Source organism: Corylus avellana, chromosome 4, assembly GCF_965113065.1.
Source record: "Corylus avellana chromosome 4, dhCorAvel1.hap1.2, whole genome shotgun sequence".
Classification (NCBI taxonomy): Eukaryota; Viridiplantae; Streptophyta; class Magnoliopsida; order Fagales; family Betulaceae; genus Corylus; species Corylus avellana.
The window spans coordinates 26,132,995-26,277,173 of NC_142493.1; the positions used below are offsets into that span (position 1 = coordinate 26,132,995).

A 144,179-nucleotide genomic window follows, 5' to 3' on the forward strand; every position below is an offset into this window, starting at 1 on the left:
ATGTGAAAAAAGTGTTAAAATATTGATAAAATAATTAAATTTACATCTTCCTATCAGCTTAAACTTTTGAAATAAATAATGATTTAACATATATATACATTCAGAATAAACACATATACATACACAAAATCCCACCCATATACACAAAAATATATACACATATATCGATCTTTATAAAAATTCACAATTACAATAATTCAAGCTATACCTATTACATTAAAAAGAGAATTCTCTTTTATCATTTTAAATGCTTAAGATGTTCTCAGTACAAAATTAAAAATAATACTATAAAAAATGATAAAAATAAGGTAACAAGTTCTTAAGATTCGATACAATTAAGTCAAACCGAGTTGATACAAATTGGCTCTTTAACAAATAGGCTTAAATCTCTATTCGAATTTGATTTATTTATTAATCGAAACGAACCCGGCCAACTCAAGGTTCGATTTATTTGCTGTCCTACATGGCATTCAAACAACCATGCATTTTTTTTTGTTTTCTTGAAGGTAAGGGGGCCAGGTGTCCGGAGGAGACTATATATGCTGAAAAGTAATTTATAGGCCCACATCGATCATAAACGTTTGATTGATTTAGAAAGCTTTAGTGGACTAATCATAATTAATGTGTAGGATTAGGCCCAAGTACGTAAATGCATGCACGGATTTTCATGCAAGGTGCATGGTATGTAATAATAGCTCATATCTTTAAAAAAGTAAAATGATCACATATATGCATGGCCCATGTGACAACGTCTGTGAATTTTGAATGTAGTTACAAGGTGCATGGCAGTGATATATATATATATATATATTACTGCCATGCACTTTGCAACTACATTAAAAATTTTTATATATTACTGTCATGTACCTTACAACCAGAGACGGAGGGAGGGGGGGACCGGGGTGGGCCATGGTCCCCCCAAAATAAGGAAAAAAAAATTGTAAGTAAAAAAAAAATAATAAAAAAAAATAAAAATAAATAAAGTAAAATTAAAGTAAAATTAAAGTTTTAATTTTAGACATTTGGCTCCTTCAAAAACAAAAAAAAAATTGGCCCTATTTTAAAATTTTTTTGACCATATCCAATAAAAATTTTTGGCCTTATTTTTAATTTTGTTGGCCCATACCCACTAAGTTTTTTTTTTTTTAATTTTTGGCCCTTACTTTCAAATGTCTACTTTTTTTTGGCCCTTACAGTAGTCTTTAGTTCATAAAAAACAACCAAAATAATTCTTTTTAATAAAAAAATTCTAAAGAACCGAAAAAAAAAAAAAAAAAAAAATTGGCTGGCCCCGTTCCATAAAATTTCCTGGCTCCGTCCCTGCTTACAACTACATTAAAAATTCACAGACATTGTCACATGGGCCATGCATGTGACCATGTGACAGTAAGGTAGAAGATATATATATCTTTGACAGTAATGTGGAAGGTTAAGAGATAAATAGAGGCGGTTATCACTGGCTATAAGCAACAACGCGCGTCTCAATGGAATTTTTAAACTTGATTAATATTCGTCACTTTGGAGCTTTATTGATATATCGTGATGAGGCTGAATTAGGTAATTATGATTCAATTAAATTTAAGAAAATGCCTCTTTCTATGCAGTTCTTAGCACATAAGTGTTATCATAATCATGCTACGTAACAACTCTCTTATCTTTTCGGTTAGAAAAAATAAAAAATAACTATAACTATAGCGTCTCTTTGTCGGTTTACATGCTGTTATTAAAATAACAGCATATATATATTATAGTTTAAACAACGGTCAAGATTGAATATCTCAAAATCTTTTTTTATTTTCTCTCTTCTATTAAAAGCTTCTCAAAGTAAGTTAATTTTGAAATTCAATCTTGACCGTTGCTTAAATTACAGTATACATGCATGCTATTATTTTAATAACAGCTTGTAAGTCAGATCCCAAAAAAGGATTGCTCATAGAAGTACTACTCACTTTGTTATCAACTCTCTTAGTGTAGCCTTAGTATAACTTTTAATTGTAGTTTCTTAATTACTGTGACTTTTTTTATAAATATTCTAAATTCGCATTACGAACATGTCGAGTACGTTACTTAAAAAAGTACAAAATACCTTTGATCCGGACTTGGTGCAAAACTCCCTATTTACAACTTCCAATAAAAATTTGCCACATCAACTAAAAACACTAAATAGAATACTAATTAATGAAAACACCAAATTTTTAACCCGAAACAAACTCCACCGGATTTACAAAAAACCCTGCCGGAATCCGCCCAAGTTCTCAATTTTTTTTTATTTTTTTTTCACCATCCACACTTCTATTGATTTTACACAAGCAGCTTAAGAGTCCTGTATGTAACAAGATGATTGGGTTTTATATTTTGAATTACCATCTTGGCTTTCAAAACCAAAGCCTCTTCTGCATAATTATATTTGCAAAGCGACTCAATTAGTTCATTGCAGATTTGCATACATCAATACTAGGCAGATAACCATGATGAGAGATTCTTTCCGGCCAGAAGACTTTTAGTTGCAAATGGCCAATTTTCCTAACACAATCTGACCATTAGATAATCATAAATGTCGTGTCGTGAGAAATCTTGCATGATTGGCTTTGCGTGTAGATCCAGCTGTGGCCGATGAAAGTGGAGATTTTGTCGATGAGTTGGATCTATAATCTATTTCAAGAGAAAGGAATTTATCTAGTGTTTTCATCTCAGCAATGCTTTTTCGTGTTTCAAGATGACGTGTCAATCTATTATTGGAGAGGCTGAAAAAAAGCTGGGTTACACCCTGACCAAATAGTAGGATCTCTCAAAAAAGTACGGGAAACTTTCATAAAAAATAAAAATTAGGAAAATGTTAGGTGTTCTTCTAATATTCTATTGGTGTCTTCTCAACTGTGATGTGGCTTTTAAAATTATCGTTGAATTTGAAATTATCATTATTAACTTTAATCTATTCGTAATTTTAAAAGTCACATCACAATTAAGAGGACATTAAGAGAACATTAGAAGAACACCTAACATTTTTCAAAAAAATGGTGATTTCGGCCACCCAAAATTTTCCTTCTTTCTTATTTTATTTTATTTTTATTTTTTTAGGTTTTCTTTTGTAATTTATTAATTTTTTTTATAATTTCTTTTTATTATTATTTTGTTAAGGACACGTGGCATACTGTTAATGTTTTCTCACGGAATCTAACGAAGGCATCAATTTTGTCTTTTCCCATAAGTCAGATTCTATTTATGATTGTTTTGAAAACCTAATGGGTAAAAAATAAAAAACTGTAAACCTAAGTACTAAAAAATTTATTAACACTTAAAAGAATTATAAGCTTTTTGTTCGCGTTCCCGCGCCGGAATAGAAATGAAGTTTACAATGGCATATTGAATTCGTAGTTTTTTCAAATAGAAATAATTGGCTGAGCACACAAACATGCAACTTCAAGCTTGTTTGGGAAACACATTTTTCCCAACTCAATTCAATTCCTTTCTAAATTTATGTTTGGCAACTTTTTAAACTCAACTAAAAAATTTTCAACTCAATTAAAAAAATTATATATATATAAGGTGGCCGGACCACCCATAAGAGTCTGGGGGTGGCCGATCCATCCCCTAAGGCGTGGATTGGCCACCCCCGAAACTAATGATGGGTGGCTAAGTCACCTCTAGACCGGTTTTCAGGGGAACCTCCATCTAATTTGTGAGTGACCGAGCCACCCCCAACTAGCGGATGGGGGTGGCCAAGCCATCCTTGACCGATTTTAGGCCACCCCCACTGATCAGATCGGCCACCCCCAAGTAGTCGTTGCAGGGTGACTGATCCCCAAGCAATTTTTGGGGTGGTTGAGCCAACCCAAAATTGCTGTTGGGGGTGACTCAATCAGTTTTGGGGTGGCCGATCCACCTCCTGGTGGTGACGGCTCAGCTACCCTTAGACACTTGGGGGTAGTTGACCCACCCCTTGGTGGTGGTCCGGCCATTCCTAGGGGTGGTTCAAAACTACCAATAATTTTGTTTTTTTTTTTTAAAAAAAAAAAAATTGTTTTGTTTTAATATTTTAATATTTTTTTAATTATATTTTTTATAATTTTTCTTTCATTTTTTAAATTACCACCCAAACAGAATGTCAACCCTTTTTTCTCCTCCATATTCATAATCCAAAAAAATAATTGAGTTCAAAAATTATCTACGTGTTCAATTTTTTACCGAACATGCTTGCGGCTACCCTCAAGGCAACGTGGTTCAATCACAAACATACAAATTTTCACGAAATTCTTCCCCCATATGTCAGAATCCTACAAATGAAAATAGAAAAGTTAAAAACTAAATTGAAAATAATGGGAAAAAAACAAAAAAAAAAAAACTTAAAAAGTCTAAAACATTAACGACGACGTGTTCAATTTTTTTTCCGTACATGCAAGTGGCTAGGCTCATCACTCATGGCAACGTGGCTCAGTTAGACACGTTAAACACTCAACACAAGTAAAACATGACATATGAGAAATAAATAAATAAATAAATAAACAAGACTTTTCAATTCAAATGGATAATTTTTCATTATTTTAACGTTTAGTTTCGAGGTCATACAATTTTAATTTGTCGTTTTCATTAATTTGTCAATATCCTGTTGGCAGTATTCTAACATGTAAAAATGTAGAATATGAATGGGAGAGAGCGGAAGTAGAGAGAGAGAAATTGATGAATAGCTACATCTTGACTATTGAATTAGGATAAAACTGTATTCCAATTGGTGATATTTATATATATAAAAAAAATTAAGTAATAGTGAAAATTAAATAAAGGCCTAATAAATAAAGTTTTCTAACATATGCTTGTATTTAAAGGAGAATTTAAGTGGTTAGGTACATATATTAATATGAGTCGTGTTATGCCGCTCCCTAGAGTTAACCTAGCGTCTACCAACGTTGACGTGGTTGAACCCACCAACATTGATGTGGCGACTTAAAAAAAAAAATTTAGGTCAGAATTTTTTTTTTCCCTCTTCCCTATCATTGCTGCCTCCCTCTTTCATTTCTGTCTTTCTCCCAAACCAAAATCCCTAAAATTTTCCCCTCTCCCTCCCTCCCTCTCTCTCTCTCTCTCTCTCTCTCTGGCGATGGCAAAGAAGAACTAGCAACCAGAAAATCCCTTCGGCGAAGATGAGCTCGTCCCCCTGTCACCGTCATCAACCAATCTCCAGTTTTTCCCGGTAGGCTTTTTGGTGACAAATAGTTGCTAATACCTCACAATTCGTTTCTGGATTCAAAACTAAAACTTATGAGTGGAAGGTGAACCCTTTAGGGATGGAATCACCTTTGGTGTTGATGCCTCAAAACCCTATAGTCCAGCTTCCTGCATTTTGGTGACCAAAGCCTATATAGTCCAGCTTCCTGCTTTTTGGTGACCGAAACCCTATATTAGTTCATATGGTTGGCTCGTCGTCACTGAAATTTGGAGATTTTGACCAATGTAGCTCGTCGCCTTCATGGTCTTTTGTAACTTTTTGGTGGACGTTGGGCTGATTCTCGAAAGCCGAAAAGATTAATTCAATATAGAGATATGCTATAGTGCAATAAAAAGACAATTTTTTGCCCATAAAAGTCCTAGGTGGCAAGAGGTCATAGGCCCATTAGTGGGTAAGGACACATCAACTACGGATGAGACCTATGGTCTCTTGCCCCTTAAGACTTTTATGGGCAAAAAATAATCTTTTTTTATTGCACTAAAGCATTTCTCATTAATATATTAATGTAGGAGCAAAACCACCCTATGGCTTGGCGCCCCAAGCCATAAGGTGGTCCCAAAAAAATAATTTTTTTTTTTCAAAATTAGACATTTAAAAATTAAAATTTGCCCCCCCAAGAATTTTTTTAAAAATTTTGACATCCCAAACTAAAAGTTCTAGTTCTGCCCCTATATTAAGGCATGAATTTGAATCTCATAATAAGAATCCAAGCCATAAGGTGGTCCCAAAAAACATAATTTTTTTTTTTTTTTCAAAACTACATTTAAAAATTTAAATTCCCACCCCACAAGGTTTTTTTTTTTTTTTTTTTTTTTTAATTTTGCCCTCTCAAACTAAAAGTTCTAGGTTCGCCTATGCATTAAGGCATGGATTTGAATCTCATAATAAGAATCTTCATTAGTGATTGCTGATTAGTGTAAAAAAAATTAATATCCTAGTGGGGTTGGGTTAAACTATATATATGTAATTCAGTTGGACTTGAGAAAGCACCTACAGCTCTCGGCCCTTCCTGCACGGCTACCGGTGCATAAGTGCTACTATGCCTAAATAAATAGTCCCAGCTGGTCTCTCCGACCTCCCATATTTAATTAGAAAAAGAAAAAAAGGGGGGGGGGGGGGGGGGAGAGCATTTCAATTGGTTATTAAATATAATTGGATAGTATAATTAAGTTTGTCGTCCGCTGTGGACCTTCAGTTCCTTTCCCTAAATGAATTAATAAATTTGCTCGAATACATGCAGATTTTACAGCGTACGTAGACGACCAACCAATCATCTTGATTAATGCATGAGCTTGCTTTCATAGGTTTCCATGGCACAACCCACAAGTTCATCGTTGCCATATATAGCTGACCTGCCAACAGAGGGCGGCGCGAGCCATTAATTGTTACAGCAAATCTTTTTTAATTTGGAGGTTGTTGGCCGCGTTGCAGACGCCGGGGCCGGGGGGGCCGCTAGCCATTAATAATTGTTACTGGAAATTTGTTTAATTTTTTGGAGGTTGTCTTGACTCTTGTTGTAGGCGACTAGCTGTTGGTCCCATGGAAGCATCAAGTATGCATTAACTGTATGTTGTTTTATCAAAAAAATAATAAAAAACTGTATGTTGTTGATTTCTATTTCGATGCCTCTAAATATGAATCAAAGATACTTTTAGGATGCGACCAAAAGGAAAGATATGTAAGGATAAAACTGAACTTCCTTTGGAATTGCGTGACTCACCTACTACTATTAATTAAAATGTCATTTTAAAGGCACCATCTTTCAATTTTTTTTTTTTGTAATGTCAAACTATTTTGTCCAAATTCAATGCTTCTTACTTAAGAAAGTGAAATTCTCAAAATACCATGCATTTCGAAGAAAAAAAAAATTTTGGTCCAATTTTCAATTTTGGGCTTATTTTGCATATATATATTAAAAAAATGGTTTTTAAAAACCCACTAACCGATAACTACTTAGCCATTTTTACTAACCGCTTTTAAAAAGGGTTAACGGTTAGTACGGTTAATAAAAACCGCATGAGCACCCCCTAAATTTTAGGGATTTGGTAGTTACAAAAGAGATTCTCAAGTTGAATTTGGTAGGTTACAAATTTGTGACCCGTGGTCCAAAATTCACTATAAATACGATCATTTAGTCATATGAAAAGATACATACAAGCATGTAGTTTCTTTTGTCTCCAACAAATTTCTCTTGTGCAATTTTTCACAAGGGTGTTTATTGTTATTCTATAAAGTGCTATTATAGTCTCCAAGAGATAGCTCAATCGACTGGAGACCACACCGTATGAAGCGGAAGTTACTAGTTCGAATCCCCCTTTCCCTCTTGTGTGGACATGTCAAAAAAAAAGAAAAAAAGAAAGTGCTATTATAGAGCAACATTTTGAGCTTTATTGTATCCTTAAAAAACTATTTTGTCAAATCCCTTAGCAATAAAAAATTAATGGGACAAAATACGTTCTAAAGATATTGTCATTATATATTTCCACCACCATTGTGTCTACAAAACCCACATGAAAAAATAGCATTTTTCTAATGGAAAGAGACATATTACTCTAGTATCTATCGTATCATTTTTAGCCTATAAAAATTGTAGGTAGCAAGACGTCACATGCTCTATCAGTGGGTGGAGCTACAACAACTACAAATAAGGCCTTTGATTCCTTGCCATTTTAAACTTTTATAGTTAAAAAATAATCTTTTTATTTGACGATAGCGTTTCTCATATACATTTCTATCCAGAAGCAAACACGCCATGGACTTATACACCATATCTTAACAGAAACGATAACGTGTGGCCTTAGATAAAATCACATTTCAATAAACCTTATTTTTTTTTTTTTTGGTTCCGCAAACCTTATTTAGGTTATCAAGTAAGTTGACTGCTCTTGAGGAGAATAAGTAGAGAGGGCATTCTCTTTCTTTTATTTCTTTCTATTTAATTCTCAGTCTCTTTGTATCCCACACTTGTGCTGCATTATCTCCATTCACTGCAATATCTCCATTTACCCCCGGTTGTTTGTTGAGGAAATCTTGCCGCTTATTCGTTTTTCTTTTCATTTTTATTTTTATTTTTTTAAAAAAATTTCATTTCTTGGTGTTTGGTTCTTGGAGGACTTGCAATTTGAAGTGTTGAGGTAAGTTTGAAGTCTCTCTCTCTCTCTCTGGTTTGAACTCTCTGTCTTATTATCCAAATTATTAAAAGAAAATCTTTGTTGTCTAAGAGATTGTTTGAGTGACATATTACTTCCATTTCGTGTGATAAGTTTTATTTTTCATTTCCCCTGTTGGGTAAGAGATTTTACTGTGAATATTCATACGTCTTTTGTTGGGTTTGATTTTTGTGTGGAATTTGAGTCAATGCAGAGAAAGATAAGGTGCGGACAATGTCGAAGATGAGAGTGGCAGTCATTGGTTCTGGGATTAGCGGGCTGGTCTCGGCGTATGTTCTGGCAAAAGCTGGGGTGGATGTGGTGCTGTACGAGAAGGAAGACTACTTGGGCGGCCATGCCAGGACCGTCAACTTTGACGGCGTTGATCTAGACCTTGGTTTCATGGTGTTCAATCGTGTAAGTTGCCCCTTCTTCCAACCATGATGGTAGTTCAGTAAACTAAAAAATATTTTACATTGATTTCATAAGCTTCCATTCCATTCGAAGCCCACATTTACAATAAAAATAGCAATTTTGTGTTTTTTAATTTATATAAAGGGTTTGCAAGTTGTGGCAACCAATGTCAATGAATGAAGCAGAGTGTTGTCTTTTTCCCATTGGACCAACTTGCTAAGAATATCTCTTTCCGTGGTTGGTTGAAATTTTTTAAGTAGAAACATCATGTGGACCAGAATTAAGGAGATTGTCTTCAATAGATAACGTGAGTGGCGGTGGGATGAACCTGGCCGGGGCCAGAGGCATGGGTTGTTTCTCAGACCCCATGCAACCTTTTTGTTTCCCGGAAGGTATACCGTACCGAAACGTGTGATGGGCCCGAAAGAAGAACGAAAAAGCTATGACCTGTAAAAGCTTAGTACGGATAAACTCTGTCCATGACAATAGAAATTAAAATAAATTAGAAAAAAGAAAAGCTGAGGTTATGAAGTTTTCAGTTTCACCCACTTGGTGTAGTTTTTCAATGCATAATATTACTGATGAGGTTGATAACAGGGGAGGGTGTGTAATATTATTTCAATTTTATCAATATGTGTAATATTAGCAGTTATTTAGTGTTAATAAATTTGTGGTGGATATTTCCGAAGAAAGAATAGCATCTTTGTGTTGCTGAGAGAGAGGACATATTTTGAGTGTAAAGCATATTAATTTGATAATTTTATTTTGTGAATTTGATAATTTTAACCTTTTCGTAACACACAGAATTACAGAAAATCTGTACTAGGAGTAGGAGTGTTTTGTAAGAGCTAGCACAGGGTAGTTGGTAATAGCACTTGAGTTTGGTAAAGTTCATGTATAAATTTTGGATTTGACTTGGAATTTTCTTATTGTTTGTGTTAAGAAAGAACCTATTTTAGCAATTGAAGCATGTTGCTAAAATCTGGAAGTTGGATTAAAGTAACTGGTCTGACAGTACGAGAATGAAAATTTTGTTGTTGTTAAATAAGCCATATGTGTACAAATTCAAACAAATATTAACTTTTGGCAGCTAGATAGTGGAAAGAGATATTAAAAGACTAAACGTGTTGCCAAAATCATGGACTAATATCATGCTTAAGAGTTTATAAACCATAGTTGTTCAAATTATTGATGTGGTTTATGGCTAATGAGGGATCGAGTTGATTTTTGTTAGGTTTTGTGTTGGTAGATTCGGTGTCAAAACTAGTATGGTTGTAAGTCATATTTAGGGCGATAAGTTGGTTATGAAATTAGAATCAAAATTGTATTGAAATTCTCAAGTCCAGAGGCTGCCGGTTTAAGTCTGATTGATAGATGATCTAACGCGGCCCACGCGGGTGCATTGAATTCAAAGAACAGAGTTCCAAAGAGGTGCAGTTGATAGGTGATCGATAGCCACTTGAATGAGGACTTAAAGAAGATCAAAAGTTGAACTCCCGACAGGATTGGTTACAAGGTGGTCGATACATGTTTGAACACAATGTTTTCATTAGCTTTTTTAAAGGAGCCACAAAGAGCCTTAGTTGCTATCTGGTTGATACATGTTTAAACGGAGATGTTTCACAATGAGCCATAGAGACATCCGGTCGATGCCTGGTCATAATAAGTTCGAACGAAGCATTCATTGAAGCAGATCCGAGACACTCGGTCGAACTCCGGTGGCAGTTTGTTCGAACGTTGCCGCTTAGAAAATTGTGAAATCCTATCATGCATCCAAATGCGTTATTAAGCCGTTCGAAGTTGAGGTCTGAGACAATGTATTTTGTAAACCAACTTCTATCAAAACCTTAGGTTTTCTCTAGGCCTATATAAGGACTTTTATGCACGATTTCATAGAGTAGAGAGCCTATTGTTTTGTGTGCTAAGAGAGAACTTAGTTCTTTGTGCTTTCAAGTTCATCTCTCTTAGAGTTTCGTTAAACCTCACTTAAACTCTCAAAAAACTTCTGTCACCGGAGTTCTAGGATTGTAAGAGGATGCTCGATAGAAGAATTGCCCAAAGGTTTTGGAGCTATTGCGGTAGAAGCAAATGAGTCGTTTGCTTGGTACAAATGATGTATCTGTTACAAATGTTTTGTATATGTGTCCTACTCGTAATTGAATTCTTTTATAGTGGATGATTTTTCTGGGTTTGGTTGCTCCGGAGTGGTTTGACCTTTGATGGGTTCTTTAAAGGGTTTCCACTTCGTCACCAAATACTTGTGTTTATTGATTTACAACTTTTATTATATTTGATGATTGTTTGCGTGGTGATTAAATTTTTAAATTTGTGGTATTGGCTTGAAAACACATATTCACCCTCCTCTAGGTGTTGTTTCGGGTCATTTGGGATTTTTCAGTTTTCATGCATACAATTCATAATTGTAAAAGAAGACACAGTTTGTCTAGTTTCTAAGTAGATTACACAATTGTGCGGTCCAAAACACTTCAATTGTGTCAAGTAGGAAAACAGGTATATGATGATTTCTTGTGAAGAGCATTATGGAACATCAACATCCATGCAAAGCAAGTCTTTGTGTTTTTCTCTATTGGGAAGAACAGTACAGAAGAAGTTGTACTTGCTTTGTGAAATTAACATGCCCTACAAAATGAACTATGAAAGAATTGTGTGGCATAAGATTTTTTGTTTACTAAAGTCAATTAGAACCTGTATGCAATAACTAAAACTTTCTGTTAATTTTGCCAAAGCACCTAACTTTGTAGCATTGAGGTGTTTGCAATTCCTTATAACGTTAAAAGGTTGCATTTACTGCCTATGTTCCTATGGCTTTCCCACCTCATCTCGGTTTATAAATAAGAGTGCTCTTGCAGGCCTCTTTGTGCTGTATATTTGGTTGACTCTTCTTCCTCCCCTTAAATGGTAACAATTCCATCACTTGTTTAATGAGAGAAGTAGCCATTTCTCCCAGAAGACAATTTTATTTCTTTCTTAAATTCTCCCCCCCCCCCCCCCCCCTCCCCCTTTTCTTCCGCCAAAAAGACAATAAAATTTTCCATTATGCTGGATTTGTTCTGTGTTGAGGCAATATTGGGAAATTGAGCAGGTTACATATCCAAATATGATGGAGTTCTTTGAGAGTCTTGGAGTTGACATGGAAGCATCAGATATGTCATTTTCAGTGAGCTTAGACAAAGGCCAAGGTTATGAATGGGGGAGCCGAAATGGTTTGTCGAGTTTATTTGCACAGAAGATGAATGTGTTAAATCCGTCATTTTTGCAAATGCTTAGGGAAATCATAAAGTTCAAGCATGATGTCCTAAGGCAAGCCATTCTCTTTCAGACTTGAGACATGATTTTTTCTTGTTGAAGAAGAAAAATATATGACAGCACTTTCAAGAATGTCTTGAGAGAAAGAAATGGAGATAGGGATAAAGCTGATTCTTTATATATTTATTGCAGTTATCTTGATGTGCTTGAGAACAACCCGGACATTGATCGCAATGAGACCTTGGGACAGTTCATTGAGTCACGGGGTTACTCTGAATTGTTTAAGAAAGCTTATCTTGTGAGACTCCTATTCCACTGTACTCTGTTACATCCTTATTAAGCCTTTTCAGTTAAATCTATAGATCATCATTTGTTACTTAAATGTCAATGAAAATGTTGCATTTTTATAGGTACCAGTATGTGGCTCAATTTGGTCCTGCCCTTCAGAAGGAGTTATGAGCTTTTCAGCTTTCTCTGTTCTTTCATTTTGCCGAAATCATCATCTACTTCAGGTATAAATTCTTTTTCCAGGAAAATTTGCAAGTTTGAGTATGGATGTGTGTGTGTGTGTGTATGTATGTATTGTATAAACTAGAGGTATATGTGTTGTCTCTGTTTTTCTTTTTCTTTTTTTGCATAAATTAGTGGTTGGTAGGGTTATTTTCTGCATTTCTTGTCCAATGTATCAGCTACTGGAGTGCTCCATGTTAATTTTGGTTGTTTCTTGGTTTATGCTCTGTGCAGCTCCTTGGCCGCCCACAGTGGCTTACTGTCAGATGGCGTTCACATTGTTATGTGAAGAAGGTGCTGATTTGTGGTCTTTGGAAGAAATGGAATTGCTTAGTATATGACAGATGTGGACTAATGTTGTTTGAAATTGATTTTTGGTGTTTTAATAAAAATTCAGGTCAGAGAAGTTCTGGAGAGCGAAGGTTGTCAAATTAGAACTCAAACTGAAGTACATTCAGTTTCAACAAATGATGAGGGTGAGCAGTTATTTTCATATCGTCACTAACTTCTTTTTCACTTTTATTACATTTGTACTTCAAATGATCATGGAGTAAATGTTTTACTAATAATTGGTGACAACTTTTTGTATTCACATTCATTTGGTTAAGATTTCTTTATATATTTAGTCATTCATCTCAACGGGGAAAGAAACTCAGTAGAAGCTTAAATATGAAAACACATGGAAAATTGATTGAAACTTGATACAATTCAAAACATTGAATAAATTTAGGAGGTCCTAAGGGAAGCATATTCCAAAGTTGTTTCTGCATACCTCATAGAGATTGCAAGCTCAAATCAAATGTGACCAATACATCAGCTGGAATTAACATATCTCCGGACTAGGGTTGGTAGTCAGTTCCCTTCAGACTAGAGTAAAATCCAGAATCATTGGATATGACTCATATGAGTTAAAAGATTTTGGCTTCAGTCGAGAGGTATAGAAAGAAAATAGCTTAAATAATTTGTTTCCATGAACTACATATTTTCTCTATTGGAATCATGGTCCTTTTCTAATAACGAACTTTAGAGGACAATTCACAGGTTGCATTGTAATGGATGGAGATGGTTCTGAAGAAATGTACAATGGTTGTATATTGGCTGTCCACGCCCCTGATTCTTTGAGAATATTAGGAGACCAAGCAACATTTGATGAAATGAGAATACTTGGTGCTTTTCAATATGTCTATAGGTACATTCACTCATCTCTCTAATCACCTTGTACCCACATGGCTATGTCTCAAAAATGAAAACCCTTTTATCTCACTATGAATTGTTCTAATTTTTAAATTAATTATGGGCATGTAGGATGTATATTACCGTGTCCACTTGTGCTCTGTCTTAAAGGATCTTATTGGAATTAAGCAATTCTTCTTTTAAGTTTTCATTTATTCGTTTTTTTCTTTTTGGTTCCTTCTTTTCTGTTTTTGTTTTTTTGTTTTTCTCTTTGGAAGATGGTGATTTCACTTTTCCAGCGTTTAAGATTTTCAACTGTAGAGAACCAAGTTAAAATGCAGAATCATTCTTTCACTTTCCATTGGCAGTGATATTTTCCTTCATCGTGACAAAAATTTAATGCCAAAAAATCAAGCAGCATGGAGTGCATGGAATTTTCTTGGAAGTACAGACAGTAAAGTATGTTTGACATACTGGCTCAATGTGCTTCAGGTTAGTAACAACTTTCATTTGTGAAAAATTGTTAGTGTCAATTTCTGCATGTTGATCCTACTGGGGTTGGATTTCTGCTTCACTTGCGCTTGAGCACATTAGAAATGCATAGAGCTGCAACTTATTTCCTTGTGGGTCATAATAATGGGTTAAGGCAGTTTGGGATTCTCCACAATAAGAAAATGATAATGAAAATTTCATTGCACGGCAAAGTCAAGAATGGAATACAAAAGAGAGATGACTTCTTAAAAAACTCTTTTTCTAGAAATTAGATGACCTAGAGCTTACAATTGTTGAGACTCAATCATTAAGAACCCCCAATGGCAAGTGCTACTTTCTATTTTATGTACACATTGGTATAAGAATCCACTGTCATCAGGGGATAATATTACTTTTTTCCACATTAAAACAGAACTCCTCAGTCGGATGGGATATCCAAATTCATGGTAGGCTGGCAAATAAGAAGATATACTTTCAGAGAGAGTGAAAGGAAAGCCAATATATTACAATAAGCGTATTACTTTATCACTGCAAGTAATAAGCCAAAGAAATGAAACTTCTACAGCATTGCCAAATTGGGCTGTCTCCAAAAGAATATGTTTCTCAGTTGAAGTTTAATGCTCTAATTATATACCCTGGAATATTTGAGCTTGCAGAATATTGGTGAAACAAGACTACCTTTTCTTGTGACGCTCAACCCAGATCATACACCAAAACATTTCTTACTCAAGTGGTCAACTGCTCATCCAGTCCCATCCGTTGCTGCATCAAAAGCTTCGCTTGAGCTTGATCATATCCAAGGGAAGAGAGGAATTTGGTTTTGTGGGGCATACCAGGGTGAGTTTTCATGATATAGAAAAAAGACACATATATAGGCTCTGAAGTAACATATATTGCTTAAGAGTTGACCTTTTTCATATGTTTTAGAAATTTGGTTTAGCTTCACTCTTTTCCGATCATCTGAGTAATTGTGCTACATTTTTCAGGTTATGGCTTCCATGAGGATGGATTAAAGGTAGTGGCTATTGTTGATAATTACATTTTTCTACCGTCTATACTTTTCTTTCATGAATTATATAGTTGTCAGAATGCATCTTACAAGGTATTCTTCTTGGCAGGCTGGCATGGCTGCTGCACATAGTATGCTCGGAAAAAGTTGTGCTCTTTTGAGCGACCCGAAACACATGGTACCTTCTTTCATAGAAACTGGAGCGCGCCTTTTTGTCACTAGATTCCTTGGATGTTATATATCTGCCGGAAGTTTAATGTGAGTTTACTACTCATAACGATAATTAGAGATCCTTTTAAGATTGTTCTGGCAGTTGTTTCCTCCTTGCAGTGATATAGAGGCCTTCTTCTAGGCTTGTAAGATTCTTCTATGTGTACGCCGAATATCATTCAATGTTAAATAGCATGTACCCTCTGTGATCTGGGTTCCAGATTTCTGTCTCCTGGTCTTAGCACTCATCCGTCTCCACAACATATTGTTCTGTTATTTTTTATGCAAAATAAAATTTAAATTTCATGGAGATTTGATCCACTGCATTGTGGTAATTGCAGTCTACTTGAGGACGGCGGCACGGTATTTACCTTTGAAGGAACCAAGAAAAAATGTCATCTGAAAACTGTTTTGAGAGTTCATAGTCCCCAGTTTTACTGGAAGGTATGTGCTCCCAATTTATATTGATATTTTTCATAACAATCACATGCCAAATTGTGTGATACAAAATACAAAATGATTTTGTTATATTGCAGAATATTCTCACCACCACTGACAAGCACTATATTGCTTTGATCAGATAATGACACAGGCTGATTTAGGCCTTGCAGATGCATATATAAATGGAGATTTTTCTTTTGTTGATAAAAAAGAAGGTCTTTTAAATTTTTTTATGGTAAGATCAATTAATCTGAGTCTGCTCCATTTCTCCGAAAGCGAATATGAGGTATTTAATTACTCAGATATTGCCTTGCTCATTTATTTCACAGATTCTTATTGCCAGCAGAGATGCAAGTTCGTCTATCTCAAAATTGAATAAGAAAAGGTAGATTGTGACTGGTAGACTGACTGGAATCATGGATTCTGAAATTACTCATACTAATCTCCTCAATTGCATTACATTAAGCATTAATCTTTGTTGTCTTTAGGGGCTGGTGGACGCCATTGTTATTTACGGCTGGTATAACATCAGCAAAATATTTTTTTCAGCATGTTTCAAGGAAAAATACTCTTACACAAGCTCGCAGGAACGTCTCTCGTCATTATGACCTGGTATAAGATTATGACCTGTAAATTTCATATCTTGATGTCTTTCAATAAGTCTAGAAGTACTGCTGATAGCCTTAGTAAATATAACTGTGTGAACATGTGTTTTTGGATCAACTTACCCATATGATGTGTTGTGAACATGTGTTTTTTGCATGATTAGTTTTGAAGTATGTAAAATCTATATATGCACAGATATATGCTTTCATGAAAGCATGGGTGAGAAGGCAGTTTGGTTCAACTTGGAATATTAGAAAATAAGGGAGGATTCACAAAAGAAAGAAAAGAGAAATATAGCTTGAGTTAGCCAGGAATTATCTTAAAAAGTTCTTCAATGGTGGTCTTTCGGCTTTATTATTTCAAGCTTTTCCTGCATTGTAAAAAGTTCATATAGGTTATTGGGAGCAAGTATTTTTAGAAACTTTTATCAATTTTAGTTCACAGGAAGATGTAAATTAGGGTTTTCTCTTTATCATTTAACATTTATAACATCAATCGTGCAAGAGATTCTATTCTCTTTAGTTTCCCTTATGGTAAGTAGCCTGCCTACCCCATGAATTTGTAAAAGGTGATTGTGTTAAATGAGTTAAAATGTGTTCAGTTTGAGTTTGGATGTTTTCTTTTTCGCTGGATTTTAGTTTCCTCGTGTAACAGGCAGAAGCTTATGAGTTCTCTTTGTTATGTTGCTAGAGTAATGACCTTTTTGCTCTGTTCTTGGATGAAACAATGACATACTCCTGTGCTGTATTCAAGGTCAGGATCAAAGCCATTCGATGATTTATGATCAAGCAAGCATAAATTTCTTCCATGTATTCCATTTCTTTAACTTATATTTATTTATGTGTTAAAACATTTCATAGAAGGAAGATGAAGACTTAAAGGTTGCACAACTGAGAAAGATCTCTCTTCTGATTGAAAAGGTAAGACTCGTTCAATTGGAGTCATCAAAATTTGAAATGTTCTTGGTGTAATGTAAGAGTTGTCCAATTCATTTCTCTTCAATTAATTCAGGCAAGAATTGATAAAAATCATGAAGTTCTTGAGATTGGGTGTGGTTGGGGAAGCTTAGCTATTGAAGTTGTCAAACGAACTGGATGCAAGTACACTGGCATCACTCTGTCTGAGGAGCAATTGAAATTTGCGGAAATGAATGTGAAAGAAGCTGGCCTTCAGGTATTGACATGTTGAAATTAGAGAATGAGAGTTTGACATGTTTTAAGCCATATGTTTTCTATTATGCAGGGTTCCAGAGAATGAGAGTTTGACTCTCTGGTTCTTCTCTTGTCATGAGAATATCTGATTGAATCTGGCATCTCTTATCATACACTTTTCTTCACTAGTCACTTTGAATTTAATTTTAATCAACTCTATTACCAGGACCGCATTAAATTTCTTCTTTGCGACTACCGCCAATTGCCTAATACCCGTAAATATGACAGAATCATATCTTGGTAAGTTCCTTCAACACTGAATTCATATCTGACATAACTTCCTCAGCAAAGAACATGATCTTGGATAGCATTTTTTCAGTGAGATGCTAGAAGCTGTTGGCCATGAATTCATGGAAGCATTTTTTGCTTGCTGTGAATCGATATTAGCAGAAGATGGGCTTCTTGTTCTGCAGGTAATGATAGGATGGAAACAAAAGAGCTTGTGTCGTCTCTCATTCCCCTGTTTGATTATATTTTCATGATTACAAAATGCCTTGTTGGTCTCTATATCTCTTTTACGGGTTTAATTTAAATACATTGCTAACCATTATAGGTGGTTGATCTTGTTTTAGTTCATATCAATACCAGATGAACGTTATGATGAGTACAGGCAAAGTTCAGATTTCATAAAGGAATATATATTTCCTGGTGGATGCCTTCCTTCATTAAGTAGAGTAACATCAGCCATGGCTGCTGCATCCAGACTCTGGTACAATTTTATTTTGTAGAGTTATTTTTTGTTTAATATTTATTTCTCTGCATAATTAACAGAAATTTGGTAACTGCAGTGTGGAGGACCTAGAGAACATAGGGATTCATTACTACCAAACACTCAGATACTGGAGAAAGAATTTTCTTGAGAAGCAGAGGTAAGTGGTCTAAACTCTGTAGAAAAAGAAATTGTTCTAGCATCTGAAGTCCTTGTAGTTTTGAGTTTTTGGACCTTGCTATTCATGTCCGACCAAAAGAAAAGAGTTTTTGGAACATATATTTTCACATTTTAACTTCCATTACTAGGAAGATCACATGTTTGCTGCATTGGAGTGGCTAAAAATGATGAAAGGGATAAGATTGTCATTGGACTCCGGTTTAAGTGTAGCAAGTTGGCATATTTATTTTATTTCATGTTGTTCTTTAAGCCATTATGCTGGAAATCTATTATTATTTTCAATGATATTACATGAAGACTATAAACAAGTTTTTTATTTTGATATTGTGGCATTAATTTTTGTGTTTTCAGCAAAATCCTCACTCTCGGGTTTAGTGAAAAATTCATTCGGACATGGGAATATTACTTTGATTATTGTGCGGCTGGTTTTAAGACGCATACACTTGGAAATTATCAGGTATACTTAATGAACAACTGATATTTGGCCATGTCCCTTGTTAAATACTTTAGAAAGTATATATTGAATATTCTGTTAAGAACATCAGCTTGTGTGAAATTCTAAGAACCACTATGGGTTTGTTTCCATGGGAGATGAAATCATACTTCATAATTCAAATTTTGATTTTGCTCGGTGAAACTAGATGCAGTATATATGAAAGGAATAAGCAAAATATTCCCAGATATAAGAGTATTGTTTTGCTTCAGATCATGGAGATAACAAAGAGAATGGTATGTTCTGCATAGTGTTTATAACAAAGAGAAGGGTATATTTTACATAGTGTTTATAACAATGAGTGTTCATAGAAATCTTGATTAGAAACAATTTAATGTAAAATGTTGATTTTTGGTTCTTGAAATTTGGATTAGATTCGTTTTTTTTGTCCTTCATATTGAAAAAGTTTTTATTTTGTCCTTGGAAATTTAAATATAGCAATGTCATCCTGCCATCCATCATCCATGAATTAAAGTGTACATGTAACTCATAAATTGAGGTCTCATGTGTGCAATCGCTCTAATTTGGGCCGTTCATTTAAAATGAAAGGCCCTAAATTTATAACATCATGATCAGTGCAGATTAAAAATAAAACCCTTTTCTTCTAGCCGCCGACTCTTATCTCCACCATGACCACCGTAGCTCCATTGTTATTGCTAGAGAGATAGAGCTTTTGGTGGTGGTGATGGTGATTGTGGTAGACTAATAATGGTGATATGGCGGTCTACAATGGTCATGGTACAAAAGAGAGAGGGAAAAGCTTTCGGTGGTGGTGGTATAATGGCAGTGTGGTGATGACCGTTGTGCTGATGCTGGAACTACAGTGGTCGTGGTGGAGGTAGGGTTCGACGTTGAAAAGAGAGAGTTTCAGTTTTTAATCTGCATTGATAAAGTGATAGATTTTGGGTTTTAGATTAGAGTTATTGCAAGGGATCTCAATCCGTAACTCATAAAGGGTTTTAATGAGACACAATTATAACCTCATTTACATGCATGGCAGATAAATAGGAGGATGACATTGCTTTGTTTAAAAAAATTCAGGGAGGAAATTAGGAACTTTATATATTTCAAAGACAAACCAAATTTGGGCCAAATTTCAGGTTCTAAAATTCATTTCAGCCTAATTAAATAATGATAATGCTTGCAATTGGTAATCATATTCTCTTACAATCCCATATCTCCTTCACTGAACGAAGCTGTTTGAGACTTCTCTCACTTGTCATAATAGTTTATTTATTGCTTACTGTTTGGAGCTGCACTCTGAAATATTGTGGTTTTCCATTTATGTAGGTTGTATTATCACGTCCTGGCAATGCTGCTGCGTTTGGTAATCCATATCAAACTTTGCCTTCAGCATGTTGATTATGTTCTCAAAGGAGAGACAATCTTCATATTCCTGCCTGGACAAACTATGGTCGATTCTTTCTTTTTTGGTGGTCATTATATTGCTTTTCATTTGTTGTGCGTACGAGGGCAGACCAGAAAAGAATTGCATTCTTTGCTGATTCAGAATCGTAACTTGATCATGGATCCAATAATTCTTATGGTCTGAGCTTTAACTCAAAGATTCCGTTGCTTATTCCACTACACAAAACCTTTGTGTTAGGAATGCTTTGGAATGGGGTTATTTTAACAAAAACGACTCTACCAATGGTCATTTTAATAGTAAAACGAGCCCTCTCAGAAAAAGGAGTCATTTGAACAGTAAATTCATACAATCATTATCTACCTATGAAACCGACTCATGAGTTTATGATCTTAAAAAATAAAATATTAGTCATGTATAAAAGTTGTACAATTGATGAAAGTGTCCTGGCCGGTCAGTTCTTTCGGGTTAAGGTTAATTTGTTTGCACGTTTTTCAGAGTAAAGAATCTTATGGCTCTAGTGAAGTCGGCATCATTTTGTATATCCGCCAAATAAATGTAAGATCCTCTAGGAATAAATAGTTGATTATCTCCAAATTTGATAATACATATAACCAACTTCAGCTTGTTTTGGGTTTACCACGTGGTTTAATGGATGTTAAATTGGGTGTATTTAAAAGAAATGATAGAATTCATTCTTTTTCAACCATCTTTTAGCTATCCTCTTATAGTGAATGGATGAATCCATTATTGAATTTGTGTGAAATTTATATGAGTCTACAATTTTAATGGTTGATCTATTGAATTCGTAAAAACGATGATCTGGTTAGTGTGTGTGTTTTTTGTAATCTTTTTTTGGAATCCCATTAAAATATTTTGAAAAGCTACACATGAAATGGACAATCTATCCTTTTGGGGCTTTCTAAAAATGATTCAACATCTCTTATGACTTGAGAGTGAAATAAGATATAAAAAGTAAGTAGGTGAAATAAATGAGAGGATAAAAGGATGAGTGGCTGGCTGCATAAGCATTAGAAAAAAGAGAGTTTGGTTGGAACTTTCTCTAATTTTTTAGTTTATAAAATAGTCATCTAGTCTGTATAGGAACTTTCTCTAATTTAATTTAGTTTATAAAAACAAGGTGCTCCTTCACCATGCGCAGCATCCAAGCTTACGAGGAGGAGTGGTGATGGGGTTGTGTTTTTTCCCCTTATTTTCCAGCAATGAACACCAAAAGTTTGCTAACGTGCACAAGGTATTTGGTGCCAGCAATGTCAGCAAAATGTTACAGGTTCCTATTATTTCATACCATAAACTTTGTTTCAAGATACCATATATAAATATATAAATAAAAGCCGAAACCCTTAACAGAAGTACCTTAAAATTGCAACATGTGGTGTGAACCTATTTTTTTTAAAGGCTAAACCGGTTTTTCAAGAGTGAATCGCATTAATTAGCGTCATTAATTGCGTTAAGTATATTTCAAGAGTTTTCCATGTATAAATTATTCAATAAATTAAGTATTATTAATATCCGAATCAAATAAGGAAACAAATAATATAAATTAAATTATTATGTATTAATACATTTAGTCAATTTAATATGTATATTAATATGTTTAGGATTCTAAAAAAAAAAAAAAAAAAAACAGTAAGCCTTTAAGTCCAAAAATGATTTTTTGAGTTAGGGTGCCTTTGGGAGTGCGTTTTTAAAAAAATAATCTGCGATTTTAAACCAAATCGCAACTTTAGGATGTTTGGGATTGCGATTTTAAAAACGTAAATTTTAAAATCGCAAAAAAATCTGCGATTTCCATAAGCTGATTAGAGGGTGCGAATTTAAAACAAAATCACGATTTCTATTAAAAAGATATTTGACGCAATAGTTACCTTTTTTAGAACGGGAATAAAAAAAATACCAAGAATACCCACCTAAAATATATTAAAACCCTTCTTTTCTCTTTTTTTTTTCTTCATCCTCTCTAGAGCTGGGTATCGGTCAGTTAAGACCGGTTAATGGACTTATCGGTCGGTTAACCGATAAGCTATCGGTTAATCAAATCTTAACCGATTACCGACCGATAAGAAGTCTTAACCGAAAATTATCGGTCAAATCGGTAATCGGTTAACCGGTCGGTTAATCGGTCGGTTAAACCGGTTTGGGTTTTGTGGGCTTTTTATTGGGCTTTTTTACTGATTGCTAATTGGGCCAAAAATTAATTTGAGAATTGCTAGATTGAGTTTTGTGGGCTTTTTATTAGGCTTTTTTTTTTTTTTTTTTTTTTTTTTTTCTTTTAGTTTATATTAATATAATAAACTCTTTCTCTTATTGGGAGCATCATCTGAGATTGCTCCATGAGCAGAAATGCAGAATCGATTTTACTGTTCTAGCTTCTGGAAGCCCATTTCGTTTCAATGAACAAAATATGTCAACCAAAAAATCAAGCTTTATCTTATTCAAAATGGCAAAATTGAAATTCTTCATTGGAAGGAAATTCGACGTCGTTTTGGTTTTAACTTTTAATAATAAATATAAAATTTTAAAAAATTAAAAATTAAAATAACTTATCGGTCATATCGGTCATATCGGTTAACCGATAAAAAAAATTTAACCGACCGATTACCGACCGATAAGCTTATCGGTATAAAATTTTTAACCGATTATCAACCGATAACTATCGGTTACGGTTAATATCGGTTCGGTTAAAGTCGGTAATCGGTTAATCTGCCCACCCCTAATCCTCTCTGTCTTGTTCATCCTCATTGGTAATTTGGTCATGAAACCGCAATTATATGCTAATGTTATCAAAACACTCAATTGATAAAAAAAAGTAATTTTTAGTATGTATTACCAAACGCCTATGCGATTTTAAAAAGTAACGATTTTAAAAACGCAATTTTTAAAATCGCACTTATTGAAATCGCACTCCCAAACGGGCCCTTAAAAATATGACTTAGGGCTCGTTGGTTTTTTTTTTTTTTTTTTTTTTTTTTTGACATGTGCGCATAAGAGGGGGAAGGGAGATTCAAATTAGAGATCTCCGTTTTATAATGCGTATTCCCTAGCCGATTGAGTTACCACTTGGAGACGACTCATGACTCGTTTGGTTTGCGAAATAGACCCCTACAATGGAATGACTATTCCTATAGAATAGTCATTCTTTTATTTGGCAAGGGTCTATTATTCCAAGGAATAGTTATTCCCGTGGAAATCATTAATCCCTTACACACAAGAATAGCTATTCCTCAGATCTCTTGTATATCTTAGAGAGAGAGGCTCTAACCTCTCTCTAGAAATTTAAAAAAACCTACGTTTTTTTTTCTTCCATCTCCCTGGTGAGAGTAGCCGCCTCCGTAGTGAGGTTTTTCCGGGGAGGAGATATGGAGTTTTTCTCCATTCTCCTCCCTCTTCTCTGTTTTTATTTCCTGCTTTTGGTGTTTTCTTCTGTTGTTTTTGTTGTTGTGCAGTCCGACCAGACCAGGAGCTCCGGCCTCCTTCGATCAGCCTCTGTTCTGTCGCCGTCCGTTCACCGCTGTGTAGCGCCGCCCGCCTCCTCAAAACTGATTGGGTTTTTAGATCTAGTTTTGAGAAAAACTAGATCTAGCCTCTTCGGTCAGTTTTCCACCAACACGCGTCATCTCACCTTGTTTCTCGGCCTCTCAACTTCCCAACGCCACCTCCTCCGGCCAGATCCGACCACCACGCGTCGGCGCGTGGATCTCACGCGCCGGCGCGTCAGCGCCACGCGCCTGCCAGTGCTTGCCATTCTCCGTTCCCCGGCCGTTGTTACTGTTTTCTGGTCTTTTTGTTGTTGTTTTCCTATTGTTTTTATTTATTGTCGTTTTTTGTTGTTTTTGTGTTTTGTGGGTTATTGTCTCCTAGTTTTTTATTGGTTTAGTTCTTTAGTGGAGACTTCTGTAACTGAATTTGTGGTGGTTCCTCTCTTTACAACAGTCCTTGTTACGGACTTTAGCAGTGCTTTTATCACTTCAACTTCCTTCTGGCGGTTGTTGCTGGTTACAAGTGGGGGTTCAGATAGGTTCGCCTTAATCTGTGCCCCTTTTGCATCTGAAACCGCCTTGTGCGGCCCCTTGAGAGGACCGGGGCACTTGTTTGTCCCATTTCCTACGCTTTGTATTTATTTTCACACTGCTTTAGTTTGTTTTGGGTCTATTGTTGGGGAGCCCACCCCTTTTTCGTTTTTAGGATCGTCCTCTCTTTCTTCCTTTTGGATCAGGAGTGGAAAATGATCCTTTCATGTAACCCTTTCCTTAATCAATTAGAAAAAAAAAAAGAATAGCTATTCCTAAAAAAAAAAAATGAGAGAAATAGCTATTCCTGAGGGAAATGACTAAAGTTTTTCAAAAAATCCTTATTTTTTTATTTATATATATATATATATATATATATATATATATATATATATATATAAAACCTCGTGCATGGCACCCAGTTCATGGGGTGGCAGACCACCCACAAGGTTTTCTCTTTTATTTTGTTTTGTTTTGTTTTGCTTTGTTTTTTTTTTTTTTTTTTGAAAAAATTAGAAATTATATGGGCTTTTTAGTAATTTTGGTTCAATTCCAATTATGAAATATGCAGGGCCGGCTCAATATATTTGGGGGCCTTAGGCAAAATTTTAAAGTTGGACCTTATTTTAATAATATTATTATATTTTAATAATATTATTATTATTTTCATTCTCATTGTTGTTTCATGACTTTTAAGTTTAACTTTTAACTAGTTGCCCAAAAAAATTGATGTGGCATATTTGTTTTATTTTGGTTAATTGGTCTTATTTTACAATAGGCTTATTATATTGGAGCCTTATTTTAGAGGCCTTAAATTTTTATGGGAAAAAATTTTGGGCATTATTTTTTTAAAAAAATTAGGCCTTAAGTTAAAATAATTTTAGGCCTTATTAAAATTTTTTTTGGGCTTTATTAAAAAAAATTTGGGCCTTACTAACTAGGGGCCCTAGGCAACCGCTTCAGTGACCTATCCATTGAGCCGGCCCTGGAAATATGTCTGCTACAAACTAAAGAATTGGAATAACTATTCAATTCCAAACTCTTCTATTCTCAGCAATACTTATTCATTTTCCTATTGGAATGCATATTATGCAAACCAAACGAGGCCGTAAATTACTAAAGTTGCCGGCTGTGACTTCAAGGGAACTTAATTATTGAGATGAAGAAAGTGAAGAAAAATGTGGGATCTTAGATCTAGGAATTTAACTGAGTGATGGTTTTCTTTTTCTTTTTTCTTTTTTATTTTTTGTCTATTTCGGTATAAGAGATGGTCAAATTTGCTTTGAAATTTGTATGATCACATATGAATTTTAAAGATTTAATGATAAATTAGCATAAAAATAAACAAGAAATAAGTGAAAAATAAATGTATAACACTTCTTGGAATGGAACATGATAGATGCCAATATTACATACGTCAAGACGACATGATTCCATACAATTTTTTTTTAAAAAAAATATATATATATATAAATTTTAAGATATCTTCAAAGAAAGTGGCATGAAAAATGCAATCCATAAAAGTGACATTTTAAAATCTACAATATATATCCTGATCGGGGAGGGAGACAAATAATTAGCGTGGTAGACCTTCTTGTATTTTCATTGAAATACTTATGATTAGGGGTGGGCAAAACCCGCAAAACCCGACCCAACCGTCCCGCCTGAATTTTCTCATAAAAAAACGGATTCGTGTTTTATATATATAGTTATTCTAGCAGGTCGGGTCGGGTTGTGCATATAAGTTTTTTAATTTATCGGATACTCGCCCCGACCCGCCCCACAATTTTATCCTCACCATAACTAAACCCTAATACCCATCATATTCTCCTGCACCGCTTCCTCTTTTTTTCCTTCTTTTTTTCTTTCTCTTTCTGCTGCGCACTTCCTTTCGAGTAAAAGAGACCAAAATTGAATCTAAGGTTAAATTCACTTTACCCCCTGAAGTTTCAGGAGTTTTTAAATTCGAACCTCAATGTTTAAAAATTGGCAATGTACCCACCTAATGTTTCAAAAAATTTCAATTCATATCTTCTGTTACTAATTTCCGTCAAATTAGTAAGTACTAATTACGTAATGCTTACTCAATGGTTTTTTTTGTTTTTTTTTTTTTTCCGTCTAATTAGACTGAAATTAGTAACGGATGGTTTGAATTGAAAATTTTTGAAACATTAGGGGGGGTACATTGCCAATTTTTAAACATTAGGGTTTGAATTGAAAAACTCTTGAAACTTTAGGGAGGTAAAATGAATTTTTCCCTTGAATCTAATTAGGGTTGGAACAAACCACAAACAAGCTTTTACTTAATAATTCTTTCTTGAAAATAAACAATAGCTACAATCCCATATTTATACCCTAAATGATTTTTGGAGTTAAAATAAGACTTAGAGTGCATTTGGTTTGCGGAATAGACCTCCGGAATAGAATGACTATTCTTATGGAATTGTCATTCATTTGTTTGGTAATAATCTATTTCTAAGAATAGTTATTCCCATGGAAATTATTAATCTCTAACACACATGAATAACTATTCCTCTTAAAAAAAATGAGAGGAAAAGCTATTCCTGATGGAAATGGTTAAGTTTCTCAAAAAAAAAAAAAAACACATTTTTTTATTTTTTATTTTCTCTCCAACATTTTTTTTTTAATTTTTAAAAAATAAAAAATAAAAGAAGAAAAACCTTGTGGGTGGCGCCCAGTTGATGGGGTGGCCAACCACCCACATGGTTTTTCTTTTTTATTTTGTTTTTTTATTCTTTTATTTTTGGAAAAAAAAAATTATATGAGCTTTTTGAGTAATTTTAGTTCAATTGCAATTATGAAATATGTTTGCTACCAAACTAAAGAATTTGAATAATTATTTTACTCCAACCTCTTCTATTCCAGCAATACTTATTCATTTTCCTATTGGAAGGCAAATTCTGCAAATCCAACGAGGCCTTAAATTACTAGAGTTGCCGGTCGTGACTTCGAGGAGACTTAATTATTGAGACAAAGAAATGGAAGAAAAATATGGGATCTTAGATCTAGGAACTTAAGTGAGAGATGGTTTTCTTATTTATTTATTTATTTTTTTGTCTATTTCGGTATAAGAGATGGTCAGCTTTGCTATGAAATTTGTAATATCACATATGAATTTTAAATATTTAATTAGAACAAAAATAAACAAGAAATAAGTGAAACATAAATGTATAAAACTTCTTGGAATGGAACATGATAGATGCCAATATCACATACGTCAAGAGGACATGATTCCATACAATATTTTTTTTTAAAAAAAAAATATATATAAATTTTAAAATTACTTCAAAGAAAGTTGCATGAAAAATGCTACCAATAAAAAATGTGACATTTTAAAATCTACAATATATATCGTGATCGAGGAGGGAGACAAATAATTAGCATGCTAGACCTTCTTGTATTGTCATTGGAGTTATGATTAGTGGTGGGCAAAACCCGTAAAACTCGACCCACCCGTCCCGCTCGAATTTTCTATAAAAAAGCAGATTCGTGTTATATATTAAGATATTTGGCCAGGTCGGGTCGGGTTGTGAATGTAAGTTTTCTAATTTACCGGATACTCGCCCCGACATGCCTAGCAATTTTATCCTAACCCTAACTAAACCCAAATACCCATCATATTCTCCTGCACCACTTCATTCTTTTCCTTCTCTTTTCTTTCTCTTTTTGTTGTGTGCTTCCGTTTGAGTAGGAGATACCACAATTGAATCCAATTATGGTTGGAAACAAACCACAAACAAGCGTTTGCTTAATAATTTTTTCTTAAAAATAAACTTTAGCTACTATCCCATGTTTATACCCTAAATGATTTTTGGAGTTAAAATAAGATTCATGGCTCATTTGATTTGTGGAATAGACCACTGGAATGGAATGGCTATTCATATGAAATAGTTATTTTTTTGTTTGGTAAGGATCTATTCCTAGGAATATTATTCTCGTGGAAATCATTAATCCATAACACACAGGAATAACTATTCTTCTAAAAAAATGAGAGAAAATAGTTATTCCTGAGGGAAATGACCAAGTTTTTCAAAAAACCATTTTTTTTTTTTTTTTTTTTTAATTTTCTTTCCAACTAAAAAAAAAAAAAAAAAAAACTTGTGTGGGGCGCCCAGTTCAAGTGGTGGCCGACCACCTACAAGGTTTTTCTTTTTTACTTTGTTTGTTTGTTTTTTTTTTTTTTTTTTTTTTTTTTTTGAAAAAATTATAAATTATATGTGCTTTTTAGTAATTTTGGTTCAATTCTAATTATGAAATATGTTTGCTACAAACTAAAGAATTAGAATAATTATTCCATTTCAAACTCTTCTATTCCCAGCAGTACTTATTCCTTTTCCTATTGGAATGCATATTCCGCAAACCAAATGAGGCATTAAATTACTAGAATTGCTGGCCGTGACTTCGAGGCCACTTAATTATTAAGACGAAGAAAGGGAAGAAAAATATGGGATCTTAGACCTAGGAATTTAAGTGAGAGATGATTTTCATATATTTTTTTTTTTCTACTTCGGTATAAGAGATAGTCAAATTAGCTATGAAATTTGTAAGATAACATACCGTTTTTAAAGATTTAGTGATAAATTAGCACAAAAATAAACAAGAAATAAGTGAAAAATAAATATGTAACACTTCTTGGAATGGAACATGATAGATGCCAATATCACATACGTCAAGAGGACATGATTTCATACAATTTTTTTTTTTTAAATATATAAATTTTAAAATTGCTTCAAAGAAAGTGGCATGAAAAATGCTATCAATAGTTAAAATCTACAATATATATCTTGATCGGGGAGGGAGACAAAAATAATTAGTGTGGTAGACCTTCTTGCATTGTCATTGAAGTTATGAATAGGGGTGGGCAAAACCCGCAAAACCCGCCCTACCCATCCCGCCCGAATTTTCTCATAAAAAAGCGGATTCGTGTTATATATTAAGATATTTGGGTAGGTCGGGTCGGGTTGTGAATATAAATTTTCTAATTTACCGGATACTCGCCCTGACATGCCCCGTAATTTTATCCTAACCCTAACTAAAGCCTAATACCCATCATATTCTCCTGCACCGCTTCCTTCTTTTCCATCTTTTTTTCTCTCTTTCCGTTGTGCGCTTCCTTTCGAGTATGAGAGACCACAATTGAATCCAATTAGGGTTGGAAACAAACTACAAACAAGATTTTACTTAATAATTCTTTCTTAAAAATAAACTATAGCTCTTATCCCATATTTATACCCTAAATGATTTTTAGAGTAAAAATAAGAGTTGGGGCTCATTTGGATTGCGGAATAGATCATTGGAATGGAATGGTTATTCCTATAAAATAGTCATTCTTTTGTTTGGTAAGAGTCTCTTCCAAAGAATAGTTATTCCCGTGAAAATCATTAATTCTTAACACATAGGAATAGCTATTCCTTTCATTTTTTTAGAGGAATAGCTATTCCTGAGGGAAATGACTAAGTTTTTCAAAAAAATCATTTTTTTTTTAATTTAATTTTTTTTTTAAAATTCTCTCCAACTTAAAAAAAAAAAAAAACCTTGTGTGTGGTGCCCAGTTCATGGAGTGGCCGACCACCCACAAGGTTTTTCTTTTTAATTTTGTTGTTTTTTTTTTTTAAAAAAAAAATGTTTTGGAAAAATTAGAAATTATTTGTGCTTTTTAGTAATTTTGGTTCAATTCCAATTATGAAATAAGTTTGCTACAAACTAAATAATTGGAATAATTATTCCATTCCAACCTCTTGTATTCCCGGCAATACTTATTCATTTTCCTATTGGAATGCGTATTCCGCAAACCAAACGAGGCTTTAAATTACTAGAGTTGCCGACCGTGACTTCGATGCGACTTAATTATTGAGACGAAGAAAGGGAAGAAAAATATGGGATCTTAGATCTAAGAATGTAAGTGAGAGATGGTTTTCTTATTTTTATTTTTTATTTTTTGTCTATTTCGGTATAAGAGATGGTCAAATTTGCTATGAAATTTGTAAGATCACATATGAATTATAAAGATTTAATTAGCACAAAAATAAACAAGAAATAAGTGAAAAAAATAAATGTATAACACTTCTTGAAATGGAACATGATAGATGCCAAAATCACATACGTCAAGTGGACATGATTCCATACATTTTTTTTTTTAAAAAAAATATATAAATTTTAAAATTACATCAAAGAAAGTGGCATGAAAAATGCTACCAATAAAAAATGTGACATTTTAAAATCTACAATATATATCGTGATCGGGAAGGAGACAAATAATTAGCGTGCTAGACCTTCTTGTATTGTCATTGGAGTATGATTAGGGGTGGGCAAAACCCACAAAACCCGAAAACAAGCTTTTGTTTAATAATTCTTTCTTGAAAATAAACTACAGCTACTATCCCATTTTATACCCTAAATGATTTTTGGAGTTAAAATAAGACTTGGGGCTCATTTGGTTTGCGGGATATACCCCTGAAATAGAATGGTTATTCCTATGGAATAATCTTTTTTTGTTTGGTAAAGGTTTATTCCTAAAAATATTTATTTCTGTGGAAATAATTAATCCCTTACACATAGGAATAACTATTTCTCTAAAAAAAGAGGGAAATCGCTATTCCTAAGGGAAAAATAATGATTCTATTCAGCTCTAATCAAATTCTAAATTTACATTATAGGATTGACAAAATAAATTGTAACTTACATTTATCTATTTTAAACAATAATTAAATTTTGTTGAATTATTTATTTATTTCATTAGTTCTATTCATTAATATTTTTAATCAAATTTTGTTCAACTTTAATTTTTTTAATAAAAAATTAAAAGACAAAAAAAAAAAAAAAATTGACCCCTTTGAGTCAAAATCGTGGCTCCTCAACTAATTTGGGGTGTATTACATGCAAGACAAAGGTTAATCCTACAAACTGATCTTTTTGGTGTGACCGTTGTCAAATGGAACCTAAATTCATAGTACCAAGGTAAAACAACAAAAGTTATTTAGTGCATACACACACATACATATATGTATGCATATATAAAAATTAATTTTACTAAAAACAAATTGAAGTATCAAATACAAGTCATTCAACAACATTCACCATCTTTGACAAAGATGCTGAAAAACTTATTGGAAAGAAGGAACTTGCAAATATTCAAGTTGAGGTAAGAAATCAGAATTTATTTGTATTACTATTATAAAATAAAGTAAAAACTTCAATAATAACACAAAATATCACATTCTAACCTCTTTTAACATTATGTTATTTTATATTTATATAGAACTTGACAGATACTATCATACCAAAAGAAATTGAAGCAATCGTTTCGAGAGAATATATCGTCCAGTTGAAACTCAATAAATATAATTTGAAAAAAGAATGAGAAAATAATACTATTTCAAAAGTATTTGAACCGCTGGCTGCAAAATAAGCTTACATCCAAAATATAAGAATTCATTATATATTTTGTTTTTAAAAAGCTATACAATATTTACCAACATAATTATATTCATCTCCTAATGAAACATAATTATTACAGGATATGATCTCAGTCTAACTTTATGAATCCACTAGCAGAAACAGTGAAAGGCGGCTAGCTAGCTGGTGAACTATGAAATTCGGGGTGTTAAGGTATCCCGGAAAATCTGCAACAATATCAAATCACATCTTCCACATCTCCCTTCGAGAATCACTTCAGGAAATCAAAATTTCATTCCAGACCAACACCCAACAGCCAGCCACGTCACCCACACTTCTCTCCATGAAAATAATTAAAGAAACTATTTTTGGTTGCTTGACCAAAATAGTGTTGGATTTTTATTTTATAATACAATAAAGATGATCATCTAAATGGTAAGTGTATAATTACAATGGTAAGTGTATGAATGATCGACAGCTAAAAGAAAAGCAATAAACTTAATACAACAATTGCTAAGACATTTACGGCTAAGAAAATTCAAATAATTTAGAATATGGAAAGCAAGTATTGTAAACCAGGAAAATTGTCATGGCTGTCAAGGTGATCTGATGAGTCTTCATCTGTCTCAACGTGATTCTCGAAGGGAGATGTGGGAGCTGTGATTTAATATTGTTGCTGATTTTCAGGGATACTCTTGACACTCGGTCTAACTTTATGAATCCACTAGCAGAAACAGTGAAAGGCGGCTAGCTAGCTGGTGAAGACTAAGACGCAGTGGGTGTATTTGTTTTGCACCTGTCACCTGTCACCTGTCACCTATCACCTTTATTTTATCATAGAGCTGGGCCATTTTTTAACTTAATAAGATTAGAAAAAACAAATAAAAAAAATAACTTTAATAATTTTCTGGGGCCGGGTTTGGATAAGATTAGAAAAAAGATTAAATATGAGTTTTTTAACTTTATTTTTTTTTTCTTATGGTTTTATTTTTATCATAGGAGGTCCTTGTGGTTTTGATAAGTGATCAAGTTAGTTCATCCGTTAGTTGACCGTTAGAACTGACATGTAGACCAATCAGACGTCGACACGTGGCACATATTTAATTTTTTTTTTAAAAAATACATTTTTTTTAATTAAAAAAATACATTTTTTTTTTTTAAAAAAAAAAATAAAACGGAAAAAAATTGGGAGTGGCTCTTGGCCATTTGGGGGTGGCCGAGCTCATGGCCACCCCCATTTGGTCGGATGGGGGTGGCTCGGCCACCCCCTTGGGCTCCAAGGGGGTGGCCGAAACCACCTCCAAGGCTCCATGGGGGTGGCCTGGCCACCCCCATGGCCAAAGGCCACCCCCAAATGGTCAAGAGCCACCCCAATTTTTTTTTTAAAAAATATATATACATTTTTTTTTTAAATTTTAAAAAATATATATATAAATATGTGCCATGTGTCAACATCTGATTGGTCCACGTGTCAGTCCTAACGATCAACTAACGGATGGACTAACTTGGTCCTTTATCAAAACCTCATGGGAGTCTTATGATAAAAATGAAACCCCAAGAGAGTAAAAATAAAAGTATCAAATCCCATAAGAATATTTGGTATTTAACCCATATATATATATATATATATAAAATCTAGGTGGTGTCAAATTAGGCATGCTGAAAACTTAAGAGCAAAACTCTCTTTAGGTGGTGTATTTGTTTTGTACCTGTCACCTGTCACCTATCACCTTTATTTTATCATAGAGCTGGGGCATTTTTTAACTTAATAAGATTAGAAAAAACAAAAAAAAATAACTTTAATAATTTTCTGGGCCGGGTTTGGATAAGATTAGAAAAAATGGGTGTGTTTGCCGATGACCCTGGAACGGTACTGTTCCAGGGCCACCCTCAATCCAAAAAAAAAAAATCTTTTCACATCAAAATTAATCCCAACATTTCTATTTTTTATATCACATCAATCATTTTTATTATTATTATTTAAATAAAAAAATCATTACAAAACAAATTTTTTACATTTTTCCATATAAAATATATATTCCTAAAAAAATGCTACAGTACCGGCCTTGGACCAGTACCGTTCCAGGGCCATTTGCAAACAGAGCCAATATGTCCAAGGAGGGCCAGGAGGAAACATTGTCATTTTCTGTTTATGGAAAAAGAATAGTTGCTCGATCGGGTAAGCAATCCTCAATTTCAATATCTATAAAATCTAGGTGGTGTCAAATTAGGCATGCTGAAAACTTAAGAGCAAAACTCTCTTTAGGTTTGATAATTTTCTGGAGCCGGGTTTGGACAAGATTACAAAAAATATGTACGAGGGGGGCCAGGAGGAAACATTGTCATTTTCTGTGTGTGGAAAAAGAATAGTTGCTCGATCGGGTAAGCAATCCTCAATTTCAATATATATAAAGTCTAGGTGGTGTCAAATTAATGGTATGCTGAAAACTTAAGAGCAAAACTCTCTCTAGGTTTGGCTAAGTACCCAGAATCAGAGGTAATAATTCAAAATTTCTTTCCAATTCTAAGGTTAATTTGCATTAGTTATTATGGTATGAAATAAAGCATGTTTAATTATGCAATTAATTCAAGAAAATTGGATTGGAGAAAGCTGTTTTGGGATTATTTTTTTTTTTTGAATTAATATTTTTTTCTCTTCTAGGTTTGGCTAAGTACCCAGAATCAGAGGTAATAATTCAAAATTTCTTTCCAATTCTAAGGTTAATTTGCATTAGTTATTATGGTATGAAATAAAGCATGTTTAATTATGCAATTAATTCAAGAAAATTGGATTGGAGAAAGCTGTTTTGGGATTTTTTTTTTTTTTTGAATTAATATTTTTGTCTCTTCTCAGGTATATTTGAAACTCAATTGGAACACATCTTAGAAGGTGTAGTTGTTGGTAGGTTCAAAGGGTGGCATGGCTGCTGCACAGGCTCAGAGTTGGGTTGGAGAAAGTGGTGGTCTACTAAGCAACCCAAAACGCATGGAAGCTTCTCTGATGGAAGCTGGAGCACGTCATCTTGTTACTAGCTTCCTTGGACGTTATATCTCTACTGGATCTTTAATGTGAGTCTACAAGATCTTGTTGCAGTATATAGAATCATACTGATAATTAAGTATATATTGAAGTATATGTATCAGCATTCATCGTCAAGAGCACTTAATTAGATATCCTAATCACAAGATATACATGACATATATTTTCGGTTGATTTAGAATAGTTAATATTAATTATGGAGAGGGTACGTATACATATGTAATCCAATCGATTTAGACATCAGGTTATTTTTCGAGTTTGCACTTACAAACGCTTTATTAAAAAATGATTTAACATGATATTAAAGTTAAAGGTCCTCAATTAAAACTTTGACTTTATCATTAACTTTTCATCACCACACATTTCAATTTAATAGTTAACATGATGGAATAAATGGTGATTTAAACACAACTTAAGACACGTGTTTTGAACTATGAAATTCGCCAACGTGCAAAACACTATTTGGCACACATGCATCAACACCTTACCCCGCCCACCTTGCAAGGTAGGAGGGGGTACTTCCACCTTTTTGAATAGCTAAAATGACTATTTGCTGTTGAAAATATTCTTAGTATATACTTTTAACCATCACTGTCGCAACTACTATCTAACTATATATGTTTGAATCTCATCATTGAGTCAATTGATAAACTCTACCTTGTTGTCATACAGTTTGATGGAGGACGGGGGCACAACATTTACTTTTGAAGGAAACAAGAGAAAATCTTCTCTAAAAGTTGTTCTTAAAGTTCATAGACCCCAGTTTTACTGGAAGGTATGTACAATGTTAATAGAATTTGAAATGAACAATAAATAAATAAAAGGAGAAAGTCTACGTACCCCCTCAAACTACCACTCAATTGATAATTAATGTCTCTCTCAAATTTTCCATTGTGACAATGTCCCCCAATGATGAAACTGTCCTTAGTAAAATGAAAACAAAACGAAAACTTCTTAAAAAAACCTTTAACTAAAAAAAAAAAAAAAAATCCAAAGGGTTGGATTTTTTTTTTTAAAAAAATCATTTTTATAAGAAAAAAATTAAAAAATTTCGATTTTTTTTTTCGTTATAAAAATTGAAAATTTTGATTTTTTGGTTTTATAACTTTTTAAAATAAAAAATTCGTTTCTAAAAATGTCCCCGCAAACTACCAAAAATTGTAAATGTTCCCCCAATGACGAAATTGCCCTTATTAAAATAAAAACAAAAAATACTAAAACTTCTAGAAAAAACCTTTAACTAAAAAAAAAAATCCAAAGGGTGGCAAATTTTATTTTTATTTAAAAAAAAAAATTAAAAAATTTCGATTTTTTTGTTATAAAAATTTATTTTTTTTCCTGGTTTTATAACTTTTTAAAATAAAAATTTCCGTTCTAAAAAAAAATATTAATTTTAAAATAATATTCGTTTTTAAAAAAAAAAATCGTTTAAAAAATTATTATTATTTTTTAAAAAATTTAAATTTAAATTTTCTTTTTTTTAAAAGAATTTTTTTTTTTTTTTGAATTTATAGAGGTATTTTTGTCTTATTGAGAAATATATAAGGACATTTTTATATTTTTGCTAGCCTTGGAGGAAATTGACAATGTTTTGGTAGTTTTTGAGAAACATTGTCACAATTAAAAATTTGGTGGGACATTGTCAATTTAGTAGTAGTTTGAGGGGGTATGTAGACTTTATCCTAAATAGAATAATTAGCCGGGCATTATATATATATATATATATATATATATATATGTATATATATATTGGCATTTCAAATTTAAATCATTCATTGTATTTCAGAATTTTCTCACCATCACTGAAGAGCAATAGATTGTGTTTTGATGGTCAGGTCATGACAAGGGCTGATTTAGGCCTTGCAAGTGCCTACATTGATGGCGATTTTTCTTTCACTGATAAAAACGATGGTCTTTTGAATCTTTTTATGGTAAGATGATTGATCTGATCAGTCGACGATCAATCCCAAAATAGAAATGTTCCAAGCCAATACAAAGTTTCTTCTTGTTTTTCTTTTCTTTTCTTTTTTTCATATCTACTTCCTCAGAATCTGCCTTGGAGATTTGTTTGGCAGATTTTCATTGCAAGCAGAGATTCAAAGTCCTCTGCCTCAAAATTGAATAAGAGAAGGTATATATATATATTGCAACTGGATAGTGAGATTACTATTTAGTCATCTCATCTCCTCAATTGCATTCATCTTTTGTTGGCTTTAGGGGCTGGTGGACACCGGTGCTATTCACAGCTGGTTTAGCATCTGCAAAATACTTTTTCGCTCATTGTTTAAGGAAAAATACTCTTAAGCAGGCTCGAATAAACAACTCTCGTCATTTTGATCTGGTATAAAATTGTTTCCTGTAAATTCCTTGCCTATAGATTTCTTTGCAAAAGCCTAGAAGGACCATTAATTAATAAGTATTTGTGTGAACATGTGCTTATGTACGCAAAGATGGTCACAAAAAGTACGTAAATGTTTATGCGTGTGTGTACTAGCATGCAAGCATAGCTCTGAACGTATCACTTGAAGTCGGTTTGAACTTTGATCCCCAAAAACAGTTTGAATTTACGGGAAAGCATTAGATCACTGTTATACTCTTTAGATAGATCATTATTGAATTTAGGGAAAAATGCAGTTTACCCCTGAAGTTTCAGGAGTTTTTCAATTTTAACTCCAAAGTTTAAAAATTGACAATCTATTCCCCTGAAGTTTAAAAAATTGGCAATTTAAACATTCCGTTTAATTTTTCCATCAAAATAGACGGAAATCTATGAAATTACACCATTGCCCTTAAGCTTTTTTAAAAAAATTTCCGCCCAATTTAACGGAAAAATTAAACGGAAGGTTTAAATTGCCAATTTTTGAAACTTCAGGGGGATAGATTGCCAATTTTTGAACTTTGGGGTTAAAATTAAAAAACCCATGAAATTTCAGGGGTGTAAACTGCATTTTTCCCTTGAATTTATGATCTAATTGTGATTTTTAGTGTCACGTCAAAGAATATGCACTTCGAAGTATGGGAATATTGGGAGAGTGTGGAGCATTTCTAAATGACTTACCCAGAAAGTTATTTGTTAGAATCTTTATTAATTGAAGTCCATAAAAAAGATGTCAATTGGGGTTCTCGCTTTACCAACTAGGACTTTATAGTATTGTTTACTGATTCAGTATAAAACAAGGAGAAGCTTATAAATCATCTTTGTGTGTTTCTAGAGCAATGAGCTTTTTGCTCTGTTCTTGGGGGAATCAATGCAATACTCCTGTGCTGTATTTAAGGTCAGGTTCACAACCTTTTGATGATTCACTGTTAGACAATGCATCAATTGCTAAACATCAAATCTTTAGCTTTAATAAATTTATCTGTGTATTAAAACACTTCTCAGAAGGAAGATGAAGACTTGAATGTTGCACAGCTGAGAAAAATCTCACTTTTGATAGAAAAGGTGCGTCTTTACTCTTTCTTAAACTATCAGTTATCTCAAAAGCTAGAACTTTAAATACTTTAACACTCTTCCTCGTACGTGGGCTTAAACTTATACAGTTAGATTATGACAAATTCTAAAAATTCGGGTAGCTGTAAGCTATTTATTCTTCTTTACTTGCACTTTCAATTAACACAGGCAAGAATTGATGAGAAGCATGAAGTTCTTGAAATTGGGTGTGGTTGGGGAATATTTGCTATTCAAGTTGTCAAACAAACTGGATGCAAATACACTGGCATCACTCTGTCTGAAGAGCAATTGAAATTTGCAGAGAAGAAAGTAAAAGATGCTGGCCTTCAGGTATTTTCATGAATTTTTTGCTTTAAAAGCATATGTTATGGGTATTGAATACAAGAAATATTCTTAATCAACTCTGCTTTCAGGACAACATTAGATTTCTTCTTTGCGACTACCGCCAATTGCCTGATGCCAACAAATACGACAGAATTATAGCCTGGTGAGTTCATTTGCAAGAAAATATTTCATCTGCCAACAATGATTCCAACAAGAAAGAAATGATATCTTTGATATAATCTTTCAGCGAGATGATAGAACATGTTGGCCATGAATTTATAGAAGAGTTTTTCAGTTGCTGTGAATCAGTCTTAGCAGAAGACGGGGTTCTTGTTCTGCAGGTGGTTCTGTCTCATTTCTTGTTTGATTATAATGTCTTGGTTCCGGAAAGCCCTGGTCTTTGCCACTCTTTTAGGGGTTTAATTTTAAGTAAAGTTGCTAACAATTAAAGCTGGTTCATCTCTTGTTAGTTCTCATCGCTACCAGATGCACGTTATGACGAGTACAGGAAAAGTTCAGAGTTTATGAAGGAATATATTTTTCCTGGTATTTGCGTGCCTTCATTAAGCAGGGTAATATCAGCCATGGCTGCTGCATCCAGGCTCAGGTATAGGTTTATTGCTTGGTGTTACTATTTATTTCTCTCTAAAATTAATAGAAACTCTGTAATTGCAGTGTGGAGCACGTGGAGAATATAGGGCATCATTACTACCAAACACTCAGATCTTGGAGAAAAATTTTTATGGAGAACCAGAGGTATGAAAAATGATCATGCACTTCATTCCCCAGGCTTCATCTCAAAACAATTATTTTATTTTTTTTTGAAATGAAGAGGAAACATTTTGAAAAATTCTTCAAAAATAAAACCACTTCAAGGGACAGCCAATTCCAAAGATATGCACTATAGAAGATTTTGTGTTATAGTTTGATCAGAATTACAAGACCTTTTGTAACTACCAAGACTCGATATAGAACTCTTGCAAACGACCCATTCACCTCCCACCGTAGTGGCCCAAGAGCCTCAGGCATTCTCTAGACGGATCACCTTTACGAACAAACCTCGTCCACTTCAACCTGGCCAGAACTCTGGTGGTTGTAGACTTTTTTGTGGTTTGGATGATCATGAAAAAAATGAGAAGTATTGAAACTATTTAGAATCAAGGGTGCTAAGAAACCTCTACAAGAATAATGAAAAATAGCTTCTCTTACTTTTGAAAGTTGTGGCTTGTGAGGCTTATATAAGTGGGAGAAAACTGAAGTTTTTAAGCTAAGCGGACAAGGGTTTCAAACAATCTGGCCTAGTTTTGTTCGAATAAGCTTTAGGGTTTCAAAGAAACATACAATTTTGTTCGAACAGGACTTAAAAAAGACTTCAAACAAACCTCCCAGGTTTTAGTACTAGCACGTTATGCATTATCTTTTTCGAACAAGACTCTCTGTACTAGATTTTTAGACTTTTGTTGACAACTCGTTTTATATGAAATATAAAATTATAACCCTTTGAATCAGCTTTCCAAAGCCACAAAGCATAAAGTCGAAATAAAAGGTTTTGGTTGTTTTACTCTAACTTGGTCTTTGGTAGACAACATTCATAAATTTGAATTAGTTATTCATGTCTTGGACAACTTTTACAGTGACTTAATCCATAACATAAACATTACAACCCAAATACCATATTTTGACACATGAATTCTCCAACACAAAAAGAAAACCTAACAGAAGATAAAAGGGAAGAACAGCTTTGGTGAAATTACCAGTCAAAGCATCCCAATTAATAATCTACAAGTGGACTGATAAGAGGACCTTCACATCCATTGTTGCATTCTCCCACCCATTTTTGCAATGCTCCCCCATGTTATAATATGCTAATGAAACAGTCTCTCTATTTTTCTTTTATTTTTTTTTATTTTTTTTTAACTTTATATATAGTAGATCGAATAGAGTATATGAAAGGGGATAAGTTTGTTATGGGAATTTGTAGTTGAAAAAATATTGTAAATCTGATCACTATTTTAAGCTAATGATTTTGATGGGTTGAATTAATGTTAATTACATTTTCAGGGAAATCCTTGCTCTTGGCTTTGATGAAAAATTCATACGGACGTGGGAATATTACTTTGACTATTGTGCTGCTGGTTTTAAAACATGTACAGTTGCAAATTATCAGGTATATATATATATATATATGTTTCTTTACAAAAGAACCAATTTACTCATGTGATATGCTATGAAAACCACATTGCTTTTGAATCGTTGAGATAATTAAATGAGAAAAAGTACACAATTAACTTATTTATTGCATATATAAAGTAAATTTCCTTATTGTTTATTTTTCCACAAACCCATACTTATTATTGTTGAGATTACTTGAATTTTAAACAATCTAATCTTGAATCTACATGTTTGTCTAATATAATATGTATATACGTTCATCACACGCACACACATATATAAACACACACAAATACACATATATCTATATCAAAACTCACAATTACAATAATTCAAGCTATTACAAAGATAATTCATTTTTATCTTTTTCGATACTTAGGATATTCTCATTACATAAAAATGATAATAAAAATAAAGTTACACGAGTTTACTTAGCCGAGCTAATCCAAATGAATTTCAAGCCTGAGCCTATTCGCGTGTTGCTGTGTTCATTAACAAACCCTATCTTTATATATCTTATATTTGATCCTAGAACTCTTCATATATATACTTACCTTCAATCCACAATGTAGGTTGTATTCACACGTCCTGGCAATGTTGCTGCATTTGGAAATCCATATCAAAGTTTGCCTTGGGGATTTTAGTGGCAGGAGTTCACCCTCTTCCTGGCGGAGCAAAGATTGAAGTACTCATGCTATATATGGCTCATTGATTTTTACTTGATATATTATAATTTTCTAAGTATAAAATGATGAACTATGGCTTCTTCTGAAGTTTGTAATAAAATGATGAATAATATGACTCCACAAATAATCCAACTTGTTTTCTTTTCCTATTCAATCGGATAAAAGTGGCAATGAGATAATCGTGTAGTTTTCTCTACATTTGCGCAATTGTAGAGAAAACTACTCGATTAAGGGACCTATTGATGGATTTCTATTTTAATTAATAACTTAAAAATTACATATCTACTATAATATCCAGATTGGTTAAGGGTTTTTTTGGGTGATATATATATATTGCATCTGACGTGTTGTGGGATGCTGACTAAGGGTCTGTTTGGGATTGTGTTAAATAGTTTAAAAAGTACTTTTAGTCCTGTTAGTTTATAGTTTAAAAAGTACTTTTAGTACTGTTAGTTTAGGTTTTGGCACATTCGGTTTGCATGTAAGATGTTGAAAATGAGCACCTCAGCATGTCCAGAAAGCAAGATTCTAGAAGGCCTGTTCGGACCGCCAGAAGCTAGGTCCGGAGCCAATTTCCAGACAATACATTTTGAAGGGCTTGTCCGGACCGCCAGAAGCTGGGTCCGGACCCCATTTCCAGCAAGCTTTTTTTTGAGAGATAGGTCCAAACTGCCAGAAGCTAGGTCTGGACCCAAGTTCTAGAAAGCTGCATTTGTGAGTCAGGTCCGGACCGTTAGAAGCTGGGTTCGGACCCAATTTCCAGCAGGCCCATTTTGCATGGCATGTCCGAACACATGACTTGGGTGTCTGGACCCCACGTGGTTACGCATATGTAACCCTAGCCATGTCCGAACACCTAATTATCCCTAGCCGGACATGGCTACTGAATTATTGTTTTATTCTCTATTTAAACAAAATGTTTTGCCTAATATAGGCACGTATTTTGAGAGTTTTATTAGAGAGATTAGAGAGAGATATTGTTCTAGCTTATTTGAGAAAAGATTAAATACGTGAAACCAATCAGAGTTCCGATGAAAGGAAATCTTATAGAAGAATTGTGCCAGATGTTATGGAAAGGGCTACTGCGGTAGAAGTCAAGTGGGTCGCTTGTCGTGTGCAAGGAAAAGTAAATTGCAAAGGTTTTATAATTCTTCTTGTATTCCTTATTCTTCTTATATTGGATTAATTTCCTGTGTTTGGCTGCTCCGGAGAGGTTTTACATTTAAAGAGTTTTCTGAATGGTTTCCTCTTCGTAACCAAATATCTGTGTTCTTGATTATTTATTACATATTGGTATTTGGTTGAATATTAACTGTTAGGTTAGATTTTATTTCGTTCAATCTGAGGGTTTCATATAGGCAGTTGAATAGTATAGTTTGGAGTCGTTTTTAGGTTTTTCATTTGGTATCAAAGCGGGTTCACTCCGTGAAGGAATTTTTTTCCTGAGTGTGATCCAAGACTCCATATCAAATGTCTCTTACTGTTGCTCCTAATTCCCTTCCCGTCTTTGACGAAACAAATTATACGTTTTGGAAAATTCGTATGAGAGCATACTTTAAATCCATTAATGTTTGGCATATTTTTGAATCTGGATGGACACGTCCAGACAAAGCAATAGCTGAATAGACAACAGAGGAAAAGAATAATGCTATTGCAAATGACAAAGCTATAAATGCTATTTACATCTCTGTTTCAAATGAGGAATTTTCTAGAATTTCTAGATGTGAAATAGCTAAGGAAGCTTGGGAAACTTTAGAAATCACACATGAAGGAACTAAGGTTGTTAGAACTTCAAAAATACAAATGTTGGTTTCTCAGTTTGAGGAGATTAGACTGCAGGAAGATGAAACTTTTGATGAATTCTATTCAAAGCTTAGTGTCATTAGAAACTCTACCATTAATTTAGGAAAGAAAATGGATGATGCTAAAGTGGTGAAAAAAATCTTAAGATCTTTGCCCGAGAGGTTTATCCCCCAAATTGCTGCTATACAACAGAGCAAGGACTTAGATACTATGAGAGTAAAAGAACTTGAAAGTTCCTTTCAGACTTCTGAGCTAATTCTACCCAAAATCAAGAAAACTAAAAACATTGCTCTTAAGGCAAAAAATGTTAAAGTCAATTCTTGTGGTTCGTCTGATGAGGATTCTGGGGATGATGAAGAATTTGCCCGGTTTGCTAAAAAATTTAGAAAATTCTTTAGACTCGTGAATGGAAAGTTTAAAACTCGAGACTCAAAAGTTCCTGTGAAACCTAGAGGTGAATTTAGAAGTAATCCACGAGATAACTTAGAGACTGATCAGAAGGATAAGTTTACTAGTGGACGCAAATGTCATGAATGTGGGGGTCGGGGTCATATTCGAATTGAATGTGCTAATCTGAAAAAGTCCAAAGGTAAAGCTTTTAATGTCACTTAGAGTGATGAGTCGGATGATGAAAAATCTGAAGAAGAAGTTGAAGGAGGAGTGAATTATTTAGCTTTTACTGTTTCCTATGATAATGATTATAAGACTGTTAACTCACCTCATATGATAAACAAATCTGAAATTGAAACTGATGATGAGGTGGATTTACAAACTGCTTATAATAACTTGTTTGTGGAATGTGATAAATTGGACAAGTTGAATAAGAGAAATCTGAAAAATCTGAAAGAAGCTGAACTTGAGAAAGAGAGATTAATGAAATCTATGGATGAATGTTTAGCTATTCAAAACACCTTGACTTCTGAAAACCTCATGCTGATTGCTAAAGTTAAATCTCTGGAAACGGACTTGAATGATTCAAATGATCATTTAAAGAAATTTTCTAGTGATAAATTGAATCAAATGTTAGGGAATCAGAAACATTCATATGATAGGATTGGATTGGGTTTTAATAAACATGTTAATTCATCTTCTTCAAATGTTGCTACCACTTCTAAAATTATGTTTGTGAAACCTAAGATGGAAGATGTGGAAATTGAGAATTCGTGTTTACCTAAAGAAAGCTCAGAAGATGTGACCAAGAAAGATAAGTTGAAATTCAAGGTTCCGGTAAGGACTAACTTCAATTCTAAGTTCATCCTTACTTGTTTTCACTGTGGTGTCAAAGGTCATACTCGACCAAATTGTTTTCAAATTAGGGCTGAACAACCATGATCTCAGCAGAATATCCCTAGACTAGATGAAACTGGAATTGAGAATCAACTAAAAGTTTTAACTAATCAAGTGAAACTTATTAGTGAGAAGTTAGCAGTTTTGTCAAATTCTGTTGATATAAAAGATATGTCTAATTTGATTGACAATAATGTGCAAACACCTCCTCAAAAGGATTAGGTATGGGTTAAAAAGAAAGATCATCTATGCTTTGTTGCTCATACTGCCTTAAGTGTGCTTAACTCTTGTTTGTGGTTTCTGGATAGTGGTTGTTCCAAACATATGACAGGTGATAAGTCTCTATTCAAAGAGCTTAAAGAAGGCAAAGGAGGTGGAAGCATCGCTTATGGAGATGGCATCAAATCGAAGGTGATCGGTCAAGGAATTGTGAAAATTTTCGGTGCTCCTACTCCACAAGAAGTGCTGTATGTTGAAGGACTTCGAGCAAATTTATTGAGCATCAGTCAGTTTTGTGATTATGATCTAGTGGTTCAGTTTTCTAAGAAAGAATGCAGCATCTTTGATTCTCAAGGAAAATGGTTGATGGAAGGAGAACACACTGTTGACAACTGCTATTGTCTCTCCTCAACTTCTCAAATAAAATGCAATAAGGCAACCATGGACACTGGAGAATTGTGGCATCAATGGCTGGGGCATCTAAATTTTCATGATCTGGTCAGAATCTTAAAGACAGAAGCCATAGTTGATTTACCCAAGATTCATTAGGCTGATAAAGGAAAGTGTGCACCATGTCAATTGGGGAAACAAACTAGAACTCCACACAAAAAGATCTCAGGTATTGTTACCTCTCGAAACTTAGAGCTTCTTCACATGGATCTCATGGGACCTACACAGACAGCCAGTTTGGGAGGCAAGAAATACATTATGGTGGTCGTATGGGTAATTTTGCTAAGAGAGAAATCTGAAGCCTTTGAACAAGCTCAGATCTTGTTCAATAAGATACAAAATGAACAAGACTGTCTCATCAAGCGAATCCGTAGTGATCATGGCAAAGAAGTCGAGAACTCAAGTTTTGAAGATTATTGTGCTCAGCAAGGTATCAAACAAGAATTCTCATCCCCCATAACTCCTCAACAAAATTGAGTAGTCGAACCGAAAAATAGAGTCATACAGGAAATGGCTAAAGTCATGATACATGCTAAGAATTTGGCACAACATTTTTGGGGAGAAGCAGTCCATACGGCATGTCATATTGTAAATCGAGTTTTTCTCAGACCAACAACTACCAAGACATCGTATGAGCTATGGCGAGGCAAGAAACCCACTATCAAATATTTTTGGGTGTTCGGAAGTACATGCTACATTCTTCGTGACAGGGAGAACTTGGGGAAGTTTGATGCAAAGAGTGACGAAGGAATTTTTCTTGGGTATTCCACTGCAAGTCGAGCCAGTCGTGTGTATAACACAAGGACCAAGTGAGTAATGGAATCAGTCAATGTTGGCATCGATGATGAAACTACCAAGGATCATTTTGCATAAGAAGAACCTCATATTGAGGGGGAGCAAGTTGATATTTTTGATAAAACTCATGAACCTCCTAGTCCGAATGTTTCAGCAGTCCGTACATCAATACCTTCAGCTACAGAAGACATGACTCCTTCACCAGTTCCAAACTTGGTCTCTCATGTACCATCCTCAACAGTCAAACTTAATCACCTTAGAGAAAATTTGCTGGGAGATGTTAATGAAGGTTTACAACTGCGAAACAGGGTGGTAAATCAAGTCTCTTATTCTTGTTATCTTTCTCAGATTGAGCCAAAGAAGGTTAATGAGGCATTAGAAGATGAGAGTTGGGTTGCGGCTATGCATGATGAACTCAATTAGTTTGTTCGAAATGGTGTATGGAATTCGGTTCCAAGACCAAAAGATCAGAATATCATTGGCACTAAATGGAAATTCAAGAATAAATCCGACGAGCATGGTACAGTGGTAAGAAACAAGGCTCGATTGGTTGCTCAAGGATACACTCAAGTTGAAGGAGCGGATTTTGATGAGACGTTCGCACCGGTAGCCAGATTGGAATCTATCAGAATTTTGTTGAGCATCTCATGTCATCTCCAAATCAAATTGTATCAGATGGACGTCAAAAGGGCTTTTCTTAATGGCATTCTTCAAGAAGAAGTATATGTAGCTTAGCCAAAAGGGTTTCGGGATCCAACATATCCGGAACATGTTTACAAGCTGAAAAAGGCACTTTATGGATTGAAACAAGCTCCAAGAGCTTGGTATGAACGTCTGACAACATATCTTCTTGAGCATGGGTTCATCTGAGGACAAGTTGTCGGTACCTTGTTCATCCGTAGGAAAGGCAGTCAACTACTCATTGTCCAAATTTATGTAGATGACATTATTTTTGGTTCTACGGTCAACTCATAGGCTCATCAATTTTCTACAGAAATGAAACAAGAGTTCGAAATGAGTATAATTGGTGAATTGACTTACTTTCTAGGTTTTCAAGTTCAACAATCCCACAAAGGTATCTTTGTGTCTCAACCAAAGTATGCCAAAGATCTTGTGAAGAGATTCGGATTGGATGGAAAAAGTCATGCTCGCACACCCATGAGTACAAGTGTTAAGTTGAGTGCAGATGTGGCTAGGAAATCCGTTGACCAAACCTTATATAGAAGTATGATCGGTTGTCTACTCTATCTTACAGCTAGTCGACCAGATATATCTTTCAGTGTGGGTGTATGTGCTCGATTTCAAGCTAATCCAAAGGAATCTCATATGACAGCAGTTAAACGAATCCTCAGGTATGTAAATGACACTATCAATTTTGGGATTTATTTTTCTACTAACACAAATCTTGAACTTGCAGGATATTCTAATGTTGACTGAGCTGTTAATGCTGATGATCGAAAGAGTACATCAGGCGGATGTTTTTATGTGGGAACAAATTTGGTCGCCTGGATGAGTAAGAAACAAAACTCCATCTGTCTTTCTACTTCTAGGAGCTGCTGCACACAGCTAATTTGGATGAAGCAACTTCTTGCAGACTATGGATTTGCTCAAGGAAAGATGATTGTCTACTGTGACAATACTAGTGCCATCAACATCTCAAAGAATCCGGTCCAACATTCACGCACGAAACACATTGACATTCGTCATAATTTCATCCGTGACTTGGTAAAGACCCAGGTGGTATCTCTTGAATTTATGCCTACTGAACATCAATTAGCTAACCTGTTTACAAAACCCCTAGATGGATCTAGGTTTGAGTATCTCAGGAATGCTATTGGTGTATGCAATCTCTCATGATCGTATACATAGAACATGCCTAGAAATTAAACATATTGATATTTTTCTATAGTTGTTCTAGGGCATTTTTGTTTGTTTTGTTTTTCTTTTCTTTGATTATGTTATTTTTGGGATATTTTTTTGTTTGTTTGATAGTCAGTGTCTCATGTATTGGTTTCAAATGAATATTTTACATATGAGTGGGGTCAATCAGTCTGCACTTTCCATCTAATGCCTCATATGTTTTATGATCTACCTTGTTCTTCTGAAAACTGTTGAAGGAGTAAGAGTCAGTTTTTCTCATGTTCGAAGTTGTGCACTATTTGCCCCCATTAAGTTTGTATTTTTCATATGTGTTTGGGAATTCAGATCAAACATTTTTTTGGAAGATAGGTAGTGTCATTTCTATCCACTTGACCAACTCGTTAGTTGAACCTAGCTCCTAAAAATTCAGACATTTTCTTCAATAAAAAAAAAAGGGAATAAAATATGTTCAAATGACTTCGTTTTGCTTCTATATCTCCTCATAGAAAGAATCAGTGATCAAATCATTGCGGAAATAGATGGTTATTAAAGGACATGGTGAAAAGCGAATGATTAGTCTCAGGGGGAGTGTATCGGATGAGGGATTCTAAGTCCTAACATTATAAGGTTTGATTGTGGCTTGAATCAGACTACTTGTCTTTCATTTGATAAATGTTTGTCTAGATTTACCTTCCACTGATGAAATCTTATTTAATGGGAGCTTTTCACACACTACACCATCGCATGAGTTTTCTGATTATTGCTTACTTGGCTGAATTCACAGAAAAAGGATGATTTATGCATGTGATACATTTATGGTATGTGTAGTTGTTGATCACTCCAGATTGTTAAGATTTTCATAAGGACATGCATGGGTTATTGGATATCTATACATAGTGTGTTTTAATTTTAAACCAAAAAAAAAAAGAAAAAGAAAAAGAAAAAAAAAGGGATTTATTTTTTATTTTGTTTTAATATTAAGGGGGAGGATGTCCGGACACGACACTTACCTGTCCGGACACGCCTGTCGAGTTTTTTGTTAAAAAACCTGAAATCCGTTCTTTTCTTCCTTTATTCTTTTTAGATTTGATTTCAAATCAAATTCTAGAATGTGAATGTTTGGGTTTCATTTTGCCATTCCGAATTGATTGAGTGCTTGATTCACATTGATCATTCTTTCTCTCTCATATGATTGTTGCAAACTAGATACACTATCGTGTATTTAGGAATGAGTTCATTATCTTGACATGTGTTCTTCACGTCTACATTGTTTCTGCATACCATGTGTTTGATAAAATGCCTTAAAGATTCCGGTTTGCAATTGTGCTCCATTTCTTTAAATTACATTGCCCTATTCCAATGTGTTTGGTCTTTAGATGTTGGTTGGGAAGTTTCTAGGTAAGGTATTTTCAGTATTCATCCAATCTTTTCATAATGTTATAACCAATACCTCTATGCCTAACACCTGTTTGATAGAATGTCTAAATGAATTTTTTTTTTCATTTATCTTTGTTTTTCTTCTTGAAATAAGTTTTTTTTGTGTGTGATCCACATTTATCATTTGTTTCTGGTGAATATATCTCATTTGTGAGATCACATGTTTCATATCAAAATTTTGTTTCAAAATGATTTTTTTTTTTTTTAAGAATAGTATGTGTTATCATTTTACCATTTACTTCCTTCTTTGGGGTGTGAATGCAAAAAATGGTATCCAATTTCGGAGTCCACACCAAGGAGGAAGCGCACTCGAGAAGAAAAATCAATCTTACAAGACAAAATTCTGACACGCAACATTGTGATTGAGCGTGGAGTGGAGCAAAATGATCTTAGAGTTGAACCGTTTTGGTTCATTCATGAGATATTCTAGGCCAATCAATGGACCTCTTTGTTCATTCCTGTTAATGCATACACTCGATTAGTTCGGGAATTCTACTACAACATTGAAGATATTGACTTGGTTGGTCCCTCGTCCTTCAAGACCAAGGTCTCCGGGAAAACTCTCAATATCATTCCTGAGTTGATAAGTGAAGTTACTGGGATTCCATTGACAAATGAGAAGCCGCTTCCATTTTTGAAGACCGAGCCACAACCAACTAAAGCGAAAATCATGGCGGTTTTTAATCCAAGTCGGGAGCTTGTATGGGACGAAGACAAGAACAAAATTCCGATTGGTTATGTACGGGCTCCAGAGAGGCTGTAACACGGATTGTGCTGCAGAATATTTGGCCAATATCTCGAAATAGTTATGTGACTATCGAACGAGCAATGATGATTTATGGCATCATTAACCGTGTTGAGTTCTGTTTATGCACTCATATGGTAATGACAATGATTGAGCTCCATGAAGATCACTCTATTGCCTTACCTTATGGCGGCCTTATCACAAAGATCTTGCAAGCCACTTTGCCAAAAATTGCTGCAAATGAACATGTGGAATCTCCTGAAGGTTATTTTGGCAAAGCAATAGTGATGAAGTCAAATGCCCAACTTCATAGGCTTCCCGCTCCAGCTGATCATGCTCCTCCAATCGTTCAAGATCCTCTAGCTGCGTCCTCCTCGAGATCATCAGATGCTTCAAGTCAATTAAATAAAATAATTAACTTACTTCAAGCTCAAGGCCAAAGCATTGAAGCTATCAACACTCGCCTGATGACTCAAGGCCAAAGCATCGAAGCTATAAAAAACTGCCTGACGACTTTGGAGAAAGATGTGAAGTATATCAAGGACAGTTTTTGGCAAGAATAATCTTCCCTTCTATTTGCTTTGCTTTCCTTTTAGCAAAAATACTCTTTTTGGTTTCTTCTGTCTACTTATTTAAGAGTTAATGGGTTGTTGTCTTTTTGTTTAAACTCTAGAATTTCAATTTTTTGTGCTTCCTTTGTCCTTCAGAGACAAAAAGGGGGAGTTGATTTGATGTGTCATTTTCATGTACAATTATTTTTGTCCCTGAATGGCCAAAAGGGGAGTTTATTAGTTTAGGTTTTGGCACATTCGGTTTGCATGTAAGTTGTTGAAAATGAGCACCTCAGCATGCCCAGAAAGCAAGATTCTAGAAGGCCCTGTCTGGACTGCTATAAGCCAGGTCTGGACCCAATTTCCAGACAATACATTTTGAAGGGCCTGTCCGGACCGCCAGAAGCTGGGTCCGGACCCCATTTCCAGCAAGCTATTTTTTGAGAGATAGGTCCGGACCGCCAGAAGCTAGGTCTGGACCCAAGTTGCAGAAAGTTGCATTTGTGAGTCAGGTCCGGACCGTCAGAAGCTGGGTTCGGACCCAATTTCCAGCAAGCCTGTTTTGCATGGCATGTCCGGACACATGACTTGGGTGTCCGGACCCCACGTGGTTACGCATATGTAACCCTAGCCATGTCCGGACACCTAATTATTCCTGTCCGGACATGGCTACTGAATTATTGTTTTATTCTCTATTTAAACAAAATGTTTTGCCTAATATAGGCATGTATTTTGAGAGTTTTATTAGAGAGCTTAGAGAGAGATATTGTTCTAGCTTATTTGAAAAAAGATTAAATACGCGAAGCCAATTGGAGTTCAGGTGAAAGGAAATCTTATTGAAGAATTGTGCCAGATATTCTAGAAAAGGCTACTACGGTAGAAGTCAAGTGGGTCGCTTGTCGTGTGCAAGGAAGAGTAAATTGCAAAGGTTTTGTAATTCTTCTTGTAGTCCTTATTCTTCTTATAGTGGATTGATTTCCTGGGTTTGCCTGCCCCGGAGAGGTTTTACATTTAGAGAGTTCTCTGAATGGTTTCCTCTTCGTAACCAAATATCTGTGTTCTTGATTGTTTATTACATATTGGTATTTGGTTGAATATTAACTGTTAGGTTAGATTTTATTTCGTTCAATCTGAGGGTTTCATCTAGGCAGTTGAATAGTATAGTTTGGAGTCGTTTTTAGGTTTTTCAAGTACTTTAAAAGTTGTCTCAAACAAAAGCTAGTCTAGTTGTCTTTTTGGTAAAAAAATTTAAAAGTACTTTTTTATTGTTTTTGCTTTAAAAATGGTCAAAATACATTTTTTTGGCAAAAACTTAAATATGAAGCTTTTGCTTAAAAGCGTTTTTTTACTTAGAAAATCTATTTCTCAAACGCAATCTCAAACATACTCTAAAAACATTCATAATAGGCTTTTTATATTTAGTATTTCCCTAAACATCTAACAAAACTCATGAAAATACCCATTTAACAATTGTCATGCATGCTCCAAATTCCAAGAGCTAGCCAAAAGCTAAAGAATTATTTTATTAATGCTTACAAAAAGAATGGTTACTCATGTGTTACAATTTAATTTCATGGGTATTGAAGGATGCAAACTATAATATTTGTTAGATTCTTGCTTTCTAAATATCGAGAAATGTAACCTCTTAATTTCATCCTTCAAGAATTTAAAGAATTGGATGGAAGGAGTAATCCTAAAGAATGAAACCATATATTTGCACAATTTTAGCTTTTTTGCACACAATATCAATCCATATATATATGTCATGAACATCAAGTCTACAACAAGTATCACCATTCTCCCTCAGTAATATATTGAAATTTTGAAACAATTAAACCAAAAATATTAACAATAATAAAGAGCCCATTCATAAGCGATATCTTAATGACTTTCAAATAGAGACTCCACACAATATATATATTTTTGAAAATAGGCAAACTAGGTGACACAAATGTACGTGATATATAGTAGTTTTAAGCTAGCATTTTCTGTGTTAAGTTGTTTGTTAATTATTTTTCCTTTTTACCAAAATGATAAAAAGCATTAACAAATGAACCCATAGCTTGAATGTAAAAGATTTCTAAGAGAAATAGAATTTGGCGGAATAATCTCATCAACCTTCTCATTGAGCTTAAATAATGAAAGAGTTACAATTACAATCAAACTTTAATCTTGTCAAGATAAGAGTGATAAGATAACTATCTAAGAAAACTATTTAAAGTAGAAGACTTAATATACTGAAGAAATCTAATTAAAAATAATTACAAGAGAAGAGATATAATACAAACAGATGATATTCTGTTTGTATTTAAGGATAGAAGAGAGGTTGAGAAGGAATGGAAGTCTTATGATGCTGGATCACTACTGAGACTGCGCTTGAGCACACTAGTACCTGCGCTAGATCGCACTCGGGTGCTCTCGGATGATAAATATCTCGGGTACTGCGATCGATCTTACGCTCGATACTCTGAAGATTGCAATTGATCACAATGTGTTGCTGGAACTTCATCTGCTGTGATAATAGTAGGATCATCAATTAGCTTAACATGCCCTCTCAAGCAAAAAGGGGATGGAATCAGTTTGAGCTTGGATTTGAGAAAAAGAAAACGTGCTAAAGATAATCCTTTGGTAAAAACATCTGCAATTTGATCTGCTGTAGATATAAAGGAGATTTTGATATCTCTGTTGAGGGCTTTTTCCCTGACAAAGTGATAGTCAACTTCAATGTGCTTTGTTCTAGCATGGTAAACAGGATTGGTTGCCAAAAAGAGGGCACTCACATTGTCACACCAGACAACTGGAGCAATTGGTAGAGAGATTTGAATTTCATGAAAGAGCATTCTTAACCAATATAGTTCTGTTGTAGCAATAGCTAGGGATCGATACTCAGCCTCAGGCTTGATCTAGAGACCACTGGTTGTTTCTTGGCATTCCAAGATACCAAGCAATCACCAAGAAACACAGCAAAACCAGAGTTGGATCTTCTATCATCAGGGCATCTTGCCCAATCGGAGTCACAGAAAGCATTCAGTTGGAGATTAGTCTTGGAGTAAAACAGGCCATGATCAGGTGAGCTCTTAAGAAGCCAAAAGACTCTCTTGATTGCTGACCAGTGAGTGGTTGTGGGATGGTGCATGTGCTGGCAAAGTTGGTTCACTGAGAATGCTACATCAGGTCTTGTCAATGTACAATATTGTAGAGCTCCTACTACACTTCTGTATTCAGAGGGATCGAGTAATTCTTCACCATCTAATCTGGAAAGTTGGGAACCAGAGGAACAAGGGGACTTTGCAGGCTTTGTTCCTGTCATGTGAGTTATGTTGAGAAGCTCAGAAATGTATTTTGATTGGCAGAGATGAATACCTGCAGGGCCCCGAGTGACCTGAATGCCAAGAAAGAAGCTTAGTGGTCCTAAGTCCTTTACAGGAAATTCCTATTGCATGAGTTGTACTAAAGATGTAAGCATATCAGGGCTTGTCCCTGTAATGATTATGTCATCTACATAGATTAGCATAAAAAATGAATAGAGAGTTATCCACAAGAGATGCAGTGAAACCAATATCCAATAGATAAGTAGAAAGTCTTTTGAACAAAGCTCGTGGGGCTTGTTTAAGACCATAAATAGCTTTCTGCAGTCTGCACACTGAGTGAGGATGGTTTTTGTCAACAAAACCCTTTGGCTATTCCATGTAAACTTCCTTTGATAAGGAACCATGAAGAAATGCATTAGAGATGTCTAACTGCTTAATCATCCAGTTGAAGTATGCTGCTAGTGCTAGGATAACCCGGATAGTGGATGGCTTAGTTACTGGATTGAATGTGTCAATATAATCCACCCCAGAGGTTTGTTCAAATCCCTTAGCAACTAGTCTGGCCTTAAACCTGTCTACTGCACCATCTGACTTTCTCTTAATCTTGTACACCCACTTGTTCTGAATCACATGTTGGTGTGAAGGCCTAGGACAAAGTGTCCATGTTTTGTTGGAGAGAAGGGCCTCAAATTCTAGAGACATAGCAGCCTGCCACCTTGGGTCAGGAGCAGCTTTACTATAGCATGAAGGTTCAGTTTCAGGTAGAAAAGTATGATAGCCTAGAAGGGGATACCTAGAGTGAAACATTTTGAAGTCTGATAAGTTTTTGGGTTTTTGACTTCCTGTGTTTGGACCTAGTGGTCATGGGGTGAGATGGAAGAGGAGAGGGTGTCTCAGTTATGGGTTGAGCAATGGGTTCAGTAATAGGTTGGGAAAGATGATCTGTACTTGAGGAGGTTGTTGCAGTAGTGTTTGGTTGAGTAATATGTTCAGTGATTGGTTGGGGAAGATGTTCTGTATTTGAGGAGGGTGCTACAGTAGATGCAGTAGTGTTTGTGCTTAACAGTTGAGTTTTAGATCTTGTAGTCATGGAATGGGATGGCATTGGTGCAGTAGGCAAAGTAGGATTTAGATCTGCAGTATGGGAACAATTTGCAGTGGATGACTGTTGAATTGTATGAGGCAGGGTTGGCTGTACTGCAGTATGTGAACAATTTGATGACTCATTAGTGAAAGAAGGAATAAGAGGCAAAGGGAAAGGAGAATCACCTGTGGAGTGTAACCTGGATGGAAAGTGTGATGTAGCAAGATCCTTGGCTGGAAAAGAAGTCTCATCAAACACAACATGTCTTGAAAGATAGGACTTATTGGTTACCGGATCAAGGCATTTGTAACCTGGAAAGTTATAACCTAAAAAGATACAAGGTTTAGACCTATAATCTAGTTTGTGAGCATTGTAAGGCCGCAAGAGAGGATAGCACAAGTATCCAAAAACTCTAAGTTTTTGGTAGTCAGGGGCTTTGGTGTAAAGTTTAGAGTATGGAGACATGATTTGGAGAATAGGTGTAGGCAATCTGTTTATGATGTATAAAGCAATGAGAAAAGAATCTACCCAATACCTATTGGAGAGATGAGAGTGAGCTAACAATGTTAATCCAGTTTCAAGGATATGTCTTAGTTTTCTTTCTGTAAGGCCATTTTGAGGAGAAGTGTATAGACAACTTTTTCTATGGACAATGCCATTGGTTTTGAGAAAAGATTGGAATTGAAGAGAGGTATATTCACCTCCTCCATCAGATTGGAGTTCTTTGATTGTTGTGGAGAATTGGTTTTCCACAAGCAGTTTGAATTTCAGAAATGTTTCATAGGTTTCAGACTTGGTGTGTAAGGGATAAATCCATGTAACCCTTGAGTAATCATCTATAAAAAACAATGTAGTATTTATAACCAGTGATTGACATTACTGGAGAAGTCCATATATCAGTGTGAATGAGTTGTAGAGGGGATAAAGATACACGGTTAGAAGCAGAGAAAGGTTGTTTCTTACTTTTGCCCAATTGACATGACTTACAAAGGATACTTTTATTGATATTTGAAACTGAAATTGAATTTGAAAATAAAACAGGGAGATTGTTATCTCTAACAATTCGAGTGACTACATCATTAGCAGGATGGCCTAACCTAAAGTGCCATACTAAAGAAGAGGTTCTTATTCCTAACAAAGCTATAAAAGACTTGCTGCCCTTGTGAGACTTCTTGCCTCACCGTAGAGGATACATGCCATTCTCACTCTTCCCTTCCAGGAGGATTGTTTTGGTCTGAAAATGAACGACATAGAAATTAGAGGATGTCAAAACAAAGAAACAATCATTATCATGACAAAATCTTTGAATGGAAACAAGGTTTGCAGCAGATTGTGGACAATGCAAGACATTATTAAGTTTAAAAGTAGAGGTAGATTATCATGACAAAATCTTTGAATGGAAACAAGGTTTGCAGCAAATTGTGGACAATGCAAGACATTATTAAGTTTAAAAGTAGAGGTAGAAGATTGAAGAGTTGTAGAACCAGAATTAGCTATAGCAAGAGCTGTTCCATTCCCCACAACAATAGTTTCATTGTGTTGGAAGGGTTGCTAGATGTTAAGGTTCTCTAAGTCTTGAGTGATGTGTACATTGGCTGCATTGTCTGCATACCACTGTGGATCTTCATAGGTAATGTTGGATTGTGCCACCATTGCAGCGAGTTGATGAGGGGGATGTCTTCCTTGGAAGGAATAGTCCATCCTATGGTAGCAATCCAAGGCTTGGTGGTTTACCTTCCCACATATTTGGCATCAAACTCGAAGAGCAGAGTTGAGGGACGTCTGGCCTGAGTTTGGTAGTGGTAGTAGCCCAGTAGAGGTATTGTACCTTGGAGTAGGAGAAATATTGTACCTTGATGCTGCATTGGAATTGTTGTTGTTGAAGAACCTGGCAGCAAGAGGAGATGGTTTAGGGCTGAATTTTCCAGTAGTAGTAGAAGGTGGTCTAGGGCTGAAGTTTCTTGCTGGAAACTTGGCAGGGTATTGTTCACGGCCTCTAAAGGATTTTTGTCCTTGCTTTTGAGTAAACAAGGCAAAGGTTGAGGTGTCTGCTGATGATGCTAGCTGCTGATTCAGTAATGTTTCATGATTGACAAGCTCCTCTTGAAAATCATCTAGTGAGAGTTGTTTCTCTCTGGTTAGAAGAGAGACAGTAATGACAAAAGTGTTGAAGGAAGGATTAAGGCCATTGAGGAGAAAAGAAATTAGGTCCTCATCGGGAACAGGATTCCCTACTGCAGCTAATTGATCAGACAATACCTTGGCTGATTGAATATATTCTGAACAGGTCAAGGAGCCTTGATGGAGACTCAGCAATTGTCTTTTGAGATTGGCAATTCGAGACCTAGAATCATTAGCAAACTTTGTTGCTAAAGTGCACCAGACTTGTTTGGAAGTATTAAGTCCATAAACTGTGGACAGAACTTTCTCAGAGAGTGTCAGATTGATCCAACTGAGGATACATTGATCCTTTTTGTTCCAGGTGGTAAATTCTAGATTAAGAGTTTCCACACCTTTGTCATGGACTTAATAGTTCAGATACATCAACTATGCCTAACAGATCATGGGTGCACAGGATGGGAAGAAATTGTGAGGTCCAACCCAGGTAGTTTGGACCTTCAAGCTTTCCATTGAATTGGGAAAGTGTAGGTGGAGAGAAGGTTGATTCAGAAGAAGATGCCATTAAAAGACAGATTGGTGTATAGTAAAGGGAAGAAGAAGAAGAAAAAAATTTGGGGCGTGTGCCTACAATGGCTCTTATACCAAAAAAGATTTCTAAGAGAAATAGAATTTGGCGGAATAATCTCATCAGCCTTCTCATTGAGCTTAAATAATGAAAAAGTTACAATTACAATCAAACTTTAATCTTATCAAGATAAGAGTGATAAGATAATTATCTAAGAAAACTATTTACAATAGATGACTTAATATACTAAAGAAATCTAATTAGAAATAATTACAGGAGAAGAGATATAATACAAACAGATGATATTCTGTTTGTATTTAAGGATAGAAGAGAGGTTGAGAAGGAATAGAAGTCTTATGTGCTGGATCACTATTGAGACTGCGCTCGAGGGCACTAGTACCTGCGCTTGATCGCACTTGGGTGCTCTCTGATGATAAATCTCTCAAGTACCGCGATCGATCTTGCGCTCAATACTCTGAAGACTACGACCAATCGCAATATGTTGCTGGAACTTCATCTGCTGTGATAACAGTAGGATCATCAGTTAGCTTAACGTTGAGTAGTACGTTTTTCATGCAGGCCAGATTGTTGCCTTGCCTACCATTGGATATCATAGTACATACATTCAGAGTCCTTTGCCCCATTGTATAATACACATGCATAAACAGTACACGCTCTCGACATTGTAGTACACGAGAGCTCACACATTTCAGAGATTTTCTGCAATGCCCTTAGCTTTTTCCCCTATTTAAACCCAACCCCTACACCTTTAAATCCTCATTTCAGCTTCTGAAACCTTAGAGAAACTTTGTTGCTTTGATTATTGAGTGTGTGTGAGGTGGTGTTTGTTTTTGAAGAAGAAGGAGGTGTTTTGGAGGATTTGCATGTTGAGGTAATTACTACTCTCTCTCTTAGTGTTTTGTTAGGTTAGATATGTTAGCTTCTTGATTTATGGTAGCTTAGTTGTTAGTATCTATGAGTTTTAAGCTTTTATCTTCATGTTAAGTTTTCATTTCCGTTTAGGCTTAATCTTGTTATTTGGAGATGTTGTTTTGGTCGAATGGTGTTAAAAAAACCCTTTTTATGGCCTTAGGGATAGTCGAGAAAGGTTTGGGTAGCATTTGAACCAAATGAGGTTCTACCTGAACCTCACTGGCCGAACACTCGTCCTTATTGATGAGCGCTCGACTAGAAACATCCCTAAACCCTAAACTAGAAACGATCAAAGGAGTGCCTCTTTGCCTGAACACCCTACAACCCTTGTTTCTGAGTCTTAGGTCTATTTTAGTTGGACTTAGGACTAATGAGAGGTTTTCCACAGATTTGGAGAACCCAGATCATTTGGAGAAATACTCGGAGAACTTGTTCGACCCACGTGAGTTTTAACTCACATAATCCTCATCATTTATTTTCCCGCATTGCACGACTATTTTGTGTACCAAACATGCATATTTACAACTCTCACGACATACACTTTGCTGCACCATGAACTCTATTATTTGTGAAAATGTGTTACTTAACAATATAATGACGTTAAGACTTTTAAAAGCATGCATATAAAATACGGACAAGATTAATTGCATCATATGACATGGTATACCGGTACGTATGTGATAACGACTATGGGCTTACTATACATGTTAACTTTATGGTCAAATGCGTATGTTGCCATATAGGCCTTGGATCCAATGGTTGTTTTGTGACTGGAGCAGTCTTAACGGGGTGATCACTATAAGACGTACATCATTAGTAGCCTAGGCCACCCTTGGTCGGACTAGGTAGGGCTACTAGTGTTATGGACGCGTACAATGGTCGGGGTATCGGCATTGTATTACAGGTCTCTCAAGACAGTGCCAACCCTGATGAGAAGGGGTAATATCTCGGGTAGACTATATTGTTGAACTATCACTAATTCTCATGATTATAAGCATGTACTATATCTATATCGCATTCATGGATAACTGTCACACCTAAAATGCTGTATTTTTTACCAAACGGAGTTTATCACTAAAATGACATGGGTATTGTATGCATTATCTCTCACTAAGTCCTTTGACTTACCCTTTTTTATTTTTCCTCTCATTATGTATAATTGCGTGTTTTAGCTAGCGTACAGGGAGATGCCTTAGGACCAGATTATGGTGATTGCGCAGGACCTGATTAAGGTCATTTTTGAGGATATGGAGCCTGTTTAGCTTAAGTCCATGTGGGACAAAGGAGGGACTATCTGGGGAGAAATAATAGAGATAGTGATCATGCTTGTACTACTTAAGATTAGGCGTTAATCTTGTTATCATATTTTAAAATAAGGATTTGGGGTTGTAATATTTTGAAGATCAGTCTTTCACCATACATTTGATGACTTATTTATGATATGATGTTTTATCTTTACTCTAGTGGTTGTGCTTGTGATGTTTAGTTATTGCTTTCTATTCTTATAGTCTAAAGTCTTCTGTTGTATTCTCTCATTTAAGAGAGATAATGATCCCTCAGTTTTGTCCCGTGAGGAATGTTGGCTGTGCGACGAACCATGGAGTCAATTACCAGTTAATTGATTTCCACGAAGACCGAAAAATGATTTCTTAGGACGAAAATATTTTCCAACATTGGTCCCCCTACGTACGTCCTCTACTAAAAACAGTAGCGTACGTCTTGGTGGTCCCCCCTACGTACGTCCTCTACTAAAAACAATAGCGTATGTCCAGTAACCCTGACATACGTTCGATCAGAAAGGGTTAAGCTTGGGTCTGTGCTTCAAATGTCTAAGAATTTTTAGGTTGCAAATTTGGGCGTGGGCTTGTTATAAAATCGGGTCCTTTATAAATCCCTTAACCATTCCTTGTAGAAAAACTATTGTTTTTATCGGGTATTACACTCTCCCCTCCTTATAGGAATTTCGTCCTCAAAATTTGGTTTTAGTTATAAACAACATCCTCCTGGTAGAGAGGGTTTTTAAAAACAACAATTAAAAGTTTTAAAACGAAACACATGGTTTTTGGAAAGATCAGCATGCATAATCAAATCTAAGATAAAGATGAAACATTCGCATATAATCATCACAGAAAGGCAAGTCATACATCACATCAAAATTGCCACCACCAAGGTGGACTTACAGTGAAATCTAGACATACAAAATTGCCACCACCGTGGTATGCCCCTTGCACTCGGGCTCCCTCTGCCCCTGTTGACGCTTGGACTGTGAATGCCATAATCTCTGACATCGAGGGATCCCATCCGATGATCTCGTAGCTGAACGAGTAAGGCATGATCTTTTGCCCGCTCTGTACGTAACTCCTGGAGAGTTTGCTGCATCTCTCAAAGCATCTCCTCCATACGACTCATACGCTCGCCTTGGCCTATGGATGAAGAAGCTGCCTCAGCTTTGGCTACTCTGGGAGCTCTTGGTGGCTGCCGTGGCCTTAGCTCTTGGTCGACGAGGTGAGCATTGCTCGCATTGAGGAATCGCGAAGTTATGATTCCCTTAGGTGACGGTAGCTCCTTCAGTCCTCAAGTGGACACTCCAGCATGCTCAGCGATACGAGTGATCAAGGCTCTATACGGCAAGGCAGTGATCTGGTCTGCTAGCCGTACTCCCATCATCATCGTGGTGACTAAGGAACCAGAGTCGATGGGGGTCTCAGTCAAGAGGGCGTAAAGGCAAAGAGCTAGCTTAATTGTGATGGATGTAAGGCTCACTACCAGGTAAATCTGACTGACCATGAGGCGGTAGATACAATTCTTGAGGTCACTCATCATAAATCCTCCTTCTCCTTCCATCCCCATTTGGTGGGGATGCCCACTGGCGACACGCTTGACTAACTGAGCATTGGTGGGGAGGTCGTCGACTGGCCAGGGGTACACAAGATTGGGCACTTGCGGCGCCTTCATGATGCAACTGATGAGGGTAGGGATCACTATGATTGACTTGCCTCTGAGCCGAGAGGGAAAAGAGTCGTCACACCTCATGTGGATATTGGCATAGAACTCGCAAACCCGTTCTTCGATTGCGGGACGGTGATCTGCTACCATGTCCGTCCAACCTTGGGAGTCTAATATCGTTTGTACCCTTGGAGCTTTATTGGTCACGTCGGTTACGTCAATCCCTCACTCCACGAATATCGCCGAGCCTTATCGACTCTAAGGTAGGTGCGATCGTAGGTAAGGCTATCGTCTTTGTTGTCAGTGCCGCTACTAACTTCCCTGATCAGGCCCTCTGGCTTAGGACTTCCAACCGGTGGAGAGGCATCGGGGATAATATCCTCCATCTCGAAATCGAAATCGGACTTGGGGTCCTGGGCGTCCTGCATCATGGCCCGGAGTCGGCGGGATCTCGGGCATGAAGAGGATGAGGCTACCGTACTGGCTTTCGTCCATGTCATCGTCCTCATTTTTAATTCGTGTAGAGGGGGTGGGAAACCTTTGAAATCCTTGGAGACTTGGCTGAAAATCGCTTGGAAAACATTTGGTTTGAGGGAAAATGAGAGAAAATTGAAATGAATAGGGTTTAAAGGACGTACGACCATTTTTAAAGAATAGGCGCTTGGGTTTTGGGCATACGTCAGGTCATGGGAGCGTACGTCCGCTCAAAAACCAATTTTTTTTAGGAAACAACAATGAGGAAAAAAAACTAGGCAAGGTTTCAGTGTGTAAACAGATTTCATAAAATTAAAGGCATAAGCAAAAATTCATTTTCTTTTGAAATCTGTTCTCTTTTTGAGCCTAAATCACCCAGTTTTACTTCACTTTCTTCCAAAAGCCTGTAAAAACAAAAAAAACACAAAAAGAAAGTAAAATGATCTAATTAACTAAAACCAAAGGATTAAAATATGTAAGATAAGGGCTAAAAATATGAATATTTTAGCGTTTATCACACCCCCAAACTTACATATTGCTAGTCCCTTAGCAATTCAAAACAAGAAACAGAAATGAAAAAACAAAAAACAAAAGATAAATCCATCTTTCGTGGGATGTACGATTGCATTTAGCGTATGCAACAAGCCTTTTAAACCACTAGGAATTCCCTAGTGGACGAGTGAAGTCTCGTGAGGGTTTTCCAGAAATGTTACCCACAAACATCATGCAAGAGTTCATGTTATCTCAAACTTAAGGTACCACTCAAAACCATGATTCTCATTCATTAGCAAGCTTAACAAGATAAACCCCATCTTCACAATGAATTGGAATTTTCAAATTTAATTACTTACAAAAGACATGCTAAGACATCACAAGTTTGAAAATAGGGTAGAGTGAACTAGCACATAAATATGAGGCTTCTAATTATTTTTAATGTGCAATATCTCAATATCTCAAAGTTCATCGGAATCCCTTTTAGAATGGACAACAATGGCATATTTTTCTTTTTTTTTTCTTTTTTTTTTCTTCTCTTTTCCTTGTCAGGTTGTGCAATGCTTGATTCCCTTAAGCTTTCTAATTGACCCATGTAACGAGTGTTAAGTCAATGACTCCCAAATCAGGTGGTTTTAGGGTATTAGGTGTAAAGACACCCCTAGGACTTACTAACTCGTGTAAAAAATGCTACGAAATCAAACTAACCATGACATTAACCAAATCAAAATTCTTCACCTTTTGACGTGAACACTCAATGCTTTGAGACAAGAGGTCCAGTTACTTAATGAAAAGCTTATCAATGATCATTATTATTATTATTATTATTTTATTTATTATTTTTTTTTAACCATATATATATGCCAAAGTATCCATCTAATCGATCATCCAGTTTCACTTAAAACATAAAAACATACACATTAAACTTTCATGTCATACCCCACAAATTATGTGCTAATGTGCTTGTGTAAGATCAGATCAAACATGTGAATTCTCAACTGTCCTAAGCAAGTAACCAAACTGAAAAACTCAATTATTAGATCATGTGTTCAGAATTTTAAGCTCACCAATGAAATCAAATCACAATTTTCAAGATCAACCAAAATTTTATATATATTTTCTTTTTGATTATTTTCTTCTTTTTTATTATTATTATTATTATTATTTTTTTATTTTTATCTATATATATATATATAACACATAAAGCAACAACATGAAATTGGGACAAAGTGTGTGAACATGTGTGCCCATACCCCCAAACTTAAATGATACATTGTCCCCAATGTGTTTAGATTAAGGAAATAATGTACATGGGAGATGGTTGACCTAGTCTTGGAAAGCATGGCTCGTTGCACACCTCCAAACTTGAATTGAAGCATACTTATCCCTGCAAAATAATAAAACACACAAACAAGTAAAAAGGAACAAAACTAAATTGAAATAATAATAATAATAAAAACAGAACAAAAGAAAAATAACTATGGGATGTTGCCAAGTGCGCTCGATCGCACATGTTGTGCGTTCGATCGCACTCACAGAATGCGGTAGAATCACCACTGGAGACTTGCACTCGATCGCATGTGTAGTGCGATCGATCGTAGTAACAGAATGAACAACATCAAAAAAATTGCGAAACATAATGAAAGACTCAACAACCCAAAAATCAACAAAAAGAAAGGATATACGATGGGGTGCCTCCCATGAGGGCTAAATTTTACGTCTTCAGCCAGACTGTGGTCCTCTCTCAATGTGGTCCAGAAGTGGATGCTTCAGATGGTGGAGGAGGTAATCGGCTCAAGATGGACCGCATAGCTTCCTCCATGGCAATCAAGCGTTGATTCTTTTGGACCTTAGCTTCCCGGGCCTCCCTTCGTTGATCAGCGAGCTCTCTTTGAAGTCCTTCCATTCTGTTACAAAGGGCTCGGTACTGGATGGCTCGAATATTAATTGCAGCTGCATCATCATGGTCCGTTTCCGACTCAGATGCCAGTTCATCTTCAGCCATTGGTTCGGCTTCATCCATCTCTTCCCCAGCTTCCGGGAGTGCTTGGGGCATGTGGGAGCAGCTCTTATTCCATTGGCGAATGCCATATAGTGGAGTCATCGTGACTGGCTCGTTAGCTGCAGTGCCCTTGATACCCTTTTTCCGTAGGATATGTGTGATTAAGTAAGGGAAGGGCAGCCCCCAGGAGTGAGTGAATTCTGCTCCCTCAACATGCACTCCATTCCAAAATTTGTTGATTTGGGTCCATATGATGTCGGGGATGGAGTACCATGCATCCTTGTGGAAGGCGTAGAGAGTCTGAAGGAATTGATCACGCCTTTGAGTTTTGTGTCCCAAGGGGAAAGCATTCCGGTGAAGTACCGAATCCACGAACCATAGCCTTTGTGGCAATTTAGACCGGCTGCTAGCATTGTGGTGTGCATCCGCATATAGTCCTTGACACATATCTTCAATGATTTCCGTGACATAATAGCGGGCTGGTTGCTCGGCGAGATTTGCAGTTTCGGGAAGATGCTCGTTGTTGCATTGCAAGGCGGCAGCGATGTCGGCTCTTGTCACATGGACTATTTGCCCCCGAACTTTGGAGGACATTGCCTCCCGGTTGTCGCAGTCATGAAAGAGCTTGGCGTAAAATTCTACAACCAGCTTTCGGTAGGCGGTAGAGGTGACCGGTTTAAACAGCTTCTTAAGACCCCTTCGCCTAAACTCTGCAACCGCCCATTGAGTTGCTTCGTTGTTTTGGAAATCTTCTCTGATGGCGAAGGTGGTTTTAAATAGTAGCTCCCGCTCTTCAAAGGCTGGTGGGGGAGAAACGGCATGAGCTCCGGACCCTCTGAAAGATGAAGCACGTGTTCTAGGCATTTGGAAGTTGGTTGGGAACTTTCGTCGAATAGGTGGTGGGCACTGATGATGACTTCAAAGACAACTTCGGTCAAAGATGCTCCCAAACTCCCTGGAAACACCAAAAAAAATCCAACCCAGAGGCAATGTGGGTGGATAAACACCCACAATTACAAGAAAAATTGAAAAAAATTGGAGGTTGCGTGAGTGTTCGGGAATGTTGATGGTTGGGGTGAGGTTGGAATGTGATGTGATTTTCAGTGGAAGATGGTGGTGTGGTGGCCGGAGAAGGGTCTTGGATGGTGGTGGTGTAGTGGATTTGGTGAAATCTAGGTGAAAATTGGTAGAAGAAGGGGTGCCGGAGGTGGAGGTGTGAAATGGGGTTGTACAGCGCCGGGAGAGAGGTTGTGGGCCATAGGGAGAAAGTGACCTAAATAGTTCACAGACCTGGCTGGCCAAGTGCGCTCGATCGCACTCGTCCAGATGTGGGCATATCTGGTCATAGTGCGCTCAATCGCACCTGGGGTGCGTTCGATCACCCTAACAGAGAGTGTTTAGCCCCCTCTCGGTTACTGCGCTCGATCGCAGGGTACTGCGATCGATCGTAGTACCAGAGTGTCAAATTTTTTTATTTTATTTTTTATAAGGAAAAGTAAAAAGCAAAACATTAGAGAAAATCAAGACAAATGTGAAGGAAAGAAAATAAGATAAAAAGACAAGAGAGAAAATGTTACTGTCCTTTGTGTGGCATCAGTACCACTGTTGCAGGTAGATGCGTTTGAGGGTCTTGCCTGCTCAACGCATCTACTGGTTACTGTAGGACTCCTAGTGTGAAGAGCTGCACTTGAGCTCTTCAGATTTAGGCTCAAGTGCTCTTGTAGGCGCGGGACCTCTTTGAATTGTGACTGCCTTCAGCAGCTGGGGATTGCTTGGATTAGGTACTGTTTGAGCTGGGAATTCTCCCTGCTTCCTCTCACTCAGCTCCTTTGCCATCTGACCCATTTGCACTTCCAGCTTTTGTATGGCTTGCTCAGTCTTTGTATTGACATGTTTTTGATCAGCCATAAATTGTTGTTGCGAAGTCACCAGGTTATATATCATATTCTCCAGTTGGTTCATCTTTGGTTCTTGAGTTGGTTGGCTTCCGTATTGGGGCCCTTTTTGCTGTCCTTGATTATTACTCCAGGAAAAGTTGGAATGGTTACGCCATCCTGGATTGTAAGTATTGGAGTATGGGTTGTTTTTGTGGGGGTAGTTGTTCTGTCCCACGAAGTTTACCTCTTCTTGTTCTGCGAAAGGGCACTTCTCAGTGGTGTGATCTAGATGGGAACAAATAGCACATACCTGGAATTGTGTGTCTTGTTGCAGAGGTGAAGTTTTCTGGACAGTCATGGCCTTGACAAGTATATCCAATTTCTTTTCTACTGCAGCCAACCGATGAGTTGATCCTCCACTGAGATTCACTTCATACATGCCCTTGGTCTTAAATTCCTCTTCTTCCTCTTAAACAGAATTGTTGTGAATGCTCACTTAATGTTTCAAAAAGTTCCACAGCTTCCTCACTACTTTTTTCCATTAGTGTTCTTCCGCAAGCTGAGTCAATCATCCCTTTATTTGTGTCATCTAAGCCTTCATAGAAGATTTGCACTTGCTCATCTTGAGGGATGTTGTGATGGGGACACTTTAGGAGTAAGGAATTGAAATGATCCCAGGCTTCAAAGAACAAATCCCCATCTCGTTGTTGGAACATTTGAAGTTCCCTTTTAAGTTGCTTTGTCTTTTGGGCTGGAAAAAATCTCTTCAGAAATTTGGTGGTCAATTCTTCCCAAGTATGAATGGATTTTGCAGGCAAGGAATTGTACCACAGTTTAGCATTATCTTTCAAGGAAAAAGGAAAAAGAACTAACCTGAGTCTCTTGGGAGTTAGGCCTTGAACATTCTGCAACTTGCATAAGTAGAAGAATTCTTTTAGATGCAAGTTGGGATCCTCAGTAGCTGTGCCTCTGAAGTGGGTTAGTGCATTGAGAATTTGGGGAGAAATATAATAACTGCCATCCACCTCTGGTTGATATGCTATGCATGAGGGTTGATGGAGGTTTGTTGGCACGTATGCTTGCTTCATAGGTCTCCTCACTCGTGGTGGATTTGCTTCTAGGGGTGTTGGCCCAATTGGATCTTCAACTTCTTCTTCTCCTTCTTTGTCTCTAGGTCGTTGTCGAATTGTCCGCTCAATTTCAGGATCGAGGGGAAAAACGGTTGAAGCTTGAGATCGACGACCTTGCATGAACTTGGCACTTTCAGCACTGCCAGGTCCAGATGCTCTCTGGAACTGCGCTCGATCGCAGGTTGGTGCGTTCGATCGTACTACGCTTGATCGCACTTGGCTGACGATTGATCGCAATCACAGAATGCCAATCCGCAACCTGTAACTGAAACAGAAAAGTGAAGGAAAAAAATTCTTTTTGATTTGATTTTTGCTAATACTAAATTAAAATTGAAAATTAAACTATCAAAACTGAAGGAAGATAAATTTAAACAAAATTCGCCGCAATCCCTGGCAATGGCGCCAAAAACTTGTTGTACAAAAATATACCTAAATTAATAGGTAAATTATTGTACGTTTTACCTGCAAATGCACAAGGTCAACATGGTAATATAGGGTGTAAGTACAGGATCATTCCTACGAGGATTGCTAAATTTATGTTTGAAAATAAATTCCTTATGTAAAAACAGAGAGTGATTGTTAATTATATCTAGCTAATATAACAATATGCCAATGCTTTGATCATGTTATGTATATTTAATGCTTGCCAACCTAAAGGTATGGGTGTCTACTCATTAGGCTATTGATTTCCCTAAGCACCGAATTAGGCATGGGTGTCTACTCTAATTCTTTTCTTTCTTAAAGGATTTAGCATGGGTGTCTACTAAGTTGTTCTTTAAGACAGCATGAATCTGTGAAAATCGGTGAACACATGAGGCCTAGGGCATGGGTGTCTACTCCCGGTTCCCCATGTTGATTACCTAAGAATCCGGTGTGGATTTCTTTTGTTACTAACATTAAACCCAGGACTCGATCATCCAAATTGATTTAATTAACTAGTCCATACCACATGCATATGTTGATCAGGCACACACATATGAGGAATTCATGAAAGCAGGAATTAACCAAGTTAAATAACATAACATAACCATCGCAAAGGTGCCAATATTGAAATATTAACTAAACATAACTAGGGCTTCAATCTAGCCCTACTAAGTAAATTAGCTACACATAGAATTTGTGTTAAACATCTTTGTAAAATAAAAGCAAGGAAAAGAATAAACCCGAGACTTGAACTTGAGAGCTCCTATCCTTCTCTTCCTCCAAGCCTCCTTATTCTAAAGGTTTAAGAGTCTATTTATAGGTTTTAGAAGTCCTTGGAAAAGTAGTAAAACCTAGGGTTTTCGCAGGTTTCAATCCTATTACAATTTGGAGTTGGAAAAACCCTATTATGGAAATAGGTACATTGTAGCCGCCACTTGGAATGCCTCCTGCACACGGGTGCGCTCGATCGCAGCCCGTGTGCGCTCGATCGTACGTCTGCGATCGATGCCTCTTCTGCCTGCGCTCGATCGCTTCTGGCTTGGCTTGTTCGGCATCTCCTCTGGTATTGCGCTCGATCGCAGATTCTCTGCGATTGATCGCAGTACCAGGGAACTCCAATTTTCTTGTGTTCTCTTTTTGAGCCTAAATCACCCAGTTTTACTTCACTTTCTTCCAAAAGCCTGTAAAAACAACAAAAACTCAAAAAGGAAGTAAAATGATCTAATTAACTAAAACCAAAGGATTAAAACATGTAAGATAAGGGCTGAAAATATGAATATTTTAGCGCTTATCATCCTCTAGCTCCATTTGAAAATATTCATCCGCAATCTGGGTCATGCACCGCTAAAACACTACGGCGCTTCCACTTCACCACCGACGTGTTCTTCTTGGATTCCACTCGTGCCTTCTCTTCTTGAATTGGTTCGGGGGATGGTGGGGCTTTCGCTTTCTAAGAGGGCCAGGTCGAAACAATGCGCTTACCAAGGCGAGGCTTGTACCCAGGCACATAAGGCCCGAACTCAGTTGGCCATTCCCGAATAGTTGCCCAGCGTCGACGCCCATCGCGCATCTAAGTGTAAAGCAAGATCAAGTGCCTGTAATGCAGAACAGGCGATCCCACTCAACTCTTAAACTATACAATCAAGAAAGCTATTACTATAGCCCGCACCTCAATCAAACAACAATCGGAGAACCTGGGTCTATCCTATGCTCCACTATTTAAGATTTACACTTGGGGTAATACATCCTATTCTCAGATTGTTTGCTACGGTCAGCAAGACCGTATGCTCTGATGCCATACTGTAATGCCCCCAAAATTAGTATTGGCTAACCTGGCAGGGTTACTAGCAATTACCTCAGTTAAACCAACTTGTGGCTAAATGAGGAATCGCCCCTCTAAGCATTTCAGAGTAATGCATAGGAAGGTGAAATACAATCTGAGAGAAACTATTTACATTGTCATGGTACAAGTAGAATCCTCAAATTAAATACATGGAGCAACTAATCAATAGAAAACCTCATAACATTATACAAATCCTTAAGCGGTGCCTGCAGTGGTAGCCATACCACTCTTGGGTTTTGACAAGCTTCCTCAAAGGGTAATAACAACATAAGTCTAACGACTTAGTAAGTAAACCTCACAGTTTTAGTATAATATGGGTTCATTTAAGCATAAATAAATGTGTAGTTTGAGTAAGAAATCTAGGATCGGTGTTGTCTCCATTATTACACCATAAAGTAGGGTTTTGTTTATAGAAGAGTGTGGTGTACTACCGGTGACAATAACCTAAGTATTTTAATGCAAAAAAGAATAATGCTTTATATGTCATAACTATCATATATCTACTCGAGTTATTACCCTTTCCCAGCAAGGTTGGTACTGTCTCAAGAGACCTGTAATATAATGCCAGTGCCCAAGCCATTTTACATTACCGTACATAACACTAGCAGCATGACCGAGTCCAACCTCAAGTGGCCTACACTGCTAATGATGTCTGTCCTGTAATGACCGCCTGTTAAGGTTGTGCCAGCCATATAACAATCATTGGATCCAAGGCCCATATAACACACACATATTTGACCATATTATCAAGTCTATATAGTAAGCCAATGGCCGTTATACCGCACGTACCAGTGTACCATGTCATACAATGAATCTTAACAATCAGTTTATAAGACAGTTACCAAGTGATTATAAAAGTAGGCATGCTCATATCACACTCATGGTTAGTTAATTGACATATCCCACGGTTTTTAAGGAAAAAGCTCGTAAGTGTATACTTACCTCGTGCGCTCGCTTGAATCCTCCGACATAGCTAAATCTGCTATAACGAAATACGACATGTCGTCATGCACAGTTCTTGAGGACCCTTACGAGTAAGATACTAAGCCCTATCCATTAAAAGGATCACTAGACTAAAAAATACACGAGAGTGAGGCTTAAAGGCAGATACCCGGTTTCCTAACCGTACGTCTGGGCTCTAGAGCGTACGTCTGGTCAGTGAGTTAGGAAATCCGGCAATAAGCTTCAAACTGTGTTGTAGGGCTTCTATAAAATCTATAGGCTTCTACATCTCCTCCTATGCTAATAAATAGACACATGCAACGTAAGAAAATTCGACATGAAACAATACAAGAAATCAAAGAAGTTTTCGAAATTCTTTTTATAAACGTTTATTGGTTTGTAAAGAACGAAGTAAAAACCTAACATGGTGTTCTTTTGAAAACTCGTAGCAATAAAACAATAATGAAAGCATAAAACAGTAAGGGGTTACCTTAAGAATGACAAAAGTGCTCTGGGAACGAAGAGGGTGTAGCATCCCAGAATTTTCAAAGTTATTTAAATAGATTATTTTGATGATGATGTTATTTTAATATTCATTTTAGCCAATGATTTTAATTCTTGGAAAATTTATGGTGTTACAGAGAGTGGTAATTAGAGAATGGTAATTAGTGAAATAATAGGATAGTAAATGGTAGGAAGAATAGTATGGGAAGGTAGAATAGTTAATGGTAGGTATAATAGTATTAGTATAGTAAAAGGAGGGTAGAATTGTAAATGGAATGTAGAATAGTTAATGGTAGTATAATAGTGTTGGTAGGTGGAATAGTAAAATGATGGTAGAATTGTAAATTGAAGGTAGAATAGTATTTGATTTTTTCTATAAATAGAGCTATTCTCCTTCACAAATTTCACTACTCCTCTCCCTTCTCTTCCACATATTCTTCCTTCTTCCGCTTTCTACTCGGTCTTTCTTCTTTCTCTCTTTACTCAAAGCGAGAGAGAAAGGGCGAGACAAAGCGCTGCAAGAAAGACCTTAATTTCAAAAAAACATACTAGTGGTGTTAGTCAGATTGGAGCAAAGAGGTAGGTAAATTCACTACCCCTTCTAAAATTTCTTCATGTCATGCTATTTATACATTCTTGTATCAAACTTTAAATAATTATTTTATTTACCTGTCATGGAGATATGTTGAATGCATGAAAGATTTCTAAAAGAATTATTTAGAAAGCTTCTATTTCTTTAAACGCTTTCCTTACAACAAGTTTATATTTGGAAAAGTTTCCATTTTGAGAAAAGAAAGTTGAGACATGATGATAATTATAAGAAATAAGAATGATGATAAACCCTCCTACATGTTGCCCTAAGATGCATCAAAAGAAGTACAAAGAGATAAGATAAATGTTTATGAAATGAGGGACATGTATGGAGGAGAGTATTTTTGGCCCCAAGAGATAAAGAAAGAAATGAGTTCGGTACAGATACTCGGATGGAGGCGAAACCATTGAAGGAGGCGAAACCTTGTGCCTCAGCCATTGAAGGAGGCTATGCAAGAGAAGAGTTAATTGAGTTAATTCACGAAACAACATGACCATTGAGTGCACCAAGAGTTAATTGACGGTCGGGCATGGCTGAGGCACAAGGACCCTCAACCCTCGTACACAAGGGTAACTATACATGGGCCTTAATATGAAAATTCTATTTTTTGATAAGTAATGACCTTAATATGAGAAAATGATAATATAAATTCATCGATGATATACTATGATGATTTACAATGATGATTTATAATGATGCATTATGATGATGATTTATAATGATTATTTATGACGATGATTTATTACTAGATGTAATAGTATGTATATGCTACGGGAGATGCAACCGTACATACATATATTATTATGACTAGTTGTATATTTATTTGTGAAAACATTTTTTTCAAAACTGAGAATAAGGAGTAAAACTATTTATGGTTGTGGACTTTACTTGCTGGATCCCCTTGGGCTCATTCAGTTTTATTTCTTGTTTTCAGGTAGAAAGGACGCTGGAATGGGAGGCCGGAATGGGGGCGGGAAAAATTATTAATTTTCATAATCTTTTCATATCAATTAATGTAATAAAATGATATTCCACAACTGAAGTTTAATGTTTTCTAATTTCACTTGTAATAAAATCTCTTGAAGAATGTTTTATACATTCATCTTATCCTTTAAAATCAAGTATTCTTAATAGACCTTATAGATCTTTGCATTATTAAAAGAAAAAAAAAAAATAAAGTGGCAAACCTAGCCCTATCGCATTGGAGATGTTACAATTTTGGTATCAAAGCAAAGGTTTTTCAAAAAAAAAAAAAACAAACAATAATAATAATAATAGAAATAATAACAATAATAATGAATTAAATTTGGGGTAATGGGAAGCCACATTCCGGCCAAGTAGAGTCAGTCGTTGTAGTCACTGCTAGATAATACAAGATTCTTGTCTAAGTTGTTTAATGGTTGTTATATTATCGATTGTGAAGCAATGACGTCCCCGACTCACAATAACCAAGATAGCAACACTGAGTTCAACGACTCCGGAAGTGGAGAAAACGCTATCACCATGAGTTAAACCCTATAATAGCGTTGGCAACTCAGCTCATGAACCTGCTACACGAGGCCCGACACGGGAAAGGATTCACTAGCTACACAAGGATCCACGTTCAAAAGGTTTCGTTGGCAGCAACCCCCTACCTTTCAAGGAAATGCAGGGGCAGAAGCTGCGGAAAACTGTTTTCCAGAAACAGAAAGGCTGCGAAAGGTGATGGACTACGCTGATAATAAGATGGTTAGGTATGCTACTTACCTCCTAAGTGATCAAGCAAATCGGTGGTGGGAAACCAAGGAGGCACAAGTACGATGCCGGCTAGGATTAAAGGAAGAGGGTCCCATTCCCTAGGAAGAATTAAAGAAGGAATTTTATGAATTTTATGAACGATTCTTTCCTCCGACAGTTCGACAAGCCAGGGCCCAGTAATTTACGGACCTAGTTCAAGTGGTAGAGCAATATGCTGCCAAATTCATCGAACTATCACAAGTTGCCCCTTATCTCGTGTCGACAGGAGAGCTAGAAGCAAGGACGTTTGAAAGAGGGCTGCATCCACGAATTATGAACCTTGTGGTAGGACTCCAGATTGGAAACTTATCAGACCTCGTCAACAAAGCTGCGATAATCGAACAGACCCAGAATGCAAATTCGGGGTATTCCAACCCGAATGCAAATTCAGGGTATTCCCACCAGAGGAAGAGAAATGTCCCACAATGGAACCAATCAGGAGAGCAACCCAGTAAGAAGAGATTTCACCAAACCCCACAGAGAAATTTTACACCACAATAATCCCGTCAACAAGGAAATGGTGGTCAACGTGCATCATGTCAGAAATGTGGGAAGCTTCATGCCGGGAACTGTCTGTTTGGGCAGCTAGTATGTTACAGATGCGGGAAATCTGGACATAGCCTAAGAGATTGTAAAGCTCCTACCAACAACCCAAGTGGTCAGAAACGCCTTGAGGAATAGAAGAACCATGCAACTGCTCGGGTTTATGCTCTATGTCTGGTGATGCATCAGCGTCCAATGAAGTGGTGGCAGGTACCCTCCTTATTTCTAATGGTGTAGCTTCCGTTCTTTTTGATCCTAGAGCAACGCACTTATTTGTGTCATACTCCTTTGCTAAAACATGTAACCTAAAGCTAGAATCATTAGATGTAAGCCTATCAATGTGGGAAATACAATCGTATGTACCTCAGTAGTTAGACGTTGTCCTGTGTCGATTAAAGGTCGTGTCATGCCAGCAAATCTTATAATATTCGAGATGAGCGGGTTTGATGTGATCTTAGGGATGGATTGGCTCTCCATGTACCATATGTGCATGAATTGTTTACACAAGGAGGTAGTATTTAGACCGTCGGGAAAAGAAGAGTTCAAATTATATGAAGATCGAACTATCAACACGCCTAAGTTGATATTCGCACTGCATGCAACTCGATTAATCAAGAAGGGCTGTTTAGGATTTTTGGCATGTGTGACAGAGGAGAAAACAGAAGCAAAAATCGAAGAGATACCCATTGTACGGGAATTTACAGACGTTTTCCCGGATGAATTGCCTGGAATGCCTCCCAATAGGGAAATCAAATTCACTATAGACCTATTACCAGGCACTGCACCCATATCCAAGGCGCCTTATCGGATGGCACCGCGAGTGTTTCACCGTGGGGAGCACCTGTTCTATTTGTGAAAAAGAAGGACGGATCTATGAGATTATGTATTGACTATATGGAATTGAATAAGGTTACAATCAAGAATAAATACCCGCTCCCGAGGATTGATAACCTCTTCGATCAACTCCAAGGGTCTTTAAGATTGACCTTCGTTCCGGCTATCATCAACTCAAAATTCAGGAGGAGGACGTGCAAAAGTTAGCATTTCGAACAAGGTACGAGCATTATGAATTCTTAATAATGTCTTTCGATTTAACTAATGCTCCAAAAGCATTGATGGACATGATGAATTGAGTATTTCGAGAACTTGTTGACCGATGTGTCGTAGTAACGACATCCTAATTTATTCAAAGACTCGTGAGGAACACGAAGAGCACTTGCGAATGGTGTTGGACATCTTGAGGAAGCAACAACTTTGTGCGAAGTTCAAAAAGTGTGAATTTTGGTTAGACAATGTGGATTTCTTGGGACACATTGTCACCAAGGATGGAATAGCAATGGATCCAAGTAAAGTGAAGGCGATAGTCAATTGGGTACAGTCGTCAAATTTCCTTGAAGTACAAAGTTTCTTAGGACTTGTTGGCTACTATATGAAGTTTGTAAAAGGATTTTCTAAGCTGAAGGCATCGCTAACCAGATTAACAAGGAAGAATAAAAAATTCCAATGGATGGAGGATTGCGAGCAAAGTTTCTAAGAGCTGAAGCGACGACTAGTCACTGCACCAATTCTCACTCTTCCATCAGGGATTGGCGGATTTGTGATTTATAGCAACGCCTTTCTTAAAGGTTATCGCTTACGCCTCAAGACAATTGAAGACCTACGAACGCAATTACCCAACTCATGATCTCGAGCTAGCCGCATTAGTCTTTGCTTTAAAGATATGGCGACATTACCTATACGAAGAGCATTGCGAAATCTTCACAGATTACAAGAGCCTGAAGTATTTGTTCACCTAGAAGGAGCTCAACATGCGATAAAGGCGCTGGTTGGAATTGCTAAGCGACTACGACTGTACGATCAACTACAACCCTGGAAAGGCAAATGTAGTTACTGACGCTCTCAGCAGAAGAACCACGAAGGGAACATTATCAGCCATGTTCACGATGCATAAGAAGTTACTCTTGACCTGAACAAAGCAGGGATAGAGATGATTCAATCTTGCATGGGTAGCCAAACCCTAGAGTCAACCTTATTGGAACAAATCAAGATAGCACAACAGTTAGACAGCGAGTCAATTATAATTCGTGAAGGAATGGAGAATGAGCTACAACCAAATTTCCAGATCTCCAAGGATGGAGTGTTAAAATTTTGTGATCGAGTATGCGTTCCCAATAATGTAGAACTAAAGAAGGTCATCTTTTTAGAAGCCCATCAATCCTTATATACAGTCCATATGGGAAGCACGAAGATGTATCGAGACTTACACAAAAGCTATTGGTGGATTGGAATGAAGAAGGATATCGCGCAATACATGGAGCGGTGCCTAACGTGTCAACAAGTTAAGGCAGAACATCAAAGACCTGCAGGGCCTTTACAACCTCTCCCTATTCCTGAATGGAAATGGGAATGTATTTCGATGGACTTTGTGTCTGGTTTTTCCAAGGCTCAAAGTGGTCAAGATGTGGTTCGGGTCATTGTTGATCGACTAACTAAGACTGCACACTTTCTACCTATCAAGATGACTTACAGTATGGATAGGCTCGCAGAACTTTACGTCAAGGAGATCGTACAACTACATGGAGTTCCCGTATCCATTGTGTCGGATCGAGATCCAAGATTTACCTCAAGATTTTGGCGGAGTTTACAAGAGGCAATGGGCAAAAGGATAACTTTCAGCACAGCATTTCATCCTCAAATCGACGGGCAAACGGAACGAACAATTCAAACATTGGAAGACATGCTGCAATTGTGTGTTTTTGATTTCAAAGGGAGCTGGATCCAATATCTTCCGCTGATAGAATTCGCCTCCAACAATAGTTATTACACGAGCATCGATATGGCACCTTATGAAGCCTTGTATGAGAGAAAGTGTAGGTCGCTGCTATATTGGGACGAGGTAGAAGAACAGAAACTACTTGGGCTAAAAATCTTCCAAGATATGTGTGAGAAGATAATGGTAATAAAGGAGAGATTAACAGTAGCTCAAAGTCAACAAAAGAGTTACGCTGACGCGAGATAACGAGAACTAGAATTTGAAGTCGGCACAAAGGTCTTCCTCAAGGTTGCTCCTATGAGAGGAGTAATGAGATTTTGGAGAAAAGGGAAGTTGAGTCCTAGGTTCGTTGGTTCTTTTGAAATTCCTAAGAAAATTAGGGCGGTAGCTTATCGTTTGGCATTACCCCTGAAATGTAAATGGAATGTAGAATAGTTAATGGTAGGTATAATAGTGTTGGTAGATGGAATAGTAAAATGAGGGTAAGAGCTCTATTTATAGGAAAAAATAATTAACAATTCTAAATGGAAGGTAGAATAGTATTTAATTTTTCCTATAAATAGAGCTCTTACCCTTGGTGACAACGTGTCCCAAGAAAGCCACATTGTCTAACCAAAATTCATACTTTTTGAACTTCGCATAAAGTTGTTGCTTCCTCAAGATGTCCAACACCATTCGCAAGTGCTCTTCGTGTTCCTCCCGAGCCTTTGAATAAATTAAGATGTCGTCGATAAATACTACTACACATCAGTCAACAAGTTCTCGAAATACTCGATTCATCATGTTCATAAATGCAGCTTAAGTGTTAGTTAAACCGAAAGACATTACTAAGAATTCATAATGTTTGTACCTTGTCCGAAACGTTGACTTTTGCACGTCCTCCTCCCGAATTTTGAGTTGATGATAACCGGAACGAAGGTCAATCTTAGAGAATACTTGCGACCCTTGGAGTTGATCGAAAAGATTATCAATCCTAAGGAGCAGGTATTTATTCTTGATTGTAACCTTATTCAATTCCCTATAGTCAATACATAATCTCATAGATCCATCCTTCTTTTTCACAAATAGAACAGGTGCTCCCCACGGTGATACACTCGGACGAATAAAACTTTTGTCGAGTAGTTCCTGTAGTTGATCCTTGAGCTCTGTGAGTTCTCATGGTGCCATCCGATAAGGAGCCTTGGATATGGGTGCGGTGTCTGGTAGTAGGTCTATAGTGAATTCAATTTCCCTATTGGGAGGCATCCCCAGCAATTCATCCGAGAAAACATCTGTGAATTCCCGTACAACAGATATCTCTTCAATTTTTGCTTTGCTTTCTCCTCTGTCATGCATGCCAAAAATCCTAAACAGCCCTTCTTGATTAATTGAGTTGCATGTAGTGTGAATATCAACTTAGGCGTGTTGAAGTTCAATCTCCATAAAATTTGAACTCTTCTTTTCCCGACGGTCTAAATATTACCTCCTTGTGCAAACAATCCATGCACACATGGTACATGGATAACCAATTCATCCCTAAGATCACATCAAACCCGCTCATCTCAAATATTACAAGATTTGCTGGCATGACATGACCTTTAATCGACACAGGACAACGTCTAACTACTGAGGTACATACGACTGTCTTTCCCACTGGGGTAGCCATGGATAGGCTTACATCTAATGATTCTAGCTTTAGGTTACATGTTTTAGCAAAGAAGTATGACACAAATATGTGTGTTGCTCTAGGATCAAAAAGAACGGAAGCTACACCATTAGAAATAAGGAGGGTACCAGCCACCACTTCATTGGACACTGATGCATCACCAGGCGTTAGAGCATAAACCCGAGCAGTTGCATGGTTCTTCTATTCCTCAAGGCATTTCTGACCACTTGGGTTGTTGGTAGTGATGGCTCATAAACTCGAACAGTTGCATGGTTCTTCTATTCCTCAAGGCATTTCTGACCACTTGGGTTGTTGGTAGGAGCTTTACATCTCTTAGGCTATGTCCAGATCTCTCGAATCTGTAACATACTAGCTACCCAAACAGACAGTTCCCGGCATGAAGCTTCCCACATTTCTGACATGATGCACGTTGACCACCATTTCCTTGTTGACGGGATTATTGTGGTGTAAAATTTCTCTGTGGGGTTTGGTGAAATCTCTTATTACTGGGTTGCTCTCCTGAATGGTTCCATTGTGGGACATTTCTCTTCCTCTGGTGGGAATACCCTGAATTTGCATTCTGGTTGGAATACCCCGAATTTGCATTCTGGGTCTGCTCGATTATCGCAGCTTTGTTGACGAGGTCTAATAAGTTTCCAATCTGAAGTCCTACCACAAGGTTCATAATTCGTGGTTGCAGACCTCTTTCAAACTTCCTTGCTTCTAACTCTCCTGTCGACACGAGATAAGGGGTAAATCATGATAATTCGATGAATTTGGTAGCATATTGCTCTACCGTCATTGACCCTTGAACTAGGTCCGTAAATTCTTGGGCCCTGGCTTGTCGAACTGTCGGAGGGAAGAATCGTTCATAAAATTCCTTCTTGACTTCTTCCCAGGGAATGGGACCCTCTTCCTTTAGTCCTAGCTGGCTTCGTACTTGTGCCTCCTTGGTTTCCCACCACCGATTTGCTTGATCACTTAGGAGGTAAGTAGCATACCTAACCATCTTATTATCAGCACAGTTCATCACCTTTAGCAGAGTTTCTGTTTGTAGAAACTAGTTTTTCGCAGCTTCTGCACCCGCATTTCCTTCAAAGGTAGGGGGTTGCTGCCGACGAAACCTTTTGAATGTGCATCGTTGTTGTCCTTCGCCAGTGGATCCTTTCCCGCGTTGGGCAACGTCTAGCAGGTTCACGAGCCGAGTTGTCAACGCTGTTATAGGGTATAACTCATGGTTGATGATAGCGTTTTCTCCACTCCCGGAGTCGTTGAACTCGGTGTTGCTATCTTGGCTATTGTGAGTCGGGGACGTCATTTCTTCACAATCGATAATATAACAACCATTAAACAACTTAGACAAGAATCTTGTATTATTTAGTAGTGACTACAACGACTGACTTTACTTGGCCGGAATGTGGCTTCCCATTACCCCAAATTTAATTTATTATTATTATTATTATTATTATTATTATTATTATTGAAAAGTCTGCAAAACCTTATAACCTTTGCTTTGATACCAAAATTGTAACATCCCCAACCCGATAGGGCTAGGTTTGCTACTTTGATAGACCTTATAGATCTTTGCATTATTAAAAAAATAAATAAATAAATAAAGTGACAGACCTAGCCCTATTGGGTTGGGGATGTTAGGGGGTATTTATAGAGAGGAAAAGCTGGAGGCGTTCACCAACTACTCTAAAAAGTAACGGACGTCCGGTATTAGAGGGGCGTACATTCGGTACTATTACACATTGGGTAAAAGGGTTCATCGTACGTCCATGTATTATCCAGGAGTTTTCCAAAAAGAATCGTACGTCTGGGTGATCCCCCGGCATACATCCAGATGGTCCCCAATGTACTATTGTTAGAGTACATCCGGGTGGTCCCCCTACGTACGCCCTCTACTAAAAACAGTGGCATACGTCCGGTAACCCTGGCGTACGTTCGGTCAAAAAGGGTCAAGTTTGGATTTGTGCTTCAAAACGTCTAAGGATTTTTAGGTTGCAAATTTGGGCATGGGTTCTTGTCATAAAATTTGGTCCTTTATAAATCCCTTAATCCTTGTAAAAGAAACTATTGTTTTTACCGGGGTATTACACCCGATGAGGTCCTGGGCAGGTCCAGTCGTGTTTCAAGTGGGTCTTGGGCAAGTCCCGATCAAGTCCCGGGCGGTGAGGTCTCGGGCAGTCCAATTAAGTCTCGGGCAAGTCCCGGTCAAGTCCCCAGCCAGTATGGTTAGATCCCAGGTGTGTTCCTGTAGGTATGATTGGGTCACAGGCGGGTCCTAGGCGAGTCTCGGTCTGGTCCTGGGTAGGTCTCGAGCAAGTCTTGTCGGGACCTTGTCAAGTCCAAGGTAGGTCGGTCGGGTCTCTAGCGGGTCCCTGGATGGACTTAGGCATGTCTTGGTCAAGTCTAGGGGAGGTCCCGGGCAGGTTTGAGCAGGTCCTGAGTGGGTTCTATGCAGGTCCAATCGGATCTCGATGAAGTCCTGGGCGGGTCCCGTGTAGGTCCAGTTGGGTCAGGTCATGTCCTAGGCGAGTCTTGGGTGAGTCCCCATCAAGTCTTGAGCTGGTGCTGGGCAGGTCCCAACGGGTCCAAAGCGTGTCTCTGCCAAGCCTAGGGTGAGTCCCGGTCGGGTCCCAGGCAAGTTATGGGAGGGTCATAGGTGGTTTTCTATCAAGTCCAAGGCAGGTCTTGGGCAAGTCCGGGCAAGGTCCCGAGTAGGTCCGATTGGGTCCTAGGCAGGTTCGAACAGGTCCTAGTTAGGTGCCTGCGGGGTCCTAAGCAAGTCCGGTAGGATCACGGGCAAATTTGGGTCGGTCCCCGGGCGGGTTTGGTCGAGTCTTGGGCGAGTATCGATCAAGTCCTTTGAAGCTTCCAGGCAGGTCTTGACGGGGTCCTTGGCATGTCCAGTTGAGTCCGAAGTGGGTCTTGGGCAAGTCTCGGTCAAGTCTTGAGCAGGGGCGTGGTCCCAGGCAGGTCCAATCGGGTCTCGGACAAGTCCTCGGCAGGTCCTGAGTGAGTCCTAGCGAGATACCGGGCAAGTCCGCTTTGGTCCGGGCAAGTCCTAGAGAGTCCAAGCGAGGTCCCGAGTAGGTCCTAGCAGGTCCGGTTGAGTCCCGGTCAAGTACCAGGTGTGTGCCGGGAGGTCCAGTCAGCTTCGGGGCGGGTCTCAGCGAGGTCGGCGAGGTCCTAGGCAGGACCTAGGCGAGTCCCAGCGAGGTCACAGGCAGGTCCCGATCAAGTCCCAAGTGGGCCTCGGCGAGTCTGGTTGGGTCCCATCCAAGGCCGGTCGGGTCCCAAGAGGGTCCCGGACGGGTCCTAAGCGGGTCTCGGTCAAGTCTAGGGCATGTCCCGGTCAGGTCTGAGTAGGTCCTGAGTGGGTTCCATGCAGGTCCAATCTGATCTCGATGAAGTCCTGGGCGGATCCTGGGTAGGTCCGGTTGGGTTGGGTCATGTCCTAAGCAGGCAGGTCCCGGCGAGTCCAGAGCGTGTCTTAGTCAAGCCTAGGGCGAGTCCCAATCAGATCCCAGGCGAGTTATGGGAGGGCGATTTTCTATCAAGTCTAGGGCAGGTCTTGGGCAAGTCCTAGCAAGGTCTCTAGTAGGTCCGATCGGGTCCTAGGCAGGTTCGAACAGGTCCCTGCGGGGTCCTAAGCAAGTCCGGTAGGGCCGGCAAGTTCGGGTCGGTCCTCGGGCGGGTTTGGTCGAGTCTTGGGCGAGTATCGATCAAGTCCTTTGAAGCTTCCGGGCAGGTCTTGACGGGGTCCTTGGCATGTCCAGTTGAGTCCGAAGTGGGTCTTGGGCAAGTCTCGGTCAAGTCTTGAGCAGGGGCGTGGTCCCAGGCAGGTCCAATCGAGTCTCGGACAAGTCCTCGGCAGGTCTTGGGTGAGTCCTAGCGAGATACCGGGCAATTCCGGTTTGGTCCAGGCAGGTCCAGTCGGGTCTCGGGCAAGTCCTCGGCAGGTCCTGAGTGAGTCCTAGCGAGATACCGGGCAAGTCCGCTTTGGTCCGGGCAGGTCCTAGAGAGTCCAAGCGAGGTCCCGAGTAGGTCCTAGCAGGTCCGGTTGAGTCCCGGTCAAGTACCAGATGTGTGCCGGGAGGTCCAGTCAGCTCTAGGGCGAGTCTCAGCGAGGTCGGCGAGGTCCTAGGCAGGACCTAGGCGAGTCCCAGCGAGGTCACGAGCAGGTCCCAGTCAAGTCTCAGCCAAGTCCGGTCGAGTCCCGATCAAGTCCTGAATGGGTCTCGGGGAGGTCAGTCAAGTCCCGGCGAGGTCCCAGGCAGGACCTAGGGCAAGTCCCAGCGAGGTCACGGGCAGGTCCCGATCAAGTCCCAAGTGGGCCTCGGCGAGTCTGGTTGGGTCCCATCCAAGGCCGGTCGGGTCCCAAGAGGGTCCCGGACGGGTCCTAAGCGGGTCTCGGTCAAGTCTAGGGCATGTCCCGGTCAGGTCTGAGTAGGTCCTGAGTGGGTTCCGTGCAGGTCCAATCTGATCTCGATGAAGTCCTAGGCGGGTCCTGGGTAGGTCCGGTTGGGTCGAGTCATGTCCTAAGCAGGCAGGTCCCGGGGAGTCCAGAGCGTGTCTTAGTCAAGCCTAGGGCGAGTCCCGATCAGATTCCAGGCGAGTTATGGGAGGGTGATTTTCTATCAAGTCTAGGGCAGGTCTTGGGCAAGTCCTGGCAAGGTCTCTAGTAGGTCCGATCGGGTCCTAGGCAGGTTCGAACAGGTCCCTGCGGGGTCCTAAGCAAGTCCGGTAGGGTCACGGGCAAGTTCGGGTCGGTCCCCGGGCGGGTATCGATCAAGTCCTTTGAAGCTTTCCGGGCAGGTCCCGACGGGGTCCTTGGCATGTCCAGTTGAGCCCCAAGCAGGTCTTGGGCAAGTTCCGGTGAAGTCTCGGGCAGGTCCCAGTGTGGTCCCAAGCAGGTCTAGTCGAGTCTCGGGCAAGTCCTCGGCAAGTCCTGGGTGAGTCCTAGCGAGATACCGGGCAAGTTCGGTCTAGTACGGGCAAGTCCTAGAGAGTCCAAGCGAAGCCCCGAGTAGGTCCTAGCCCATGTCTCTAGCAGGTCTGGTTGAGGCCCGGTCAAGTACCAGGTTTGTGCCAGGAGGTCCATGAGCAGGTCCCAGTCAAGTCTCAACCAAGTCCGGTCGAGTCCCGATCAAGTCCTGAGTGGGTCTCGGCGAGGTCCAAAGTCCAGGCGAGATCCCAGACAAGACCTAGGACAATTCCCAGCGAGGTCACAGGCAGGTCCCGGTCAAGTCCCGAGTGGGCCTCGGCGAGTCTGGTCGGGTCCTATGCAGGGCCGGTCGGGTCGCAAGAGGGTCCCGAACCGGTCCTAAGCGGGTCTCGGTCAAATCTAGGGCGGGTTCCAGGCTAGTCGCGGTGGGTCGGTTCCCAGTCAAGTCCCGGGTGGGTATCGGGCAGGTTTCGAGCAAGTTCTAGCGGGGTCCTGAGCGAGTCCCGGTTAAGTCTTAGGTAAGTCTGAGCAGCCCTTGATCAAGTCCCAGGACTTCCCAGGTAAGTCCCAAGTCGATCGAGTCCCGAGCATATCCCGGGTGAGTCCCAGCTGGGTCTTAAGCGGGTCTTGGGAGGGTTCGTGTCAATTTGAAAATGAGATGCTCAAAGTAAGAAAAATGGTTTACTGTGAAAATAAGAATCATTTTCCGAAAATTAAAGAAGAATTTTTGGTCAAAGGGAAAATATTTTTCGTTGATTATTATTTTAGGTCACTCCAAAAACTTATATATGAAAAACATTTTCCGTAAATCATTTTATAGCAAAACAAATAGAGTGATTTAAAGAGGTCATCCAATCCTACCCTTTTAATCAAGGGCTTGTTGTTAACTGACCGAGGACGCCCAATGGTGCGGGCCCTCCGATGGACCCGATAGTAGCCAAGGGTCTACTTGTCTATCAAAAGCTCATCTTAGCAATTTTATGTTTGGCTGCTTAAGCAACCCCAGATAGAATTTCCCTTGATGATTGTTGCCCACCCTTAGCCAGACTCATCCCATCGACATTACCGAAAAATCTTTTTGAGGAGGATCAAAAAGACTACTACTAAGAGGAGAGCGAGAAGATGGGTGAAAAAAAAAAAAAGGAAGTAGATGAGCAAAATGACGGAATGAGAGAAAGGAAGGAAATTTTTTATTTTTTTATTAGCATCACAAAGTGACAGAGGGAAGGAGAAAGCACAAACTGAGAGGGAATTTGATAAAAAGGGACCAACGAAAGAATCTGAGAAAGAAAGAAATAGAAAACCAGATAGAAGAAGCTCGAAAAAAAAAAAAAAAAAAAAACAGGAAAGAGCAAAATGAGAGAAAAGAGGAGAGAGAAGAAAAAAAAAGAGCAAAATGACGTAATGAGAGAAAGGAAGGAAAGAAAATTTTTGATTAGTGTCACAGCAGAGAGGGAAATTGATAAAAAGGGGGGACTGAAAGAATCGGAGAAAGAAAGAAATAGAGAGAACAAGAGAGAGAGAAGCTGGAAAAAAGAAGAAGAGAGAAAACGAGAAGGAGAGGGAGAGAAGCTAGGTGAAATGAAAGGGAAAAAAAAAAATTGAGAAAGAAAATGGAGAAAAGAAAGAAACAGAGAACCAGAGAGAAGCTGATAAAAAAAATAATAATAATAAATAAAAAGAAGAAAAAGAAAAAGAGAGAGGAAATAGAGGAGCGAAAGGAGACGAAAGGAAGAGAAACCGAGAAGAGAGGAGAGCGAGAAGATGGGTGAAAGAAAAGGAAAATAGATGAGCAAAACAACAGAATGAGAGAAAGGAAGGAAATTTTTTTTATTAGGATTCACACAGTGAGAGAGGGAAGGAGAAAGCATAGAGTGAGAGGGAATTTTGATTAAAAAAAAAGGGGGGGGAACGAAAGAATCCGAGAAAGAAAGAAATAGAGAACCAGATAGAAGCTGAAAATAAATAAATAAAGGGGAGCAAAATGAGAGAAAATGAAGAGAAGCCAAGAAGACTGAGAGGAGAGAGAAATGGAAAGAAGATGAGCAAAATGACATAATAAGAGAAAGAACAGAAAGAAAAATTTTGATTAGGTTCACAGAGTGAGAGAGGGAAATTGATAAAAAGGGAGGACTAAAAGAATTTGAAAAAGAAAGAAATAGAGAGATAAAGAGAGAAGAGAGGAAACAGAGGAGCAAAACAAGAGAGCAGAGAACGAAGATAAATTGAGAAGAGACCAAAGTTGGGTGAAAATTGTTAGAGAATATTAGGGGATTTAATTTCATTGTAATCTCCTATAATCAGATTTGATGATAATAAATCAAATTACTTTGATTTGATTATCAAATTTATCTACCCTAATTTTCCTATAAATAAGAGTGTCATGTATTATAAAAGAAATCAAGTAATAAAAACATAATATAGCTCTTTTGGGCTTCATCTATAGATGTAAGTCGTTAACGGAACCACATAAAATTTTTTGTGTCTATTTTATTATTCCATATTTAATATAATAAAAGGGAAAAAAGATGAGTAAAACGACGGAACGAGGGAAAGAAAGGATTTTTTTTTTTTTTTTATTAGCATCAAACAATAATAACATATTGCAATACGGAAGAAAAAAAAAAGTATGAAATCGAGGTTTGATGAATAAGAAGAGCAGAAAGTCAGCAACAAACATAGATTAAAGAAGCAACAAACCTTAAAACACCAATGATACTGAAACAATAGAAAACCAAAAAGAGTTCTCCAAGAATTAAAGAAAAGCTAGAACACACTGCCGTCAATGACAAGCTCTAATAAATTGCATCAAACAAAGATCCCTCAGAAGTCAGAACTGAAATATTACTGAGATCCCAGAGCATATAACCAGGCAAATGATCCTTTATCTAAGCAATAATCAGTCTGGACAACCGCAGAATACATATGCATAACATAAATGCTTTATTGACATTGTGCATTTGCAATATGAATGCTACAACCACATAAATGCTGCTTCAACTCTATCATTAGTAATAAGAATGAAGACTAAATTAATGTTTTCCTTTAGAAATAATATGAAGGTCAATAATCAGTTTTATGCACATATACATATATCTAAGCAACAAATTTGGCAATTGGGGGATGCAGACCTGGTGTGATGGAAATGATGCCATTTGATCTAATTGTTCCAAACCTTTTGTTAGCATACTGTGTATGTTATGGATGCAGCAAATTGAGTCTACTTTTCTTTGGCTTCGGCCTGTCTCCTTCGCAATTGACAACTGATCACCTTCATTAGTATATACATTTATGTGTTAGTAACAGATAGAAAAACCAACAGATAGAAAATGCAAACCAACAGAGATGGGGTCGAAACCCAAAAAGGAATTGGAAGTACCTCCTCCCTCCGGGATGTTGCAGTTGCAGAGGAACAATAGCTCTTGAGGCCATTTCCTTTTCTTGTTCTTGTTATTGTTCTTGAGCGTCATAGCCAAAAACTCCTCCAAAGCTCGACAACATCGATGACAGAAACACTTGCATACGCCACCTCGTCCACCCCAAATGCCACAATCTCTCTCTCTCTCTCTCACCCTCTGAGCTTTCTATTTATCTACAGAGTTTTGAATTTTAAAGAATGCCCAACGGTCTAATTCTTTATTGAAATCAGACCGCAGGATGGACGCAAAATCCAACGGTTGGGTACCCTTCTTTTGTTTGGTAAGATTAGGAATTTTCTAGCCGTTGGTGGTATAATTGAGATTCTAATTACCCAGTTGATGTTGTTGATTGTCGGAAATCCTCTCTTGAGGTGGACTAGCCGATTGGATTTGATTTTTGAATTTTTAGGTCCTGAGCTATCCTGAAAGTGAATCCATTTGGGGCAAGTACTTGTTAAAAAAAAGTATCCAAACTTTAGCTATATATAAATAGATATATAAAAATTAGGAGCAAATGGGAATTTGATTTCTCAACCCATGTTGTTGGTTGTTGGAAACCATCCTGTGCAGGTGGTATCTTTTGGTTTGGCTCCGACTTGTTTATATTATGGGCCGCTGTGAAGGTACCCAAACCCAAGCCGAATCCACTACATATACGGACCACGGACTAAAAAAAGTTATTGAATCCAAAATTCAATAGTAATTAATTAATAAAAAATTCAATGATAATTTTTAGCTCAACGTCAAAAAATAAACACTTAGAGAGTATGAGAGTGAGAGTGAGATAAATAATCCCTTAATTTAAGGCGATCAAATCATTATTTATCATTAAAAAAAAAATCACATTCGAAAAAAAAAAAAAAAAAACAAAAACAAACAAACATTACAAATTAAATGAATGCTTACAAAGAAATTTCTTAGAAAATATAAACAACTTTTTACACCCCCACTTGGAATGTGAAAAAAGAAAAAAATGCACTCAGGAAAGAAACAGAAGCTGGGGGATGCTGAAACCATCATATCCCCATTAGAACGAAAGCACCACTAAACACACATTATGTTAACAGGAGCTAACAATTTTTCTGCCCAGCTATTTAGCCTGACTTAAAATAAATTAAAGAATGTGTCTGCCTTTATCTAGGAAGTTGCCTATTAATGGTGCAAAGTCACTGTCTTTTACGGCGAAGTCCTGGCTCGAACAAGAGGTGATTGAGGTATAGGAGAGTGAGGAGACCGCATGCTCTGTGCCATCATGATATCATCCACTCTTTTACTTTTAAGGCTGAGTCTAAGATTGCTGTTCCAATGCTTTCTCTTAATAGAATTTCTGACATCCTTATTTTTATGCACAAAGGTTTGGATTCTATTCAAAGCAACTTCCATGGTGCTGTCATCCATGTTAGCAAAGCAAACCCTGAACCACCCTGGCTCTGAGCAGTGAAAAGAAGAACCAGGAGAAACATTGAGCTTAACGTCCTTTATTATCACTTGCCATAGCTCCATCTCTGCTTCAAATGTCTTGTTTTTTAGCAGGTGACGCAAATCCATCCATACAAACAGGCCTGCATTGCTCTTCAAACAATCAATGCCTACTTGAGCAAGAGAGCGCGCAAGTGAAGAACTTATACCTACTTCCCAACCTTTCAGCACTCTCTGCTATAAATCTGTCGACAAAAGCATCATCCGACAGCATAGATGCAATCAGATGTTGTGTTTGTGAGGAAACCAGCCCGACATTTTACGACAACATTGTACTACAGCATCGTTGTATGAATAGACAATCCCAACTCTAAATCCAGGGAACCCCATGTCCTTTGAAAGACTATAAACAATGTGGATGAGATCAAGGTTGCACGCCATTTCCTTTTCTTCCTCTAGAATCTCAGATATGCTTACGAAACCAGGCTGGCTGAAGACAGTTGCAGCATATATTTCATCACAGATCAAGTGGATGCTCTTCTCATTGATGAAGCTTACAAGTTTTATTAGAGTCTGTCTGTCTAATATAGTGCCAAGAGGGTTTGATGAATTGGTAATCAGCAAGCCTTTTACTCTGATGTTTTCCATTTCAGCTCTCTCATAGGCAGCTTCCAAAGCTTCTCTTGTCACCTTGAAATTGTTAGAGCTTTCACAGACTACTGGAAGGAGTTGTACTCCTGTTCTCCATCTCAAATCCCGATCAAAACTGCAATAAAAAAGCCAAATTGTTTTAGCATTTCTCCTGCATATATAGAGATTAATTATATGTTTTGTATGTTTCTAGAGGTCTTGCATATATCTATGTAAAAATTTGGAACCATATTAAATACAAATACTTTTCTTTGTCATTGACTAATCCAAATTATTGACCGTTTAACCATCAGTGCGTAATTGCTTTTCTCATTGTTTTGACTGTTACAGGCATTTTGAAAAGAAAATTCCTTACCCTTTGACTCAAGTGGTGCTGTCAGTCAACTACAATTTTTTTTTTTTTCTGGATCTTTGACTAATGCTAATTGGCTCAAAATTGAGAACAAGAGGCTTTTCTTCGAGGAAGATGGGGCTGATCATTTTCCCCTAGTATCTTCCAATTTTTTGTCAAAAATTGGTTTGGAGGTTTGTATGAGAGTAAACCCTTTAGTAAACCCTTTAGTTGAGGACCACTGCAAATTGGATGTGATCATGCCCCCACCAATCATTCAACTAGGTGGATTCGGATCCCCACTAATTTATTATTTAAATTAATTCGAACAATACATATGAGAGTCGTTATTAAACTCATTTGTCCAAATAGAAGTACAGACAGCCTAAAACTTGTCCAGTTATTCATATTTATTGTTTAAATTACTAATAAACGAGAGAATAAAACTGTCGGAAATCTAAAACTGTCGAATTATCTTAAAAAGTTCTTAAATGGTGGTCTTTTGGCTTTATTGTTTCAAGCTTTTCCGGCATTGTAAAAAGTTCATATAGGTTATTGGGAGTACGTATTTTTTAGAAACTTTTATCAATTTTAGTTCACTGGAAGATGTAAATTAGGGTTTTCTCTTTATCAGTTAGCATTTATAAAATCAATCGTACAAGAGATTCTACCCTCTTTAGTTTCCCTTATAGTCAGTAGCCTGCCTACCCCATGAATTTGTAAAAGGTGATTGTGTTAAATGAGTTAAAATGTGTTAAAATGTGTTCAGTTTGAGACTGGATGTTTTCTTTTTTGCTGGATTTTAGTTTCCTCTTGTAACAGGCAGAAGCTTATGAGTTCTCTTTGTTATGTTGCTAGAGTAATGACCTTTTTGCTCTGTTCTTGGATGAAACAATGACATACTCCTGTGCTGTATTCAAGGTCAGGATCAAAACCATTCGATGATTTATGATCAAGCAAGCATAATTTTCTTCCACGTATTCCATTTCTTTAACTTATATTTATTTATGTGTTAAAACATTTCATAGAAGGAAGATGGAGACTTAAAGGTTGCACAACTGAGAAAGATCTCTCTTCTGATTCAAAAGGTACGACTCGTTCAATTGGAGTCATCAAAATTTGAAAATGTTCTTGGTGTAATGTAAGAGTTGTACAATTCATTTCTCTTCGATTAATTCAGGCAAGAATTGATAAAAATCATGAAGTTCTTGAGATTGGGTGTGGTTGGGGAAGCTTAGCTATTGAAGTTGTCAAACGAACTGGATGCAAGTACACTGGCATCACTCTGTCTGAGGAGCAATTGAAATTTGCGGAAATGAATGTGAAAGAAGCTGGCCTTCAGGTATTGACATGTTGAAATTAGAGAATGAGAGTTTGACATGTGTTAAGCCATATGTTTTCTATTATGCAGGGTTCCTAGAGAATGAGAGTTTGACTCTCTGGTTCTTCTCTTGTCATAGAATATCTGATTGAATCTGGCATCTCTTATCATACACTATTCTTCACAAGTCATTTTGAATTTAATTTTAATCAACTCTATTACCAGGACCGCATTAAATTTCTTCTTTGCGACTACCGCCAATTGCTTAATACCCTCAAATATGACAGAATCATATCTTGGTAAGTTCCTTTGACACTGAATTCATATCTGACATAACTTCCTCAGCAAAGAACATGATCTTGGATAGCATTTTTTCAGTGAGATGCTAGAAGCTGTTGGCCATGAATTCATGGAAGCATTTTTTGCTTGCTGTGAATCGGTATTAGCAGAAGATGGGCTTCTTGTTCTGCAGGTAATGATAGGATGGAAACAAAAGAGCTTGTGTCCTCTCTCATTCCCCTGTTTGATTATATTTTCATGATTACAGAATGCCTTGTTGGTCTCTATATCTCTTTTACGAGTTTAATTTAAATACATTGCTAACCATTATAGGTTGTTGGTCTTGTTTTAGTTCATATCAATACCAGATGAACGTTATGATGAGTACAGGCAAAGTTCAGATTTCATAAAGGAATATATATTTCCTGGTGGATGCCTTCCTTCATTAAGTAGAGTAACATCAGCCATGGCTGCTGCATCCAGACTCTGGTACAAGTTTATTTTGTAGAGTTATTTTTTGTTTAATATTTATTTCTCTGCATAATTAACAGAAATTTGGTAACTGCAGTGTGGAGGACCTAGAGAACATAGGGATTCATTACTACCAAACACTCAGATACTGGAGAAAGAATTTTCTTGAGAAGCAGAGGTAAGTGGTCTAAACTCTGTAGAAAAAGAAAATTGTTCTAGCATCTGAAGTCCTTGTAGTTTTGAGTTTTTGGACCTTGCTATTCATGTCCGACCAAAAGAAAAGAGTTGTTGGAACATATATTTTCACATTTTAACTTCCATTACTAGGAAGATCACATGTTTGCTGCATTGGAGTGGCCTAAAAATGATGAAAGGGATAAGATTGTCATTGGACTCTGGTTTAAGTGTAGCAAGTTGGCATATTTATTTTATTTCATGTTGTTCTTTAAGCCATTATGCTGGAAATCTATTATTATTTTCAATGATATTACATGAAGACTATAAACAAGTTTTGTATTTTGATATTGTGGCATTAATTTTTGTGTTTTCAGCAAAATCCTCACTCTCGGGTTTAGTGAAAAATTCATTCGGAGGGAATATTACTTTGATTATTGTGCGGCTGGTTTTAAGACGCATACACTTGGAAATTACCAGGTATATATACTTGATGAACAACTGCTATTTGCCATGTCCCTTGTTAAATACTTTAGAAAGTATTGAATAATCTGTTAAGAACATCAACTTGTGTAAAATACTAAGAACCACTATTGCTTTGTTTCCATGGGAGATGAAATCATACTTCATAATTCAAATTTTGATTTTGCTCGTTGAAACTAGATGCAGTATATATGAAAGGAATAAGCAAAATATTCCCAGATATAAGATCATTGTTTTGCTTCAGATCATGGAGATAACAAAGAGAAGGGTATATTCTGCATAGTGTTTATAACAATGAGAAGGGTATATTTTACATAGTTTTTACAAGTATAGAAATGAGTGTTTATAGAAACCTTGATTAGAAACAATTTAATGTAAAATGTTGATTTTTGGTTCTTAAATTTGGATTAGATACGTTGTTTTTTTTTTTTTTTGTCCTTCATATTGAAAAAGTTTTAATTTTGTCCTTGAAAATTTAAATATAGCAATGTCATCCTGCCATCCATCATCCATGAATTAAAGTGTACATGTAACTCATGGATTGAAGTCTTGTGTGTGCAATGTCATCCGCCAACTCTTACCTCCACCATGACTAGATCGCCACTACCAATCTACCACCACCATCGAGAGAGAGAGAGAGAGAGAGAGAGAGAGAATTAAAGTGTACATGTAACTCATGGATTGAAGTCTTGTGTGTGCAATGTCATCCGCCAACTCTTACCTCCACCATGACTAGATCGCCACTACTAATCTACCACCACCAGAGAGAGAGAGAGAGAGAGAGAGAGAGAGAGAGAGAGCTTTTGGTGGTGGTGGTATAATGGGGGTGTGGTGGTGATGGTTGTGGTGATGTTGGAACTACAGTGGTCGTGGTGGAGGTAGGGTTCGACGTTGAAAAGAGAGAATTTCAGTTTTTAATATGCATTGATAAAGTGATAGATTTTGGGTTTTAGATTAGAGTTATTGCAAGGGATCTCAATCTGTAACTCATAAAAGGTTTTAATGAGACACAATTATAACCTCATTTACATGTGAAAAACTCTAAACAGATAAATATCACAATTTTATGCGAAATTAACAGATATTTATCAAAACAAACATTCACCAAAATATGAACAATCACACACAAAGATTTTGGTGACGAAGAGAAAACTTTTTAGAAACCAATCTAAAAGTAAAACCTCTCCAGGGCAGCCAAACCCAGGAAATTACTATCAAAAGATTATCCAGAGATTACAGACACTAGGAACACTTACAACCCTTTGCAAGACCTTGACTCTGTAAGATCGACAAGCTTCCAACTTGTCTCCTCGCTCACAATCTTCTTCAACGTGATTCTCCTTTATCGGACTCTTCCGATAGACTTCAATTAAGCACACAATCAATACTAATAAAAATCCTCTAAAAGGAATCAATTTGGCTCACAACAAAATAATTACTCAAGCACATCCTCACACGAACTCTCTAAGGGTGAAAATTCGTACTTCTCTCTTCTATAATGATGTATATATACCCCCGACAAAACCCTAGACCTAACCCACTTAAAATCACATTTTTTGGCCTAAAACTTACGGGGTGTCCGGACATGTTAATGGGCGGTCCGGACACGGCTTTGCGAAGCAAGATTTTAGTTTCTAGAAATGAGGTCCGGACCCGGGGAATTGCGGTCCGGACCCAGCCTGTCCAGTCTTGATCAACAGCTCTGATCGATGGGCGTTTGTGGTCCGATTGAGCTGAAATTTTGCAGGGCTGTTCATAACACATGAATCTACATTATGAACGGTGGAGATTGGATTCTGAGCATTCTATATCAGTGTTTGAGCCTATGAACAGTAACATCTGCATTTTGGAACTGAATTAAGCCAACACAAGAACTAACAAACTCTCCCTTTGGCAATTCAGTGACAAAACCAAAATGTCGAGCCAATCCCATCATCTCCCCATATTTACTCCCCATTTTTGTCACAGAATGACAAAAGATCTTCATGTTTCCTGAAACACTTCACAAAATACATCAAGGCATATGTGGAACAAGAAGACATAAATAAAACTCATGATAAAAAAATGACGTAGAATGCGTGATCATAAAAAAAGTCAGCAAAACTCCCCCTCAATGTATGACTCAATTAACAACAGGAAACTGGAAATGTAAAGCATGTTTCCCTCCCTTAAAAGTTAAATGAACACACATGATAACACATCAATGACTCATGTATTGCACAATGAATATTCAAACATGCTTCAAATATGCAAAATATACATGAGACTAGAAATGGCTAGAAACTCATATTGCTTAACCCAAGCCAAGAAAATGTTCCATTCAACCTATGCTTGTGTGGTGTGTGGGTAAGCCATCCAAAGAGAAAAATTTTCAATTTACAAAATGAGGAGAAAGTTTCACCACCATGAGGTTTTGACAAGTATATCAAATCAAAAGTCAAACCTTATCATACTAGGGCCTAGCCACTCTTATCTTATACATTTCTCTTTGTAAAATATTTTGCACAAGTTTGACACAGTGAAATAAATTCCTTTTGGAATATGATCTTTTGATTTTATTTGTTTCACTATTTTTTTTATTTTTCTCTTTGAGAAAGTGTCCTTAAACTTTTGGTGCTTATCACAAAAGAGAAAGCAGAAATTTTTAAGCCCTAGGTTCAACTAGCATATGGTCAATTTGAAAAATATGACTAGTCAAAAACCTCATATGGTTACCTAACAGACCTCACAAATAAAGTGAAACAAAGCCTCAATTTAAGCTTAAATGTGCACAAAAGATAAAGCATAGGCAAAATGTACCACATAAGCTCAGGCTTTAGGTAACCACAAAAACAAGTCCATTGACACAAATTTTCATCTCATGTATATTAAGAACATTCCAAGATGTAAGGAATTAAATCCATAAAAAGCAACATGAGAAATTAATGGACTATCTAGGTACATAAGACAAAAGAAAGAAAAGGAAACAATCAAAGTAACATATTTTTGTCTTTTTGAAATTTTTCACAAAAGAAATGCACACAAAAGAAAAACAAATGCAAAACAAAGAAAAATGCAATGCAAAACAAAACAACATGCTTGAATTGAGATTACAACAGGCAAGACATGAATGTCCTTTAGCATTAAATTTTCATCACATCTTATAGGTCCCACTACAAAATAATGATTTGGTTTAATAACTACTTCTAGGTCTTCATAAGACATTACACATTCCTGAACATTTGATTAGCAAGTAGACAAAAATCTTGGTGGTCCGCACACAACATCTCATCTATAAGCTTTTCAAAGATCATGATATATGAATTTCTTGAAAAATCCTTTATGAATATGCCTCAAAACATGAATCTCAAAACAATCATGTATATACTCTTTATACAGAAAGTGTAACAACAAAAACAAAAAAATGCAAAGCAAAGAAAAATAACACGCTCTAGGATATTCAAAAATAAGCAAAACAATCAATCCTAGGCATGTTATTGACTCACCTAACTTTAGGTGCGATCACTACCACTCCCCCTCAATGGGTGAATGGAATAATCCTTCCTAACCCAAACCTTCTTGAATAAAGGTGTAGAGACGTGAACATTTTCAAACTTGTCTACTCTAGACACACCTCCCATCATCATTACCAAACTCTCATAATCTTTCCTAGAAACAGAATTTTTATTTTTATGCACATGAGGTTTTAATTTAAAACAGTTGGGTCGAATGTGGCCAACTTTTCTACAATGATGACAAGTAGGGATAAACCTTTTAGGAGGTAGATTCCTAGGAGGATGGACGACTCTATATTTGGGATAAGATACATAAGGTTCAATATGAATTTTCTTAACTTTCTTACCTTGTGAGGTCGAGGCAGCTGCTGTTTTTCTTTTAACCACAGAGTCTTCTACTTTTTCTGATTTAACAAATATTATCTCGGAAGTAGAATCATTGTTAGAAGACAAAGCAACATGACAATCAAAACTTAACTCAGATTTATCACAATCAGAATTCTGAGTATGTAACATATTCTCAAGGGAATTGCTAGAGAATTTTTCCAATTGAGTTTCTGACTCTTTTAATTTATTCTCTAACAAATCAACTTTAAAACCTAAAACAGAATTTTCAGATTTTAAAGAATCAATTAAAGCATGTGATTCAGACAATTTAGTAACAATAGATTCATTCACATGCTTAAGATCTTGAAACTCCCCCAAACAATTTGTGTATTGATGTCTCAAAAGAGTGAATTTTTCCAACAAATTCTTGAAGGAGTTTATAAGATCATATTCCCCTTGAGAAGTATTCATAGCAAACAGGAGTCAACAGATCTCACTCAAGAATTTAATCCAAAAGGAGTGAACCCGCTCTGATACCAATTGAAAAACTCTAAACAGATAAATATCACAATTTTATGCGGAATTAACAGATATTTATCAAAACAAACATTCACCAAAATATGAACAATCACACACAAAGATTTTGGTGACGAAGAGAAAACCTTTTAGAAACCGATCTAAAAGTAAAACCTCTCCGGGGCAGCCAAACCCAGGAAATCACTATCAAAAGATTATCCAGAGATTACAGACACTAGGAACACTTACAACCCTTTGCAAGACCTTGACTCTGTAAGATCGACAAGCCTCCAACTTGTCTCCTCGCTCACAATCTTCTTCAACGTGATTCTCCTTTATCGGACCCTTCCGATAGACTTCAATTAAGCACACAATCAATACTAACAAAAATCCTCTAAGAGGAATCAATTTGGCTCACAACAAAATAATCATTCAAGCACAGCCTCACACGAACTCTTTGGGGGTGAAAATTCGTACTTTTCTCTTCTATAATGATGTATATATACCCCCGACAAAACCCTAGACCTAACCCACTTAAAATCACGTTTTTGGGCCTAAAACTTACGGGGTGTCCGGACATGTTAATGGGCGGTCCGGACACGGCTTTGCGAAGCAAGATTTTAGTTTCTGGAAATGAGGTCTGGACCCGGGGAATTGCGGTCTGGACCCGGCCTATCCAGTCTTGATCAACAGCTCCGATTGATGGGCGTTTGTGGTCCGATTGAGCTAAAATTTTTCAGGGACATTCATAACACATGAATCTACATTATGAACGGTGGAGATTGGATTCTGAGCATTCTATATCAGTGTTTGAGCCCGTGAACAGTAGCATCTGCATTTTGGAACTGAATTAAGCCAACACAAGAACTAACAATATGCATGGCAGATAAATAGGAGGATGACATTGCTATGTTTAAAAAATTTCAGGGAGCAAATTAGGAACTTTATATATTTCAAAGACAAATACCAAATTTGGGCCAAATTTTAGGTTCTAAAATTCATTTCAGCCTAATTAAATAATGATAATGCTTGCAATTGGTGATCATATTCTCTTATAATCCCATATCTCCTTCACTGAACGAAGCTGTTTGAGAGTTGAGACTTCTCCCACTTGTCATAATAGTTTATTTATTGCATACTGTTTGGAGCTGCACTCTTAAATATTGTGGTTTTCCATTTATGTAGGTTGTATTATCACGTCCTGGCAATGCTGCTGCGTTTGATAATCCATATCAAACTTTGCCTTCAGCATGTTGATTATGTTCTCAAAGGAGAGACACAATCTTCATATTCCTACCTGGTCAAACTATGGTCGATTCTTTCTTTTTTGGTGGTCATTATATTGCTTTTATTTGTTGTGCGTACGAGGGCAGACCAGAAAAGAATTGCATTCTTTGCTGATTCATAATCATAACTTGATCATGGATCCAATAAATCTTATGGTCTGAGCTTTAACAGTTAACTCTAAGATTCCATTGCTTATCCCACTACAAAAAATCTTTGTGCTAGGAAAGCTCTAGGATGGGGTCGTTTTAACAAAAACGACTCTACCATGGGTCATTTTTAATAGTAAAACGACCACTCTCAGAAGGATGAGTCGTTTGAACAGTATTGTTCAAACGACCCCTCCTTTTGAGAGGGGTCGTTTTAACAATAAATTCATACAATCATTATTTACCGATAAACCGGCTCACGAGTGTATGATCTTAAAAAAGAAAATATTAGTTAGGTTGTATAAAAGTTGTACAATTGATGAAAGTGTCATGGCCGGTCAGTTCTTTCGGGTTAAGGTTAATTAGTTTGCACGTTTTTCAAAGTAAAGACTCTTATGGCTCTAGTGAAGTTTGCATCATTTTGTATATCCACCAAATAAATATAAGATCCTCTACGAATAAATAGGTGATTATCTCCAAATTTGATAATACAGATAACCAACTTTAGCTTGTTTTGGGTTTACCACGTGATTTAATGGATGCTAAATTGGGTGTATTTAAAAGAAATGATACAATTCATTTTTTTCCAACCATCTTTTAACTATCCTCATATAGTAAACGGATGAATCCATCATTGAATTTAATTATGTGAAATTTACATGAGTCCACAAATTTAATAGTTGATCTATTAAATTTGTAAAAAGAGATAGTTGTGTAATATACTTCTCTATTTAATATTGAATTGGTCACTTGCGATTGCGACCTGCATTTTGTAATCTTGTTTGGCCAGTAGTTGACTTAAATAAGTAAAAATAAAAAAAATAAAAATCACTATTGCCAACTTTGGATGTGCAATAGTGTGTGTGTATATATATATATATATATATATATATATATATATATATATATATATGTCTGCATTTTGTAAAAGTTATTATTGAATAACTTAATAAGAAGATTAGAAAATAACTTAATAATTTTCTGTGGTGAATATTTTATAAGAACAGTGTATATATATAAATGTCGTCAATCGATGCCTATGAAAACAACCATATATATATATAGCCGAAAGGATTAAAATTGTTTTCATATATGTTGAAGATCCAAGAGCATAAATTTAGAACAAAAACTTTGAAAGCAAAACTGTTGAGAGAGAAACACAAAGAGAATCAAATAAGAGTAAGTTAATATACATACTTGACGTACACCACTTACAGCTCAAAAGCTTAAGTCAATGAGTTTGGGTCCATTTAGGTATATTAACTGCTATTTTTTTTTTTTAATTCTTTTTCAATTTGAGATACAAACTTCACAACAAAAACTATGACTAAGTTAGTGTGTGTTTTTTGAAAAAAAAATTTTGGAATCCCAGTAAAATATTTCGAAAAACTACGCATGAAATATCCTTTCGGGTTCGCACGCTTTCTAAAAATGATTCGCCATCTCTTATGACATGAGAGTGAAATAAGATATAAAAAGTAGGTAAGTAGGTGAAGTAAATGAGAGAATAAAAGGTTGAGGCTGCATAAGCTCATTTGATAGGGCATAATGCATTAGAAAAAAAGAGAGTTTGGTTGTTACTTCCTCTAATTTTTTAAGTTTATAAAATAGTCATCCAGTCTTTATAGGAACTTTCTCTAATTTAATTTAGTTTATAAAAACAAAGTGCTCCTTCACCATGCGCAGCATCCAAGTTTATGAGGAGTGGTGATGGGGTTGTGTTTTTTCCCCTTACTTTCCAGCAATGAACACCAAAAGTTTGCTAACGTGCACAAGGTATTTGGTGCCAGCAATGTCAGCAAAATGTTACAGGTTCCTATTATTTCATACCAAAAACTTTGTTTCAAGATGCTATTAGAATTAATCTTCTATCAGGAGACTTAAAGTGGCCCACATGCATGTCACATATATTATATGTATATAGTATATTATATATAGTTTTTATTAAACAAAAAACTTTGGGTAATTAAAGTATAGTTAACTACTAAAGGTGAAAAGGTGTTTTATTTTTACCAAGTGTTATCTTCCTTGATGGAAGGAAGCAACGTAAGATAAATGGATAGAGGTCTTGGCCTATATAAAAGACAAGCATGTGATATCCATTGATCACATCTTTAACGTGAAAAACATACAGGCCAAAAATTATTATCTATCACTCTCCAACAAAGTGAGGGTTCTAGGATTGCGAATTGAAGGCTCTGGGATTGTGAATTCAGCAAACATTCAACAAGTATTCAATTCAGGTACTTGAACAACAATGGCCAGAAGTTAATATTTCTTTTATATTTATATAAGAGAAATGCTTGGTTTCATTAAAAAGTTCATCTTTTGGCCATTTTAATCCTAGGTAGCATGACCCATTTTCATTTTTTATTGTGGCATGGCCCTTTAAAATCTATTAATTTTAAAATGGGTCATGCCACCTAGGATTAAATGGCCAAAAGATGGACTTTTTAATGAAGCCAAGCATTTCTCTTTATATAATTTTCTCCCAAATTCTTACAGATGCCAAATCATATATATATATATATATATATATATATATATATATATATAAGCCAAAATCCCTCACAGCAGTGCCTTAAAATTGCGACATGTGGCGTGAATCTATTTTTTTTAAAGGCAAAATTGGTTTTTTAAGAGTGAATCGGTTTTTTCTTAAAAAACCGGTTCATTAATTGCGTTAATTATATTTCAAGAGTTTTCCGTATATAATTATTCAATAAATTAAGTATTATTAATGTCCGAGTCAAATAAGGAAACAAATAATATAAATTAAATTATTATGTATTAATACGTTTAGTCAATTTAATATGTAAATTAATACGTTTAGGATTCTAAAACAAAAAAGAAAAAAGGGTAACCCTTCAAGTCCAAAAATGATTTTTGGAGTTAAAATAAGACTTAGGGCTTGTTTGGTATGCGGAATAGGCCCCTGGAATGGATTGGCTATTCTTATGGAATAGTCATTCTTTTATTTGGTAAGGGTTTATTCCTAGGAATAATTATTCATGTGGAAATCATTAATCCCCTACACACAAGAATAGTTATTCCTCTAAAAAAATAAAGAGAGGAATAACTATTCCAGAGGAAAATGACTAAGTATTTCAAAAAAAAAAAAAAAAAAAAAAAAAAACCATTTTTTTCTATATTTTCTCTCCAACTAAAAAATAAAAAAAATAAAAATAAATAAAAATAAAAAAAAAAAACCTTGTGGGTGGCCCAGTTCATGGGGTGGTTGGCCACCCACAAGGTTTTTCTTTTTTATTTTGTTTCTTTTAGTTTTGAAAAAATTAGAAATTATATGGGCTTTTTAGTAATTTAGATTCAATTCCAATTATGAAATATGTTTGTTACCAAACTAAAAAATTGGAATAATTATTCAATTCCAACCTCTTATATTCCTAGCAATACTTATTCATTTTCCTATTGGAATGCATATTCCGCAAACCAAACGAGGCCTTAAATTACTAGAGTTGCCGGCCATGACTTCAAGGCGACTTAATTATTGAGACGAAGAAAGGGAAGAAAAATATGGGATCTTAGATCTAGGAATTTAAGTGAGAGATGGTTTTCATATTTTTATTTTTATTTTTTATTTTTTGTCTATTTCGGTATAAGAGATGGTCAAATTTGCTATGAAATTTGTAAGATCACATATGAATTTTAAATATTTTAATGATAAATTAGCACAAAAATAAACAAGAAATAAGTGAAAAATAAATGTATAACACTTCTTATAATGGAACATGATAGATGCCAATATCACATACGTCAAGAGGACATGATTCCATACAATTTTTTGTTCTTTTAAAAAAAATATAAATTTTGAAATTACTTCAAAGAAAGTGGCATGAAAAATGCTATCATTAGTTAAAATCTACAATATATATCATGATCGGGGAGGGAGACAAAAATAATTAGCGTTGTAGACCTTCTTGTATTGTCATTGGAGTTATGATTAGGGGTGGGCAAAACCCGACCCACACGTCTCGCCCGGATTTTCTCATAAAAAAGTGGATTCGTGTTATATATTAAGATATTCAGGCAGGTCGGGGCGGGTTGTAAATATAAGTTTTCTAATTTACCAGATACTCGCCCCGACCCGCCCCGCAATTTTATCCTAACCCGAACTAAACCTTAATACCGATCATATTCTCCTGCACCGCTTCCTTTTTTTCCTTCTTTTTTCTTTCTCTTTCTATTGCGCGCTTCCTTTCGAGTAGAAGAGACCACAATTGAATCCAATTAGGGTTGGAAACAAACCACAAACAAGCTTTTGAATAATAATTCTTTGGGTAAACTTCAATTTGGCTCCCTGAACTTTCAGCCAATTTGACAAAGCCCCCCGCAACTTTCAAATATCTGACTTTGGACCCTTAAACTTTCAATTTCTATCATTATAGACCCCTCTATTAGTTTCAAACGTTAAAATCAAACGGTTTTCTGTTGATGCCCATTATACCCTCACATTAAAACTACACCGTTTTGGGCCCCAAACTTCAGCACCCACCCAGTCCAAAACGACACCGTTTTGGGCATTAAATTTTTTTTTTTTTAAAAAAAAAAATGTAAATATTAAAAAAAATAAAAATAAAAGAAAAGAAAATTTGGGATGGCCGGACCACCCCATTTTTGGCCAAGGGGGGTGGCTGGAGCCACCCTTATGGCCGATCTGGGGATAGTCAAACCACCCCCATGGCCAAGGGGGTGGTCCGGCCACCCCCGAAAGGCCAAAAAAAAAAAGTGAATGGCTTTGGGACTTTTGGGGGTGGTCCCACTACAAGAAAGATACTCATCAGGGGCGACTTATTAGGGGCGACTCAAAAGTCGCCCCTAATACTCAACTATTAGGGGCGACTTTGAAAGTCGCCCCTAATAGTTCCGTATTAGCGTCCACCTCGAAGTAGACGCTAATAATGGGTCGAAAAGTTGACTATTAGCGTCCACTCTACAGTGGACGCTAATAAGTCGACCCTAATATACGCGCAGGAATTATCCTAGGGGCGGGAAAAATTTAAGCGGCGAAAAAAAAACTTTTAGGGTCGACAATAGTCGACCCTAATACTTAACCAATAGCGTCCACTTAAGTGGACGCTGAAAGATGGAAAAAAAAGAAAAAAAAGAAAAAAAAATCACATAAAAGCTCAATAGGGTCGACTTTGAGAGTCGACCCTAATAGTTAGGCATTAGGGTCGACAAAAGTCGACCCTAAAGAGTGCGTAGAAGAATTAAAAAATAAATTAAAAAAGTAAATTTGATGACCAATAGCGTCCACTAAGAGTGGTCGCTATTGTCCTATTATTAGGGTCGACTTTGAAAGTCGACCCTAATAGTTAGGCATTAGGGTCGACAAAAGTCGACCCTAAAGAGTGCGTAGAAGAATTAAAAAAAAAATTAAAAAAATAAATTTGATGACCAATAGCGTCCACTAAGAGTGGACGCTATTGACCTATTATTAGGGTCGACTTTGAGAGTCGACCCTAATAGTTAGGCATTAGGGTCGACAAAAGTCGACCCTAAAGAGTGCGTAGAAGAATTAAAAAATAAATTAAAAAAGTAAATTTGATGACCAATAGCGTCCACTAAGAGTGGTCGCTATTGTCCTATTATTAGGGTCGACTTTGAAAGTCGACCCTAATAGTTAGGCATTAGGGTCGACAAAAGTCGACCCTAAAGAGTGCGTAGAAGAATTAAAAAAAAATTAAAAAAATAAATTTGATGACCAATAGCGTCCACTAAGAGTGGACGCTATTGACCTATTATTAGGGTCGACTTTGAGAGTCGACCCTAATAGTTAGGCATTAGGGTCGACAAAAGTCGACCCTAAAGACTGCCTAGAAGAATTAAAAAAAAATTAAAAAAATAAATTTGATGACCAATAGCGTCCACTAAGAGTGGACGCTATTGACCTATTATTAGGGTCGACTTTGAGAGTCGACCCTAATAGTTAGGCATTAGGGTCGACAAAAGTCGACCCTAAAGAGTGCCTAGAAGAATTAAAAAAAAATTAAAAAAATAAATTTGATGACCAATAGCGTCCACTAAGAGTGGACGCTATTGACCTATTATTAGGGTCGACTTTGAGAGTCGACCCTAATAGGCATTAGGGTCGACAAAAGTCGACCCTAAAGAGTGCCTAGAAGAATTAAAAAAAAAATTAAAAAAATAAATTTGATGACCAATAGCGTCCACTAAGAGTGGACGCTATTGACCTATTATTAGGGTCGACTTTGAGAGTCGACCCTAATAGTTAGGCATTAGGGTCGACAAAAGTCGACCCTAAAGAGTGCCTAGAAGAAGTAAAAATAAATTAAAAAAATAAATTTGATGACCAATAGCGTCCACTAAGAGTGGACGCTATTGACCTATTATTAGGGTCGACTTTGAGAGTCGACCCTAATAGTTAGGCATTAGGGTAGAAAAAAGTCGACCCTAAAGAGTGCCTAGAAGAATTAAAAAAAAATTAAAAAAAATAAATTTGATAACCAATAGCGTCCACTCTTAGTGGACGCTATTGACCTATTATTAGGGTCGACTTTGAGAGTCGACCCTAAAGAGTAGGTAGAAAAAAAATTTTCAAAAAAAAAAAAAAAATTGATGCCAAGTATTAGGGTCGACTTTCAAAGTCGTCCCTAATAGTTAAGTATTAGGGTCGACTTTTGTCGACCCTAAAGAGTACGTAGAAAAATTAAAATAAAAAATAAAAAAATAAAATTGATGCCAAGTATTAGGGTCGACTTTCACAGTTGCCCCTAATAGTTAAGTATTAGGGTCGACTTTGTCGACCCTAAAGATTAGGTAGAAACAAAAAAAAAAAAAAAAAAAAAAAAAATTGATGCCAAGTATTAGGGTCGACTTTGAAAGTCGCCCCTAATAGTTAAGTATTAGGGTCGACTTTTGTCGACCCTAAAGAGTAGGTAGGAAAAAAAATTAAAAAAAAAAAAAAAAAAAAAAAAAATTGATGCCAAGTATTAGGGTTGACTTTCAAAGTCGCCCCTAATAGTTAAGTATTAGGGTCGACTTTGTCGACCCTAAAGAGTAGGTAGGAAAAATTTAAAAAAAAAAATTGATGCACAATAGCGTCCACTTTGGTGGACGCTAAAGCTCTTCTAAAAATTTTTTTAAAAAAAAGAATAAAATTAAACTACAAGCTCAATAGCGTCCACTAAAGCTTTTTGAAACGTAATGTATAACATAGATAGATTTATAACATACATTGAAACTAAGTCTCTAGATACTTAATTATTGTATTAAGTCTCAAGATACTTAATTATTGTATTAGTATATATTTGTATATTTATATCATATTATATATGTATAATTTGTTATTATATAATCAGTTGATTTAATAATCAGTTGATCATGTCATATAATCATATAAATTATAGTGATAATACATTATACTTAAATATTATGAAACTTAATTCATGAAGAATAGGACAAAGTTTTCTAAAAAAAAAAAAACATTATTAGATCAAGTTCATATGTATTATCATTCTAATTACACTAGAGCATACTTAATTAACTAATTAACTATGATCTAATGTAATTAGAATGATAATACACATCATCATGTCATTGTTTTTTGAAAATAGTTAACTTACTTAGTAATACTAAGTTAGTATATATTAACGGACAAGTATGTATAATATATATATATATTAAGTAACATATAATTTGTTTTTGTCAAAATAACCTATAGTAAATTATACTAGGTTAGTAATTTAATATATTAACTTAGTTAATATGTTAGTTTATTAAGTAACTAGTTATTAAGTCTCTGGGTACTTAATTGTTGTATTTGTATAAGTTTGTAAATACTTCTGACTTACGTCATATTATATATGTATATTTTGTTATTATATAATCACATGATTTAATCATCAATTGATCATTTTATATAATCATATAAATTATAATGGTAGACCATATGACGAAACATCTAACTTATAATGATATCTACAGCATAATACTCTAAACATAACAACAACATATATCTCTAAACAAACACATTGTTGATTCTAATATTAATCACTTAATTTGTGATATATATGATCATATGATATAATAATTCACATAATCTTTTTTTTTTTTTTTTCTAATTACAATTCACATCATCTTTAGATCATGTGATCTACCACTTAACTTAATAGTAATACTAAGTTAGTATATAGTAACTAACAAGTATGTATATAATATATATTCATATATATAATTAATTGATCAAATGATCGATCGAACATCCGATGGATCCTACTGAATTAATTCGATTGATCGTGATAGGATCAAATGATCGATCAAACATCCGATCGATCCTACTGAATTAATTTGATTGATCGTGATAGGATCAAGTGATCGATCAAACATCCGATCGATCCTACTGAATTAATTTGATTGATCGTGATAGGATCAAGTGATCGATCAAACATTCGATCGATCCAAATGAATTAGTTCGATTGATCGTAATAGGATCAAATGATCGATCAAACATCCGATCGATCCTAATGAATTAGTTCGATTGATCGTGATAGAATCAAATGATCAATCAAATGTTGGATCGAAAATCCGATCGATCAAACATCCAATCGATCTTAGTGAGTTAGTTCGATTGATCGTGATAAGATCAAACATCTGATCGAAAATCCAATCGATCCTAGTGAATTAGTTCGATTGATCGTAATAGAATCAATTGATCGATCAAACATCTGATAGATTCTAGTGAATTAATTATATTGATTACGATAAGATCAATTGATTGATCAAACTGGATACAATTGAAGGTTAACCGAACATTCAATTGAACTATAAGCTTTTTATATTATCTTAGTGCATTAGTTATATTAATCTTATATTATCTTTGGATTTTGTATTGATCTTATAATTAATTATAAGATAAATATCAACTTAATGATCTTTATCATAAAAATTTATTAAACGGAAATTATTAGTTAATATTATAATAATAAAAAAAAACATATTACAAGAGAAAATAAAGAAAAACAAAAATTAAAAAAATTGTAAGTATAATTAAAAAAAAAAAAAATTGTAACTATATATATATATATATATATATATATATATATATAAAGGTGCTTAATTATTCTAAAAATATTGTAAGTATAATTTTAAAAAAAAAAAAAAAATCCTAAATAGCGGCGACCAATTTTGTTGCCGCTGATTATGCTCAATTTTTGCGCCAACAAGTGGCGCGCGCGGTGTCTGAAATTTTCGAACCAAAAATTTCAGACACTGTTTTTTCCCCCAAACCTCAAAAACACCAAAATCCCTCAAATTTCTGAAATTTCTGCCTCTCTCTCCCTCTCACTTACCTCCCTCATCACTCTCACTCTCTCTCTCTCTCTCTCTCTCTCTCTCTCACTCCGGCGCTCGTCTCTCTCTCTCCGGCGCACTAAGCTGTCTCCGACAGCTCTCTCTCCGGCGCACCTTTGAATTGATGTATGTGATTAATGTCTTGCAGTGTGATTTTTGATTGCAGGCGATGGTTCCTTTTCAAGCGTTGCAGGCATTTGGAGTCTCTGTTGATGCCGTGTGCCCCGGTAAGAAGGCTGGCGATATCTGCCGCACTGCCATTCATCAGTCTTCTGGTCATCAAGTCTCTCTCTCACTCTCTGTTATTTTTATTTTTCTCTGTTTTTGTATTTAAGTTTTTGGGTTCTTGTTCTATGAGATTTTTCATCTTCAAATTTCTGCCTTTTCTTGTCCTCTGCCATGTTCTCTTTGTTCTTGTATAAACCCCATTTGTAGAAATTTGTTTTTGGATGAATGAGCATCATTTTACTAAAACAAACTTACCACCTGTGAGACACAACTACCTACTGCTACTGCGCACAAATTTACTACTGCTACAAACTTAGACCACCTTCTACAGACAAACAACAAACTACAAAGACATTAGAGACTCCTTCAAATCAAACTGATTAACAGCTTTATTTACATAGAATTCTATCTTGAAGCCCCGATCTGCAACACAGATTCCTATTTATTTCAGATTTCTTGAATTTCCCTGCACGCATTACTCGAGTCCTGATTTCCCAATCAGTCCCTTTGAGAATTTGCTCCTCTGTTTTCAGCACAATGCCCATTTCTTGAAATTCCCATTTGGAAATTGTACTGTGAGCTAATTTCAGCTGCCGCTAGCAAGAGAATGCATCTAATAAAAACTATGTACACTAAACATACATGAGGCTATGGTTTTTTGAGTGATTGTGTTGAATTTTTTTAGCTTTTTGGCTAAAGCTTGCTTTGGTGGTGTGACAGTGGAGAAGATGCATTTTTAATTTTTTTTATTTGGGATGGTGCGCTGGCTTTAGAATAAGTTGGGTCTTATGTGTTTTGGTCATCTATTGTGGATACGGTTAGTTGTCTAGTTATTAAAGTTTTAGTGGTATAATGGTGGTGTCTTACATAATTTTGATGTTGTGATATTGTGGATTTGGTGTTGCAGAAAAATATGTTGAGCGAAATGGCCATTAGGAATCCTGGTTTAATTGCTTTATTTGATGTGGATGGGACCCTTACTGCTCCAAGAAAGGTACCAATTTTCTTCTCTGATTCATTTTGCTTGCTAATTTTGTTCCATTGTATTGTTTATATTATTATGGTCACAGCAGCATAGGATATAGGTAAGCAAGTTGTTATTTCTTAGATTTATTGCATGGAAGTAACATTTCCATGTATCCGCTTGAAATTGTCTTTGATGCAACTTTTTCCACTCAAATGCTAGGTGGTCACTCCAATGCTGTTAGAATTCATGCGGGAACTTCGAAAGGTAATTGCTTAGCTATAAGAGCTAGGAACCCAAAATCTGTTTGATTATTCCATTTGTTTCAACATGATCTAAAAATATACTTTGGTTATTAACTTTCAAATGTATTTTTCATGTGAATATTCGTCATGAACCTTGACAATCAAGCATTATGTTTTCTATGGATTATAAATGAGTTTCAAGTCTAACCTTTATAAGCATTATCTGATTGGTTTTCAATAGTTCTCAAAATCAGGGCCAAATGCAGTTGTCTACTTCACAATTTTTCATATGTACATGACTATACTATTAAGTGTCTCTTTTCTCTTTGCAGTTATTGATGACTACGATTATGTATTTTCTGAGAATGGTCTTGTGGCTCATAAAGCATCTTATTAGTTGTTCTTCTGCGAGCCTATAGTAATAATGGATAGTGAGAATGGCTATGGGTGTAGGTTATAGAGTTGTATGGTAGACCAAAACTCTGTACAAAACATTTTCTAGCATACTATATTTATCAATTCCTTGTCCTGATGGATTGAAAATGTGCAGGAATTTATCAGTTTTACACTCCATTATATTGCTGACTTGGACATCCCTATAAAAAGGTTAGTGTTAGGAAAGCCTAAATATGTTTGTGTATGTATTTTAAGCTTGGTAAGATTTCCTTTTTATAAATGTTTTTAGGGGAACATTTATAGAGTTTCGAAATTTCCAGCCTTAAATTCATGAGTAAATCCTGCACTTGGCTGCACTAGCTATCAATATTCTGTCAAAATTCCAGCAAACTGAATGCCAAGGAAATGCTAATATTCTCCTCTCAATCTTCATATTTTTCCACAGCCAAAATCCATATTTATTAATTTTTGCCTAGACCAAGGAAATGCTAAGCAACTGAAAGTTAGTTCATTCGGCTACAATTTCTTTTACACATACAGGGAAGCTGTGGGAGAATTGCCTAACCCAAAACACTTAGCTTAGGTTATTGGAATAAAAACGTATTACCTAAACAGAATGAGATAACCATTATCTATGATTAACTCTCCATGTTCTTTATATTGTCTTTTCTCAAGTAAGCTACCGAATTGAACAAGGATGAAAGTTGGAAAAGATATCCTTACCGCCAAACATGCACATCATTTTTCAGTTTAATGGATCTCTTAAACCAGCATATAATGATTATAAAATAGAGCCCAAAATGGATTCTAAGGCAGCCAAGATAAATCTAAGTTCCACGAATATATGAATTTGTTTCCTGGTTTTGCGATCGATCGCACTTGGAGTGTGATCGATCGCAAAATATAAAAAACCTACCTGAAAACCTACTGGTACTGCGATCGATCGCACTGGAGTGCGATCGATCTCAAAATGTAGAAAACTTACTGACGTTGCGATCGATCGCACTTCAAGTGCGATCGATCGCAACGTCAGTAGGTTTTCTACATTTTGAGATCGAAAACTTACTGACGTTGCGATCGATCGCACTCCAAGTGCGATCGATCGCAGATTTTTTTATTTTTTTTTATTTTTTAGGACCATTAGGGTCGACGTTGTGGACCCTAATGGTTAACTATCAGCGTCCACTTTAATTTGGACGCTGATAGTCAATTTTGTTTAAAAATTTTTTGGACCATTAGCGTCCACAAAAGTGGACGCTAATGGTTGACTATCAGCGTCGACTACTTCCATCATCTTTAGGGTCAAAACATTGCGCCTTTTAGAGTCGATAAAGTGGACACTAAAAGTGATCATTAGGGTCGACTCTAAGTGGACGCTGATAGTTAATTTGCTTGAGAATTTTTTAGGACCATTAGGGTCGACAAAAGTCGACCCTAATGGTTAACTATCAGCGTCCACTTTGGTTTGGACGCTGATAGTTATTATTATTTTTTTTTTTAAAGGACCATTAGGGTCGATAAAGTGGACCCTAATGGTTAACTAAAAGTGGACGCTAATGCTTGACTATTAGGGTCGACTTTTGCTTCCGTTTACATCATCTTTAGGGTCAAAACATTGCGACTTTTAGGGGCGATAAAGTGGACGCTAAAAGTGATCATTAGGGTCGACTTTTAAGTGGACCCTGATAATCAGACATTTGATCATTAGGGTCGGACTATTAGCGTCGACACCTTTAGGGTCGAAAAGTCGACGCTGTTGGCAACAGCGTCCACTTTAGGACCTTTAGGGGCGACTTTGAGTCGCCCCTAAAGACCTAATTTCTTGTAGTGTCCTAGCCCAAACCCATCCCAAAACCCTTTATTTTTTGGCCTTTTGGGGTGGTCAGACCACCCCCTTGGCCAAAAATGGGGTGGTCCAGCAAAACAACACCGTTTTAGGTTGGGGTGTTTTTTTTTTAAAAAAAAAAAAAATTAATATTTTTAATATTTTGCATTTTCTTTCTCTTTTTCCTTTTTTAAAAAAGAAAAAGAAAAAAATATATATAATTGTAATGCCCAAAACAATGTCGTTTTGGGCTAGGGGTGGGTGCTGTAGTTTTAGGCGTTTTCGAAATTTCAAGTGGACTGAGTGGGGGTATAATGGGCACAAAAAGTCAAACAGTTTGAGTTTAACGTTGAAAACTAACAGAGTGGTCCAAACTGAGAGCAAATCAAAGTTCAGGGGTCCAAAATGAGAGATTTGAAAGTTGAATGGGACTTTGTTAAATTGATTAGAAGTTCAGGAGGTCAAACTGAAGTTTCCCCTAATTCTTTCTTGAAAATAAACTAAGCTACTATCCCATATTTATATCCTAAATGATTTTTGGAGTTAAAATAAGACTTAGGGCTCATTTGGTTTGCGGAATAGACCCCTAAAATGGAATGGCTATTTTTATGGAATAGTCATTATTTTATTTGGTAAGGGTCTATTCCTAGAAATAGTTATTCTCATGGACATCATTAATCCCTTATTCACCAGAATAACTATTCCTCCAAAAAAATTGATAGGAATAGGTATTATGAGGGAAATGACTAAGTTTTCAAAAAAAAAAAAAAAAACCATTTAAAAATAAAAATAAAAACCTTTTGGTGGTGCCCAGTTCATGGGGTGGCCAACCACCCACAAGGTTTTTTTTTTTTTTTTTTTTTTTATTTTGGAAAAATTAGAAATTATATTGGCTATTTTGTAATTTTGGTTCAATTCCAATTATGAAATATATTTGCTACCAAACTAAAGAATTTGAATAATTATTCCATTCCAACATCTTCTATTCCCAACAATACTTATTCATTTTCCTATTGGAATGCATATTCCACAAACCAAACGAGGCCTTAAATTACTAGAGTTGCCGACCGTGACTTCGAGGCAACTTAATTATTGAGACAAAGAAAGTGAAGAAAAACATAGGATCTTAGATCTAGGAATTTAAGTGAGAGATGGTTTTCAAATTTTTATTTTTTGTCTATTTCCGTAGAAGAGATGATCAAATTTGCTATGAAATTTGTAAGATCACATATGAATTTTAAAGATTTTATGATAAAATAGCACAAAAATAAACAATAAATAAGTGAAAAATAAATGTATAACACTTCTTGGAATGGAACATGATAGATGCCAATATCACATACATCAAGAGGACATGATTCCTTACAATTTTTTTTAAAAAAATATATATATAAATTTTAAAATTACTTCAATGAAAGTGGCATGAAAAATGCTATCAATAAAAAATGTGACATTTTAAAATCTACAATATATATCGTGATCGGGGAGGAAGACAAAAATAATTAGCGTGGTAGACCTTCTTGTATTGTCATTGGAGTTATGACTAGGGGTGTGCAAAACCAGCAAGACCCGTCCCGCCCGGATTTTCTCATAAAAAGGCGGATTCGTGTTATATATTAAGATATTCCGGAAGGTCGGGTCGGGTTGTGAATATAAGTTTTCTAATTTACCGGATACTCGCACCGACCCGCAATTTTATCCTAACTCTAACTAAACCCTAATACCCATCATATTCTCCTACACCGCTTCCTTTTTTTCCTTCTTTTTTCTTTCTCTTTCTCTTTCTGCTTGCGCTCTTCCTTTCAAGTAGGAGAGATCACAATTAAATCCAATTAGGGTTGGAAACAAATCACAAAGAAGCTTTTCCTTAATAATTATTTCTTAAAAATAAACTACAGCTACTATACCATATTTATACCCTAAACGATTTTTGGAGTTAAAATAAGACTTATGGCTCGTTTTGTTTGCAGAATAGACCCCTAGAATGGAATGACTATTCTTATGGAATAGTCATTTTTTTGTTTGATAAGGGTCTATTACTAGAAATAATTATTACCATGGAAATCATTAATCCCTTACACACACGAATAGCTATTCGTCTAAAAAAATGAGAGGAGTAACTATTCCTGAGGGAAATGATTAAGTTTTTCAAAAAAAAAAAAAAAACATTATTTATTTATTTATTTTAATTTTCTCTCCAACTTAAAAAAAAAAATGAAAAACCTTGTGGGTGGCGCCCAGTTCATGGGGTGGCCAGCCACCCACAAGGTTTTTCTTTTTTTTTTTTTTTCTTTTTTTAGTTTTGGAAAAATTAGAAATTATATGGGCTTTTTAGTAATTTTGGTTCAATTCCAATTGTGAAATATGTTTGCTACCAAACTAAATAATTTGAATAATTATTTCATTCCAACCTCTTTTATTCCCAGCAATATTTATTCATTTTCCTATTGGAATGCATATTCCGCAAACTAAACGAGGCCTTAAATTACTTGAGTTGCCGGCCACGACTTCGAGGCGACTTAATTATTGAGACGAAGAAAGGGAATAAAAATATGGGATCTTAGATCTAGGAATTTAAGTGAGAGATGGTATTCATATTTTTATTTTTATTTTTTATTTTTTTGTCTATTTCCGTATAAGAGATGGTCAAATTTGCTATGAAATTTGTAAGATCACATATGAATTTTAAAGATTTAATGATAAATCTTTAAAATTTGTAAGGTCACATATGAAATTTGTTCTTATGTATTGATAACTTTTGTTTTTGAATTTCTAATTGTAGAATGTGACACCTTCCATTGAGAATCATTTAATTTAAAGAAAGCAATATCATGTGTGTGTTTTCCATATTAGGTTTGATTTATTTTCCATATTAAAATATGTGCATTTAGGGTTTGATTGATTCCCATTCTTCTGTTCTCTCTACTTACCACTGTTTTCCTATAAATAGGGTAATTAGTATTGTATAAATTATCAAGAAAATAATAGCACAATGTGGTCATAAAGGGCAACTCTCATCATATATCATATATATATATATAAAAGCCGAGTTTTGACGTAGAGAGTGCTTAGAATTACGACACGTGTCCTGAACCCATGTTTTAGAGAGTGCATATAATTGCGACACGTGGTGTTATAAAGAATGAACAAGTTTTGGGCATTTAAAACCAAGAGGTTTTATTCGTAATGCATTTAATTATTTTAATGAAGAAAACAAAAGGTTCCGAAATTCTCTCTCTCTTTATTTGTAATATATTTAATTGTCTTAATGAAGAAAACAAAAGGTTCCGAAATTCTCTCTCTTTATATATCAATATTGTGAGACAATTAAAATGTAGGAATTTTATTTGTAATATATTTAATTGTCTTAATGAAGAAATATTATTTGTATTGAAATAAGATAGATGATTTATTTGATTACATTAAATCTTGATTGAAAGACCAATTTTTTTAAAGAGGAAACCGATTTTTTAACTCATTATTTTAAAAATTGAACGGTTCATATTTTTCCTCTCTCTCTCTATCTCTCTTTTTTTCCTCTCTCTCTCTCTCTCTCTCTCTCTCTCTCCTTTTTTTTCCTCTCTCTCCACGTCTCTCTCTCTCTCTTAATTTCAAAGAAAAAGACATCTCTCTCCCTCCACTCTCCAACATTAATATCTCTCCTCTTTTTTCTCTCCATCTCTATCTTTCTCTTTCTCCACTCTCCAACATTAAGAAAAACATAATCTATTGGCCTAAAAATTCAAATTGGAGGTAATTATTCTTCTTAACCTTTTTTTTTTCCAAACCAACAAAGTTTTAACATATTCTAATCATATATATATATAAAAGCCGAGTTTTGACGTAGAGAGTGCTTAGAATTACGACACGTGTCCTGAACCCATGTGTTTAGAGAGTGCATATAATTGCGACACGTGGTGTTATAAAGAATGAACAAGTTTTGGGCATTTAAAACCAAGAGGTTTTATTCGTAATGCATTTAATTATTTTAATGAAGAAAACAAAAGGTTCCGAAATTTTCTCTCTCTTTATTTGTAATATATTTAATTGTCTTAATGAAGAAAACAAAAGGTTCCGAAATTCTCTCTCTTTATATATCAATATTGTTTTTTTTTTTGGAATAGTAATGCTTCTCTTATTCAAGCTCAAATAGAGCAAATCAGGAAAGGAAGGTAGTCTCCTCCTTCCGAACAATATCACCAATGCATGGTGGTATATAATGCCACCAATGAATATTAGTGACATGGGTACAAGCCTCTTTTGCTAGAGTATGGGCAGCAGAATTTGCTCCCCTTAGAACATGAATAAAACTAGCCCTTGTGAATTCACGGCTAAAACTTTTCACATCTTCCACAAAGTGGCCATAGCTACTCTCGCAAATTCCATCAGAATTAATGGCCTTCACTACCGCTAAAGCATCTCCCTCAAACATTACATTCTCAAAACCCATCTTCTTGGCAAACAGCACTGCGTGAAGGGCAGCATAAGCTTCGGCCACTGTGGGGTCCTCTATTATCTTCTTCTTGATTCCACAAGCCGCCAGAAATTGACCAGTTGCATCCCTTGCTATGATTCCAATCCCTACACAAGAGTTCCGCTGAGCTATGGCAGCATCCCAGTTCACCTTCACCATATCCACCGGCGGTGGTTGCCAGTTTATCGTTTGGACTGGTTGTATTTCCCTATTTATACCCAAAGGCTGGGCATTGATTCTCTGAAAGTGCTCTAAACCTGCCGCTGCTATAGAGAACACTTGGGTTGGATCTTCAAAGTCACCCCCATGCACAACATTATTACGCCTCATCCATACTCGTTTAGCTACCACCGCAAAGAGTTCCAACTCTGGCATATCATATCGCCCAAGCATCTCCTCAAATAGCATGGCGAAGTCCTTAGCTCCACAGGTGCTCTTCTGAAGTTTGATAGGTCCACAACACCACACATCAGTTGCTGAAGGGCATGACCATATTATGTGCTCCACACTCTCTTCCACCAAGTTACAAATAGGGCATAAAGGTGAGTTAATCACCTTGCGCTTGAATAAATTAGCTCTTGTTGGTAGGAGGTTGTGACAAGCCCTCCATACGAACATTTTTGCAGCATTCGGTACATTTAACTTCCAACAAACTTTCCAAATCTCACGCCCTGTCCCCAGTGTCGACGGCCCACCACATCCTTCTGCTTGCCAATCAACAGCTACATGGTAGGCACTACGTACAGAAAAAAGCCCATTTGCTGTGCATCTCCAAATGAGTTTGTCATTAGGGAGTAGGGGGCTTAGGGGGATAGACTTGATCAGTGCTGCCTCTTCGTCAGTGAAATTTTCAGAGATTAATGCATTTTTCCAACTCCCCGAATTTCCATCAATAAGGTCACATACCCGAGTGTTGGCTGGAAGATGATTCCGTGTAGATTGAACCGAAAAGGTGGTTGGTTTTGGGAGCCAACAATCACCCCACACCCTGATATCTTTCCCATTCCCGACCCTCCATATTGATCCCTTCTTAATAATTCCTCTTGCTGAAAAGATGCTTCTCCAAGCCAAAGATGGCCTCTTCCCTACTTGGGCCTCCATCACCGTCGTCGAAGGGTGGTATTTGGCTTTAAAGACCTTGGCCACTAACGACTCCGGATGTTGAATAAGTCTCCATAGTTGTTTTGCCAAAAGCGCCTTATTAAACAAGACCAAATCTCTGAATCCTAAGCCCCCTTTGGCTTTGGAACACCCCATCCTCTCCCAGCTCATCCAATGAATTTTTGATGTATTCTCCTTGTGTCCCCACCAAAACCTTTGCATGAGCCGATTAATATCCCTGCACAAGGTGACAGGAAGTAAAAACACCGACATACAATACGTAGGGATGGCTTGAACGACTGCCTTTAGCAATATTTCCTTCCCAGCTTGAGACAAAAAATTGACCTTCCAATTATGTAATCGTTCCCACACACGGTCCTTTATAGACTTGAAAGCTTTGGATCTCGATTTACCCACCAAAGTTGGCAGCCCTAAATATTTATCATATTTTTGAGTTGCTTGGAGCCCCGACAATCGAGTAATCTCAGCTCTTTTTTCTGGACTGGTATTACGGCTGAAAAATAAGGAAGTCTTATCCTTATTCAATTTCTGCCCCGAAGCAGCTTCATACTTGTCAAGAAGCTTGGTGAGTCGTCGCAATTCCACCGAATTAGCTTTGCAAAAGAGGAGGCTATCGTCCGCAAAGAACAGGTGGCTAATTCGCGGTCCATTCTTGGAGGTAGGAACCCCTGTAATTATTCCACTTTCTTCCGCTCGGCAAAGCATGGAACTGAGTGCCTCCGCACAAATGAGGAATAAGTATGGAGATAGCGGGTCTCCTTGTCTTAATCCACGTTCCGGAATTATATGTCCCACCGGGTGTCCATTGACTATAATCCTGTAATTGACAGTTCGGACACACTCCATTATCAAATTCACCCACCTTGCAGGGAACCCCAGCTTTTTCATTACTGATTCCAGAAAGGACCACTCCACCCTGTCGTAGGCCTTGCTCATGTCCAGCTTGATGCCCATATAGCCTACTGTACTCCACATTCTGGTGTGCATGGAATGTAGAGTTTCGTAGGCGGCTAATATATTATCTGTTATCAGACGCCCTGGCAGAAAAGCACTTTGAAAAGGTGATATTACATGGGGTAAAACCTGCTTTAGCCTATTAGCCAAGACTTTTGAAATAATCTTATACAGCACATTACATAAACTAATAGGACGGTAATCTGAAACAGTTCTGGGATTATTATTTTTTGGAATCAAAGCTATAAGTGTGGAGTTTATATCAGGCTCCATAACAGAAAATTGTAAAAAATGTAGAACCGCTGCACATACCTCAGCGCCTACAGTGCTCCAATGTTGTTGATAAAATCCAGCCGTGTAACCATCTGGACCTGGTGTTTTCATTGGGTCCATTTGTTTCAGTGCTGCTGCAACCTCCTCCCTTGTAAAATCTGCCAGTAAAGCATTTTCCATTCCAGGGGTAATTTTTGGTTCCACTGCCGCAATGCATTCATCTATCAATTGAGGCCTTGCCGAAGTAAATAATTCTTTATAAAAATTTACAAAGGCCAACTCGATCCCTTCCGTCGTTGTCCATTCCTGTCCGTGTCCATCTACAATCATAGAGATCGTATTGCGTTGCTTCCGTTGCGTGGCGCACGCATGAAAGAACTTTGTATTACGATCTCCATTAAGAAGCCAACTCTCCTTTGCTCTTTGCTTCCATTTTGGGTCTTCTTGTTCAAGAAGCCCATTCACTTCCTCCTTGAGAATTTTTTCTGCCTCCATAGTTGTGTTTCCTTCCTTCTCTTGTAACATTTCAAGTTCCTTTGTTTTTGTCCGGATTAGCTCCTCTGTTGCAGTAACCGTTTTTTTCACCCAACGTAAGATGGTACGTTGGCATGAGTTAAGCTTTGCTTGAACCGTTTGTAGAGGGTTCTCTCGTTGAGGACCCAAGAGCCAGCCGTTTCCCACCTCCTGTTGAAAGTCTGGGTATGACTCCCAACTTGCTTCAACTCTGAAAAGCCGACCCTTACGCCTCCTAGAAAAATCAGCATCAAGCCGAAGTAGGAGTGGGTTATGGTCCGAGTTCCGACGAGCCAGCACCTCTACTTCTGCATTTGTGAAATTTGAGAGCCACTCCTGATTCCCAACTGCTCTGTCCAGCCGCTCTTGTGTAAAGGCATCATCCGGTCTTCCATTCGACCATGTAAATAATGGCCCTTTGAACCCCAGATCACTCAGCATGCAGTCTTCCAAGGCTTTCTGAAAATCAGCCAATTGCCTACTAGTTTTGGAAATAGCCCCCCTTTGCTCTGAAAAACTGACAATCTCGTTAAAATCGCCCATGCATAACCAAGGAATAGGGGCCAAAGTGGATATGTGTCGTAGGAGACCCCAAGCTTCTTTTCTTTTGGCAACTTCTGGATGGCCATAAAATCCTGTAAATTTCCACTCCACCCCACTCACCGTCGAACGTATAATTGCATTAATATGTCTCCGACTGTAATTTTGTATTTCAACACTAAAGTTATTATTCCAAAAAAGAATCAAGCCTCCGCTTTTTCCAACACTGTCTACTACAAACATATTTTGCATCCCTAGCTTGACTCGCAAAAATTCAAAATTCTTATCATGCACCTTGGTTTCCATAAGGAAAACCACCGTGGGTTTCTTTTCCTTCACCATCTGATGAAGGTCTGGAACTGTTCGAGGGTTCCCAAGCCCTCGACAGTTCCAACTTAGGAGACTCATAAGTGGTGGTGGGGCTGTTTAACAGCCTCCACCAAAGCTTCATTTTCAAAGAATTCCACTGCTCCCTCCTTCTTATTCCTTTTTTCTGTATTCCGATATAACTCCCCCCCATTCTCCAAATTTTTCCGTTTGCCCAATCCATTTTCCCCCACACCACTGCAATCATCCGTAGTGCGATGTTCCTTCTGTATACACCTAGGAGTTTTCATCTTTCTGTTTTTTGGAGAAGCCACGTGAGGACCACCCTGCACCTTGGACTTTCCAAAAACAAAAGTTGGAGACTTTTCATTTTGGCCCACAAGTGGATTGGGCCCCCTATTGTCAGCTACCTCCCCTTCTCGCATATCATCCAGGTCTACACTTTTGTCAACAGCTGCCCATACCATCTTTTCCTTTATGGAATCCCATTGGCCCACGTATATGTTTTTTGTCCCTCCTATGCCATGCTCATTTATGGGTTGACTCCTCTGCATGGCTCCCAAATCTTTTGCATTAACACTCCTTCCCCCATTAGAGCCAAAATTGACACCCCCATTTATTTCTCCCGAATCTCCACCCTCATCCCATAACTGTAGACACCCCCGAGTTTCCTTATTGCTCACCCCCCCAGAATGACCGAAATTAATACCATCTTCATTCTCTCCCAAATCTCCTCCCTCAATATTTTCCTCATCCCGTAAATTCAGCCTCCCCTGATTTGCGCTCCTGAAAATAGGGCTGGCCGTAGGATTATGATGCAATGATATTCCGGTGCTGCTCCTCACCGGAGTTTGAGAGTTCTCCGATGATCTTCCACCCGGTGGGTCCTTCTCCGTCTCCTCCTCCCTCCTCTGATCATACCTGCTGTTTTGCCCTTGACCTCCATAGCCATTTCCTGCTTGACCCCCGAATCTTTTGCTTTCCCCCGAAGCCCATCCGCCACCCCTCCCATATCTCCTTTTCGGTGATGGGACCCTAAGCCAAGGTCCAAATTCGGTTTTTTTTTCCCTTCCATTGATTCTCCGGCCAACAACTCCTCCACATCCATTCTTTCCATGCATTATTACCCCACAAGTATAGCAGTAACGAGGGATCTTTTCATATTGAAAAGCAATCCATATTGATTTCCCCCTGAGATTAATGGTTCTACCTCGTGAGAGTGGTTTTGAGAGGTCCAGACGAATCCGAACCCTCAGAAACTCCCCCCAGCCCACTCCTTCTTCAGTGACATCGATATCCTCAACCTCCCCCACCGAAGCTCCAATCTTCCGTCCCACATCTCTGCCCATACAAGACAGTGGAAGCCCAAACATACGTACCCAGAACGATGCCTTATCAAACTCCAATTCAAAAGGCGACGTCACTCCGTCATAATCCATTATGGCAAAGAGATGATCATCAAAATTCCACGGTCAGCCTTCCAAAATCCGAATTTTGTCACATTCATTCCCAAATTCAATTAAGAATAGATTTGCACCCAGAGTCTTGAACGAGACCCTGTCTGTTGTATGCCAAGCCCGGATCAATGGTGTTTTGATAATGTCTTTCCCCACTACCCGATCTGCTAGTAGTTTCCCAACGACACAGGAGGCACCCCGAGCAGCTAGAGGGGCTAAATCAGATTCCCCAATGGCCAAATCTGCTCCTTCTTCCTCCATTAGAGTGAGATTCTCCCAAAGCCGAGACAGTTCCTCCGCCGTTGTCCCCATCCTGCCTGCGCGTTACTCCTCCGCTTCCAAGAATGGCCACACGTATCTGGAAAGAAGATTCAGACTCCACCCTAGTCACGGGGGATAGTAAAACTTCACCTCCGGTCACCGACAGAGAGACCCTAGAGAGAAGATATATTTTTTTTGAAATTGATTACTTCTCTTTTGCTATATATCAATATTGTGAGACAATTAAAATGTAGGAATTTTATTTGTAATATATTTAATTGTCTTAATGAAGAAATATTATTTGTATTGAAATAAGATAGATGATTTATTTGATTACATTAAATCTTGATTGAAAGACCAATTTTTTTAAAGAGGAAACCGATTTTTTAACTCATTATTTTAAAAATTGAACGGTTCATATTTTTCCTCTCTCTCTATCTCTCTTTTTTTCCTCTCTCTCTCTCTCTCTCTCTCTCTCCTTTTTTTTCCTCTCTTTCCACGTCTCTCTCTCTCTTAATTTCAAAGAAAAAGACATCTCTCTCCCTCCACTCTCCAACATTAATATCTCTCCTCTTTTTTCTCTCCATCTCTATCTTTCTCTCTCTCCACTCTCCAACATTAAGAAAAACATAATCTATTGGCCTAAAAATTCAAATTGGAGGTAATTATTCTTCTTAACCTTTTTTTTTTCCAAACCAACAAAGTTTTAACATATTCTAATTTATATAAATTAAACTAAAATTAAGGGTCTTATCTTTTAATTCATTTGAATGTTTATGGATTTTTTTTTTTTGTCTAATTTACTCGGATTTTCAAGCATTTTTTCTCTACTTTTGAAAGCAACATTATTTTGCTTTTTTTTTTTTTTTTTTTTTTAATATTTGGAATTATTTAGGTTTTATTTGTATTGAAATAAGATAGATGATTTATTTGATTGCATTAAATCTTGATTGAAAGACCAACTTTTTTAAAGAGTAAACTGATTTTTTAACTTATTATTTTAAAAAGTGAACGGTTCATTTTTTTTTCTCTCTCTATCTCTCTTTTTTTCCTCTCTCTCTCTCTCTCTCTCTCACTCTTTTATTTTATTTTTTTATTTTATTTTTATTTTTTCTCTCCAAGCACTCTCATTCCACATCTCTCTCTTCAACCGGTTCATATCTCTCTCTCTCTCTCTCTCTCTCTCTCTCTCCTTTTTTTCCTCTCCACGTCTCTTTCTCTTTTTTTCTCTCCAAGTCTTTCACTCTCATTCAACATCTCTCTCTCTCTTAATTTCAAAAAAAAAAAGACATCTTTCTACCTCCACTCTCCAACATTAATATCTCTCCTCTTTTTTCTCTCCATCTCTATCTTTCTCTTTCTCCACTCTCCAACATTAACAAAAACATAATCTATTGGCCTAAAAATTCAAATTGGAGGTAATTATTATTATTATTATTATTATTTTTTTTTTTTCAGACCAATAATGATAAATTAAACTAAAATTAAAGGTCTTATGTTTTAATTCATTTGAATGTTTATAGATTTGTTTGTTTTTTTTTTTTCGTGTAATTTACTCGGATTTTCAAGCATATTTTTAAGGGTTTTTTTTTTTTCTCTACTTTTGAAAGCAATATTATTTTGCCTTTTATTTTTAATATTCATAATTATATAGGTTTTATTTGTATTGAAATAAGATAGATGATTTATTACAAAAGGTTCCCAAATTTTCTCTTTCTCTATCTATTTTTCTTTTTATCTTCTCTTACTTTTTGTTTTCGTTTGTGTCCCTTATATTTTTTTCAAATTTATATATTATTTTTATTCAAATATATATAAAAACTGAGTTTTAACGTAGAGAGTGCTTAGAATGCCTATAATTTAGAGAATGCCTATAATTGCGATACGTGGCGTTTTAAAGAATGAACAAGTTTTGGGCACTTAAAACCCAGGAGTTTTATTTGTAATGCATTTAATTATTTTAATGAAGAAAACAAAAGGTTCCGAAATTCTCTCTCTCTCTCTTTATTTGTAAGGGCGAGGCTTAGGTGCGGTCCAACCAAACTACCGCAATCTGCGGTAGTTTGGTTGGACGGTTGAGATCTTTCAATGGGTATTAATAAAATATTTTTTATTAAAGTAATAATATAAAATTCATTAAATATTAAAATAATTGATAATTAAAAAATAAAAATATTAAACAATTAAAACAAAAAAAATTAAAAAGAAAAAATTAAAATTAAAATCAAGGGGAGGCTGGAGCCACCCCTTGGCCAAAATAGGGTGGCCGGACCACCCCATTTTGGCCAAGGGGGTGGCTTCCATGGCCGGTCTGTCTCACAGTTTCCTCTTTGTCTCTCGCCAGTCCCTCATCTCCCTCAGAAACTCCCTCTCTACTTCACTGCTCCTCTCTAATCCTCTCCTCTCACTGTCTCCCTCTCACACTCTGTATCTCACCCAGTCTCTAACTCTCCCATCTCTCTCTCTTTCTCGCCCTCTTCCTTAATTTCTGTCTCAGATCAACCACTCTTTCAGTATCTGCTACTGCCACCTTCACCTGGGACGACGTCGTCCGGATTTCTCAACCGGAAATCCCACACTCAAATAGATTAACAACCATGAAATTCCCATTTCTCAACCAAATCCCACACTCAAATTTGGCTCTATTTTCCATTTCATAGCCCACTTTGTATGTATTTCCACTCCAAGATCTGCTGCTGGTTGCCCCCAACATACCCATTAACTGTTGCTGCCACTTGAGATGGAAAATTCACTCAACTAAACCCAAGGTTTGTTGCAGCTCTGTTTTTCATTTCATGATTCGTTCTCTCGGGAACTCCTCGCCCTCTCTCTTCCAATGTCCACACAACCCATTAATTGTGGCCGACTCTAGCGAAGCCCGTCAACTGGTCCGGGGATTTCATTGCGCCAATGAAGCCAAATGATCTGAGACAGAAATTGAGGAAGAGGGCGAGAAAGAGAGAGATGAGAGAATAAGAAACTGGGTGAGAGACAAGAGTGTGAGAGGGAGACAGTGAGAGGAGAGGATTAGAGAGAAGGAACGGTGAAGTAGAGAGGGAGTTTCTGAGGGAGATGAGGGACCAGCGAGAGACAAAGAGGGAACTGTGAGACAGGCCGGCCATGGGATGGGAGCCACCCCTTTGTCCAAAATGGGGTGGTTTGACCACCCTATTTTGGCCAAGGAGCCACCTCTTGATTTTGATTTTAATTTTTAATTTTTAATTTTTTTTGTTTTAATTGTTTAATATTTTTATTTTTTAATTATTAATTATTTTAATATTTAATGAATTTTATATTATTACTTTAATAAAATTAATTTATTAATGCCCCTTGAAAGATCTCAACCGTCCAACTAAACTACCGCAGATTGCGGTAGTTTAGTTGAACCGCACCTAAGCCTCTCCCTATTTGTAATATATTTAATTGTCTTAACGAAGAAAACAAAAGGTTCCCAAATTTTCTCTTTCTCTCTCTATTTTTCTTTTTATCTTCTCTTACTTTTTGTTTTCATTTGTGTCCCTTATATTTTTTTCAAATTTATATATTATTTTTATTCAAATATATATAAAAATTGAGTTTTAACGTAGAGAGTGCTTAGAATTATGACACGTGTCGTGAACCCATGTTTTAGAGAATGCCTGCAATTGCGACACGTGGCGTTTTAAAGAATGAACAAGTTTTGGGCACTTAAAACCTAAGAGTTTTATTTGTAATGCATTTAATTATTTTAATGAAGAAAACAAAAGGTTCCGAAACTCTCTCTCTCTTTATATATCAATATTGTGAGACAATTAAAATGTAGGAATTTTATTTGTAATATATTTAATTGTCTTAATGAAGAAATATTATTTGTATTGAAATAAGATAGATGATTTATTTGATTACATTAAATCTTGATTGAAAGACCAATTTTTTTAAAGAGGAAACCGATTTTTTAACTCATTATTTTAAAAATTGAACAGTTCATATTTTTCCTCTCTCTCTATCTCTCTTTTTTTCCTCTCTCTCTCTCTCTCTCTCTTTTCTCTCTACAAGTCATTCACTCTCATTCCACATCTCTCTCACCGGTTCATATCTCTCTCTCTCTCTCTCTCCTTTTTTTCCTCTCTCTCCACGTCTCTCTCTCTCTTAATTTCAAAGAAAAAGACATCTCTCTCCCTCCACTCTCCAACATTAATATCTCTCCTCTTTTTTCTCTCCATCTCTATCTTTCTCTTTCTCCACTCTCCAACATTAAGAAAAACATAATCTATTGGCCTAAAAATTCAAATTGGAGGTAATTATTCTTCTTAACCTTTTTTTTTTCCAAACCAACAAAGTTTTAACATATTCTAATTTATATAAATTAAACTAAAATTAAGGGTCTTATCTATTAATTCATTTGAATGTTTATGGATTTTTTTTTTTTTTTGTCTAATTTACTCGGATTTTCAAGCATTTTTTCTCTACTTTTGAAAGCAATATTATTTTGCTTCTTTTTTTTTTTTTAATATTTGGAATTATATAGGTTTTATTTGTATTGAAATAAGATAGATGATTTATTTGATTGCATTAAATCTTGATTGAAAGACCAACTTTTTTAAAGAGTAAACTGATTTTTTAACTTATTATTTTAAAAAGTGAACGGTTCATTTTTTTTTCTCTCTCTATCTCTCTTTTTTTCCTCTCTCTCTCTCTCTCTCTCTCTCTCTCTCACTCTTTTATTTTATTTTTTTATTTTATTTTTATTTTTTCTCTCCAAGCACTCTCATTCCACATCTCTCTCTTGAACCGGTTCATATCTCTCTCTCTCTCTCTCTCTCTCTCCTTTTTTTCCTCTCTCTCCACGTCTCTTTCTCTTTTTTTTCTCTCCAAGTCTTTCACTCTCATTCAACATCTCTCTCTCTCTTAATTTCAAAAAAAAAAAAAGACATCTTTCTACCTCCACTCTCCAACATTAATATCTCTCCTCTTTTTTCTCTCCATCTCTATCTTTCTCTTTCTCCACTCTCCAACATTAACAAAAACATAATCTATTGGCCTAAAAATTCAAATTGGAGGTAATTATTATTATTATTATTATTATTATTATTATTATTATTATTTTCAGACCAATGATGATAAATTAAACTAAAATTAAAGGTCTTTATGTTTTAATTCATTTGAATGTTTATAGATTTGTTTTTTTTTTTTTTTTGTGTAATTTACTCGGATTTTCAAGCATATTTTTAAGGGTTTTTTTTTTTTTCTCTACTTTTGAAAGCAATATTATTTTGCCTTTTATTTTTAATATTCATAATTATATAGGTTTTATTTGTATTGAAATAAGATAGATGATTTATTACAAAAGGTTCCCAAATTTTCTCTTTCTCTCTCTATTTTTCTTTTTATCTTCTCTTACTTTTTGTTTTCGTTTGTGTCCCTTATATTTTTTTCAAATTTATATATTATTTTTATTCAAATATATATAAAAACTAAGTTTTAACGTAGAGAGTGCTTAGAATGCCTATAATTTAGAGAATGCCTATAATTGCGACACGTGGCGTTTTAAAGAATGAACAAGTTTTGGGCACTTAAAACCTAGGAGTTTTATTTGTAATGCATTTAATTATTTTAATGAAGAAAACAAAAGGTTCCGAAATTCTCTCTCTCTCTTTATATATCAATATTGGGAGACAATTAAAATGTAGGAATTTTATTTGTAATATATTTAATTGTCTTAATGAAGAAATATTATTTGTATTGAAATAAGATAGATGATTTATTTGATTACATTAAATCTTGATTGACAGACCAATTTTTTTAAAGAGTAAACCGATTTTTTAACTCATTATTTTAAAAATTGAACGGTTCATATTTTTCCTCTCTCTCTATCTCTCTTCTTTTCCTCTCTCTCTCTCTCTCTTTTCTCTCTACAAGTCATTCACTCTCATTCCACATCTCTCTCACCGGTTCATATCTCTCTCTCTCTCTCTCTCCCCTTTTTTTTCCTCTCTCTCCACGTCTCTCTCTCTCTTAATTTCAAAGAAAAAGACATCTCTCTCCCTCCACTCTCCAACATTAATATCTCTCCTCTTTTTTCTCTCCATCTCTATCTTTCTCTTTCTCCACTCTCCAACATTAACAAAAACATAATCTATTGGCCTAAAAATTCAAATTGGAGGTAATTATTCTTCTTAACCTTTTTTTTTTTTTTCCAAACCAACAAAGTTTTAACATATTCTAATTTATATAAATTAAACTAAAATTAAGGGTCTTATCTTTTAATTCATTTGAATGTTTATGGATTTTTTTTTTTTGGTCTAATTTACTCGGATTTTCAACCATTTTTTCTCTACTTTTGAAAGCAATATTATTTTGCTTTTTTTTTTTTTTTTTAATATTTGGAATTATATAGGTTTGATTTGTATTGAAATAAGATAGATGATTTATTTGATTGCATTAAATCTTGATTGAAAGACCAACTTTTTTAAAGAGTAAACTGATTTTTTAACTTATTATTTTAAAAAGTGAACGGTTCATTTTTTTTCTCTCTCTATCTCTCTTTTTTTCTCTCTCTCTCTCTCTCTCTCTCTCTCTCACTCTTTTATTTTATTTTTTTATTTTTTTTTATTTTTTCTCTCCAAGCACTCTCATTCCACATCTCTCTCTTGAACCGGTTCATCTCTCTCTCTCTCCTTTTTTTCCTCTCTCTCCACGTCTCTTTCTCTTTTTTCTCTCCAAGTCTTTCACTCTCATTCAACATCTCTCTCTCTCTTAATTTCAAAAAAAAAAAAGACATCTTTCTACCTCCACTCTCCAACATTAATATCTCTCCTCTTTTTTCTCTCCATCTCTATCTTTCTCTTTCTCCACTCTCCAACATTAACAAAAACATAATCTATTGGCCTAAAAATTCAAATTGGAGGTAATTATTATTATTATTTTTTTTTTCAGACCAATAATGATAAATTAAACTAAAATTAAAGGTCTTATGTTTTAATTCATTTGAATGTTTATAGATTTGTCTGTTTTTTTTTTTTTTTGGTGTAATTTACTCGGATTTTCAAGCATATTTTTAAGGGTTTTTTTTTTTCTCTACTTTTGAAAGCAATATTATTTTGCCTTTTATTTTTAATATTCATAATTATATAGGTTTTATTTGTATTGAAATAAGATAGATGATTTATTACAAAAGGTTCCCAAATTTTCTCTTTCTCTATCTATTTTTCTTTTTATCTTCTCTTACTTTTTGTTTTCGTTTGTGTCCCTTATATTTTTTTCAAATTTATATATTATTTTTATTCAAATATATATAAAAACTGAGTTTTAACGTAGAGAGTGCTTAGAATGCCTATAATTTAGAGAATGCCTATAATTGCGACACGTGGCGTTTTAAAGAATGAACAAGTTTTGGGCACTTAAAACCCAGGAGTTTTATTTGTAATGCATTTAATTATTTTAATGAAGAAAACAAAAGGTTCCGAAATTCTCTCTCTCTCTCTTTATTTGTAATATATTTAATTGTCTTAATGAAGAAAACAAAAGGTTCCCAAATTTTCTCTTTCTCTCTCTATTTTTCTTTTTATCTTCTCTTACTTTTTGTTTTCATTTGTGTCCCTTATATTTTTTTCAAATTTATATATTATTTTTATTCAAATATATATAAAAATTGAGTTTTAACGTAGAGAGTGCTTAGAATTATGACACGTGTCGTGAACCCATGTTTTAGAGAATGCCTGCAATTGCGACACGTGGCGTTTTAAAGAATGAACAAGTTTTGGGCACTTAAAACCTAGGAGTTTTATTTGTAATGCATTTAATTATTTTAATGAAGAAAACAAAAGGTTCCGAAACTCTCTCTCTCTTTATATATCAATATTGTGAGACAATTAAAATGTAGGAATTTTATTTGTAATATATTTAATTGTCTTAATGAAGAAATATTATTTGTATTGAAATAAGATAGATGATTTATTTGATTACATTAAATCTTGATTGAAAGACCAATTTTTTTAAAGAGGAAACCGATTTTTTAACTCATTATTTTAAAAATTGAACAGTTCATATTTTTCCTCTCTCTCTATCTCTCTTTTTTTCCTCTCTCTCTCTCTCTCTCTCTTTTCTCTCTACAAGTCATTCACTCTCATTCCACATCTCTCTCACCGGTTCATATCTCTCTCTCTCTCTCTCTCCTTTTTTTCCTCTCTCTCCACGTCTCTCTCTCTCTTAATTTCAAAGAAAAAGACATCTCTCTCCCTCCACTCTCCAACATTAATATCTCTCCTCTTTTTTCTCTCCATCTCTATCTTTCTCTTTCTCCACTCTCCAACATTAACAAAAACATAATCTATTGGCCTAAAAATTCAAATTGGAGGTAATTATTCTTCTTAACCTTTTTTTTTTCCAAACCAACAAAGTTTTAACATATTCTAATTTATATAAATTAAACTAAAATTAAGGGTCTTATCTATTAATTCATTTGAATGTTTATGGATTTTTTTTTTTTTTTGTCTAATTTACTCGGATTTTCAAGCATTTTTTCTCTACTTTTGAAAGCAATATTATTTTGCTTTTTTTTTTTTTTTTAATATTTGGAATTATATAGGTTTTATTTGTATTGAAATAAGATAGATGATTTATTTGATTGCATTAAATCTTGATTGAAAGACCAACTTTTTTAAAGAGTAAACTGATTTTTTAACTTATTATTTTAAAAAGTGAACGGTTCATTTTTTTTCTCTCTCTATCTCTCTTTTTTTCTCTCTCTCTCTCTCTCTCTCTCTCTCTCTCACTCTTTTATTCTATTTTTTTATTTTTTTTTATTTTTTCTCTCCAAGCACTCTCATTCCACATCTCTCTCTTGAACCGGTTCATCTCTCTCTCTCTCTCCTTTTTTTCCTCTCTCTCCACGTCTCTTTCTCTTTTTTCTCTCCAAGTCTTTCACTCTCATTCAACATCTCTCTCTCTCTTAATTTCAAAAAAAAAAAAGACATCTTTCTACCTCCACTCTCCAACATTAATATCTCTCCTCTTTTTTCTCTCCATCTCTATCTTTCTCTTTCTCCACTCTCCAACATTAACAAAAACATAATCTATTGGCCTAAAAATTCAAATTGGAGGTAATTATTCTTCTTAACCTTTTTTTTTTTTTTCAGACCAATAATGTTTTAACATATTCTAATTTATATAAATTAAACCAAAATTAAAGGTCTTATGTTTTAATTCATTTGAATGTTTATAGATTTGTTTTTTTTTTTTTTTGTGTAATTTACTCGGATTTTCAAGCATATTTCTAAGGTTTTTTTTTTTTTTCTACTTTTGAAAGCAATATTATTTTGCATTTTATTTTTAATATTCATAATTATATAGGTTTTATTTGTATTGAAATAAGATAGATGATTTATTTGATTGCATTTCTCTCTCAAATATTGAGAATTATGTGAATTTTATTTGTATTTAAATATAACCTTTAACATGTCTTTTTATTGAAAGAGTGATAATTGATTTTTTAACATGATTATTTTAGCCTATAATTAATAATAATAAAAAAAATGAAGATGCGTTTAAATTTTAAAATCAAAGATAATAAAGAACCCTGCGCATAACGCGAGTTATATGCTAGGGTATATATGTATAAATAGATACATAGATACTTCTTCTTCATTTTTGTAGAGGTAACCAAAAAGAATTTTCCTTCCAAAATGCTTCTTCTTCATTTTTGTAGAACACTTATCATATCATTTTTGGATTTATCTTTGTGTATCTATGTATAAATTCTTCACGAGTGTAAATTAATTATTTTTATGTTTGTTTCTCTTGAAAGTTTCATTGTATTGAAATATAATAGGTATCACACCAATAAGATTTTATATTTTAATTCATCTAAATATTTTATTAGATTTTTTTTTTCTTGGTTTTGTGATTTACTCAAATTTTCTAGCATTTTTTGGAAGTATTGAAAGAAATTTATTTGATAGCATTAAATATTGAGTGAAATGTGTGTTTTATTTTGTATTAAAAAGAAGAGAGAAGATTTTGTTTATTTTACTCTGTATTTTTTCTGAAATCATTAGAACTTTATGAATTTTATTTGTATTACAATATAATAAATATCACATCAACAATATTAGAGTTTCCTACTAACTTTCTATTAATATTTTGATCATCAGAATTCAAGTGTCCTTTTTGCTATTTTTATTTTTTATTTTATACTTTTCATTAAGTAAATGTTTGGTATATTTCAAAAATAAAAAAAAATAAAAAATACATGTTTAGTACAATAATTTACTGATGTATAACCTTTAGTATGTATTTTTACACATATATTTTAACTTATAATAAAAAGTAAGATGAGATGCGTTTAAGTTTTAAAATTAAATTATAATGAAGAATCCCGTGCATAGCACGGGTTACATGCTAGTTATTGGTGAATGTAGGCCTCTTTAGGCCAATCCACCCCAAATTTTCTATGTTCTCTCTCTCGGCAAACTCTCGTATAAAGTCGATTTTGCCGATAATTCCATCAAAACCCCGCATCCCATTATTATTGCACAGTTATACACAGAAAAAAATACATAAATACGTAAAAGCTTTTTTAGGCTCTGCAACAAAAGTCAAACAGTAAAAGTTTCACATGTATTTGATTATATTTTCTCTCTATTTTTATTAAATGTTGAGTGAAAGATTTTCTTCTATTTTGTATTCCTAAAAAAAATATTTTGTTTATTTTGTTTTGTATTTTTTTTTAACGTTCGGAATTATATAGACTTTATTTGTAACTTTTTTTTTTACATGTCCGCACAAGAGGGGAGAAGGGGATATCATATTTATTTGTATTGAAATATGAATTCTCAACCCGGCCTATTGGCATTGCTTCTCCATCATATGGGCTAGCTGCAAATTAATTACCTCGGCTTGTACCTAACGACCGACAATATCACATGCATGGTTGAAATGATAGCGGGCTTGTTACTATAATAATATAGTAACCAACTTCACAATGAATAAATTACTGTCTCTAGACTTTAGCTACCCCAAACAAAATTTACTAGCCGCGCTGTCTGTATCTGTCGTCACCTGTTATTTTATCATAGAGCTGGGCCATTTTTTAGTACGAATAACTTAATAAGATTAGAAAAAAATAAAAATACCTTCAATAATTTTCTGTGTTGAATATAAGATTAGAAAAAATATGTATATGAGGAGGACCCGAAGTCAACATTGTCATTTTCTGTGTGGAAAAAGAATAGTACGTTCCAATATATATATTAAAATCTCGGTGGTGCATGTCAAATTAATGGCATGCTGAAAACTTAAGAGCAAAACTCTCTTGAGGTTTGGCTAGGTACGTACCCAGAATCAGAGGTAATAATTCAAAATTTCTTTCCAATTCTAAGGTTAATTTGCATTAGTTATTATGGTATGAAGTAAAGCATGTTTAATTATGCAATTAATTCAAGAAAATTGGATTGCAGAAAGCTGTTTTGGGATTTTTTTTTGGAATTAATATATATTTCTGTCTCTTCTCAGGAATATTTGAAGCTGAATTGGAATACATCTTAGAAGGCGTAGTTGTTGGTAGGCTCAAAGGGTGGCATGGCTGCTGCACAGGCACAGAGTTGGGTTGGAGAAAGTGGTGGTCTACTAAGCAACCCAAAACGCATGGAAGCTTCTCTGATGGAAGCTGGAGCACGTCTTCTTGTTACTAGCTTCCTTGGACGTTATATCTCTACTGGATCTTTAATGTGAGTATACAAGATCTTGTTGCAGTATATAGAATCATACTGATAATTAAGTATATATTAAAGTATATCATCATTCATCGTCAAGAGCACTTAATTAGATATCCTAATCACAAGAGGGTACGTATACGTATGTAATTTATTTTTCGAGTTTGCACTTACAAATGTTATGTTCAAAAATAATTTAACATGATATCAAAGTTAAAGGTTCTCGATTAAAACTTTGACTCCGTCATTCACTTTTCATCACTTCACATTTCAATTAAATATTTTACGTGATGGAATAAATGGTGATTTAAACACAACTTAAGACATGTTTTGAACTATGAAATTCGCCAACGTGCAAAACACTATTTGGCACACATACATCAACACCTTACCCCGCCCACCTTGCAAGCAGGTAGGCGGGGTACTTCCACCTTTTTGAATAGCTAAAATGACTATCTGCTGCTGAAAATGTTCTTAGTATATACTTTTAACCGTCACCGTCGCAACTACTACCTAACTATATATGTTTGAATCTCATCATTGAGTCAATTGATAAACTCTGCCTTGTCGTCATGCAGTTTGATGGAGGAAGGGGGCACAATATTTACTTTTGAAGGAAACAAGAGACAATCTTTTCTAAAATTTGTTCTTAAAGTTCATAGGCCCCAATTTTACTGGAAGGTATGTACAGTGTTAACATAATTTGGAATGTACAATAAATAAATAAAAGGGGAAAGTCTACGTAACCCCCCTCCCCAACAAACTACCAAAAATTGTCAAAGTTCTCCCAATGACGAAACTGCCCCTAGTAAAATAAAACAAAAAATATTAAAACTTCTAAAAAAAACCTTTAACTAAAAAAAAAAAAATCCAAAGGGTGGCAATTTTTTTTAAAAGAAAATTCATTTTTATAAGAAAAAAATCAAAAAAAAAAAAATCGATTTTTTTTGTTATAAAAATTGAAAATTTCGTTTTTTTTTTGGTTTTATAACTTTTTAAAATAAAAATTTCCATTCTAAAAATGTCCCCCCTCCCAACTACCAAAAATTGTAAATGTTCCCCCAATGACGAAACTACCCTTAGTAAAATAAAAGCAAAAAATACTAAAACTTCTAGAAAAAAACCTTTAACTTAAAAATTAAAAAAAAAAAAAAAAAAAAAAAAAAAAAAAAATCACTTTTATAAGAAAAGAAATTAAAAGAATTTTGATTTTTTTTTTTTTTTGGGTTTTATAACTTTTTAAAATAAAAATTTCCGTTCTAAAAAAAAATATTCATTTTTTAAAAAAAAAATCGTTTAAAAAAATCATTTAAAATTTATTTTTTTAAAAAGTTGTCATTTTTATATTTTATTTATTTTATTTTATTTTTTATTTTTTGAATTTATGGAGTTATTTTTGTCTTATTGAGAAATATATATGTGGGCATTTTTATCTTTTTGTTAGCCTTACCGAGGACATTGACAAAGTTTTGGTGGTTTAGGAAGAACATTGTCACAATTGAAAGGTTGGGAGGACACATTGTCAATTGGGTGGTAGTTTAAGGGGTATGTAGACTTTACCCTAAATAAAATAATTAGCCGCGCATTATATATATTGGCATTTAAAATTTAAATCATTCATTGTATTTCAGAATTTTCTCACCATCACTGAAGAGCGATAGATTGTGTTTTGATGATCAGGTCATGACAAGGGCTGATTTAGGCCTTGCAAGTGCATACATTGATGGCGATTTTTCTTTCACGGATAAAAACGATGATCTTTTGAATCTTTTTATGGTAAGATGATTGATCTGATCAGTCGAGGATCAATCTCAAAATAGAAATGTTCCAAGCCAATACAAAGTTTCTTCTTGTTTTTTTTTTTTTTTTTTTTTTTCATATCTACTTCCTCAGAATCTGCCTTGGAGATTTGTTTGGCAGATTTTCATTGCAAGCAGAGATTCAAATTCCTCTGCCTCAAAATTGAATAAGAGAAGGTATATATATATTGCAACTGGATAGTGAGATTACTGTTTAGTCATCACATCTCCTCAATTGCATTCATCTTTTGTTGGCTTTAGGGGCTGGTGGACACCGGTGCTATTCACAGCTGGTTTAGCATCTGCAACATACTTTTTCGCTCATTTTCTAAGGCAAAATACTCTTCGACAGGCTCGCACGAACATCTCTCGTCACTATGAGCTGGTATAAAATTGTTTCCTGTAAATTCCTTGCCTATAGATTTCTTTGCAAAAGCCTAGAAGGACCATTAATTAGTAAGTATTTGTGTGAACATGTGCTTATGTACACAAAGATGGTCACAAAAAGTACGTAAATGTTTATGCGTGTGTGTACTATCACGCAAGCATAGGTCTGAACGAATCACCTGAAGTCGATTTGAACTTTGATCCCCGAAATAAGAACAGTTTGAATTTACGGGAAAGTGTTAGATTACTGTTACACTCTTTGATGTAACACTAAAAATTAACATTAGATTTTGAATAGATCATTATTAAATTTATGATCTAATTGTGATTTTTAGTGTCATGTTAGAGAATATGCATTTCGAAGTATGGAAATATTGGGAGAGTGTGGAGCATTTATGAATGACTTACCCAGAACGTTATTTGTTAGAATCTTTATTAATTGAAGTCCATAAAAAAGATGTCAATTGGGGTTCGCTTTACCAATTAGGACTTATTGTATTGATTACTGATTCAGTATAAAACAAGGAGAAGCTTATAAATCATCTTTGTGTGTTTCTAGAGCAATGAGCTTTTTGCTCTGTTCTTGGGGGAATCAATGCAATACTCCTGTGCTGTATTTAAGGTCAGGTTCACAACCTTTTGATGATTCACTGTTCGACAACGCATCAATTTCTAAACATCAAATCTTTAGCTTTAATAAATTTATCTGTGTATTAAAACACTTCTCAGAAGGAAGATGAAGACTTGAATGTTGCACAGCTGAGAAAAATCTCACTTTTGATAGAAAAGGTGCGTCTTTACTGTTTCTAAAATCATCTGTTATCCCAAAAACTAAAACTTTAAATACTTTAACATTCTTTCTCGTACGTGGGCTTAAACTTATACAGTTAGATTATGACGAATTCCAAAACTTCTGGTAACTGTAAGCTATTTATTCTTCTTTACTTGCACTTTCAATTAACACAGGCAAGAATTGATGAGAAGCATGAAGTTCTTGAAATTGGGTGTGGTTGGGGAATATTTGCTATTCAAGTTGTCAAACAAACTGGATGCAAATACACTGGCATCACTCTGTCAGAAGAGCAATTGAAATTTGCAGAAAAGAAAGTAAAAGATGCTGGCCTTCAGGTATTTTCATGAATTTTTTGCTTTAAAAGCATATATTATGGGTATTGAATACAAGAAATATTCTTAATCAACTCTGCTTTCAGGACAACATTAGATTTCTTCTTTGCGACTACCGCCAATTGCCTGATACCTACAAATATGACAGAATTATATCCTGGTGAGTTTCTTTGCAGGAAAATCTTTCATTTGGCAATAATGATTCCAGCAATACCATGATCTTCAATTGATATAATTTTTCAGTGAGATGATCGAACATGTCGGCCATGAATTTATGGAGGAGTTTTTCGGTTGCTGTGAATCAGTCTTAGCAGAAGACGGGGTTGTTGTTCTGCAGGTGGTTCTGTCTCATTTCTTGTTTGATTATAATGTCTTGGTTGCAAAATGCCCTGCTCTTTGTCACACTTTTGTGGGTTTAATTTGAATAATTTGCTAACAATTAAAGCTGGTTGATCTCTTGTTAGTTCTCATCGCTACCAGATGAACGTTATGAACAGTACAGGAAAAGTTCAGATTTTATAAAGGAATATATTTTTCCTGGTTGTTGTGTGCCGTCATTAAGCAGGATAATATCAGCCATGGCTGCTGCATCCAGGTTCAGGTATAGGTTTATTGCTTGGTGTTACTATTTATTTATCTCTAAAATTAATAGAAACTCTGTAATTGCAGTGTGGAGCACGTGGAGAACATAGGGAATCATTACTACCAAACACTCAGATCTTGGAGAAAAAATTTCATGGAGAACCAGAGGTATGAAAAATGATCATGCACTTCATTCCCCAGGCTTCATCTCAAAACAATTTTTTTTTTTTTTTTTTTTTTAAATGAATAAGAAACATTTTGAACAATTCTTTAAAAATAAAACCACTTCGAGGGACAGCCAATTCCAAAGATATCCACTATAAAAGATTTTGTGTTATAGTTTGATCAGACTTACAAGACCTTTTGTAACTACCAAGACTCGATATAGAACTCCGGCAAATGACCCATTCACCTCCCACCGCAGTGGCCCAAGAGCCTCGGGCATTCTCTAGACGGATCACCTTTACGAACAAACCTCGTCCACTTCAACTTGGCCAAAACTCTGGTGGCTGTAGACTTTTTTTTGTGGTTTGGATGATCATGAAAAAATGAGAAGTATTGAAACTATTTAGAATCAAGGGTGCTAAGAAACCTCTACAAGAATAATGAAAAATAGCATCTATTACTTTTGAAAGTTGTGGCTTGTGAGGCTTATATAAGTGGGAGAAAACTGAAGTTTTTCTGCTATGCAGACTAGGGTTTTAAACAATCTGGCCTAGTTTTGTTCGAATAAGCTTTAGGGTTTCAAAGAAACAAACAATTTTGTTCGAATGGGATATAAAAAAAAAAAGAAAAAACTTCAAACAAATCTCCTAGGTTTTAGTACTAGCATGTTAATTATGCATCATCTTGTTCGAACAAGACTCTCTGTACTAGATTTTTAGACTTTTGTTGACAACTCGTTTTATATGAAATATAAAATTATAACCCTTTGAATCAGCTTTCCAAAGCCACAAAGCATAAACATTTCATGTCGAAATAAAAGGTTTTGGTTGTTTTACTCGAACTAGGTCTTTGGTAGACAACATTCATAAATTTGAATTATTCATGTCTTGGACAACTTTTACAATGACTTAATCCGTAACATAAACATTACAACCCAAATACCATATTTTGACACATGAATTCTCCGACACAAAAATAAAACCTAACAAAGAAGATAAAAGGGAAGAGCAGCTTTGGTGAAATTACCAGGCAAAGAATCCCAATTAATAATCTACAAGTAGACTGATAAGAGGACCTTCACATCCATTGTTGCATTCTCCCACCCATTTTTGCAATGCTCCCCGGCCATGTTAACTTTATAGTAGAATAGAGTAGATGAAAGGGGATAAGTTTGTTATGGGAATTTGTAGTTGAAAAGATATTGTAAATCTGATCACTATTTTAAGCCAATGATTTTGATGGGTTGAATTAATGTTAATTACATTTTCAGGGAAATCCTTGCTCTTGGCTTTGATGAAAAATTCATACGGACGTGGGAATATTACTTTGACTATTGTGCTGCTGGTTTTAAAACATGTACACTTGGAAACTATCAGGTATATATATATATGTTTCCTTACAAAAGAACCAATTTACTCATGTGATATGCTATGAAAACCACATTGCTTTTGAATCGTTGCGATAATTAAATGAGAAAAAGTACACAATTAACTTATTTATTGCATATATAAAGTAAACTTCCTTATTGTTTATTTTTTTCCACAAACCCATACTTATTATTGTTGAGATAACTTGAATTTTAAACAATCTAATCTTGAATCCACATGTTTGTCTAATATAATACGTATATACATTCATCACACGCGCACACATATATAAACACACACAAATACACATATATTTATATCAAAACTCACAATTACAATAATTTAAAGCTATAACAAAGACAATTCATTTTTATCTTTTTAGATACTTAGGATATTCTCATTACATAAAAATAATAATAAAAATAAAGTTATACGAGTTTACTTAGCCGAGCTAATCTGAAGGAATTTCAAGCCTGATCCTACTTGCGAGTTGCTGTGTTCATTCACAAACCCTATCTTTATATATCTTATATTTGATCCTAGAACTCTTCATATATATTCTTACCTTCAATCCACAATGCAGGTTGTATTCACACGTCCTGGCAATGTTGCTGCATTTGGAAATCCATATCAAAGTTTGCGTTGGGGATTTTAGTGGCAGGAGTTCATGATCACCCTCTTCCTGGCGGAGCAAAGATTGAAATACTCATGCTATATATGGCTCATTGATTTTTACTTGATATACTATAATTTTCTAAGTATAAAATGATGAACTATGGCTTCTTCTGAAGTTTGTAACAAAATGATGAATAATATGACTCCACGAATAATCCAACTCGTTTTCTTTTCCTATTCAATCGGATAAAAGTGGCAATGAGATATTCGTGTAGTTTTCTCTACATTTGCGCAATTGTAGAGAAAACTACACGATTAAGGGACCTATTGATGGATTTCTATTTTAATTAATAACTTAAAAATTACATATCTACTATAATATCCAGATTGGTTAAGGGTTTTTTTGGGTGAATATATATATATATATATATATATAACTATATATTGCATCTTACATGTGGTGGGATGCTGACTAAGGGCCTGTTTGGAATTGCGTTAGATAGTTTAAAAAAATACTTTTTGTACTTTAAAAGTTGTCCCAAACAAAAGCTAGTCTAGTGGTCTATTTGGTAAAAAATTTTAAAAGTACTTTTTTATTGTTCTTGCTTTAAAAATGGTCAAAATACATTTTTAGCAAAAACTTAAATATGAAGCTTTTGCTAAAATGCGTTTTTTTACTTGAAAAATTTATTTCTCAAACACAATCTTAAACATATAAACATTCATAATAGGCATTTTATATTTAGTATTTTCCTAAACATCTAACCGAACTCATGAAAATACCCATTTAACAAGCTCTCTTCTGTCTTTTATATTTAACTATTGGGCAAGAGCTAGCCAAAAGCTAAAGAATTATTTTATTAATGCTTACAAAAAGAATGGCTACTCATGTGTTACAATTTAATTTCATGGGTATTGAAGGATGCAAACTATAATATGTCAGATTCTTGCTTTCTAAATATCTAGAAATGTAACCGCTTGCATCCTTTAAAAATTTAAAGAATTGGATAGAAGGAGGTATCCTAAAGAATGAAACCATATATTTGCACAGTTTTTGGTTTTTTGCACACAATATCGATCAATCCATATATATCATGAACATCAAGTCTACAACAAGTATCACCATTCTCCCCTCACTAATATATTGAAATTTTGAAACAATTAAACCAAAATTAATAACAATAATAAAGAGCTTCTTCATAAGAGATATCTGAATGACTTTCAAATGGAGACTTCATACAATATATATATTTTTGAAAATAGGCAAACTAGGTGACACAAATGTACGTGATATATAGTAGTTTTAAGCTAGCGTTTTCTATGTTAAGTTGTTTGTTAATTATTTTTCTTTTTTGCCAAAATGCTAAAAAGCATTAACAAACGAACCCATAGCTTGAATGTTGAGTAGTACGCTTTTCATGCAGGCCAGATTGTTGCCTTGCCTACCATATGATATCATAGTGGGTGCATTCATAGTCCTTTGCGTCAGTGTATAATACACATGCACCAGTAGTTTTAATCTGCCAATTGTAATTAGGGCCCTTACTCATGTCTCTACTATAGTCGTAGATGTCAAAAGTGTAGTTTTGATCTTGCCAATAAAATCTACAGTAGAATTTTGTAGTCCCCCAAAAGTTTGGTTTAAAAGTGAACACGAAGAAGCCATGTTCTACGAGTTTGTGGGAGCCAATATCGTCGTTCTTTGATTTGCAGCTAAAGGTAAGATCCCAGCCATGACCTACCTCATTGCTGATGTTGACGAACACTCGGTGATGTATCCCAATTGCTGCAGCACCATTCAAACTAGTCATAAACAACACAACCCACAATAGTAGCAGCACAACATTTCTACTTAGTGAGATCATGTTAATTTGTTTGCAGTAATAAGAGAAATCTGAGTGACTTTTAAGAGATCTCCCCGAACTATATTTATGTACATATAGTGGGTGGAAATTATAGGCTGAAGACATCAATTAAATACTATTTGAAGGAAATATGAACGAATCAACCTAGTCAATATCAAGTTTACTTACAAAAAAAAGGATGTTCAGTTAGTTTATATTTAAATTTGCTAATTTAATACATATCCACCTGAATACCTTGTTTACTTGCAAAAAAAAAATTTGCTGATTTAATAGTTATCTCAATAACAAATATACTATTTTAAGTGTTTTTGTTGTGAATTTGTTTCTTTAGACAGCTTTAATTAACCATTTATCTAATGTGAATGTGGCTTCACTGCAGAAAAAATGGAGACTTTCTCAGCACCCAAACACCACCGGGCAAATGTCAAGCAAAGGCCGGGACAAATGTCCTAGCATTTGTTTTGTTGCGGTTTGAAGCATTGGGTGTTGCATGAAAAAGATTGTAAACCCAAGTGCAGGCTATTGCAAATAATAAATTCTCAATGAGACGGAAGTCGATCTACAGGGAATAGTAGACACTCAAGTAAAATTTATATTATCGTGGAAAAAAAATAAAATGACTCGGTTGTTGTTTTCCACTAAAAAGTGAAGCAATGGAGTGATTGAATTAACTAAACTAAATTAATTAAAATAGAATTCAAAGAAAAGTTAATAGGAAAAGCACTAGGACTTCAAGGATCCAGCCACCTAACATCCTTTTTACATGTTCTTGAAATATATATATTTTGTAAGGGAAAAAAATCACATACTCCCTTCAAACTATTACATAATTGACAATGTCTCTTCCAAAACTTTCAATTAGGATAATGTCCACCCCAAATTATCAAAACATTGTCGATGTAAACCCTCCCCCTCAAAGCTAGAAAAAAGACATGGCCATAAATTTTTTAATAAGACAAAAATATCCTTGTAAATTAAAAATAAAATAAAATAAAAAACAAAAAAAATCCATGGGTGGTTTCGGCCACCCCAAGGAAAATCTGCTATTTAAAAACGTTAGTTAATTTGTATAGAGCCTAATTATTCCAGGCTCTTATAACTGAGCAAACGTTGCGTCTTCCGTATATATGATCTATAACTCAACAAATTTTGTTTGTTGCACACTACTTTTTGCTTTTCACTACCACATCAATATAGTTATATGACAGTCGTATGAGAGTTTCCTAAATAACATTACTCTTGCCAAATATATTCCTTCAAGGTTCATAAATCATAACCCACTAAATCAACATAACTCATCTCCACAAAATAAATCACAAGAAAAATCATAATATCAAAAGTTTGTTTTCTTTGATAACATACTTTTATTTTTATTTTATTAAGAGTATTTTCATCATTAAGAAACATTGACAATTTAGATTCTAAAATGACTTAGACTTCTATATTAATAGATTTCTATGTCAATTGATAACTTAGACGTGAACAAAATTTCCTACTTCAACCTAAATTGAAAGTGCAATGTAACCGAATATGCTCAACTGCATTTTTAAAATCTTGTTTTCATTCACTGCATTTTAAAATTACTATTTTCCTAAACCGTATATTTTGAAACTGTGCTAAACCAACAAACACTTAACCACGTTGTCAGATACTATATTCTCAACATCTTGCAGTATGCCATGTACTCGACCCTATTATTGTTCTCTATACATTTAAGGAGTACAAAAAAAATAAATAAAAGGAAGAACCATAGAATCAATATTTAAGTAAAAACTATATTGGTCAATTTTAACTTAAAATTTTGAAAGATGATATTAGAATTAGGCACTAGGGCTCGTATTAATGGTGAATTTATTAAGCAATCTAGCTAGTTTTTCACTAGAAAACTTTTTCAATTTATTCTTAGACATGTGAAGTTCATTTTCTAGTGACTTGATTTTCTCATTAAGCATGCAATTATCATATTTCAATTGACCAACCAAAGCATGTGAATTAGAGAGTTTAACAATCAAAGCCTATTTGTCGTGCTCAACATCATTAAGTTTTTTTAAAGGTCAATTTCTTCAATTTCTTCAATTTAGTGCGTTCTTTATGGTTCACTCTTTCATTTCACCAATTATTTTCAAAACAAGCCCAAAACACTAAAAACCAACACAAATTATTTTCAAAATTATTTAAAATAGACCCTAATAGAGACTTAAAGAAGGCCCAAAATGCTCATTACCTAATATGCGGACAACGGATAATGACTGTGCGAATGTAGTTAGTAAAAACATGATGTGGCTAGTGTGGATATCTAAAAGTGATATTTACGTTTTTCAAATGTGGTTGAGGATATTGCCAAATAAATGCAATGTACACCCATAGTAAAAATTGTTTAATTTTCTAATTTTCTAAATTTAGAAGATATCCTAATAAATTTTGCTAATATTATTAAAGAACAATTTTGTGAGAGCCAAAAATTTAAGATAATGCTAATTTTTTGCTATCCAAACTAAAATTATGCAATGTTTGTCATTTTGAAAAATAAATGTTTTGTTTTCATCTTTTGCTTATCTCTTGTCAATCTCTGTATAAAAGATAGACAAATTTATCATTGAATCTATATAATCTACATTTAGGTCCCATCAATTTAATGGTTAATTTAAAAGAGATAGATCCATAAAACATCTCTCTTTTGAAGTCAAAAACATTTTGGTAAAGATTTCGTAACAATCACAACTAAGATTTGGTTAAGGTCAAATATATATATATATTCATTGATTCACGTTTTTCAAATGATTTGTCACATGCCATGTTGTCATCTAGCTGGCCAGTTTAACTTTGGATGTCATTTTGTCATCTATATACGCCAGTTGTTGACATTTTCTCTAATCCCAACTTTGGATGCGTATGAATAACTTTTTCCATTCAATAATTAAGAAAGTAGAAATTGTTCTAACAAAGATACAATTTGAAATTTCTTCCGACCTGATCTTATTTATAATTTGTTTAACTACAGCCTTAGTTACTTCATATGCCACGGAATTTGTAATATGCCAATTAGACAAAGTTATGGTAATACGTATGTCCTCCACTAACTATCCAAATTTACTCCATCTTCGACATGTAAAGTTCAAAGCATTTACCATTTGAAGAGTGTCTCCTTCTAAGATAATTTGTTGAAGCCCTAAATCTATACTAAACACAACTGCCTAAAATGCTACCAAAGCTTCCGTTGCTGCCAATTCTAATTTTTTCATTTTAGTCAAACTTCTTGCTGCATTCACGTGCTCCTTAAAATCACGCACAATGAAACTTATGCCCATACGCCCATTAATTGTATCCATTGCAGCATTCCAATTCACCTTGTATTTGCCTTTGTGAGGAGGTTTCCACATGAATTTGAGGAATTCAAAGCACTATGCTTCTTTGAAACCAAATTTTCCTTCAAATCCCTATAAATAATTCAAATTCCACGAAGTCACATGTGATCACGGTATGGTACTGTCAATTTATGTTTATTAACTATCTTGTTGAGAAGATTAGTGATGAGTCCATCCCTATAGTGTAAGACAGTACAAAGATACAGAGTGATTAAGGATGAACTAAAAGCTCTTAATGGGTCCATAGTCCCTGCCTGTTGGGATGGGGTATTCCCTGCGTACACTCTTGATGGATACCACCTATATGAGTGTGGATGTGCTATCTCTTATGAGACTTG

At 35.8% G+C, this 144,179-nt stretch overlaps 3 protein-coding genes and 1 pseudogene across 12 annotated transcripts; 3 read left to right on the plus strand and 1 right to left on the minus strand.

Annotated features, from left to right (window-relative positions):
* Positions 1–8,380: 8,380 nt before the first annotated feature.
* LOC132178506 (uncharacterized) lies at positions 8,381–97,891 on the plus strand. 5 transcript variants are annotated; one of them, XM_088515357.1, is made up of 24 exons: positions 8,381–8,790; positions 11,891–12,108; positions 12,247–12,352; positions 12,465–12,566; positions 12,799–12,858; positions 12,962–13,040; positions 13,606–13,753; positions 14,106–14,229; positions 14,886–15,066; positions 15,216–15,244; positions 15,348–15,496; positions 15,790–15,892; positions 16,029–16,124; positions 16,219–16,274; positions 16,378–16,501; positions 17,186–17,248; positions 17,356–17,415; positions 90,652–90,813; positions 91,018–91,091; positions 91,171–91,264; positions 91,424–91,560; positions 91,640–91,720; positions 92,094–92,196; positions 97,722–97,891. In XM_088515357.1, the coding sequence occupies exons 1-24, from the start codon at positions 8,608–8,610 to the stop codon at positions 97,791–97,793; spliced, it is 2,604 nt and encodes an 867-aa protein (XP_088371483.1). In that variant the 5' UTR covers positions 8,381–8,607; the 3' UTR covers positions 97,794–97,891. The 5 variants fall into 5 exon arrangements, 3 of the variants coding, with proteins under 3 accessions (XP_088371483.1, XP_088371482.1, XP_059446919.2); XM_088515356.1 differs by lacking the exons at positions 90,652–90,813; positions 91,018–91,091; positions 91,171–91,264; ... (2 more) ...; positions 92,094–92,196; positions 97,722–97,891 and adding exons at positions 17,507–17,668; positions 17,873–17,946; positions 18,026–18,119; ... (2 more) ...; positions 18,947–19,052; positions 20,379–20,593; XR_009439823.2 differs by lacking the exons at positions 92,094–92,196; positions 97,722–97,891 and having other exon boundaries at positions 91,440–91,560.
* LOC132177032 (Cyclopropane-fatty-acyl-phospholipid synthase) lies at positions 34,263–41,728 on the plus strand. 6 transcript variants are annotated; one of them, XM_088515360.1, is made up of 15 exons: positions 34,263–34,283; positions 34,756–34,970; positions 35,614–35,716; positions 36,777–36,872; positions 36,990–37,072; positions 37,159–37,282; positions 38,154–38,216; positions 38,324–38,383; positions 38,561–38,722; positions 38,806–38,879; positions 38,964–39,057; positions 39,187–39,323; positions 39,392–39,472; positions 40,778–40,883; positions 41,461–41,728. In XM_088515360.1, exons 2-15 carry the CDS (start codon positions 34,822–34,824, stop codon positions 41,530–41,532), a joined length of 1,404 nt encoding a protein of 467 aa, XP_088371486.1. In that variant the 5' UTR covers positions 34,263–34,283; positions 34,756–34,821; the 3' UTR covers positions 41,533–41,728. The 6 variants fall into 6 exon arrangements, with proteins under 6 accessions (XP_088371486.1, XP_088371484.1, XP_088371487.1 ...); XM_088515358.1 differs by lacking the exon at positions 34,263–34,283 and adding an exon at positions 34,317–34,398; XM_088515361.1 differs by lacking the exon at positions 34,263–34,283 and adding an exon at positions 34,317–34,398 and having other exon boundaries at positions 37,017–37,072.
* On the minus strand, positions 88,247–90,457 carry LOC132178308 (1-aminocyclopropane-1-carboxylate synthase pseudogene; annotated as a pseudogene).
* A 34,272-nt stretch (positions 97,892–132,163) lies between the features above and the next one.
* Positions 132,164–138,729, plus strand: LOC132177034 (uncharacterized). The gene is made up of 14 exons (XM_088515364.1): positions 132,164–132,206; positions 132,372–132,586; positions 134,233–134,347; positions 134,492–134,547; positions 134,632–134,755; positions 135,317–135,379; positions 135,487–135,546; positions 135,724–135,885; positions 135,969–136,042; positions 136,126–136,219; positions 136,347–136,483; positions 136,552–136,632; positions 137,900–138,005; positions 138,580–138,729. The coding sequence occupies exons 2-14, from the start codon at positions 132,438–132,440 to the stop codon at positions 138,649–138,651; spliced, it is 1,293 nt and encodes a 430-aa protein (XP_088371490.1). The 5' UTR covers positions 132,164–132,206; positions 132,372–132,437; the 3' UTR covers positions 138,652–138,729.
* Positions 138,730–144,179: the final 5,450 nt, after the last annotated feature.

Excerpts from the sequence above, each read along its gene's own strand:
- LOC132177032 (XM_088515360.1), top strand. The coding sequence starts at position 34,822 with ATGGCTGCTGCACAGGCTCAGAGTTGGGTTGGAGAAAGTGGTGGTCTA. Across the intron at positions 38,384-38,560 it reads TCTCACTTTTGATAGAAAAG|GCAAGAATTGATGAGAAGCA; the intron begins GTGCGTCTTTAC and ends CAATTAACACAG. Across the intron at positions 40,884-41,460 it reads GTACAGTTGCAAATTATCAG|GTTGTATTCACACGTCCTGG; the intron begins GTATATATATAT and ends TCCACAATGTAG.
- LOC132178506 (XM_088515356.1), top strand. The coding sequence starts at position 8,608 with ATGTCGAAGATGAGAGTGGCAGTCATTGGTTCTGGGATTAGCGGGCTG. Across the intron at positions 12,859-12,961 it reads CACATTGTTATGTGAAGAAG|GTCAGAGAAGTTCTGGAGAG; the intron begins GTGCTGATTTGT and ends ATAAAAATTCAG. Across the intron at positions 14,230-14,885 it reads ACTGGCTCAATGTGCTTCAG|AATATTGGTGAAACAAGACT; the intron begins GTTAGTAACAAC and ends TTGAGCTTGCAG.
- LOC132177034 (XM_088515364.1), top strand. The coding sequence starts at position 132,438 with ATGGCTGCTGCACAGGCACAGAGTTGGGTTGGAGAAAGTGGTGGTCTA. Across the intron at positions 134,348-134,491 it reads ATCTTTTGAATCTTTTTATG|ATTTTCATTGCAAGCAGAGA; the intron begins GTAAGATGATTG and ends TTTGTTTGGCAG. Across the intron at positions 136,484-136,551 it reads GCTGCTGCATCCAGGTTCAG|TGTGGAGCACGTGGAGAACA; the intron begins GTATAGGTTTAT and ends CTGTAATTGCAG.